At 28.1% G+C, this 144,179-nt stretch overlaps 1 protein-coding gene across 1 annotated transcript; it reads left to right on the plus strand.

The window, feature by feature from the left end:
• The first annotated feature begins 3,381 nt into the window (after window positions 1-3,381).
• LOC132935079 (uncharacterized) lies at window positions 3,382-119,496 on the plus strand. Its single transcript, XM_061001534.1, has 6 exons — window positions 3,382-3,526; window positions 8,017-8,316; window positions 86,257-86,353; window positions 93,052-93,225; window positions 104,575-104,961; window positions 112,140-119,496. Exons 2-6 carry the CDS (start codon window positions 8,305-8,307, stop codon window positions 113,282-113,284), a joined length of 1,815 nt encoding a protein of 604 aa, XP_060857517.1. The 5' UTR covers window positions 3,382-3,526; window positions 8,017-8,304; the 3' UTR covers window positions 113,285-119,496.
• The last annotated feature ends 24,683 nt before the right edge of the window (window positions 119,497-144,179 follow it).

Genomic DNA, 144,179 nt, shown 5'->3' on the forward strand with positions numbered 1-144,179 from the left:
ATAATATTATTTTGGAGTACTTTGAAGTATAAAAATCGAATTTTGGACGAGTAGATTCCTATTGGTATGAGTTATATTATAACAATATTTAAAGTTTAGATATGCGGATTACTTATCTGAAATTTGATTTTTGTAGATTGAAATACTCTGAAGAATATTCGGCTTCAGAATATGATATTAAAATATATGTTCAACTAGCTCTACATCTTAAAATAGGTAAGAAACCTAAGCGAAATGATAATGATAAAAATAGTAAATATTATATATATTTTTTCCTAAAATTTGTTATTTGACAGCAACATTGTTGACAATAACGACGATACTGAGATAGATTTAGGTATACATACTATCTAGGACCTAGGTGGTAGGCATTGATTGGAATATATTGTGGGGCCCCCAAATAAATAAATATAATAATTGTTTTTTATTTTGTCATGGAATGATTACAATATTCGACGTATAATCCCTAACCCACATTACATGTAAGTATACCTATCAATATTGTTATAATATTTTAGCTACGCATTCGATAATATTTTTCCGTGTTTACCGTTAAATAATAAAATATAATAAATTACACAAAACCATGTGGGGGCTCTCGTGGGCTCCCGTCCACTTAGCACCATCCCACCCCCACACAAAAAAAACCGGACGATTCGACGATAAATAATAATACCGCGATCGCAGCTGCAGATGTTGGTACCTAATATCGTATAATATATTATTATTATTAGGTATATTATAATATTATTGTGTATATAGGTAAACGATATTCGTGGTGACGTTTGACTATGAATTCACGTCATCGCGTCGCACCGTTCAGGCTAGGGGCGGATAACTACGGACCGAAATCGCCCTGGGGGGGGAGGGGCGTATCAATATAATATTATTATGAATACAGCCTCCGGTATTTTATTATTATAATATTGTATACGGGACCTGGGGTGCCTATACCTATAGATATAATATCGCAGCCATATACGCATTGGGCAATTGACAATATTGCTCATTTAAAATTGTTATTTCAGCTGTAAAATCATCGTACACATAGATACACTCCGCGCGTGTGCGTACGTACGAAATAATATAATATCATATAACGATAAAATACCGAATGCTTTTTCACGTAATATTTTATACGCCCCACCACGATCAGTGGGTTCATCATCCGTCCCGGTGCCGACACGCGATGACTGCACGTGGGTTCGTCTGACGGCACGATAGTGGTTGTTCACCAGTACACAGCTAAACGTCTGTGATTACATATAATTATACTGTTATTTACTGTGTCGTTACTCGTTATTGTCAATAATAATATATCGTCGTAGGCTGTATTAAAATATTATTATTAAATAAATATTATTTTTGAGGGAGTTGCAGAAGAGTTTTGCGTAGAACGCGTATACTTATATATAAAGTACACGCGCAAGCAACATGCAATTATTTACTTTTTATTATACGTGCGTATCAATATCTCTGCGGGACATACGTCCCAATAAAATATAATAACAAGCAGTAACAGAATTAATCCTATTGAAAACTTCTTAAAAAATCACGAGGTGGACGATCCTTTTAAGACCGCACTGTGTCCGTATCTCCACCCGAATATAAACAGAAAAAAAAATAGTGAAAGGGCTCGTTGATTCCTAAAACCGGACACTTTTGATAGGTTGAAACCACACACTTTTGGTATGTTAAAACGCACATTTTTAAAATTGTTGTATCCAAAAACGCACACTTATTATTTTGACTCAAAAAAGGTCCTCACAATAGTACCTACTTTATAATGTATTTCTAAAATGTCATGCAAACCAGATTTAAACATTTGAACAAGTGCTCCTAAAATTAAATATAATTTAATTAAAAATCAAAAATATTACTATTATGTATTTACTAACTTGTTTTTGTTTTAAAACGTGTTAGCATGATTATCGTATAGTATCTTATTGTCTTATTATCTTATCCGTTATTTAGTACACAAAATAGTGTGCGATCTTAACCCACTATAAGTTTAGTTATACCATGGCCGATAAAGTGTGCGGTATTTGTCCATCGACCTTTTTGGGGTCGAAATCAAAAGTGTGCGGTTTTTGAATGCAACCAAAGGGCGTAGCATATTAACTACGATAAGTCACTGAGTGGAAGCCGAGTTGAAAAGTCGATTTTTTGACCAAACTATAATATTAGGCAAGAGATTCTCGCTATCAATACGTTTTATATAATGACTTAAACTAGGTAGGTAGTTCAAGTCATATTATGTTATATCGGCTCCGTCGTAACAACTCGGCTAATTTTCTTGTAACTTTGAAGAAAATACTATATAATTATATGCATTAATTGAAAATCATGTTTACACACATATATATATATATATATGGAAACTGTACATGATTAAAACTATATGGCTAATTAATAATTGTTTTGTTTAATCACGTTGCAATCTCTGTACACAATGATCTTAAATGAAAATGAACAAATAAATGTTCCTTAATTTAATAACATAGTCGACACAAACATACTGTAATTGCCCAAACCACTACGGCTAATTCGCAACCAACAGGAAGAGCAGGATGCATTGTTCACGACATCTTTAGTTATAATTTAAAACATTTGAAAGTTGCACACAATCACTATATTATATTGTGTGTGTAATAGAAAAAAAAACAATAATTAACTTATTTAACAACTGCAAAAGTTACTTGTGTTTTTTTTCTCATTTATATAATATATTAACTTTAAACTTTTAGTTTAAATAACATGCTCGCGTTTGTTAACTATAATAATATTATATTGACTTATAACACGTTATACGTTCTTGACATCGACTTAACTCGAGTTAATTTTTCCCTCAACTTGTACCACCTCTGTAAGCACATAATATTAAATTATAATAATATGTAGATACAATAATTGTATTTAATACCTACGTGTATAACTTTTTCGATCCATTAGGTTATAATAATATACTATACATTATTACGTTATAGCTTCTTAGACGGTTTAAATAATAATTATTATTTAAATTCGAAAACTCGTATCAGGAAAAACCACAGCAAAAGAACAGAAACGGAAAAAATGAGCGAAAATCTTCGTCTGCGGGTGAATGTGGCGGAGTAGGAGCGGGTGCGTGGATGGGTTTGGGGTGGTAGATGGGGGGTTGTTACACGACGATGGGGGCATTACGACGGTCGGGGCGGCGGGCGCTTTTGGAGAGCGGTCGACCCGAGAGAGAACTTTTGGCTCGTCACCTGTGACCGCACTGCGGCACCACCGCGCCCCCGAGCTTGCGCGCGCCGCCCCGCCGCCGCCGGCGGCCGTGACGAGCGCTCGACACGCGGCGGCCACGGCCCACGGCCCCGCAGTACACGCTATCCCGTCGGCCGGCCAACAGATCGGCTGCTGTACGGGTGCTACTCGGGAGCTGCCGCCGCTGCTGCTGCTACTGGGCCGCCGCTACTGCCGCTGGTGCTCCGTCGTACACATGTCGCCGCCGCCGTCGTCGTCGCCGTGACCGACTCGCGAACACGTAAGCCCGTCATGGAGTTTTAGTAATATTATTCTTATTATTCTTATTATTAATATAATATTTTATGATATTTTGGCACTTACATTATCTACAAATATAATATATTATATTGTACCGTACCGGCCGCGTGACCTTCACGAGTTGCGCTTGACCACCCGCTATGCACTCGTTCGCACTACAAACACGTCTTATAAATTTGGTGCCGGATTTACGGAGGATGGTCGTTGGGGGTGAAAATAGAGGTGCAACGAACAGGAACCTCGAGGCTGAGTTTGTTTTAGGAGCCTCGGGTTTATATCCTAGATTTTCTAACTTTGTAAAATTATAGTAACTATATAATATTAAGATCATCAAATAATTATGGTCAGCAAAAAAAGTGTTTTAAGAAATCACCCGCACCCATTTATATTTTTTAAAATTTTTATGAACTTAGTTTTATATCTACTTGCGTAACTCGATTTCAATGAACAATAAAGAATTAATTTTCTATTTTTTCCGTCTTGACTTTGATTGTATACCGAAAAAAAATTTAATTAATGCATCAAATGACCTTTTAAATAGAAATTATTTTTAAGGAGCCTGCAATATTAGTTGTCGTACTCCAACTTCCCGAGGCTTAGATTCAGCACTGCTGGTGATTTTTTTTTCGAAAATACTGGCTCCAGAGGCTTAAGTAGTATATACATACGATTGTTAATGATACACTATAATACCTATAATATTATTACATTCAAATAATATATAATATATTATGTACCTACAACGTGCTGCTGTAACGTGTACAGTTTTGCAATAATGATAGTTATGTTGTGGGTATATACCAAAATTAGGTACGGAAAGGTATGACAAATATTATTAGATTAACATAATATTATTTAGAATTAAGTTTATTATTATGAGTACGACCAAAAGGATGGGTCCTCGTCTGGTGTCGGCAATCCGCATCATCCTATAACAAGAAATTAACATAGATAATACATATAATAATTTATAGGTAGCTACCCAGGATGGTTACGTCAGTACGTCGGGTGGGTAATGATGATGCAATGGAATATATTATTTGAATTTTGAAACAAAAAAACAAACCATTTTATTATAATACATTACATGGTATTTACAAATATTATCTGCAGACACGTATATTGTACAGGAAGTAGGACGGTGGACGCCAACGAAATTAGGTTGGAGAGTCTTTGGGGGAGGAGAGGAGTGTTTTGGCTAAAGTCCGAACAAAAAAATGTATGTAATAGCAATGTAATGATTGTCTGTACATTTCACGCGAATAGTTTAATAGGAAGCATTCAAATTGTAAAAAAAATAAATTGGTAGAAAGGGTTAAATCTGCATTTGGTTAGGTAATCCAGAGACGTATTTAGAGTTTTGACGCTCTACGTAAAGTTTTGATGACGCCCCTATTAACCCCCTTAAAAAAATGTGTCACTTGCAACTATTTCGATACAAAAAGTTTCCAAGGACTTACAAATATTTAACTTTGATACTTTGATATAGGCATGTTAAATCTTCATATTTCTTCGTCATAAAATAATTATCGGATTAAGGTAGGTGGTACTATAGTACCTGGTATTTAAGAAACAATGTGTGCATTTTTAAAGTTTTTTCCATGGAAGAAAGTTGCATAACTTAGTTCTACTCTTTCAACAATGATTTTAATGTGTAATATTCGTGTACAAGAATTAAAAACTAGTCCGATCGTGTATTTAACCAAAGTCTAGAACAATTAATATACATCCATCAACAACTAATAGGTTTTAAGAACAATAATAAAATAACTCACTGATTAATATGTATATTTATTTGAATAACAAAAAAAAAAATAAAATTGAAATTGTTAAATACCTATTTAAGTATTATGTACCTAGGTACTTAACTATAGTAATAAATTAGATTTATAAAGTCAAATAGGTAGATAATTTTGGTTATCAAAAAACACAGCAGCAGAAACCTAATTGTATATTATCTATATACTAGACCATATCAATAATTTTTTACCAAGCAAGATGACGAAAATGAATAAATAAAATAGTCATACAAAATTGTGTTTATGATAACAAATGTTTGTGTCTCTTGGTTGACGAATAACGACGAACCTCGATTGTAGTAGGTTGTGGGCAGAAATGCTGCCACCCCTAAATTCTTAAGACATTTCTAACCAGTGCACCTCTGTTTACCCGCTCACCACATAAATACATTCTCGGACTAATATTCAAACAGATAGTTGCGACAATGATGATAATATAGATATTATCGGCTATATTAGCCGTGTTCAAACACTATTTTTAGGGTTGATGGTATTGAAATTTGATACTAGTATCTATACCGTGGTATCGGAATTGGTACCAGTATGTGACAGATGACGGTGTAATATCGAATTGCACTTATTTATGTCAAGTTGCACTAGAGACAGAAAAAGGTCATGTTCGAATTGCACCCGGGTTCAAAAACGGCTATGTCCGATTTGCATTTAGTTTAAAAAAGGAAATATTTGAATTGTTCTCGTTTCGATTGTATAACATAAAACCTAATTATTATCGAATAACGACGGTGAATAGAATAATTTGTATTTTTAATGGCTATACTGCAAAAGTTTTATTGTTTTTATTTTACTTATTACAATACAGTATATTATAGCTACAATTTAAAAATAAAAACCTACAAATAATTTGTTCATTTTTCAAAACTAATAAATAATTAATAATATGCCTAGTAAAAAACGAGTTATTTAAAAAAAATTAATATCGAGCTACAGTCGAAATAGGTACTACATATTAATAAAGTTAAGTACAATATATTGTATAACAATATTATTTATTTATGTTTATTTCTATGTTAATTATTTACTCACTATAATAACGTAATTGTACTTAACAGTAAATTATACATGTAGCATGCAATAATATTATCAACTAAAATGTATATTTTTAAGTATTATATTATGGAATGTGCTGTTTGAGCACATTCGAACGTTACCTGATTTTAACTCGAGTACATTTACTAGGTACCTACTATCTTTTTAAGCTTTTTGTAACCTTAGTGCAATTCGAACGGTTTGGTTTAGTTATAAGGAGTACAGTTCGACAATTTCTGGATGCATAAAATATACCATACATGACCGATGTTACATGACAGGTGTTTTAATTGGCCAATTTCAAACAACCCGCGGCTTTAAAATAATTGAATCATTAAAATAATATATTATTGTGTTCTCATAATACCCTGTTAGACAAGACGTGTTGAACTTTTTAGTTATTATTATTCTATATCGTCATACCCGGTACTTTTCCAGAATACAGTAAAGCCGATACCGACACATATACCACGTACTACCGGTACTTATACCATGGTAATATCGATATAATATCGTCATGATCGCGATATATATTCCAAAACACACCGGTGGTCGGTACACCGGCATTTGACGGCACCATAATAATATTATGTATCAAACACAGGAACTGGTGTAGTATAATGTGGATGCCTACATCATTATAAAATATAAAAATTTATGAATATTATCATATAAAAATATATGAATTAATGTGGGCACATTTTGATGAATATTGAAACCTATTCTAAAAAAACACGCGTATGGTGGGCGTATATAAACGCTTAATAAGATACACAAAATATTTTTAATATTCATTTTATTGTTTTGAATGATATACGTTACATTCTTTTCGGTATTATATGTGACGTATCGTCGTTGGCATTAAAAACCTCCTATGTTCCAAATTTAAGATTATGAGGTTTGGACTTTTGGTGTCCCTTTAAGAGAAAAAATAAGCTATCATATTTGATGTGCTATCGCCTATTTTCTTAGCATAATTAATTGAAAATAATAAATAAAACCTCCCACACTGTGTTATCCACTTTAAATCGTTTATGAAATACTTTCAATGTGATTAAAAATGTAAAATAATATGCCACCAACTATATTCACAAAATCTCCTATGTAAGTTTGGTAACAATAAACTATCATAAAATCTAAAACGTGTTATAAGTCACGAGTAATGACAATACTTACAATAACATTCAATATTTACGCAAATATTTAATTTTTTACACCAATTTCTTTTTTTTCAAATTAAGATTTCATATATAGGTAGTTTTAAAGTTTTCCGATTCGTTTCTGTAAATAATCGTCAATTTGTTTTTTTTCTCCTTGAACATTGGGTTTTATAACATAAGTTTTTTCGTGTCAACGACGGTATGCCCTTCAAGCGGTGTGCGTATGCGCCCGTGACCAATCACCGACGACGTTAGGTAGGTACATGAGTGTGGTATATACCGATATACCGTAAACTGAAATGTACCGAATAAAAACAGACAACGCTATGATGTTTTTGTAATGTAATATTATTATGTTCATGATATTATTATATAACATCACGACATTTTTCTCTTATAGTCGTCATGTCGCGGGTGTAACAAACAATATTATTATATTAATTTGTGACGCTGCTCGTTTGCAGGCGGTGCACTCGCGACGCCCTATACACGCTCGCAAAAGCGGCGGTGGTGCCGCGGAGAGACGGTGACGGCGGTGAAAACAACACCACCACTACCATCGTGACGACGACCGCCACCACCACCACCACCACCACCAGCACCACTGCGACCGCCACCGTGACCACCGTCAACACGGCAACCGTAGACGTCGGTGTGATGCGTACCGCCGTCGACCGCGACCTCGGACAAACGTCACGCCGCGGAGTGGCCGGGGCCTGATATAACCGCGTGGCTCGAGATACTATGGAGTGATGGCGAGGGAAGTGAGTACATTATTATACTTACACGTCGTCGTCCAAATTATATTACATTGTCGCGGTTATCGCCGGCCGCATGTGCGCGGTATTGGTCCTGTATCGCGGCGATCGCAGTCATCGCCGATAAATTACAATAATATTATTATCACCGTTCTTCCGACGGACGACGCGACGAGTCTTCGCTGTGTAATACCTATTATCACTATCGTTATCACTTATCGTTATCGTTACGCCGTGGCCATTGTCGTTGTCGGGCACCAACATATGTCGTACAACATTACAACTATAATACTGGATAGCCGACTTCATATTATAGATACAAGAGCTTATGGATAATATAATAATATTATGATGCTCAGCGCCATATTTTTTCTACACTTGGGCAATGTTTACAAGTTCTCATCATTTTTATACTGTCATTGGGACAGAGGATATACCTATTTTTAATATGACCGCACATACTAAAATATTGGCGCATTTCTGGGAGGGCTGCTAAAGGGCTTTAGCCCCCTTCGAAAATGTTATGTACATATATTATCATTTATTTATTTATATTACAATTAGGCAAACCTAAGTAGTTCATACTTCTTCAGTTCCATACATTTAAAATATAAATAAAATAACATAATATATATTATATTATAATTATGGTATAGATGATCGACTATTATTTTGTACTAAAATTACAACTATTGTATTTTTTTGAAAACAATTTAACCCTAGACCCACGCCTGCTAAGAGATTACTGGGACTGGCAAGGAATGCGCCTCTAACGAGAATGCCTGTATATTATGGATATTTAAAGAAAATTAATTCGATAATTTAAGCATTAAAATACTTGTTACGATTCTATATAGGTAGTTACTGTCAGTATATTCGATTAGACCTTATACTTACTTACCAATTTTCGTATATAACCATAATTCTGTAATTATAGACCTATGAGATTAAAACAAGTGCAGCGGCATATCCTGCAGGAATTATAGACAATGAATGGGTTTCAAACAAATATGATAATACAACGGGTGGTTGGCTTTTGGGCCACATTTTATCTACCTGTTTTATGTACAAAATATTTGTATACACTTTTATTACCCGGGTATTGGGTTACAACAAAAATATGAAACGTTTAAAGGGCACCGGAAATTGGGCAATTTATATTTTATAACTTGATTAAAATTAATTAAAACTTTACAACTTAAATCAATTTAATTTAATACTATGCTTAAGTCACATATTTCGTATTCATTCAACAAATCCACGAAATTATTAAATAAAATAAAAATACGTACTTATACAACCATAGTAGATTATAAATAATAATTATCCCAAAACAAGTATTTTTTGAATTCATATTTTATAACGACGTCACTATACGTCCATTGGCTACTTGAATACACCTAACACATTTGGTTAGCAGCTTATAAGTACTAGCGATTAACGATTAGTAAACATTGCCCACGGAGCATCATTGATAAGAACCCCGGTAATGTGTACAAGAATATAACGTCATATTGTATAGTTATGAGTAATTATTTTATGCATAGGCGCAACTAAACCTCTGAAACGTGGGGTGCTATATAATTGAAAATTCCTCACAAACCTATAATAATCAATAGGCACTGGAAAACTTTTTATTTTAACACATTTCATATTAATGATAAAAACAAAATATATTTAATAATACTCTTTTAACAATATATTAAAACTTTAATATACAACTTATGTAGGTCTACCGGTAATATTGCAGTCCGCCCCAGCGCACATCTATACGACTATTATACCCACAGTGCTTTTTGCTGTGACCCATTGGCTAAAAATAGTTTGTCAGTAATCTTTAATGTGTATTTTAATGCTAGTCCTAGTCGTCTATCAATTATAAGATTATGAAGTAATTTATAAGTTATAACTAAGCAATATTACGACCAGAATAGTTTTAATTTTTTCCGTTAAATATTTCATAATTTAAAAACATAAAATGTATGGTATTTCATTAAAATATTAGTATAGTTCGACCTAAGAAAACAAGGGGTGCTAAATTTGAACTCGGGGGTGTTAAAGACACTTTTGGTCCTCCCCTAGCTGCGCCAATGAGTATAATATGTCATATCTGTGTTGCCGAGTAATAATTTCCAGCCGCCGTCGTCGTCGCGCGTTCCCGAGTCCCCGAGATACAATTATTATTATAACATTAATAATATTATGACGCCCGCATGATAATTGATAGGTACTAATAGGAACTTACATCACCGGATTTTATAATATTATACCACGGTGCTACATCCGAGCGGTGAAGACCATGAAAGGCGGGTAAAAATCCACACTCGTTTTCTTAATATAATTGGAGGACAAATATTAACAGTAAGGGAAATTTGTACACAAGCCCAGGTCTTATGGCAGGCCCTTATTTTGTATTGTAATTCAAAAACAAATATAATATGTAAATGCTCGAAAAGTCCACCGAATGTTTATAATAGCATTTCCTATACATGGAATAACTTTCCAAAATATTTTAATTCTTTTTGAACTGTTTATAGACATATTAAATTTTCGATTTTTCTTTTAAACATATCGATAAAAACCTTTCTGATCATTCAAAAAACTTGAAATAAATATGTATAAAAGTTAAATATATTAAATGTTTATGATAAAAACTTATTAATTCTACCATATTACTATTAATAAAATAAATTACTTTTACGTTTTAGCAATATATATACATATATATATAATAATATATGCTGACAGACAGTCTTCGATGATAATCAATTTTTATCTGCTTTCATTCATCATTGAATTCAAATAGAACACATACATTACTGCAGTGACTTACTCAATTAGGAGTTACACTCGACACCCACAACTTATGTTCTACAGACTGATTACCTACGTTACTCCTTTTTTTCAGTTAATTTTTTGAGTAAAAACAGCAAACAAATATGAAAATATAAAATAATCTTTGGCTTTGTGCACCACGCTCATAACAGGCCCTCAGGTCTCAGACCACCGTTTGAAAAACCCTGAACTCTAATCAGTCTAACCAAAATGTAACCGCACGGTCATAACTTAAATAACATAATCAATTTCGCGGTAGTCTTGGTAGATATATACGGTTAAATTTCTACAACCTCGTTTTAATCAGAAAAAAAGTATTTTACACGAGACGTCAAGTTGTGAACCACTCTTAAATATTTCAGATTTCCTGCGACGACGGTGTGAACTGCATGCCTAAACGGTCCTGAACTATTATATTATGTGTTTGACGATTGATGTTTTTTGCCCACCAATTTAATATACCCACTCTGGACAAGTAGTAGCACATCGAATTGACAAATATTTATCTAATAACGATCTAATACGATCATACTTGATGCCCCGATCGTATACGAAAAAAATACATTTTCCATCCGACAATTATTTCCAAAATGTAAATTTTCAAGTGTCCTCCTCCCGACAATTTTACTATAGACATTAGGTATTGCCTATAGTACAGTATAGACCCTATACATTATTTGTTATCACTTCCAAGTTCGTGGAAAGGTGGGGAAGTGAATGAAAATAATTAAGTCAAGTCATAAGTGAATGCCAGTTGGTTAAGTTAGGAGTTAGGAAAGAGTTGACGAATCATCTAACTAAGTTTGAAGATAATACGGAAAAAATATCAAGTCAAAAGAAATGTCATAAACTATAGTATTAATTGGTTCGTAGATCACATAAAGAATTATGTTATTTGTTCCCATATGATATAATATTGTTTTATCAAGATACATAACAGATAGTATAGTGCCTGTTAGATTATTTTTGTTTAAAACCGTGTATTCTCCGTGGAAATATTATAAAACAACTAAAACCAAACATTTTTAACATTAATTTGATGAATTGTTTTTGTTAATCAACCGAAATAAAACTAAATTATTTCAATAGTCAATAAAACTAGTCAAGTTGATTAGAAAATTAATACAATCTATAGTGTTAGGTAAGTTCAAAAATAAATAAATAATCGTTTAACTTAACTTAAACTTTGAGACTGCCTAGTTAATGCCCACCTTTGCATTTTATAACTGTCGTATACTTTTAATTACGAATAATACCGTTAAATATCGTGATTTTAAATATTTTAATTTTATAATCGTAAGCAGCAGCTGATAACTCGTCGTAAGATATATCGTGATAAATAAATGCTGGTTTATAAAATATAAGTTTTACAACCAATCATATTATTAATATCGTAGTATCGACACGCAGCATATGAGAAAAATCGAAATAATATTAGGCGATTAAATTTTAACTACCCGTCCCGCGCCTAAAAGCCGTTTTCAAAAATTCTATTAAAAAGCGCCTTACGCATCAAGATATCGGGTTTTATTTCTCACCGGGATAAATAAAATATGTAATAAAATGTTATAGCATAATATACTTCATTGCGCCCTCTATAATAATATTATATACTTCGTTCGCGTGTAGTGTGTACATTGTGCATACTATATATAGGTATATTTAACTGTCAAGGCGATAAAGAAAAAAAAAATCATAATTTTGATATAATATAATATTTCAACACTCCATGACGTTATATAGGTGCCTATATATTTTAAAATCTAATCAGAAATAGAAGCGACGGCTCTGCGATCACTGCCCTTTCAGATTATACGCATCGTATGATTGCCACCCTCCCCAAATCCACTATTTGCAGATGTGGTTTGAAAGATATTTCTTTTTCCGTTTTTAACGACAGTGAGAATATTATTATTTTTTGATTGTGTAACAGCAGTTCGATAAAAAAAAAAAAAAAAACGAAAACAAATCGCGTTCAAAATAAATGTATTATTCATTTGTCGAGGAATAAATTAAATTATAATATTTAGGAGCGACTCGCTTTTCTGAAGTTTTGGAACGTATAGGTAAGCTGTGCGTGCACATTACCTACGCATAATATTTAACCGTCCAGACGATAAAATAAAAAATAAATCTTAATTTTGGTATCATATAATATTTTATCATTCCATAACGTTATTTAGCTACCTATAATATATTTTTAAAATCTGATCAGAAATAAAAGCGCGACACCCTGCGATCGCTGTCCCTGCAGATTATAAGCATCGTGTGATTGACCCCAAAGCGGGGGGGGGGGCAGCTGATGACGTTCGAAAGATATATTTCTTTTTCCGTTTTTGACGGTGTTGAGAATATCGTTTTTTTGACTGCGCAACACCAGCTGTTCGGTAAAATAAACAAAATATACGTGGATCGCGTTCAAAATGAATGTTAAATGTTAATTTGCCGAGGAATCATATTATTATTATTATGCGATATTTAGGAACGACGATAGGATTTCTGGTAAGCTCTGCGTGCACATTTCCTACGCTGCAGTATCTAATAACCCCTACAACGTGTGATAAGTACAGTATACCTATGACTGTAGTTTTTAAGTACCTATGTAAATATTATATAGATTCAATAAATAACTGATGACTGGCGTGATTAAAGGGTGTGCGCGGTAAATTGATTCCAAAGGTTGATGTTTGCATTTTAATTAACGGCGCGCGCTCGGCAAACCTCATAATAATTATGTTTCATAAACGTAGGTAGGTATATAATTAATAATTACGGTTAACTTATATTTATTAGTTTTGTATATAATTATGATTATCCGCGCAAAATACAGTATTGTAAATAGTTATAATATTAATTATATCAAACATAAATAATACAGGTAAGTATCTTAAAATAAAGCTCAATTATAATGACGTTATGTGTATTGCATAATTATTATTTGAAATCACTGCGCGGCGGCAAAACGTTAAATACTTAATAACATTATTATTATCTCTCCTCACGATCCAAATAATATCACTTCAACACCCATAATTATATTATTGAAATAATTTTCAGTGATTGAACATAATCGTTCGACATTGTACGAAATAATAAATAATTTACAATGTACAAACAGTAAGTTTTTAATCGTAATAATTGCAAGACCTATTGTAACGATTTTAACACAATATTATTATATTAATAACGTACTGTCTAGTCGATTATTGATTGGACGTAGAATTTGCATACATGCCTTAAAAATAAAATACTATGACACATTTATTAATTTACGTTTAAATCAATACAAAGTTACCTACCAGGTGAATATAATGTATATAGATTATAGACTTACCTAAAGCATAATATAATTTATACTTTTCGTAAAATACTTAAATATTTCAATCAACTTAAATAGATTATTATTGTAAATCTCTAACATTAAATCACATGTTATTCAAAACTAGTGTACAGTTTAATTTACATATAAATATTATTCAATTTTAGAATTTTACTATTTAATAATTATTAATACATGGCATAATTTGAAAATAGAGGAAGGCAGTCTATAGCGTGCCACGGACATTTTCAATTTGTGTATTTTTTTTCTTAAATATTTAGTTAAATTTTGTAAATATAATTTAGTTATAATATTAAGTGATAAATTATATATTATAGGTTACAAATATTTTACATTACCTATACGGAATAATTTTAATTTTAATTCTATTTATTTCGTCAGTTAACTGTGAAATATCTCATTGTTTTTCGGTCTTGAATGTATTATTTTTATTTGAAAATTACATAATGTTTTTATATAACCTTTACAAACCATCAATCCAGGTAATCTATATACATACTATTACAACACAAGCACATGTTATATACTATAATAGACACATTAACTATATTGCAGGTTTCTGGTATTGGGCCTCGGTGGTAGGGGAGGGGAAGGTCGGAAGGATATTTATTATGTTAAATATGAAATCCAATTTCCATAATATTACGAAATAAGTAATTAAAGATGTATTTACGTTGTCATTAAAAAAGTAAAAACTTAAACAATACTAGTTCTGAGCGTATCGATGAATGTATTGTTAATTTTACAATGATGTGTGTTTATTTTTTATTTTATTTTTTTGTTACTTATTTGAAAAAATGCTCCGATCAATCTTTATGGAGGTTTCTTGTAGAATATTTTATTTAGTTGATACTTTACAGAGGTAAAATTTGAAAATGTTTAGTACTTTTTAAAACAATCGTGAAAAACTGAAAAAAATACGTTAACATTTTAATATTATTATTAAAATAATTGTCTGATAACCTTACAGGCTACTAAAAATGTTGAGTCTTATTATAAGTGCAGTATTGTTACAATCATCGCATATAGGTAAATGAATTATCATTGAACTAAAATTTATCATGTCATTCATTACAGTACTTCTTCAATGACGAGGTAGACTCGAGAGGTGAGTCGTCCTGGCACCCGTAAGTCAACCAATTGCATGTTTTAACAAACAATTTATATCTAATTGTACCCTTTTTAAAAAAAATTGTGTACCGTTTTCCTTTGGATGTAAAATCAAATCTCTTATCTGGGTGATGTAACGTTATGTCGTCCTGGCCCCTGGAACGACCCAAAATTCGACCAATCGATTTTGGACCTATTTTATTTTTTTGTACCCGGTTTACACTACTGTACAATATAGCGGTTACTTTCCTCCTTTAATTTTTAGTTTTTATTATTTATCTAAAACAAACTCCGGTTACATAGAATAATAAAATGTTTTTGATTTTTTCAGGCTTAGATCCTAGCATTGCTTCTTAGCGGTATTTGGTATTTTGCATTCTTTTAACTACCCTCTGTATAACTACTAACGGCGTTCCGTCCGTATACTTTTTTTTTAACGTTATTCGTGTTAGTCTGTAGGTTTTTGCATGTAGGTGAATCTTCTTTTGACAATTATTCTAATGATAAAAAATAGAGAAAAATATTTTAAAAAACGTTAATGGTTTTTGTAGTAATAAGTGTTTCTTGACAAAAGTATCACTTATTAGTAAAATCAAAAAGTTTTATTATCGATAAAAATTAAAAATGTTTATTTTTTATGAAAATGATGTACACTCATTAAAATAGATATGATACAAATAGTGACCACACGCTCACACACACACACACAATGAACGAGTTGCGCTAAAAAGGTATGGTAAAAAATAAAAATGGCTTCTGTAGGAAGATAGGTACTATCAAACATTGTAACTACGAAACACCATCTCAAAACATGAATAACAAACGGGATTCTCAGAGAGATCAATTATCTCGCCGAGGTGATTATATTACAAATCCACTTAAGCGAATGCGTATTTTTAGTTAAAAAGAAAATAGTATAGAGCAAAAGTATTTGAAAAAAATGTGTTGGAATAGAACCATGTGAAATAATAGCGTTTTAGTATTCACGTCTAATAAATGAATCATTTTATATAATATTATAATATTAATATATTGCTGTCTTCAAGTTAAAATTATCGTTGTTCTGTATATAATAAACATATGGAAACAAGTGAATATTATGTGAGAACTAAAAAGGCAAGACTAGGCGTTTGAAAATTAGTGTTAATTTAAAAAGTTAACAAAATGTCAACTAAAAGTTAAATAATGAGTTCCATTTTTTTTAATAGTTACCTACTGCTAAGTTAACTACCTAGTTAATATGTGTTTTATGATATGTTGCAGATACTACCTATAATACTTATATAAAACCATAGACTTAATAAATATTTTTTTTCATACAAATTATTGTTTTTATAATATATTACATAAAAAAAAATCATATTTATCTATTTATTATCTTATATCAATAATATGTTATTTAACCACATATTTTTAAAATCTATTTAACTAAAGTAAGAGATACAAGTAAAAATAAAATAAAATAAAAACTTTTAACTTTAAACTGAACTTATAGTTTCCTATAACAGATTAGTTCCTATTAGCTTAACTTGGCTAGTAAAAAAAATAAGTTGAGATCAGCTAGCCTTGTAAAAATGAGATTGGTGAATAAAGAATAAGGAAATATAAGGAAAATATATTATATATAGGTATATAGCCATGAAAATTTACAGCTGAAATCTGCTTAGTGCGAGGTTTTAATTTCCCCTTTGATGTCACCATAAATATTACACGACTAGCCATACATGTTACATCCCTGGCGTATATAATGATTACCTAATCTTAAATGATTATTAATAATATTATTTTTATTTGTTTTACTACCACCATCTGTTGTATTATTGATTCATATTATTAGTTTTTGTTTATTTCATTTTTGAGTTAAATTATCAACTAATGTATTGTTTTCATAAAATTGTATTACATCCTGTTCTATTGGGCACCAAGTCCGTTAGTAAATAATACATAAATAATGAATCTAACATCACAAATAATATACTATATCCATACATAGATATAACCTAACGAGTCCTGACTGACTGACTAACTGATGAACTATGCTAGCTATAGTGACATGAAATTTTGACAGTCCCTCCGTGCCACTATGCAATGGCGCATTAAGAAAATTTTTTCCAAAATTCTCATTTTAAAGAGGTGTTTACCCAAGCATTTTGAGATTCACCATAAAAATCGAACATTATTAAATTTTTTACAGTAATTTGTGTACATATAAATGGTTACCACTAGTTAAATTTAATAAAATAATTATTATGATTGGATAAAATTTTAACCGGTATTTTATATTTGGTCGCTATGTTTTTTACTTGCTTAAATTAAAATCATAACCACATATTTGTTTATATCTGCTAACAATTATTATAGTTACTCTTAAGAAAAAAAGTTGGGTACTCAACACTATCCACTGGTTTAAATAGTTAAATTTTTATTTCTTTTTTTCTATTTTTTTTTTTTTAAATGTTTGAACATCGCATTACACCGAATATAACGAATTAAACAAATGGTTTTAATCATTTAAGAGTTGCCATTTTTTTACCGGAAACTAAGTGCACTGGGTCAGCTAGTACTTATCTATTAAATCTATAAAATATGTGTGTCAACATTTATATCGTAAATTGCTCCACAAATATTTTGCGGTGAACATTTTCACAGAAAATAATATTACAATGACGAGACTTTTTAATGTGGTCTGATAGAATTTCGATTATATATAGAAAGTCTATATAGGATCATTGTAGGTGAGGTTTATATTCAAAATATTTACAGTAGGTATGCAAAGAATTTGCGTGGAATTATATATATAATATTAATTCCAAACAATATAAATTACCTAATAACAATGCTCCACAAATTATCAATTTTATTTCACTACAGCGTGCGTAACTTTTTTTTCATTGTCTCAAAAGTCAAAATATATTATACAAATCACATTAAAAAATAGAAGGTTTATATACTAAGTGTATGGAAAGTAAAGAATTTAATTTGTTTTGTCACCATCTGAAAGCACTAAAACGTCTCTTCTTTTAACAGAGATAATTTATATTGTTTCTTTTAATAATATTCAACGAACAAAAAAAAAAAATTGAATAAACATTTTAGGTCGATGAAGACAGGGAAAAGTATACTTTGTTTTCCAATAATGGGAAAACAGGCATTCTGAAAATATTTAGAACTACTTACATTATCAGAAAATGGTATAATACTACCTTTTGCGATCTAGAGGACGCTTGCACGATGTCTTAAAGGGTAAAAACCCCATTTTTTCACCGGGAATAAATTATATGGTCTATATATAGTGGCACGTAGAGACTGATTTAATGCACACAACAAACATAGTCAGAACGTTTGGAGTAATAATAATAATAATAATAACAATAATAATACATTTTCGAACTCATGACATTTCTAACATACTTTTTTCGAATACTGCGCGCGATTTTCGAACAAAAGATCTTTTGCCATCGTCGAGGGAGTAGCATTTAGAATAAAATATTATATTTCTGCATACACGCCTACAACTCCAACGTATAATATATACGTGTTTTGAAATTAATATTCTAGGTATTGCTTTAACCAGCCAACACTTTAAACTTGAGCGTTTTGTTCTCAGTAGCTACAAAATATGTAAAATATTATGTCATAAAGTATAAGGAGTAGAGGTTATATCTATACCTCATACAACATAATTGTATGATAAATAAAAATTTTTGTATATTGTGTAGCAAAACCTCCCCTGACGGAACTTACAAAATAACGGACTTTTTTTGCGAACACACTATAGATACAAGCTTTCTAACTACTTTTATAAGCTACAAATAACCCTCTGAATATAGTGGACAGGACACCTCCGAATAGCGGATAAACTTTCAGTGAACGAGAGTGTCTGGTATTTGAAGGTTTCACAATAATATGTTTAAAATTAATTTAAATTAAATTTAAACTTAATTATAAAAATAAAATGTTTAACTTTATTCAAATAACCTATAAACGCATGCCCTTCCATTTATCTTGCTTCCAACCAAAAATAATAATAAAATGACAAAATACAGAACATTGAACATTTAACAACAATTTTTTTTGTTTCAACTTGGGATGGCTGTAATTCAGTCAATTTTTGAGATAGGAAAAAAGTTTGTTTATCAAAGTTGCTTAAAAAAAAAAATAGTTTTATCGAAATCTGGTGTTGAAAATAGGTGTTTCCATTTAAAAAAATGTAAGTTTTATTGCGCATGCGCACAATAAAAGAATTAAAAATTCGAAAATGATCACAAAATGTGTATTTTAGTATTCCCTAGCTCATCGAAAAATCCCCAATTCAATCCAAGGTCACTGAACGGAAATATTTCGTGTTACCATTTGAGTGAAACACACTGTATATAGGTACCAAGCATAATCACCCCCTCTTATTCTTCAACAATGCAGTTATTCTGTAAAATTGGATTTTTGGATTTTTTAATTACACTAAAAGATTGTATTATCATATTCTAGATTTTTTTTTGTATTACTTACGGAGAGACGAAAGTGTCCTGTGGAGATGCAAACTTCTGTTTTTCAAATACAAATATTTCTCTTCCACCATGAATTGCTTAGCGGAAAATTGAAAATGTTGACGCCTATTTAAATCAAAACTTGAACGAATAGTTTTTCAGTTCATTAGGTAACTCTGCAGCGCACCAATAGGATTCATATTATAAGGGCCATGATAGTAATGAATTTATAGGCTATTTGTGGGAGCTATGGGGATTTTAAAATGTTATTTATTACTTATTAACATTAATCCATCAATATTTATTATAATTTATAAACATTTTTCAAGTATAATACGCATTATTTTATACTAGATTTAATAAACATCTAACTTATATTTTTGTAAAACCATTTTTAAGGACTATGATATTATTATTATTATAATGTATATTATTAGTATAGTAGCATTTTAATAACCGAAAACTACTTGTTCGTTTTTTGAATTAGGTACTTCGACATTTTCAAAAAATGATCTGCTAAATAATAATTAACAGTAGGAGAAGGGGATCGTCTTTTTTAAAAACAGAAGTTTGATATTACCCCTGCAGCTATGACTCACGTGAGTGCGTACGCTGCTCAATTAGTATCTGTGTCAAGTCATCAGCTCTTAAGATTTTGAAAATATGGTCTATGATATTTTATTTTTAATGGTCCAAAAATTCGAATTTGAACAGATTGATTATTGAATGAAAAAAAAAAAATAGTGGTGTAAATTCTTAACGAATCACCCTGTACTGCCTATAGAATATGTGTATACAATTTAAATTACAGCTAGACGCATGCTATTAAAATATGTGAGAGAAAGTTCAGAGGGGAAAAAATGTTCATTACACACGTCACGGGTAAGTTCATATCGTGCACGGCTCTTTATCACACACATTTATACTTATAACACGACGATGATAATATCAACCATAGGGTTTTAATGAAAAATAAAAAAAAAATCGAAAAAAAAAATACGAACAAGATAATGATAATATAGAACCGTGGCGCGATCGCTGTATACCGAGTCGTCTCGAGCCGTAATTCCGGAAAATCGAACGTGTCAGACGAGCTGCGGATGGTAATCAAAACACAAGGGGTAATATTAAACAGACAGAATGAGTGACGTACACTAATAACTATTGTGTTGAATGACATGGATGCATGAGAATACCTACCCTGGGCTCTTGATGTGCACAAGTGCACACTTTCATCATGACCATTTGCACTTTTGCGAGTTTCTCTTGCTGGATAATCAAGTGTCATTTACGCAGATTCAACACTTTTCATCCATTCATTGTATGGTAATCAACCCGCAGCCCGGCATTTTTGTAAATCCGCGCTTCCGTTATAATCATAATAAAAGACGTCAACGGCGATAGATTGGTTTTTATATTAATTCATTATTATTATTATTCGCTACGCTGATAATACAATAACAATTACTAGGTTCCCGGATTTGAATGCAAAATGCATTATTTTTAGTCAATGCTTTTCAATAACAAAATCGGCCGTTGCATACCCATCTGCAGAGAATTGAAAACTTACATTTTAATTATGATTTTTTTTTTGCATATTTTTTGTTTTTTCAACATTTTTTTTTTAAAAATAATTTTTTTAATTTTTAGTGCATATTTATACATTATAAACATTTTTAGATTTTTCTTAATTGGAAGTTCTAAATTTTAAATCAAGAAATTTTGTTCCGATTGTAATAGTTGTTATAGTATATTATTTGTCGATCGTTCTATATTTATGATTGCGATACGTCTTTATCTACTGTACGATAAACGGCTGTTATACGCCTGGGACTCTAACCTGCACTAACATCTAATTGGCCAGTTAGCGTGTTATCGGCTATCGCGTGTTGGCACCATCGTAATCGCGTTTATTTTGTTAAGACCGTATTTTTGATTGCTCGAGAATTTTTAAAACAAATTTTGGGACGTTTATTTAGGATTATAATATTGTGGCTGAATGTATTTTTTTTTTTATAGATCTTTTTTGGATTGATTTTAATGCATTTAAATCCGGGCTAAGTTATGACTAAAATATGCCTATACTCAATATTTAACTGAATAATATGAACAAGTTTAAATACTGATTAAAGTCGTGCACTTTGGTTATTGATTAATATTGTACGATATATTATTTTAGATTTCTGAGCGGAGAGATGAATGTAATTTTACGATTTACGATGATTATGACAGAAATATTGTATGCTATTTTTATGTTTTTAATTTTAAATGTTTGAGTGTGAATAAACTTTTTTACCTAGCAGAACAAAATAAATTTTAATTTTAAATTTCAATATCATATTTTCAAATAAGGGAGTGAAACTAGTTGGTAATTTTTTTTTTCTATGGGAGGGAGTTGGTCAATAATAAACAATTCTTAAAAATTGGGTAACTCAAAAAAAAGTTAGGGGAAAACGTGAAACTGATTTTCTTATTTCGTTGTTAGTACCTAATTCAAAAATAAATAACCGTGGATGCATTAAATGTTCAATAAATATTTATACTACCAGTTTTTATACATATTTTTTATACAAAACGTTTTCTTTTTGGTTTATAATAATATAAAAATATTTGAAATTTGAAATTTGGTATTCTCTTATTTTCTATAAACGTCGACAAAAATATTTTGGCTTGCTCAAAAAGCTTAAAAATGTAATAAGAGGTTTCTAATTTTTATTACTAAAATTAATAAAAATTGAGCGAAAATAACAATAATATTTTATGCGCGTTTGAAGTTCGCATTTTGATACGTTTTGTCAACATCATGGAAATTTGCAAGTTATTTTGTAGGTAATAACAATTTCTTTATTTTAATATTCACACCTTAGATTTCAAAATTTAACGCAAAGTTCCTCATAAGTTATTACTGGAATAAAAAAAGGTAGAACTTATTTTCACAAATATTTTTTATGAGCGCTCGAAGATAAAATTTTTATGAAATTGGATATTCACACATAAAATATAGTGATTTATTATCAAATGGTTTTTTATTTTGTTGTAATTATTTGACATTCTTGCCAAATGTTTATACTATCATAATCTACACTTGTTTTGATATCCAAAATATTTTGACTGTTTTTGAGTTATTTAGAAATATAGATTATATATTATATATATTTAGACTTATAGACATTTTCAATTTTCGATTTATTTTTTAGTATTTTTATCTATACATTTTGATAAAAATAATACCAGATTCATTAATGGTATTATTGTAGCTGCTTAAAAATATTAAATATAAAGATACATATTCTCGATTTCATTTTTATAATTGTTTGAAGTTCAAATTGTTGGGTGAAATTCGTCAAAACTACGAAAACGTTCAGATTATTTTTTAGTGAAAAATGTATCTATTAATGAATTTTCAATGTTGAAGCATAGTTTATAATCGGTACATAATTCATATTGAAACCAAAAATATTTTAACACAATTTTATTTATAGGCATTATAATTTATAAGTTAAGATTTGAACAAAATTAGATATTTAAACGAAGATTAACGATTTTAGTATTTTTTTTGTAATTGATAATTATAATTAGGTTGTTATATTATACTTTCTTTCTCACTTTTTCAAATAAGACTCTTAAATATTAATTAAGTTTGATTTTTTCTTAAAACACTACACATTATTACACTTTAATGTCATATATTATATTTAGGACCTACTGTGATGTCTAAACAATTATTGTACGAAAATCGCGATCACTCAAATAGAACCTGGATGACCAAATTGCAGAGAAATTAAAAAACAATGTGGGAATATTATATGTTTATTTTACGGAATAACGAATCATTATAAATACTGAAATATGGGTAGAGTGATGTTCAAACTTGTTTAAATTCTATTTAACTTATTAAATTTTATGTAAAACTTCGTAAACCGATAAACCTACAACTGTATTCACACGTGTACATCGTTAAACAAATTAATTATTGATGAGGAGCATAATAATAGTATGTATAATTACATCAAAACGAATAAAGTACTATTGAATCATAATATTGTACGATTACACACGAATATACTGTGATTTAAGCACTTATTTCAATAAAGAGCTATAGTAGGTAGTCGTGTCCAAAAGCGATTAATAATTTATTTTATTTCGTTAAAAATGTATAGCACAACCTGAATTTTCAGTTGTTGGGTCGGGTCGGTATGATGGTCGAAATTAATAAGTAAATCAGTTTGTAATTTGTATATACAACATTATAATGAAATTATTACAATAAAAGTTTATTTAAAAGATTCTACAGGGTGAATCACCAAGCATGCCACCCCCATTTCTCGCTTTGATAACGAAGTTATTAAAATTAAAACTTTTACATTTTTAAACAATTTTCTTATAGAACATATTATTTTCAAATTCCTGGGATTTTTTTTACTAGTGAAAGAGTGTACTAAGGTGATACAATACAAACTTCTATTTTTCAAATGAAAACCCTCTTTTAATCAAAATCAAAATTTAGTAGTTTTGAGTTACTCTCATTTGTTTACTAAGGATAACGAGTTTGTAAGATATAAAACCAATGGTAATTAAATTTGTTTAGTAATTTATATTAATCTATCAATATTTTTATTATTTATAAAAAATGTTCCAAGTGTAATAAATACTGGATCCGATATTATATCTATTTTATCCTATTGTAAAACCAATTTTAAGTCATTTGAAAACAGGAGTTTGTCCTACTGCAGGATTGTCCTAAAGGTGTACAAAAAAACTCAAAAATTTAGAAATACCATCTTTAAGTATAATATTTAAAAATTACAAAATTTCGATTTATTGTTAAATAAAAAAAACGGGAGCAAGTATATGATTGGTGAATCCCCCTGTATACTATATTGAATATTATCATATTATAAACGCTGTTGCTCTTAAACTCTTCATTTTAGTCTTGCCATCATCATATTTTTATTGCAGTGGACATAATATATTTAGTAATATGATATTTATATTTATTGCATTATGAATAATTCACGTACAATCTGGTATATGTTATTTATTGATGGCGAGAAATTAATGATAATATTATAATTTTAACTTAGGTACTAGATTAAACACGTATATTGGAATACAGTATAATTTCATATTTTATTTATTTATTATATATTATTATGTGTTTATTAATGCGTACAATAAAATTTTTTGTATATTTTCTAAGATGGTAAAGGCTGCGTGTGTTACTAGTTGGTATAAAACACTACTGCTATCTATTACCTATATATAATATGAGCGTCAACACAACACATCAATGTCGTACAAGTCTCATGGCAGATTCAAAAAAAAAGTGTTCTGTAAATAATATAACATGTATGAGCAACTGGACATTTACGTAACAAATGTAGCGCAAATGTTGAATAATTGATTACGGTGAATAGTGATTACGATTTATTATTGAAATAGAATAATCCGAATAATTTATTGAAATAGTAGAGTGTTTGTTTAATAATAATAATATTATTATTACTACTATGATATACGGTTATATCAACTTGAGTAAAAGTTTAAAAAGGGGGCAAGTAAGTAACTGCCCACTCGAGTCTGAGTCTAGTCGTGTACCAGTCGAGTATTCCTCGTCATTGAGTAACATTATAGGTACCTAAGTCATTGCGTAATGTAAGTGTTAAATAATTTTAATTTAAAAACTAAAGCTCATGGAAAAACGATACTGTCCGGTGAACATCTTTTTTTTAGGTGGACAAACTTATCGGTAATCTTTTATTAAAATTTCTAATGATAGCTATAAAAATAAAACTTTTTATTAATTTTCAACTGAAAATTTTCGGGATTTGGATGAGTTTTGTCAACATTTGAATTTTAAATGCACATACAAATAATCATGCTTATGTGTATGGATATTATGTATCTTTAATATTTTTGAACTCCTATTAAAGTAACTTATGTGGACGTTTGCATTAAAATGTTATGCTGTTTACTAAGTGAAAAAGTTTTTATCGACAATAATTTAAAACATTTTTACAAAAATTGAAAAAATTCGCAAGGCTATAAATAGCACAAAAGAGCCAAAACATTTTTTAAACTTTACTATGTATGGGAAACGCAACTATAAATATTTTTTTTGAATTTATAATATCTACGGTTATTAGTTTTTGAGTGACACAAAAAAATCAATTTTTCAAAAATTCAAAAATTGGTTGTGCGTAAAAATTCTCATTATTCCTTAATACATTAATTGATACGCTCAGAATCTAATATTTAATTTATTTTACAAAATTAGTTTTTATACAATTATTTATATATTCTAGAATAATGGTTGATGATATGACAAAATAAATAAATTAAAAACTATAAGAAATGTAATTTCTTAAAATAAAGTGATATCGATTGCATTGAATTGACTGATTATGTATATTTCGTGATGACGTATTTTTTGATATTTCTAAAATTTATTTATCTTACTATTATAGTATTACGACGGTAGGAAAATTGCATTTTTGCATTTATTATAATAATATCATTAATATTTAATTATTATGTAGTAGTACCTACCTATAATATCATATTATTTACTAAATAAAAATTCATCAAAATTGTATACATATACAAACGCTCATTAAATGTTTTGGGTGCTAAAGCACCACCCTCCCGTCAATCGTATTTATACAAAAAATATGCCTAGTAAGTAAATGCTTCAGAATTATATAAAATAGGTACATTCGTAATATCCTATATAGTTCTATTTCATAGAACCTCAAGTTAAAATCCTATTGCGTATAAGTTGGTCTCTTAGGTAGACGATCAGAGTACGTCGGGTCGCAGACAATATACAAGCAGTATATCAGGTAGACAATATACCTGCGGTGATGATGGCTACAGTAAGTGCAACTTAGCCATCTAGATAAACAATCTACGCTTTAACTGTGCCCATTAAACACTCGTAATTTTTACCTTATTATGAATGGCAAATAGGTTGGTAATTAATAAGAAAGATCACCAATGAAAAAAATCTTTATTCAATAATCACCGAGTTTACTACTGTTATTCGAATATTTTGATGAATTTTTCGAGTGCCAAATGATGCGTAATTCCATCACCTACTATGAGAATTAATTGATATTCAATTTTATATTATTACCAATTAAAAACTAAATCACAAAATCATATGGATTTTAAACCAAAGGAAAAAAATAGATTTTTCTCTATGATGACTCGTAGAGTGGCCAATAATATTGTATTCAATTTTTATTCTTAGATTAGGTTCACCTGGAAAAAATGAATTAATATAAAATTCAGCACTATATGGTTTTAGTTCACGGGAAAATAGGCATCAGAGTAGGTACCTCGGTTTGTGAAATTATTCAACTTAGATGGACGACAACCGCAAGTCGCGGATCGAATTTAGCTCTGGGTACATTATTTAATGTGGTTCAAATTACTATCTAGACTTGTATGAAATCTTTAAGAACAATCTCTGACATTTTTGTCAAAATCAGTCAAGTAGTTTTTGAGTATATGAGCTTCAAACATACAAATTATAGTTTTATGATATAGTTTATTTAATCGAAGCAACATAAACGACGAGTTAGCACATAATTTTACCTCATCTGCCCGAGTAACAATGGCTACCATTTATTAACAAAAAAAAATACTAATTTCTACTATATTATCATAATCTGTATTCTGTAACCAATTTTAACCATTTATGTAAAAAACATTTCAATTTCTATTGTGAATATCAGAATGTTAAAATGTGATTGAATTTTGGAAAATTCTTTCTTAGTGCACCCTTACAAGGTGGTACACTAGTAAAAAGTACTATGAACATTTCCACTTTTCAGCTATATTATAGATGAGGCTCTAGGCTTAACACTCAGTTAGGACACGTTGGATTATATATATATAGAGATTTATTATCTGTAACCCACGGCAACTTGGTGTTGTTTGTGCCAAAGAATTTTTTTTTATCTTATAATTATATTTAAAAAAAATTACTTATTTATTCCATTTTTTTACTACCTAATCATAATAATAATATAATATATACCTATTGGAAATCCTACAAATAAATAAATGATAAAGACATTTAATACAAATTAACTTATGTGCTTCCCATCAGTTACCTATCTTTAGGGGATTAAAAATATACGCTATAAACACCCTCCAAGTCTCAAGGTATCTATTGAATTAACTTTTATTGAAAACAGTCCAGTAGTTTTTGTGTCTCTATGGACAGACAAACATCAATATTTACATATTATTTAGATTATTATATTAGTATTATGAATTTTCGTAAAAACCATTGTGTATAATGATATAACTGTTATATAAAGTCAACACTGATGTATCGTATCGTATATTATGATTAGGTTTTTGATTAGGACGTATAGATTCAACTCATTATTATCTAAATATTTTAAATATAAATTCTAATGTGTTTTAGCCCAACACGAGTGTTTGGAAATTATAATTTTATGAGATAAAAACGGAAAGTTTCAAGTTTTTACAATGAATAAGTGATATTATATTTTTAATTAAACCGGCTAGAGAAGACATGATGATTATTTTCCGTTTAAGTATGCGCGTGTCCAATTTCGTCAACATTTGATCTACAAAGGCTAATGAAAAAAAAAATCATGAACCTGTAGGTGTACCTACTATGTACTTTCGCCCTTTTTTTTTAACTTTCGTCGAACAACACTTATGCAGAGGATTTAATTGAATTTACACGCAGTAAGTAAGTTTAAAAATCGAAAATTGTTTTTAAAAATTAACTAACTATAAATGATTTGCAATCAATCCATGTTATAATGGATTTCATCAACAGTTTGAGTTTAAAACACTTAAAGTATACACTATACAATTATTGTGATCTTGTGACGTTAAAATAATTCGATTATGCAGCTTATTTACCAAAACTTATAACATGGCAAATGACAGTACAATATACCTAAGCAAAATAAAAAATTATTTGTCGACTGCGGCGCTGGCAGTCGCGGATTCGACTCCCGGCCACTGGGCGGCATTTTTCTTCGGGCAAGTCACGGTGTCCGGAGAACAAGTGCCGCCATCCCCCCACCCCGGGGCACGGCAGAAACCTACGGGTGCCCCATTAGAAATTCTGCCAAACACAACACACACGTGTACCAACCTACCCAATATAAAACCTACCAAAACCTACCCAATATAAAACCTACAGTACCCTCCCCACACCCAATGGCCAATGTTGCCGCGGGTTACTCAATAAAAAAAAAAAAAAAAATTATTTAAATCTGAATTTACCGTAAGATAATAGTTAATATTTATTACTCTTATAATATCACGCATTCATTAAAACAAACGAAATTCATGCTAAAAGATAGGTTATGTTAACATCCAATCACACGTGTAAACATCACAAAATATAGTTCAAGTATATAAATTAAATATTTATACTAAAATAAATTAAATTATTAAAATCCGATTTTATTGCGAAAATACACATCAAAAATATTTATGATATTAACATCGTCAAGTGTGTATGTATAATATATTGTACCTTTTTCATTTGTGTTATGTTTTAATACTGATATATTATTCAAAAAAGGTCACCACAGTTGAAAGTTGTAATTACCCGAAAAATAAACACAAATCAAATTCGTAAAATATCAAATATTTTAACTATTCATCAAAAAAAAAAAAAAAAAATACGTGAGGTAAATAATTCCTACTTATACTGTTCTTATACTTATCTTTAATTTTTATTACAGTTGTTTTATGACGTACAAACCATTATAATATCTCAATAATATTTTAGTATGACCGATACGCGTCTATAAACTTGTTTGAGAGAAAACGATACCTAATAATAGGATAGTATTATTGATTTCATTAAAATAAAATATTATTAACTCGTCGGGTTAGTGTTATAATGACGTATTGATTTAATATGTTATTATTTTTATAAACTACTATTATCAAACTATAAAATAATAATTACCTTTTTTACGGAAACACCAATATACTTTAAATATATTTTGAACTACCTATACTTAAGTAAGAAGGGTTTAGTCCATAAATAAACAAAATATAAACATCAATTTTTTATTGTGTAACTTAATGCGTACATAATATATCAAACGAACGTGTCGTCTGTTAGAAAATAATGTGTTCGGAATGTCAATTTCTGGAAATACCATAGATCATAGCTTGTCGACATTTTTCGAAGCCATACATTTACGGATGATAAAAAAAATATTATATATAGTCAGTAAAAAATAAATGATTTGTCACTGAGTTATTTTTTATGGACTTTTCGTTTTATTTATCTTGTCGTACGCGGACGCAATGAATTAACATTTATATCGACAGCATCGAATTATTGGGATGTTTGCGATGTAAACGGTAACTTGAAAACTTTGGCACAATAGATTAGGTATGTACCTATAATATTATAAATAATTTTAGCCTAATATTGATTTGGAATAAAATGTAAAAACTACGACGACCATCGCATACAAGGTATTTCATTTTGTAACTTTAAATTTTAATCTGTATCCATATGGGTCCACTTATCTACTGATGCAAGAATAATAAATCAAAAAAATTGTATTAACACACTTAATAATAATAATATAATATAGGTGGGTAAATACCGAAACAAATACAATAAATTATAATAGTTAAAACGGTCGAAACGCTTATTTTGAAAAATTATTTTATTTCGTTTCAAACAGTACCGACTATACGTCCTATCTACGTTGTGTATAGCAAATTGTTTAGTACAAATTGAAATAGTTGATATTTCAGGATGTATCGGGACGACGACGAAGTTTTTAATTGTTTTTATTAATAACATCGAAAAGTTGTTGATTAAATTTTCGCTTATAAATATATATATATAAAAAAAAAGCTAAATTAATACACTATATTATCATCATCGTGGTATCGTTGTAAGTATATAATATAATGTATACCACTATAACTACAATAACATTATCGTTATTATATATGGATGGTACATAATAGGCACATATATATATATATTATTTACAGATTACGAATTAATAAGGTACCCCAGTGCAGTGTACAGAGTGCATATAATATATATACATATATAACCGTATACATTATATGTATATATTTAATTTTCTAACTAACTTTGATAGTTCCGACTGTATAGGTATATTATATTATACGGTTACGATTATATGCCCAGAGCGATAATTAAATATTCTACGCCATTACCTCGGCGTGCCTTTGAAAAAAAAACTAAACGTATTTACCTATACCGACTCGTTATGTTTATTTTCCATGACCGTTTATGCGTAATACCTACGTATAATATATGTCATGTATATGCATATATATATATATATATACAAAGTGATTTTTTAAGCATGCTAACCCCTAGTTTTCCCTTTAATAGTACGTTTATTCAGATTCGGATTGTTAGAATTTTTAATACACCTAAAGAACGTAATTTCAAATTCCTAAAATTTTTTTTTTTTTACTGCTTAAGGAGTGTTTTGTGGTAATACAAACTACTAATTATTCAAATGAGGACCCTCGTTTTTACTTTAAATTATTTACTGGATGATTTTCTTGAAAACTTAAATGTATCTAAATCGATATTCTAATGAGTAGTTTTGGAGTTATCAAAATCGGTATTTATTGATACTATGGACGAAAATGCTTAAAAATGGTTTTAAAAAAATATAAGCTATATGTAATATTATAATATGTAGGTAATATTTTTATACTTATGCTTATAACATATTATTATTTCGTAATTTAACTAAATAATATTATTAAATGTTTAAGCATAGAGAAAGTAATTTTGATCCTTTTGTGATATTGTTTGTGATAATGCGTAGATCGTTGAGGACAGAGGACACGTATTAACTACATAATTTGGCGAGTACTTACCTCCTATAATACGTTTGTCGCTTTTACGCGAAACCAGAAAACTAAAACAATTTAATTAAAAGGCACTTATCTGTTATGCCTTCGCGTCAGTCGCCTGCTGCACTACCTACGCATTTTTAGAACTATAATATTATACACGTAGGTCGTATAATGATTACCTTCAGTAGTTTTAGGTAGTCTGCAGTACGTAGGTGTGTTGGTAATTCAATAAGTAGGTTAGTGGCCAAAAAAAAAAAAAAAATTGTTTTTATTATTTCATAAAATAAGCTGGTAATATTAATTATTATGCAAAATTATATGCTGTACCTAGGTACTTACATCATAATAATTATTAATATTGAACGATACAATAAAGTATAGTCGATGGAAAAATATTATTGCATCAGAGCCGATCATAAATAGTATAATAATATTATTGTTCTATGGCTAAAATCCCGGAAAAGTGTCTCACGGTTCTCTCAAAAGGGTCGTTGTCGGATAATTGTCGTCTCTTCAGAAATTCGGACGAATAAGAATCGATAAAATTATTACGGTTGGTGCCTTGACATTTTTTTATATCCCATTTGGCCAAAACCCGCCCGTCCATTCGATGGCCTTGGATGGACGAAATTAAACTAATCGCGCAAATATTCGTACACCGTGGAATAGTCAGTAGTACAGTAATAATGTACGTAGTAATATTTTTAAGTATACAAAAAGTAAATTACCATAGCCGAAGCCCGAAATATTGTTCTATTGAATTATTACAAAAACAAAAAATATGTCATCAGTAAATAAAAATATAATTTACTGTGCAGTTACATTTTTTTAAATTTTATTCTAAACGTAGTCACGTTTTTTTTTCTTTGGTTAAAACTAAACTAGTTATTATAATAATTAAAAATTACCTTCACCACAAAATCGGGTGCAATATTCAAATATGAAAATGATTACAAAATCCACCACTGTTATATTATGCATACTAATATATAAAAACAAATTATAAACGTGAAAATTCCCATGTTCTAAGAACATCTATGGCACAAAATTACAATTTTAAAATGATTTAATAATCAACATAAAATATGTTATTACTGTGTTTAACATAAAACTTATACAATTAATATGTCAGAGGGTTGACCTCTTGCGTAGAGTTTTTCATCAACTTGTCACATCAATGTGACAAATTTAAATTCGTTTTCAGAATCAATTTCGCTAAACTACATCAATTATAATTATTGGTTCGTTGGAAATTAGTTTTTATGTCATGTCTGAAACGTGCACCCCGAGTGTCTATCACGATGTGTTTCAAACGTGAATCTATATACATGCTAATATTATAAATATACTTTTCACATTAACGTTACTGCGTACGATGCGTACAAAACAGTATAATTCTTTTTTTTTTTAGGAATCTGAAAATATGCTTTTTGACGCGGGAAGAGATGTAATGGGATTGAAAATAGAGAAAAATCGTTTTATCATTTTATTTAACTATAATATATAGTTTTACAAAGGAAAAAATGTATTTTACTGATTTCCTCACAATAAATTGGATGTAGAAGTACCTATATGTAGCTAGAATTTTGCTGGCGTTAAAGACAAATAAAAAGGCTAAAAGGTTAAAGTCATAATGCATGTATACCACGCCCCTTGCAATGATGATTTCCCTCTTTCAATCCACATCACGATTCAAAGAATATGCGATATCCATTTCAAACCTACGGTGTTCAAAAGTTGAAAATAGGTATAATAATTAAAATTAAACACCAAATTCTCCAAACTTCAATTCTTCAAGTATGTAGAACAGATATAGACAATTTATACTGATTTTTCGAAATTCTACCTTAAAAATATGTTATGTATCATATGGTTTTTGAAAATTTGACACCCCAGATGCATTAATTTTTTTGGAAGTCCTAAGCTATGCTTTTCAATTACGAAATCCGTTTTATATGTAACAGAAAATTGATAACTTAATCTATTATTTTGCATTTTTAGCAAATTTGGCGTTTTTTTAATTTTTTTTTATAACTTTTAAGTAATATTATTAATTTTTAGCGATTTATAAGGTACCTATACATTATAATATACATTTTAAGATTAAAAATAATTAGTAGGTAATTCAAAATATTAGTTCAAGGAATTTTTTTTTGACCATATAGTATATTATTTGTCTATTACACCTATTATGATTTCGATATGTAAACCAGTGTTTCGATTAAAGCGGCTCTTTTGCATCCAGGACTCAAACCAGATGCAACTAATAGTTGAACAGTTGATGTCATATTGTAATCGAGTTTATTTTGTTAAGTTCGTATTTTTATTTGCTCATGAATAATTAAGACAATTTTTGGGTAAATTTTAAGGATATAATTGCATGTTTCGCATGTAAAAACAAATTTTTTAGAGCATTTTTGGATAGTATTTAGGGCAGTTAAATCAGGTCCTTAAACTTATGTTCCATGATCATTTTTCATTCCTACATCAATTATTAATTTTAGAATTTTGCACCCGATTTTTTAGCGGTGGTAATTTTTATTAATCATCAATACTTGTTCAGTTATTATCAAAAACTGTAAATTTTGTGTAAAATAATAATAGGTATAGATATAGTATTATAATATACCCCTATATTATATCCTTAAAAGGAAATAAGTATGTATACTAAGCGAATTGTGAGCGTGGGAGGGGGGCATAGTTATAGCCCTGCTGTATAATATCTACTAGCAGAAAAATTCTAGGTACATTCATGCGTTAATTTTGAACTTTATAAAATTCGAATCAATAGCTGTGCAGTAAGTGCATAATAATATTATTTTGTGATTTTCTAGTATAATATTGGTAAATCATAATCTAACAATAATAATTTATAAACACTGTGTTCAACTACAAATGTAATGAAATTGCGTAATTCAATTACTATAATTTTATGTACATTGTACTTATACCAGCTACCACCCTCTCTGCGTGTATTCAATATTCAGTTCATATATATATATATATATGTAATATATGCAGACCTTATACTATAATAATAGTATAATGTCTATGAATAAATATAACAATCACTAGGGGGATGAATGTGGCACTGTATCACAAACATTATTAAATTGCGTGTATGTATTTGTTTCGGACATTAATGTTTATAATTAATAACTGTGTTTAACGGTGAGAGGGGGATGAACAGATGATAGAGGGCTGAAATATTCTCCGAAGGGCATTATTCTCATAATGGCACGAGGCAGTGACGTTTTGGTATCGGACATTATAATACAGTATGCTATGAATATACGTCATAATTTATATAGATATAATGATGTAACTTTTTGATGTTGTAATTATTCAGATAGTTATATTTAGGTGGTTAACGTTTGATGGTTTTTTAAATCGTTTTTCGAATAAACCAAAGGCGGTGGTAATAATTATATATGATAGCCTAAAGTCGCAGAGGTTTCCAAATTATTATATGGATTGCGGCTCAAAATAAATTATTTAAAATTTAATGACCTATATAATTTATTATTCAATAAAATATTATAAAAAATGATTATCAATGAGAATCTTTCTGGTTGTATTCACAGCTGGGCACCGGATTTAGTCTGAAAAGGACACCACTGGAAAATAAAGTTTGGGAATCACTGGCCTAAAAATATATAGATGTGATTTAGAGGTCTGGAGTCTGGACCTTAACAGCTGGGCCAGATCAGAAAAATTATTACAGAATTAATTTGAAATGGTCTGACGTGGATCAAAACATATTGTACACAGCTCGATTTAACAGTTTCTATACATTTAGATAATACAACGCCTAACCACCTGATCCATGATAGAGGTAATATTATGTTGAGATGCTTAGAAGGACTCAACAACGTCATATAAAAATGTGATCCGACCCGATGACCTAGCTCGAGACATATTATTATATACGACCCGATTCAACCCGACCCGTAACAAAGTTTAACTGGCAAAATCCGACCAAATCCGATAACAAGACGTAAGGATATTATGGTCTATGGAGTATGAACTCTGCAGTTGATGCGTGGACCGATTATTACTATAAAATATATTTTACATTAAGAGGAAGCTATACCCACAACACACATAACGTCATAATGTATTGTGTCTCCGTCTTGGAAACGTACCATCAGCAAATTTTGTGTTGTCGAAGAAAACTGGACAGTTTTACTAATAAAAAATATTCAACTCAAACTCGGTTAAAAATAATAATATCGTAGAAAACAGATTAATATACACATATTGTAATGTTCTTGTTTAGTTAATAATCATTAATTTATATATGTTGATAAAATAGTCAACATATATGTTTTATCCTTTTTTGGAAATTATCTAAATTTTGGTTAACGACATAAAACTTCGGCTGAACGCAAATCGGTTATGTTGTATAATGATTGTGTTATAGACAACATTTGCTTATAATACCAGCATTGATCTTTAAATACGTAGATTTAATGTGTTTAGAGAGTTGGACGGTAAACTCCGGTCAAATTCCGTTTGTAGACATAATATACATATAAATAGTATTTTTTTTTCAAGTAGACTTAAATAGGTAATATTTAAAAATTATTTCTTGTCCAGATATATTATTGTTTATAATAATTACCCACTTACTTCTAAAAAAACAGAAGACTGATACCAAATACTAAAGGTTCATTATTACAAAAATAAAATAAAATAAAAGTTATGTAGTCTTAAACTATTGATCATTTATTTTTTGTTTAAGCACTAAACCGATCCACCCCGATTGGATTAACATCAGCCGCAAGCTGTTAGGTACAACCAGGACCATACAGGACTTCTGACTATACATACAAATTTATTAACGTTATAGATATAGGCCCAAAATAAAAATATAATATAATATAATCACGAATATATTGAAAGAAAAAAATATAATATACAGAACAATAACAGAAATGTGAATAAGAAAATGATAAGACAAGAGTAAAAGATTAATTGGAAACACAATAAAACGAATGACTGATGGAAAGTAAATAAATAAATGCACAATAGTAGGGTTATCATTTTCTATAAGCTTAAGATGGATAAAGTAGAGTTGTATTAGTAGTTAGAACTTAGAGGAAGTAAACAGAATATAAAATGGGAAAGTAGATCTGCTGCGACGTGATGGTACTCTGAAATTAATTTGCGATAACAATGTGGGTGAATCAATTAAGCCATTTATAAGTTTAGTGAGTAATGTGAGATCGGCAGTTCTTCTTTTGCCGGCAAGGGTAGATGAAATGTATGGAAGGTTGAATAGGAGTGAAGGTACATTCGAGCGTTTAAGAAACAACGCGTAAATATATATATATATCCATATATATATTACTCGTTCAAGCATGATTACCTCAGCAGCAATAATTAAGGAAGAGCACCCATATTCCAGGAAAGGGTGGACTAAGGAGCAGAGAAGAGTTTTCAGAGACAATTTCAATTAAATTCTGGAACAATTAATTGGATGAACATTGATGTTTTAAAGGTAAACGTTTACATAATATACTCTAGGACATTAAGTCGACGAGAGTAGAAAACAAGAACCGAACAGAATTTTCTGTAGGAGCTATAGGTATATTACGGACAGTTTAAATCACTGCTAACATGAATTAAGATAGGGAAAATGTCATTAATTTGCATTTATTTATATTGAGAGATTTAGGTAGGTACCTTAGGACTCGATCCAACTAAAAAGTCAATTATTAAGGTAGGATTAGAATACCTGAGGACGAATAGTTTCGTATCTTTGGCAAATATAAGAAGATTAGCATGTGGTCAAATCGTATTAACTTCGATTTACAAAGAGGGAAAATAGAAGGAGGAAATGAGTTTCTTGTGGCAGGTACGCCAGAAGGCGGAGTTAAAATGTTGGAACTATAATCATGTAATTTTACCTATTTATAACTTTGGGTGAGTAAAAAAACCATAAAAGAATTGGTTCCCTGCAAAGCTGCAGGATTTGATTGAAAATAAGACAGTAAGGATGTGGTCTACACGATCAAAAGCTTTTGAGTAATTGGTGCGGATTGCGTCATTTACGTGTGAGTGATGTTGACAAAAAATATTTATGACACATAGGAAGTAAAGACGTGTGTTGTCGTGGATCAACAATGTTGCTCGTCAATAAGGACTTCATAAGCAGAAGGAGGACTAATGGATCGTAGAATTAATGTTTCAAATAGTTGGCGATATGAGAAATATTCTCGATTGGACGATAGTTTATAACTTTAGAGGCGTTACTGGATATAAGTAATGGTGATAATAATTATAACTTATTAATACATCATATTGACACAGATTAGTGATTAAAGTACGTATAATTATAAATATAATTATAAATATAATTAATAACAATTATTATTTCTTTCCAGTATTTTATATTTCATCTCCATTTTTAAAGTTGACTATCAAAATAATAATATTATGTTATTATGAAAACAAAAATATAATACTATATTGCAAAATCAATAATAACTAATTAATAATTAATGTATAAACTATTAAGTAAACTTTTTGATACTTGAAAAATCTCAACTTTGAACATCATGTCATTAATCAAACTGAGAGATGGGTGAAAAAAATAAAAAGTGAAAGAAAAAAATATTTAAACGATACATTAAAAATCGGGTCAATTGATTGAACGAAAATCATACATTTTTTTATAATGATATCACACCGACGGTAACAAATTAAACGACATTTTTTTTATATAAAATATTATATTAACTTTATCTTGTTGTGATGTGATGAATGGGATTGATGTTAATTGTTAATAAAAAAAAATGATAGTTGTGATATAAAAACCGAACTACATACATATTTTTGAAGCATAATATAATATCTTATTATATGTTTTTTTTTTTTTTAACTGCCTTTTGCAATTGCACAGCCATTGCTTATATATACGTATGGTATTAAGCATTTTAATTCTGAACAATAAACAGGACCGGAACCCGATGAAACTGCACCGGTAAGCTGTAACGACTGTATATAGGTTTTTATTAGTTAATTAAAGCAACTTAATCTAACTAATGAGGTGCATTCAAAGAAATTCGAAACGGAATGGGGTGAATGTATAGGTGGGTAAGTAGGTGGGTAGGTAGGTAATATGTTTATAATCTTGTATGATAGTATACGCTGCAGTTCGACTACCTACCTACCTACCTATTTTACGTTTAATCTAATAATACCTAAACTAGTCAGAGTATAAAGCAATCGGAGTTGGCTGTGAGTAGGATTAGGAGGAGGAGGAGGAGGAGGAGGAGGTATATATCTCTTAACACCCCTCGCCCGGTATATTATAATATAAGATCGCTGTAATAATCAGCAGTAGTGCATATTATATTTTCCTATCTCAGTCATTATCCAGCCGCTTTGTTGGCAAACTCCGAAAGGTCACGTACGCGGTTTTCCATTATTAGAGCCTTATATAATTTCGGTACATAAGATTATTTTTTCCCTCGAATTTTCAATTGAGATGTAAAGTAAACTAAAGTAGAAAATAAAATCAAAAAAAAAAAAAATATACATATATAAATTATAATATAATATATATTTTTTTTTACTATAAGTTCAGTACAATATATATATATTATACGTACGTCTTTATCCTAGGGTTGTTGATATTTCAGATTAACTAATAAAACACAACTCCGGACCGTATGTGTGCGTGTATACACTCAATATGCATTTGAGCATTTTGTTTGTTTAAATTAAAATAACGGATAAAAGGGATTAAAACGATTCGGCGATCTCCAAATTAAATTCCGCGAGATTAAACAAATCTGAAATCGGTAAAGGATATATTTATTCAGCTCTTAAAAATATATACGAAATACTTTCGAAACTATTTCTGTGACAGACAATGTGCGCGCGTCACTTATTGCAATTATTAATTATATTATGTGTACATCGACGTTTTCGGAATGTTTTTCAAAAATAGTTTCCCAAAATATCTTACGTATAAAGTTAACGGCGTAATCGTATCGAGAGAAACGCGTCGATGATAACGATTAACGACGTTATGGAACATAATATAATAATATTATTATGTGTAGTGAGACATGGTGCAGTATTGTACATAGCTAATTAATAATATTATAGATAGTTGTGTTTTACTCGTATATAGGTACCTATTTCGCAAATCGCAACAATTTTGTACAACACTATCGTCTGTGATATTACAATCCACTCGGCAAGTCCAAAAAAAAAAAATGTTAAACATAACATTTTACATTCCGGATTAGTCAGATAAAAAAAATGTATTATATATTATAAATTAATATACTTTATAAATCGAAGAATCAAACACTAACGTATAATTATTAATTAAATAATATGCAGGTAGGTACTATAATTATCGTGGTAAAATATATTTTAAAACAGTTTTAATAATATTATGTAAAATGAATAAAAAATATGGTTTTATAAATAGGTACATTTTTGGGTGTGCTGAAAATGTACTATTCAGACTTGAGTGGTGCATTGCTGCAGTGTATCACCGACGATATTATATAATAAAACATATTAAATATTCGCTCGTCTGCTCTCGTGGCGAGTGTTGTGGCATTAATATAATGTCTAATAACGTCTAATAACTATACGTTCATATTGTGAGCAGTATACGCGTTTATAATAATTATTATATTATAGTCATCGGCGGGGACATGTTTTCAAAAATGGCAAGTCGAGAGCTCGGCGAAAGATTTGTATATAAGTACTATAACACAGCCTCGTCTACATAATAGTTATTGAAAACTGCAGCAGCACTCGGATTGCGCTTTAAACAGATTTTTTTTTTATTGTGGAAATTTCCGCCGGTCTTAAAAACTTTTCATGCTCAGTTTATGCCAATCGATTGGCATACGGAGTACCATTTTTTTTCTCCACTTCGATGTCGTCTCTGGAATTCTCTCGAAAACTCGAATCGCGATTTTAATCACGTGAAAGTTTAAATTTTGAAAAATTACGCCAACTCGGTGGTAAACCAACCACCACCCCCCCCCCTCCCCTCACGTGCAATCTCGTTTGAATGAGATGATTTATCATTGCTTTCAATTTCATAATAACAATATTACAATGTCTTCTACTCTTCGAGGTGAACGGAGCGAGACGAGTTCCCCGAAACGCCCTCTGCGAGTCTTTGTATTTCGTCCGCCGCTTTTTTATGCGTTTATTTTTCTCAGACAATTATTTAGTTTGGTGATATTTTTTACGCGTTGCATTATTCGACCGACGACAGCCCTTTTACATGGGGCGTATGACACCTCGCAGAACGCTAAATAAACATCAACGTAAAAAACGGTGTAATATATACAATTGATATTATTATACGATATTTATATAGCTATAGCTAGTAATAATTAGAGAATGAATAAAATAAAAATATAATAATAATAACGCCATTATACGCCGCGTTGAAGTCGATATTCCAAAACAATATACTTTACTTTAATTTTCATTAATTTTATCATTCTCCTTCGAGATGTAAATTAAATTAGAAAGTCGTGCGGGATATTGAAGGTAGGTCACTTAGTCTATGAAATCTTGCACTGCTAGCATTATAATTTAATTGGTTGAAACAATTGTTGATTAAATGCTTGACATAGTAATATAGGTTACTCAGTATAAGGTATTGTGGGTGGGTAGAAATCTTTGTGAAGAGCAACATTATGATCCGCGTGAATATAGTAACAGGACGTGACTTTTTTATGTTACGTGTGTACCCAATAATTGTGATTTGTGAGAGCATAAATAAATAATAATAAACGAATATCGGAATATGTGGTTATGACCGGGGTTCAATATTTCATATGCTATTAATAGCGGGTAATCCACTCCAAAATAAGTGGTTCATTCTATAAACCTTTTCATTGAATCGTCAAAATCGGTCGAGTATTTTTTTTTGATTCTATAAGCCTCAGCTGCCATATACACATCGCCTTATATATAGCTGTTACGGGCAATGGCTTCTAATCTAATACTCTTACGACCCCCGACCGGGATCCCAAATAATTCGTGTGCAAAATTTGGTGCCAATTGGTCGAAAATTGAGGATTTGCATATGCCTCGGCGTCATTTAGATAGGATAAACCGACTATAATAATATCATCTGAATTAGCCAGATACCGTCTGCTACTATAATATATTATTATATATATATCGATCTATCGTATCCATTTTGCTTCAGTCGTAATATTCTAAATTGTTTTATTTTGTCAAAATATGTAGAGTATTTTTTTAGTTTATGAACCTCAACCACATTCGCAACCACTGTGTCTCTTAAATATATAAATAAAAAAAAAATAAAATGACTGTTATTCGATTTTACTCACACATAATATTAAATAATAAAATTGCTTTATACATATAATAAGCCTAAATTACAAATATAATACGATACAGAAAATTATATCTAATCATAATTGCTTTATTATCCGTACAACCAATGGAAACTCTGGGTGTAGCAGAATTACCTGACAAATTAAATTACTTTTTTTTTCAATCAATATTTAGACATTTTAATAATAATTTGTAGACGCTTGTGCTTTAAGTACAGAATACATTTTTTTTATTTATACCAAAATTACAACATTTTTATTGGAAAATTTAAAGCCAATTATTTTTAAATATACTATTTAGACAAATTTTGATGGTAAAAACGTTTATTTAAATCAAGTGGTTATTTTTTTAAAATGTTAATATTTGTTTGGAGTAAATTAATTCGAAACGGAATAACTTTATTCAAAATATTCTTTTTGAGAATTTAGTTAGATATGAGTATATTTCTTAAATTATTTATTACGCATATAAGTTTTAGTCATACATTCAACTAATCAATTTTTATTTTATTTGTGAGGTGCTTAGGTTACAGCCTGTAAGTATACATAAAATAAAAAAAAATTCGATTTTCGTGAGCTGAAATAAAATTAAAGTTTGAGCTAGCCTAGTTATGGCTGTTACAAACCCTTCCAGAGTCTCAAGGAATCTATAGATAGGTATAACTTTTATTGAAAATGGTTGAGTACCTAGTGGTTGTGTCTATATTGAGCAAATATAGAAATAAAGAAACAATCAAACAAACAAATATTCATTTTTGTACATTTGATATACATTGTAGTATTTTGATGTTTACAAAATATTATATTTCATTGTTAAAAATGTCAAGACAAATATTTAAATATACCTATATACCATTATACCTATATGTGTTTTGTGTGTTTTGTGTGTTTTGTGTGTTTTGTGTGTGTGTGTGTGTGTGTGTGTGTGTGTGTGTATGGGGCAACAATATAGTTTAACGATGATATAGTATGTAATTAAGAAAGTAATTCAATTATGATATTAATAGGCATGGACAAAGAAGACTATATCTTCTTACTTCATGGTAACGGGTAACTGGGCAATAGTCATAAACAATATTATATACATGGATGGAAATATGGAATATGCCATGCATTTAAGTGTGATCGAATATTGATTACCAAAGTGGTTACGTAATATGTGATTGAGGTGTGGACGTATATAGTATTATGGTATCATAACAAACCGTGATAAGTGAGGCCACAATACAATCATATTTTATATACCATCTTAGTTTGTACTTTGTAATAACAGATAAATAACACTGATCAATTAATGGAAAATTCAATAACTGCATAATTATTCAAAAATAATTTAAAAAATTGAATAATATTTAAATTAAGTACACTGTTTAATTCAAAAATTGGCAAATATCGGATTGATAAAAAAAATTTCTTTTTCGTAACCAGTACCAGCTATAACCACATACAACCATTATGGTAACTATAGTGGACTAAAGCCGGGTTCACACTACACCGTGTCTTGTAAAATAATCACGATTACCATAGTTACCAAAGAATACGCAGAGTATATACTCAACATTATTCAACTTTTGACCGTGTGGTTTCATTTATGTGCGGAAAAGTGATAACTAAAAAAAAATTATATTATGTTATCATCAGGTACAATATTTATATCATTGGTATTGCATTTTGGTATGAACATATAAATACGAATCTACACGCCACGGTGTAGTGTGAATCGTCGATCACAGTTTACCGTGTAAATAATATTACCTAAGTATAGGGATGTCCTATCCGTGTATCTATGACAGCAGAGAGTGTTGAGCACAGATATAGATAATAATAGTTTATTGAAGTAAAACTTCTTTCTTGAGATATGGGTGGAAATAAAATCGTAACGAAAAATGAAACGACACGTTTGTTTATTTATTTATTTTGCAAGTCATGCACGGCGGCGGCGGCGTGCACGTTTATTTTTATTGTTTTGATTTTTCTCACTCTCTCCCTAATTCACTTATAGTTTAACGGGCCCCAATACTTATGAAAGAAGTTTTACTTACCCAGAGTGTAATGGGGGGCTCACACACTCTCGTTTTTTTTTTTTATCTATAACTGTGGTGTAGAGAGTGTGAGTCGCTGAGAGTGCAGCTGGTCGAGCGTCCATGGCGGCATTAGGGGGCTAGAAAGCTGATGATCCAGTACTTCAGTGAAAAGTAATGTAGATTGTGCTAAGTCGAGTTAAGTATAAGTAAATGATAAACACGGCATGTTTAATTGAATTATTATATGAGATATCTCAGCATATCCAGTGGCTGAGCTTACTGCTGTATCGCGCCGAGGCCCATCTCTCCTATAATAAGTCTCGTTAAATAATTGAAAACTTCGTTTTCGTGCGTGAAAGTTGCAGATGTTACAAAAATAAACTAATTTTATATTATTATTTTATACCATAAGGCATAAATGACAATAACATTATGTCTATCTAGCCGCATTCATTTTTGTAAGTCATACGTAATAATGTAATAACTTTAAGGCTGGCTATGTCATGGCCTAAATAAAAACCTCAAACGATTCCGTAAAAATTAAAAATAATGCAATTCAATTTTATCGTTTTAAACAAGTTTGAAACAAACAATATTGTTTATTAAATTTAAAAATAGTTTTGCAGAACTCCACAACTTCAAATCTTTTACGTGGATTTTTACTCTGAAAAAATAATATTATTTTCATTTAATTTTCCGTCGTTACTCGAAATCATGATATTTATGTATCCGTATGAAAAATGACGATTAATAGATAATAGTTTATTTGGTAAAAACTTGACGGCACGTTACAGAAATATTTTTTTTAAGTAACAATCTTAAATTAAAATGTTAAAATCCCGATTTTAGTAATAATGTTTTAAATGCCCTTAAACCCTCCAAAAAATTCTCGAAAAAACGGAAAAACGACGTTAAAATGAAAATTGTCAATAAATTCAATATTAAAATTTCTTATTTTGTTCAAAAATACACGAAACGTATAATATGTCATAAAACAAACATCGAGTAGTTGGAAAAATAATGCGAAGTGCATCGAAGTGCTTTCCAGCTCTAATGACATATTAAATATTTATTGTCATCAATAAAAATACAAAAAATCCTGAAAAAGTGCAAGTGAAATAATTAGTATATCTATTATAGTGATATAACTTAGAACATCAATAAAATAAATATAATAATATAATTAATAACAATAATTCGTGATGTACGAACGAACTTAAAATATATTTTCTTTAATCACTGTACGTAAAAGCTTGAATATTTTTTTGAAATACTTATAAAAAATGTATGCACCTACAAAACACCTACAAGTAATAGGTATTTTAATTCTAGAATAATGAAGTTCTTTACCCATTCGGTCATCAGGTTTGGTTTATTCGAGTTCATATACAATATTTATTTTTGAATATTGTAATAATTGTTTAATAATTTAATTCGGATTACTTTAAAAAATATGGAATCCGTTTTCAAGATCTAAAGTCGCATTTTATAAGTTTTTATATTTGTACATTTCTTGTTGGTATTTTGTATTCAGATGTCAAATAATTAAGGTAAATTAATAGAATCTTTTTTTCTTATTTTATAAGGCAGTTTAAAATGAACTGATTATCATAAAACATTGTTTATAAATTACGACAGTTTAATTAACATAAATACTTTAAAATTATAAAACTTATTAAGGTATTATAATTACAAAAAGAAAAAGTATATAGATAAATTATTTAACCTCGTTTATAAGTTATAAGTTATAAGTAAATAAATTATTCAACTAAATAAAACGATATATATTTTGTCTCTATTATTTATTATTCATAATCAAAATGAAAAAATATTAAATTCATTAAAACTTATAATCTTTTTTATTTTTTTTTACTACCTACATTAAAACCAAGCTAGACCATGAGTCTCGTTCAAAAAGGATTATCCCGGGATAAGGCCTTATTTAGTTTTTCTATTCCATTTCACCCACAAACTTCAAAAGGGATTTGTCTTGTCTGGTTTTTATTCGTGAATTTGCTTGCATTAAAATGGTCAACAATAAATGAGATTTTCATTTTAATTGAATATAATTTTGTATTATATTATTAAATAATAATAATAAAAAAAAAAGTTTGTTCATATACTTTTATCTATTGTAAATATTTTTTTTTCATTAATTACATTTTATTATCATCTAATGAATGAGGTTCAAGACTAATGCTAATTAAAATACAGGTTTTACACCTGTTCTACCTATTCCTAGTTCAGAGATTAATAATATTATAAATGTGTTATCCAAATTCAACGATATAGAAAAATCGATTTTTTTCCATAAAATTCCATCAAAATATTGTAACTATAATAATGCATATATTATTTTCATATTATAAAAGACCTTTGTTATCTTAACTTTTTAAAAAATAACAGTTATAACTTATAACATATTAGTTTTTAAAGTTGCATTTATTCAATTCCAAAATGTAATGCATTTAACAAATTTATGATTTTTTAATTTCTTAGAACTAAAATATAGTATAATATATACTATATAAAAAAATACCAAAATATATTTCCTTTCATAATGATATAATACTACAATAGTTTGTCCCCTGTGAAATTTGCAACAATCGCGAAAATCTGTGAATCATTTTTCAATTCGAAATTCATAAAAATGTTCTTTTCATTGCCTTTGAAACCTTTGAAAATTCAATACATGGTTCCTCATAAGTTTTATACCTAAAATAAAATAAAAAGTTTGCACCGGAAAGTCATGTTAATATTTTATGAGCGTTTGAAGTTTAAATTGTTATACGACATTGGATATTCACCCGTAAAATAACTATTTCATCTCAAACGATTTTTAGTATTTTGTTGTTGTTCAAAAATGAAATAAAATCGAAATTTGTACCAAATTTTTATTTTATAATTTTCCACATAAAATACAATTTTCAAAATATTTTGAACAGTTTATAGAATTTTTCAATAATTGTTTTAGTTTTTATTTTTAAAATGTTGATAAAATATTTTTCTCTGGGTCAAAAAGCTTGAAAATGTAATACAAGCTAATAAGTTGTTAAAGTTGTACCACCAAAATATCTAAAATGTATAAACAAAATTTTTGTATATAATATTTAATAACAATTACCTATTATTTTAAGTTTAAATTTGGAAGAATTTAGGTATTTAACGTAGAATGACAATGTTAGTTATTGCGTTGTAATTCAAAATCATTATTCACAAACTTAAAATGTTTTCATATATTATACATTTTTATACGCCATGACTTTTTAAAAATATTTATTTTAAGCTATTACCTACCATTATTTATAAGGCATGGATATTGAACCTGTATTCACACTGATTAACGGTGAGGTATTGACTAAAAAGCTAATAACAATAGTATTATATGATAGAAATATACACTATTACAATAATAAATCATATATTTATCAATGCAATGAATGCAATGTTTTCGACAAAAATTAAATAAACTTACGTACCATAATACTAATGGTAAAATAAGTTAATTTAATAGCTATACCAATGAACATAATACCTACATCCTAAATATTATCATGAAATATTATCTAAATATTATCTTCATATATGCTGACAGGCCATCTTCGCTTAGAATAGTTATTCAAATTCAATTATGATAAATCATTGAATTCCAAATATTTAACACATCCGTTATAGACTGACAACAGTGACCCACTTGACCTCTACAACTCTTGTACAGCTGCAGAGTGGTACTCAACATCATGAATAAATTCAAAATTGTCTTTAATTGTATTACTTTATAATACATATAATACATATAGTGCATCTACATTATTACTCTCGTGGTATCCTAATGAAAATAAAATTGCGTTATTTTATTTTGATTTCAAGTTTTATATTATATTATATTGAACAGGTATATATTATTATGTAAAAACATTAAAAAACTTACACGCTTTAAAAAAAAAAAACGTGCTTGCAAGTTTAACAATGTTTTTTCTGAAAGTTGGACCGTTAATAGAATTTTATAATAATCGCGTTTAAGTTGAATTTGATAACTATAAGGCTCAGCACTCGATGAGAATAGCATATAGCTGAAGTCTGACGGGAAGTTTTTCTTCTCCACGCACTCGTGTTTTTTCTTTTTTTCTTTAACTAAACTCGATACGAATATTTGTCTCAAGGCCACGCGAATATTTAAACATACGACGATCGTAGGGTTAAGTACCACAAAATATGTTTTGACAAAATAAAACTGTTGCGGGTTTCGTCTTTTCTTCTTCATAATAGTATATGCATATTATATTATTGTCCGTTCATACACACCTGCTCTAAGGCTGCGCGTGTTACGCACATATATTGACCTATATGTGCATGTAACCTTGGGGAGGATGAGATATAGGATATAATATAATTTATGGGACTATATACCTTCGTCGTCGTTACGACACCATTTCTGATTCTGTCACTCCTCCGACCGCGACGGGTAGGTATAGTATGAAAAAAAATAATAATATTGTTCCCTTTTTTTCTGCACACCACTACCTGCTGCTGTACTTCGGTGGCTCGGCGATGTTTTCATGACTAAAGTAAAGCACATTCATTTATTGTCCGCCGAAATGAAATGAGATAACTTCTTAAACTATACAGCTGCTATGATGAGAGTTTCCTCTTAGTCTTTTATATATTTATTTTATTTTAAAGTAAATAATATGTTTGTGAATTATGTACGCACACTCATACGTTTTAATAATAACACATATATCTTTGTGATCCCCAAGTCTATACCTCTGTATGGCTGTATACATCATCATCATCATCATTTGAGATGAAAAAAATCACTTTAGAACACAAGTCTATGACGTATTATTATTATTGGCGTTCTTAATTAGGTATTTACGAACGAAATCTCGAGACTCAAAAAATACAAATCGATTTTACCGATTTAACTGCAGTTATGGCGTGAAAAAGACATGAATAGGTATACTATTTTTGTTTTTAAAAATACGACATTTTGATTTGTTTGTAGAAAAATATATGGATTGGATTTATATTAGATTAATTTTCAAACGACTTGTACCTATTACTAATTTCATATAAGTAAGTCAAGTTTGTTTCCTCGGAGTATTTTTTTCGTCCGACAAAATTAATATAAAATTTCAAATACATGTCAACTAATTACAGTTTTTACTCATTTGTTATTATTACTCTATGTCGTTTTAAATAATTAGTATATTTTGAAATCAAAATGACCACGTGGAAAGTATTAGTGATCTAGAAATTCGATCTCGAGTAGACTTCACGGCAATACAAATCATTGATAGATATAAATTGATGCATTGTAATTAGGGTTTTAAAATTTCATGAAATTTATTTTCTTGAAATATTTCATTTAAGTGAAATAAAAAATAAATTGATTATTATATCTAAAAGTTTATAGCTATAAATCTACAACATGAGACAATTTTTATTTTAAAGTTGGTATATTCTATCGAATACTAATAAATAATAGCCAATAGCTAGGGAACCTAATTAATAAGTGATAAATTAACCGATAGGCGATAATATAATACCATATATTATACTTATTTAAAAGTTTATAAACATCAATATAGTGATGCATAAACCTTGGATGATAAGTCAGTCATTATTAATCTTTTCTGTGCGTTATGATGAATAATCGTTTCTAATCATCTATAACCGAACACGTTTCCTTAAAAAAAAAAATTTTTTTCATAATTTCATTGAAATATTTCAAATTTAGAAGTGTATTATAGTAGTATGTAATAATATAATATATTATTTATCAATAGCTTTGTCGCACGTGTAAACGGCTTTCGATCCTTTTATTTAAGGGCTATCACATGAATGAGGATTAAACGCCTTTTTTACGACACAATTGAGCAAATTTGTCGTTATATCAAAGGATATAAAAATACAAAATCTTCACCGATATTGAGCATAAAAAGTTCTTCGATGTTGCTGTTTATTTAAAATAATAATTACAACAATACAAATATGGTAGACATGTCGATAAATAAAAAAATAACAAGATTTTATGGTCCTAACCTAACATCCATTTCAACTGTTCTTTTTTTGCACGCCGATTAATTTGTGTATACAGTCAGACTTGGTTAACTCAAAGTTGAAGGGACCGTCCGAAAAGTTTGAGTTACCCAAGGATAATACAATAATAGCAAATACTAGGGACCGGGAAAAAGTTCAAGCTATTGACGATTCCGAGTTAAAAAAGTTCGAGTTAACCAAGTTTTACTGTACTTATACCAATTTCACTAGGCCGGATCCCTTGCCTCTTTACTATATAAAATAATTTGTATAATACTAAATTTATACCTTCCACGGTAATAAAAAAAAAATATAAAACACGTTTAAAACTTTTTTTTTAACGCACTGACATAATACATAATTTCTAAAGTAAATAGTCACTATAGGAGATCGAACACTCACTACATAAATTGAATTATGTCTATAATAATTTGGGAACACAGTCTTAATAACTTTAATACTTATTTTTAATATTTCCCTAGTGCTAAATGTTTAAAAAGTTGCGTTTATAACGGTCAGCATCGCGATATAATTATATTGCTTCATTGCAGAACTAATTTTATAACAGATTTATTACTCGATAGCACTGTTGATAGAGTAAAGCTCAATGCTTAGGGTTCGTATAAGCTTGGTATCATATTAATATGATTATTGGTGTCAGAATACGTGCAAAAAATAAATCAAAACATTTTGGTTTGAACTGCGTGGCAATGTCTCATAAAAAATTCAATGCTCAATCGTGTTGCTAAAAAAGCGTTTTATTATGCTCAATCGTATTTTACCGTATTAAGTTATACCCTGCAGGGACGCTCGCAGAGAATTATAGCACACTAGGTGCAAAATACTTTTGTTGTCAATATAAGCCATGGGGTCCCTCCCCTAACACCTTATAAAACTACATTTATATGAAATCTTTACACTTCAATCGTGATCAGTGGGTATAATAAAACAAAGACGTGTTAAAATGTAACTAGTTATTTTGGTTATTTAAAAATGACACTAGTCACTAATTTATTGATCACAATATAAATACTGTTAAATACGATATGAAATATAAAAATGTATTTCGACCACTCTAGCTCAACCACTACGATGCAAAAAGCAGATTAAAATTAAAATAACATATTATCACACCTCACTATTATCTAATTTATGATTTATGATTTCAACGTAAGTAAAATTAAAATACTAATTTCATAGTATTTCCGTCTCTTTGCATTGAGAAACTTAACCTAACCTATGTCAGTACCAGGGTGTGACTTTCTAAAAATTTCACTATGTTGGCCATAATTGTGGAAATAAAATATTGATAAAGAAGGAACTTTTTTATTTTATTATTTATTGGAAAAATCCTGTAAATTAATAAAAAAAATGTTCTCCACTTCTACATTTACATCACCTACTCCTCTTAATATATACATTTAACAAATAAATGAGTAATAACTGAAACAATTGTTAAATATTTGTATACTTCATTAAAATATCATAGTGGAATGTAAAATGTTTGTTGCATTCGTTTATTTGTTAACTAGGCATATACATACCTATATAATATACAGTTGAACTTTGTTACTTGGTTAACTCAAACTTTTTAACCCAAAATCGTCGATTCTTGAACTTCTTTCCGGTACCAAGAATTTTGTATTATCGCGTATTATTCTTGGGTAACTAGAACTTTTCGGCTGGTCCCTTCAACTTTGAAATTACCAAGTCTGACTGTATATTATTTAATTTGTAAAATACATAAAAGAAAAAATAATAATATTATGACTAAAATTGGTTAATATACAAATATCGGTACCCACAGCAATATCAACATAATGACCTGAATATATTTTTAAGAAATGCGATACAATGGCTTTATGTTTCTAAATACAAAAAAGACAAAAATACATTATTTAAAAAGAAAATAATTTTATAAAACATAATGGAGAAATATAATATAATATAATAACTAATAACTGCATTATGTACATAGTATCTATATCTACATAACTTTCATTTTTATTCGCTGAATATTTTATATTAATTTTATAAAATATGTTCAATTTATGTTATTCACTTGACAACTACAACAATCATTGCATGTTTGTCATATTTTTGAATAGTAAATAAATGCACTCTAAAATAGTTTTATGATTTTTAATGAGATCCTGTTTGGTACAGTGAAACTTCTATAAGAAAGAGGATAGGGAATGCAGTCCAAGACAATATAGTACGATCCAATAAAAATCCAATTATTATTCTTTCTTTTGACAAATAATTTAATAATTATATGAGTAAATAATTTGGTAATAATATCCACTGTGCTTGAGAAAGGCGATGATTGTGATTTGTCTAATATCAGCAACATCGTAATTTAAAAAAAAATTCCTGTTTTTAGATAACTGCCCATCCACCACTTTTTGTTATTGGTGCATATTAACTTAACTTAACTGAGTTAAAAAAAATCATCAACTTGCCCAGCCTTCGGTACCGGAACCTTTTGAATTTTTCGGTATCGATCCCGGACTGGTTCTTCAAAACTAAAATAACTGTTCCGGTTCGGTTCTGGTTTTTTGATAGAAATAAATAAAGGTATTGGTTCCAAATAATTTCGTTAAAGGTTCCAGATAATTTAGGAACCGAAAAGTAAAATGATATTAAATAGTATGAGAAATATTAGAAAACTCATAACAAAACAGACAACAGTAATATCATTAAACTATGGTCTATGATAAATAAAATTATTTTATTTTTTAACCTAAAAGAACCTATTTAATTTAAAAATTCCAGTTCAGTCCTGGTATTTTATATATTAAAATAAAGGTTTCTGTTCTGGTTCTGGTTCTTAATATTTTAATGGTTCCAGAACCGGTTATTTTACGTTCGGTTGCAATCCCTGATTTGCATGCAAAATACAAAAAGTACTTCAATAATACTTGTATACTTATATTTTTATACAAAAATTATTTTAACCGTAACATGGTTGAATTTATTGTTTGTTATATATTATGATAACAAAATTTAATAATCGTACGTCGTCGTCTCGTCGACTGACAACGATAAGCCATTTTCATAGAAAAAAATGATCGAAAACACCACAGACTAAAAATCTAGATTAAAGGAATTTTGTATCTATTTAAGATTTTAAGATTTTTAATTACAAAACATAATAATATGTTTTTGAAATATATTTAATATACTATTTTTGTCTAAAAGTATTTTAAAATATTTGAAATGTCTGAAAAGTATTTATATAGATACTATTAATATTATTATAGTATTATTATAAGCGCGCGACAATTCGATTACTGTACTATAAAATATTATTATGTCGAGCATGTATAATAATAGGCAGTATAACTACTACGGTATTATATAATATTGATTAAATAATAGTATATAAATGGTTCAAATTGAGCAATAGTTGTTCCTGAAAATGTTATTCACGTATATTACAATGCAGCTGTTATTTGTGAAATGTCTTAGTCGGTATTGGTTTTGGTTTTGCATATGAAGGTTACAAACAAATACCCGAGGATAATCGATTCGCCCATACATTCAATTCCATTAAGACGTTGTAGTATAGGACTCTCCGGAAACAGGAATTCACTTAACATCGTTTTAAATTACTTTTTTTTCGATAGGATTTTCTGAATTTCATTATTTCAAATAAATAGAGTCGTGTTTATTAAAAAAAAAAAGTTCACAAACTGTTTATTTAGTATGTGGGGGGATCTAGTATAGATAGTACCTACCTAATATTATTATATTACACATTCGCTAGACATTTACATTTTTCAAAATTTCCCATTGCAGTTGTTGTCGCTTTATTTTTTGACTGATTATCATAAAATTATTATTATATTATTTCTTCGGAAAACTGTTCGCATTAATCATTAAATTATAATATGATAATTTATTACAGTGAAAATGTATACCATAATCGAGTCAATAATAATAATAATAATAATTATAATAATATTAATAATATAATTCATTATAAATTCATAAATTATTATTATTGTTTGAAAAGAATTCATAAAATCGATGGAATATGATATTATATCTATTAGATCGTTATAATAATCAAAACACATTTTTGCATAAATAGCGAAAAGCTTAAAATAATCAACTTCAAAAATAAATAAATATAAAACATTTTGTATTTTTTTTGCAGAAATGTATTTAATTTTTAGTAATACATAAATATTCTTAGTATTATTTTTATTTTTTGATCAATAGATTTAGAGTGTTCATAATTAATATTTCTAATTATTTTAAAAAAATATCGATTTATAATTAATTACAATACAAATACCTATAAGAATAAACTATCTTTTCGATTTCTTCACTTATTGTATTTAAAATTATGCCATGGTATAGGAGGTTATAAAATATTTATTACTCAGTATTTATATATTATGTATTAAAAGTGAATGGTTGATATATTCAATAAATTCTAAAATAATGGTTCTCATTTTTTATCTTATTTTTTAATGTTACAAATATCTCAGCTTTTGTAAAAAAATAAAATGAAACAACATAAATACCATCTATACAATTGATATCCTCACGACCTCACATTATACTATACATATAACACTAAAATAATTATATTTAAAATAAAGGAATAATATACCATTATTAAACTATTATTATACCTAAACACATACTATCTAGTTTCCAAATTCAATATGATTTGTTCAAAATTTCTGTACAATTCGCAATTCTAAAAATATTGACGTATTTGTGTTGATAGTTCTAATACTTAATCATTTTTGACGAATATTGTTCATCGTATAAGATAATTTAAAATATCGTCAAGAGGAATGTATTGATGGCGAAATAACCCTATTCTCACTATTCCGTTTTTGATAATATCCTTCTTTTAAACTTGAAATTTCTATAGCTCGAGTGCTATTTGTAAAATGCCAGAAAATAATACTTCAACGTTTTGAGAAAAAATGTTGGCGCTGCAAACATTTTGAAGAAATAAAATAGGTAGGTACCTATAGGTACATATTGTACATTATTGATTTAAAAAAGAGAACACATTATTACACGTCATATTATTATAATTATACAGATGAGATTTATATTTGGACAATAATTGTATAATATTAATAATTTGTACGTAAATATTAAATAATAAACAATGTAATAGCACATTATAATATTTAATGGTATTAAGTTATTTAATATAAAATCAAACAGTGAAACTAATTGATGGGATTATTATTCTTGCCATGTCACAATACCTACTCATAATTAATATTTTTATTGTTTTAAAAAAACATCGATTATGTAATAAATTACAATAGAGCTATAAGAATAAAGTAAGTATAATTGATTTATTCACAAATAACTGTATGAAATATTATACCACGGTAGAAGGTTATACAACATGTTTCTTAGGTACATAGATAGGAATTTTGTAAAAAAAAGTAGAATGGTCGATTATATTCAATAATTTCCAATATAATCGTTCTCAATTTTATAATGTTAAAAGTTGCTTTAGGTTTTTATTTTTATTTTTATTTAGAACTTCCAGTAAAACTATTTAGTTCAACAATTACAATATTGATAGATATAGTGATACAATAAGTAATAATAATTGGTAATTAAACATAATGAGCATAATGATATAATAATAAATAAGATAATAATGTCAGATAAGAAATAAACAAAACGGAATATTAATGTATATAATGACAGAAATAATATTAAAAGTAGATGCCATAATTAATTGGTTATTAATATAGCGGAAAGAAATGAATTTATTATGGAGGTTAAATTGGATAGGAATTTTGAAAGAGCTAATTTTAAGTTGCTTTAGGTTACCTATGTAAAAATAAATGAAACAAAACAAATACATTCTATACAAATAATATTATCGTTAATATATAAATAATATATATATATATATATATATATCACTCACGTACACTTAATGAAAAAATAACTAACTAATAGTCATGTGTGAATTCTGCAACACATCTTAAATATTCATAAAACACCTCCTCCTTGAATGCTTATACTTAGCCGAAGAGTTTCATCTTTCCACAGCCAACGAATCTAGACGATATTTCATCAATAAAAAACTTTAATTTATTTATGTATTTCCTTAATAAAAACTTATCCGTGCAACCGAATTTAAATATTTCACATATGTACTAATGTACAGTAATATAATAGCTATATTGTTATTCTTATTACCTTACTGTAATGTGTGACCATTATGATGGATGTACATATTATACGTTAAATATAACATGTAAATGGTTTATTCTCGGCAAATAAGTTTATTGTTGAAACCATAATAAATATTTAAAAAAAAAAATATTGATATTCTGACAGTATAATATTTAATATTATATCAATTACAAAATAATAGACTATTATTATTAAATTTATTTTACCTAAACATATACTATATCTGCCTAGTTCCAAATATGATTTGTTCAACATTTTGGTACATGCCGCAATTGTTGGAAAAATGTAGATGTAAGGTTTTCTTGATTGGAATTACAATACCTACCCAATACATTTTGACGAATTTATTAATCGTCTAAAATAATTTAAAATATCGACAAGAGGAATGTATATTGATGTTGAAATAACCTCCTCTTCCCCTCTTTCACTATTTCGTTATTTATGTCCTTATTTTAAACTTCAAATGTCTATAGCTTGTGTGCTATTAGTAATATGCCAGAAAACAATACATCGACGTTTTAAGAAAAAATGTTGGCGCTACAAACATTTTGAAAAAATAAAATTAGTTATTGATTTTAAAAACTAAACAAGTTATTACACGTCACATAATTTTTACTATATAGTTTAGATATCTAATTAGAAAATAATAATTATAGAGTTCTAATAGTTTGTATGTAAATGTTAAATAATAAAGAATTTAAGGCACACAGTCCACAAGAATACACTCTTCGGGAATAATGTCCTGTAGAACCAACCAAATTTGATCATTTTAGATTCTCGGAAAAGGAAAAGATTCGAAATAATGCTTCAATTTTCAACTTAAATATTTTTTCTGGTGGGAAAATGAATCTATTTGGTGCATTCCAGAGTTCAAAATTTAAAACTCCCAGTAGTATTCTAAAGCATCGGGATTGACAAAAAAAAAAAAAAAATTAAGGAAAAACGATCATTTTTCTGCAAAATTGATTTTGGATTTTGGTATAACTCTAAACAAAATCACCATAAATATGCAAGCAATTTTCATTGAATGTTTATATTAGCCTATTATATAGTTGACTATCCAGTAAAAATGTATAACTAAATACTTCACGATTATAATATTATTTATTTATTTATTTTTAATTATTTTTATTGATCCAACAAAACAGACTTTATATAAATTACAACTTTGATTAACCTCCCAGCATAGTATTATGCTACACATAACTTATAGGTAGAATGACAATTAAACTACTTAGGTTATACGATTATAATTTACGACAAATTCTGTAATTTTCACAGAGAATCTTCCGTTGATATTCAATGCACTATACCTACTATTTTAAAAATAATTTTACTTATTTTGAACTATTTATAAAGGCATAACAAATTTTTGATTTGTATTAGTTTTTATTTTAATTTTCTAATGACGATAGAGAAATGTTGTTCCTCATAAGTGTTGTTGTTATTGGAAATTAAAAAAAGTTGAGCGTGAATACACAATAATGTTTAATGAGCGTCTAAACTTAAAATTTTGACAAAATTCATCAAAATCACGAACATTTTGAAAATTATTTCGAGTTAGAAGTTTAGAAATGAATAACATCTTTTCTTTTTATATCTAAGATCTTAAATTGTAATAGCAGATTTTTCATAAGTTTTTATACTTTAAAAAATATATATATAAGGTTCCTCGTAAGTTGTTGATAGTGAAAATTAACAAAAAAGTTGTTTTCGCTACTTTTATCAAAAAAAATATCTATCTGAAAATCAAATTCCTTTTTTCAAGTTCATATTTTTACAGCATTCACCCAATTTCTTATGGTACGATTTTCTATATTGTCGTAATTGAAAAAGGGAAAACCGTAGATACTTTAAATTGACATCAAAATATGTTTATTTTATCATTTTCAATATTTTATGGCTCCTCGTACATTGTTACAATAGCAGTTTAAAATATATATAAAAAATACTTAGGCACGATTTTGTTTATAAACATATAATGATCAAATGTCGACAACATTTATCAAATTGAAAATTGGCAAATTATTTTATGGTTAAAAATTTATAAAATGTTCAATTTTTATAGCTAAGGTTGAAAATTAAAAACACGGTTTCGCGTAAGTTTTTCATACTGTCACCACAAAATGTAAATAATATATAAACGTAGTTTTTATTTATAGACATTTTAAGTTGAAATTTGTACGAAATTAGATAGTAAAAATTTTAGGTATTTTTTTGTAATTTATTAATATATTATTTGTAGGTACTTAAAACATTTTAGACGTATTATTATATTTTATACACACAGTTTTAACATATTTTCAATTGCAATGTTTTCGGAAAAATTAATTTAACCTACTATTGTACTAATGCCTTATAATAAAATTAATTACCTACTTTAATCATAATAATATTATAGGCTGACAGACTGTGTTCGCTGATAATCGTTTTTCGTATACAATGATTGTATTTCATTGAATTCAAACTTAACTCGTCCATTACAGTGACTTCTCTAGAATCCTAATGCACAACAGAAAGTTACCAACTTTCTGCTTTTTTTTTCAACTTATATAGGGTAACATTCTACTGACTACACTGAACGTTTTACAATATTTTAATCTCAAACTTAATAATAATATGTCTTACAAAATAAGATAATTTTAAGCTATTTAAAAAAAAAATATTTTATACCATTATTTAAAATAAAATAAAAATCAGTCTTCTTCATCCAAATAAAAAAATAGTTATCAAAATCCGACAATTCTGCAAGCCCTGAGAATTTATCCTGTGAACTTTGAAGTCATTTTTGTTGATATACAACTTCGTATCAACACCCCCCCCCCCCCCCAACTCTTTAAATAGATATCAGGTAGTAAAATGGAGGAAAAGTATTATAATAATTAAGGTGGTAACCAAATATAAAATACAATTTTTCAAATTTTACAGAATTGCAGGAGATTGAAAAAACCAGCACCGGCCCTTCATAGCATATAATATTATTAATCGTGGTACCTATTTAGGTTTTTTTTTAATTTAATCAAATCGTGAAAAACTAATCGGTAGGAATATAATATTTTTGTGATGACAATACACGCTCCTTTTGTATTCCAAAATATTTTTAATGACATATTATAACGCCAAAATAATCAATTATTTCAAATCAATATTATTCTCTATACTAACACTGCAACACCTAAATAATATTAAAATGTATGTAATACGATTTTTGGTCGTATCTACACGTTAAACCGTAGGTAGGACGTATTAAACTATTAACACAATCTGTTTAAAAACTGGACACGAATACAGTGGAAAGAAAACAATTTTTATTAAATACTGACCTGGTCCTTTTGCGTTGGCCGGAAAACGGTATTGATTTTTTTTAATGTCTTTGCATTGTACAAAAATATTCCAACTAGTATTGAAAAACGATGATACATTTATAAGAATAATAATTACCGAGCTACAGATTTATCGAATTAAATGATTAAAGTATATATTATGAGCATTAAAATATCAATTTTCTCATCAATAAGGATTTTTGGCGATTCTCAGTAGGTATGTATGTAAAGAATTTTGACAGAAGGATTTTAATATAATATATGTTTCTCTCCAAGATCCGAGAAGAACTAAAACAATTTTTATATTTAGATTTAGATTTGTACGAATTATCTTTAACTTGAACAACAGTGTTGAAGTTCACGGTCTATGATCTGTTAGGTACATATTATTATACGTAGTAGGTAGGTATTTTATTCTGTAAATACAAAATAAATATTAGAAATAATGAGTGTACGTAATATTATGAAATACGCGTATTTTTTATACGCAAACATAATAATAATAATACCCATTTACAATATTTCAGGCGTTTTTTAAAAAAAAAAGTTATGTGATGAAAAAAAATGATGTAAGTATTGTATTTTTGAAATAAAACGTAAACGTAGGTAAGTACAATCGTGATTATATTCTCCGCATACATATTATAATAGTGTTTTATTAATGTTTATCCTAAGAATTACATAATAATAATAATATCAAGGGTTGAATAATATTATTATTATTATTATTATTTACTTCAACGTTTTTCATAAAAATAACTTTCTTTAATCATTAGTTTCACGAAAGCGTGTTTACCAGCTTATACATTGCATTCATTGCAATAATTCAAAACTGTCGTATTGGATTAGTTTTTGATATAGACAAAAAAAAAATAAAAAAATACGAGCCGCTATTTTAATTATAAAAGTTGTACTTCTGCTCTCTGTTGTGCAGTATTATGAGAAAGAAAAGAAAATGTTAAAAATAAATGCGCGTGGAAAAAAACTGCTAAAACTAAAACCGAAACATTTTCGAGGTCTAAAAGTTATATTTTAATCAACATTAATCAGATCACATACATCTGTTTTGCGTGTGTCTTGCAATATTTTTCGATATACGTATAAATTGTAAGTAGGTACAACTGCGGAAATTCAAATACAAGGACGAAGACGTTTTTTTATTCGTCTAAGATTAGGTGCGATTAAATATATCATATTATACACTACGACAGTTAAAATTTATAATTACTTTTATGGTGTCGTAGTCATCGCCAAGTACACGAACCCTCAACAGTCAAATACCCAAGTTAAATTAATTATATGATTGATCAGTAGTTGCATGATTGAATCACATACAAACAGCTACCTTCGTACCTCCCAATCTACCTCTAACCTATAACTTTCAATTAATTTAATTAACATAAATACACATAATACTGTTTTACATATTATATTATTTTCGGGTGCGCATAACGTAATATAAATAAAAATTGTTATTTTTTTGAGGGTACCACCACATATAGCAATATGGAAAATATTGATTTTACAAACATGTTTTGTTTTGTTTTTTTTTCGTTTCGAAAAATACTTTTTGGAGTAGTTTAAGTGCTCTAAAAGTTTTTACACAACCCCTTGATTGATTGGAAAGTGAACACAGCTTGTGCTGTAGACAATTCAATATGTTAGTCGATTTCCAGCGTAGTATAGTTTTTGAAAAAATTATTCGAAAACCTGTAGAAATACTGATAGTTTTGATGTAAGTACCCACATGGCCATATAAATTAAATTCTACAAAATGGTTAAACTTTGAAATTTTAATTAATACTTTGAAGAGATTTGAAGTGTTACAAAATATATATAGGTAAGGTTAGGCACATTATGCGCTTTGATTGATAATCGAAATAGTAATAGTAAAACGAACTGAAATAATTGTTTTGTACACCTACCTATTTTGGTTCATATATTTATTTGCACTTATATCATATATAATATATATATATTATGAAACGTTGTATCCCGTGTTTATAAAACCGCAAAAATATAGGTTTAATTTAGAAAATTTCTTAGAAATTATATTGGCGTTTGATAGTTTAATTTTTATCACAGAACTATAATAAGATGTGTTTGAATATCATCATTTTATTTTATTATTTTTGACTCTATAAATAATAACTTTTACTTTTAGGTACTATAAATTTATATTTACAAACGGAATTTATTTTTAATTTCATATTTCTTAAATACTGTTTGTCATTAAAATAATTAATAACAATTTAATATAATTAATATTTATCAAGTAAAATGTATAACTAATTTATTTACTGGAGGTAATCATTTTGTACTAATTAATGTATTATATACTTACAGTTTAAATCAACTTAAACTCAAAGTGTCTCATAATCAAATATCTACTTGTAAAATTACGAAGTATTTTTATGATAATAAATATAAAATATGTGTTTATAATATTATAAGTGGGTCGTATTTTTTTCATGTACTTTTGTCACGCGAATTAGATTATTATTTACGGGAGAAATCAATGTAGGTATTTATAACTTAGCAATTAATTTCGTTGGTTATATTTATTGGATAATAAACACCTACTTCAAAAGTAAAAATTATTTTAATACTTATGATTTAAAAATACGTATTTTATGTAAATTTGATTTAAATTAAATCGTATTTATAAATGTCATGTACAGCAGCTAGGTTGCAAGGTTGCTATGCATCGTATGGTAATATTTGTATTATTTATTCTAAACTACATTTAAAAATGCTTATTTATGAAAAAAAAACTATTTGTTCAATATTCAGTATTTTTACATAAACATTTCTAAAAAAAAATATTCAGTTTCATATTTTGATATTAAAAAAGTTTGCAACCGTTTAAAAATACAAAAATAACTGCGGGTTCACCACATACACATCATAAGGGTGCATACAAATAAGGATTGTTGTGTATTTAACATTTTTTTTTTTTATTTTAAGAATATATAAACCGTAAAAAAAAACGAATAATTTCCGTCGTAACGAGTGGGGTGGTGTTCACTTTTTCCAGTGGTTTAAAGAATCACCTCGTGAATTAAATACGTTCTGAGCATGACAATACTAAATATTATATATTATTATTATTATTATTATTATATTGTAGTATTAAAATCAAATTGTTTTTTTTTCTGCGTGTGTTGTGTTAAGCGTCACAATAACACTTTTCATACGCGAAAACTAAAAAACGCGTGTAGAATACAAAGGACGCGGGGTGGCTCTATTATTCTTTCACCTTAACGCGTATAAGACAGTGTTATATTATTATTTTTAATTTAGGAGAAATGATAAATCTTCGTTTTCGAAAAGCAATTTTGTAGAAAACTCTGTTTACAATAGTATTCATGTCGTTTTCAAAATTGGAAGTGTTCTCAAAAAAGAATTGTGAGTAATGATTTTTTGTTTTAAATTCATCAAAAAATGTTTAAATACAACGGGTAGATACTCACATATTAAATTGTATAAACATATTATGTATTAACAACTGCAGTTTTGTTGTTGTCGTTCATAAAATTGTATATTATTTTATCGTTTTAAATTTTTTAATACCTATACCTACCTATATACGTTTTTAATAATGACCGCAGAGTAATAAGATTAGTGCAATACCTATAACAATGCCTATTATCAACTCAAAATTTGTATAAATAAAACACATAAGACATCTTTTCTCACGAAATACGACAATAAATAAATCGAAAAACAAATTATTAATCAAAAATCAAAAATCAGTAGGATATTTATTTTATTTCGTATGGATTCGTATATTTTTTAAATAGATTTTTTACTAATTTATGCCTGTAATAAATATATTGTTTTCGTAGTGCATTTTGCAATTGCTAACTTATAATTTATCAGTGCTAAACACAGGGTGAGCACCCCTAATTGCGCTAATGGGCTCCTTGAGATTGTTATATTCGAAATAAAATCAAAACATTTGTTCATATAATACTTCAATGTCGTTTACAATTTGCTTGAAAAAGTATGCTATGAAATAAACGTATGAATTACAGTCGTGAACTGAGTTAAAAAAAATACTAATTTTTTGGTACTAACACGTTCTCAATAATATCTTGAAAAAGTGTGACGTTTATTACACTATTTTAAAATGTACCTGTATAATACAAAATATTATGTAAGTAGGTACGTATAATGCAGTTTATTTTTAAATAATATTTAATTATCGTCCGCAGAAAATCGTTTATATATGAAATCAAAAACACTCATCTCTTAACCCGTAAGTACGATTATTATTAATCTATTATAATTGTTATTACGCTAAATTTATCATAGATACCTCGTACACGTACTATAATAGTATAATGTCAAAATGTCAAAATCATATACGGGGGAAAATTCAATAATCATAATATAATGCGAATCGTCAAGTTGATAATAATCCGCAAGTTTCATCAGTTAATCATTTACCTACACTATTTGGGTTACCCATCTACTTATATTGCAGCTATGATGTTGTTTGTATTAACATATACGCTTTGTGTCACCACCGTTATATACACGCGTATTATATTATCTGTAGTTCATAACTGTGTCGAGTGTTGACATTTTGTCTACAGTGTATTTATGTACAGAATGTAACGAATAGATCTGAGTACCCATCTGACGAATTAAATAACTTTTGTTATCAATATTTGAACATTTTTTTTATTTTTATTTTTTTTGGTAATAATTATAGACGCTTGCCCTACAAGTAACTACAGCATAACTTTTATTTTTATTTTAATACCGAAAATAAAAAATATTAAATTTTTTTTGGAAAAATTCAAAATAGCCAATTTGTAAACTTAATTTTTAGACAAATGTTAATGGCAATAATGTTTATTTGAGTCAACTAGTATATTTCTTACGGTTTTTTAAAATATCAATATTTTTTTGGAGCAAAGTAATTTGAAAGGTTATACCTTTTTTTATAATATTCTTTTTGGTAAATTTCTCAAATTATATTTTATCCATATAATTTTCATAATTTTTGCCATACGTTGAACAAGTTTTAATTTTTTTTATTTGCTAAGTTTTTCTGTTATACTCAGTATATTAGCAGATGTCAGTATGTTACGTAAACATGAATCTCCTTCAATCCATCAGAAAAATATTCAGATCTATTCTGCTTTAATAAACCCTCTGGCCCAACTCAAAATGTCGTTCTCAATTTTATTTTCTCGAAAAAGTACTATGGAATTCCACAAAATAAATATATAAATTACAGTCGTGAACAGAGTTTAAAAAATATAAATATTTCGATACCTACACGTTCTCTATAATACCTCTAAAAATTATGACGCGTATTACAGTAATTTAAAATGTACTTATATAACACAGTTTATTTTTAAATAATATTTCAATGTCATTTGCAGAAAATTGTTTATATCGTTTAAAACTAAATTGTTTGTACTTACATTGTTTTATTCGAAATCAAAAACACTTGTCTCGTAAATACCTACGATTATTATTAATTTATTTTAATCGTTATTATACTATAAAGTTATCATAATAATAATATGTCCCTACACTATTCGGGTATCCAGGTTAATTACTACTTATAGTGCAGCTATGACAATGTTTGTATTAATAGGTATGCTTTAGATCACCATTGTTATACACAAGTATTACATTTTACCTTTGAAGAGCTACAGTTCATAATATTATTGATCAATTATTTATTAGTATTAGATACAATAAACTAACTTTTAGAAATGTTCTCTTGCTTTACGACCATACACTTTTAGATGCAATAAACTTTTTAAATTTTACTTTGTATGCAAATGAAATATTTCCAAAAAATGAATTTTATAAAATTTTTAAACCTTATTAAGTATACTTACAGTTTATTAAAAATTCTATTTCATTATCGTCTGCAGAAAACCGTTTTTAATCAAAAACACTCGTCTCGTAAGTACGGTTATTATTAATTTATTCTGATTGTTATTATTATGCTAAAGTTATCGTATAGGTGCCTACTCGTACTATAATAGTATTATGTTAAAATGTCGAATTCGTATACGTGGGGAAATTCAAAAATCAAAATGCGAATCGTCAAGTCAATAACAACCCACTAGTGTCATGGGTTATTCATTTACCCGCCTACACTATTGTAGGTATGATATTGTTTGTATTAATAGGTGCGCTTTATGTCACCTCTGTTATACAACACATACGTATTATATTTTACCTTTGAAGAGCTGCAGTTCATAATTGTGTCGAGTGTTGACATTTGGGCTACAGCGTATTTATATATACTAGCAGATGTCGCATGAACGTGAAGTATATTATATTATTACTATATAAACGGGAAAATAATATTAAAATGAGTGACAGTAATTGCGACAATGGCACAACAGCGGACCGAGGAGAGTGGTGGTTATGTACGCGGCACTGTGACCGTGTCACAAGCATTTCGGTGTTTAATTATTTCGTTTGTCATTCAAAAGAAATTAATTTCAACTTAAACGCATTTAAAGTTCATGCGTGTGAGCCTTTGCAGCAATTGAGAGTTCTTTTTGAAAAAAACTAATCTGGATATTATACTCGCCGAACCCTGATGCGAGACGATAATAGTTATTCTTGTTATATTCTAGGTCAATGATTAATATTGACATCATGACACTATTACAATGATGTATATTTTATATATTATATATATATTTATTTATTATTATTAAAAACCAATTTTACATCTCGTATTTTATGAAATCTTCGACAATAATAATCATTGTGTACTGTTTCGGTTTAAATGTTGTTTTCTTTATTTTGAACGCACCTTTAAATATTGTAATTCGTAACAATAACAAAAAAAAATATAACAATTATCAATATAATATTATTTTGTTTAAAATACAAATGAAATAAATAAATAACATAATATAAACATTATAATGTGTATAAACAATATTATTCGACCATTTTGAATAATAATTTCTTAAAAGCAAGCGTGTACAAATACAAGGAGAAAGAATAATGTAGGCACAATGAAAATAATAAGAAACCTTTTTCGAATAAATTGTGTTTATTTTATTTAATAATAAATACGAATTTAAAATTTTTGATTTTCAATATTCAAATTATTATTTTGTTTACAAAATATAGAAAAAAATAAAAAAAAATATTTAATTTCTGATTTTTATTATTGGGATGAATATGATGACGTAGGCAGTTGGTTTTATGTATTTTGAAAATATATATTGAAATAGGTAATCATAAAATTTAAAAAAAAACCTATCTAAGTTCCTATATGCTTTACGCTTTACTGCAAGTAAGTAGGTATAAGTAAGTTAATTAAGTATTTTTCGAGTGTAACTCAAGTCACAAGGTCATTGTAATGGATAATAATAATAATATGATACATTTTAATTCATTGATAAATTATCGTATACGATCACCTAGAATTTTAACCACATTTTTTTTCCTTTAACAATTGTTTTATTTAAATTCTGATTTTTGGAATTTTTATGCATATTTCTTGGACCATACATCAGTTATTTAGATAGATATACCATTTACACAATACGATTTCGTTTAAAATTTATAATAATTTAGTACCACCAAAATAAGAGTATCCTGTGTCCTTCTTTTTTTTTTAAATGAGCCACAATCTTTTTTACAGTTATTTACTAGGCAGATGATTTTATCAAAAATTTTGGTTTTTATACGAATCAAAATTGAAACGAGTACTTTCCTAGTTGTTAGAATGTATAAGCTAAATACAATAATCTTTGTTATATGACAATATAATATATTAAATATAGGTACTAATTACTTAATATTGAAAGTTTAGTATATTTTATTATACCAGGACAAGTTTTACAAATTATAAAATGTCGATGGATTAATATTATTACTAAAATTCTCAAACTATCATAATATTATAGTCCATATTACCAACTCATTATTAAAGAACTTTCAGTCTCTATTTCTAAAGAAATGTTATTATTTATTTGTATAACTATTAATATAGTTATTTTTGTTAGGTAGGTATAAGTAATACGGTGTATTAAACTTATTTTTTGTCAAAAAAATGCATAGTTTATATGGTGGTTTACTAAGTATTTTTACATCCATGTTTTTCCTTTAAAAATTGTTTTATTCAAATTCTGATTTTTGGAATTTTTAAATATATTACATGGACTATATCATCAATTATTTAGATAGATATGTCATTTACACAATACGATTTTGTTTACCATTTATAATGTAGTACCACCACAGGTTATTGCCCTGTGTCCTTATTTCTTTTTAATTAGCCACAATATTTTTTACTGTAATGTTTTGAGCATAATATGATGTTACTAAAAATGTTATTGTTTCTACGAATCGAAATTCAAATGAGTACTTTCCAAGTTATTAAAATGGTTAAGCTAAAGACAACTGTCTTTACACAAAAATATAAAATATATATACAGGGTAATTCTTTTATCATGAAACACTCACTATTTCAAAAAGTATTAATGTTTTTGAAAATATTTTTTTACATAGTTTCAAGTTGTTAAAAAACACGTTTTTACTAAAAAATCATGTTTTTAATATTTTTTATCCTTGAAACAATGTAAAAAAATATTTTCAAAAGCATTAATACTTTTGAAATAATGAGTGTTTCATGATGAAAGAATCACCTTGTATACACCTACCTAATATTCAGAATCTAGTATATTTTATTATAACAGGATATTTTTTATAAACTACGAAATGTCGATGGATTAATATTAATTACTAAAATGTTCAAATCATCAAAGAAGTGACCGTGTATTACATAATATATCGTTATTATTTTAATAAATTATTATTTAATACCATAGTCATTAACTATTTTATTACAACTAAAAATAATTACCATAGAATGGCGGGCGGTGTGAATAGGTTCGAGGCATATACATTATATACAAATACCTTATAATGAATCTAAATTATTTGAAAAGTCCTTACCTAAAGAAAATAATAATATATATAGAGCCGTAATATTTGAAGTTTCAAGTCCTTATACGTTTAATATAATATTTTGAATAACAATACATAACCGAAATCGTAAAAATTAAAACCTAAAATATCCGTAAAAAATAAAATAAAAATATTGCTTACTAAACCTATATAGTTTTTATATTTTCAAATTTCTATAAGTACTTTCAAACATTCTATAACAAGGTACCATAACAGATGACAGATATATTGTCAAGCTTTTTCGATTATAAAATATAACTTTTTATTTTGCTTTTATTATTTTATAGAAAATAAAAAGAAATAAAATCTAAAATTTCAAATGCATAATATATATTAACAGCTTACAATGTATCAAAGCATTTTGAAAATTTTATCATTTATAGGAAATTATGGTTCAATTAATATTGTAGCTTTCTGAGTTTGCATGATTAATATTTCTTGAATAATAATAAGAACCCGCTTAAGGAAAAATATTTATTACAATTATTTGAATATCAACAGTGGTAAATTTTACATTATAACTTCAAACGCTCATAAAAAATGTAGGTGCCTATCTATTTGAATTTATGGTAAACTATTTTAAATTCTTGAAAAATAACTCGCGAGTAATCTTTTATTAAATTATAAATCCTAAAGGATATAAGTATTTTGCAAATTATCATGATTTTGGACAATATTTAAAATTCAAAAGCTCATAAAACAAAAAATGTTTTTATGTATTTTTGATTATTATAAAACTGCTCTATTATAGATTATATTCTTATAAGAAACGTTGTATTAAATTTCAAGGTTTTCGTCTTGCAAACACAAATTGTATTAGACATAAGTTGAAAAAAAATACGGTCAAATTCGATATATCAAAAACATAAATTATGATAACACAAAAAAATACAAGATATTATTTTTAAAATGTTATCATACTTAAAAAATGCAAACATAAAAATATTCAGTTAAAATTACAATTCTACGAGGGTAATTCATTTTTGAATAAGGATTCCTAAAAAAACAAAATGGTTATACAACGGAAATCGTTTTTCCGTATTTTTGTATTGTTGTTTTTCCTGATGATTTTTAAGTCTTGGGAATTTTTAATTTTGACTTGACATTGTACAAACTATATATCCAATACGCTACCTTCCATAAGCCAACCTCAACATTGAAGATTGAAGCATTTTTCCGATTTAAAAATATATGTTTACAGGTACACACACACACACACACACACACACATATATATACATACTAAAAAAAGGATAAAAACACACCATCGTAAAACCAATACATTCATCGCTCCACTTAGAATCTAAAATGGACACGGATTGTCTTTTTTCACATTCCCCGGAGTAGTTACGTTTAATATAAAATTCTGAAATGTTCAATAAATGTTCTGTAAATGTGTTGAAATTTAAAATTACTATTATAAAGAAATTTAAAAGTGATTTTCGAAATAAATAGCATATTGTTTTGATAAGCAATTGAATAATAATTTGAAGAAACACTTGTGTAATTTAATTTATAAAAAATTATAATGTTAATTATTTTATGAAAACAACAATAATAATATAATATAGCTAAATTATGTGAAACGATAATCATGGTTTTATAATTAACTCGTACTGTTGAACCAAATACATAATAATATACTAGTTTAAATTATGATGAAATATTCTAATATTGCGGTGATGGTATACGGTATTAAAATTATTTTTCATAAATTTATTCAGTTTTTTGTGTTAAATCTTAAAATGTGGATGCAATGTTAATCATTATTTGATGTGTTTCCTGATTTTAATATTCATTAGTTTTTATCATACTGCAACTCTATGCATAATACTAATTTATATAGTTTTTAAAAAATTGTTTAACTACAAGCCGCACAAACACGTTAGTACAAGTGAATTCTTATCGAAATCGTTTTTTAAACGCATTGATTTATCATTAAAATTACAATATATAATAATTCAACCACATCCTGCGATGAGGTGAACGAAACGAGTACGTTGGCATCTATTTTTTTACATCCTTATTCACTACTCCGGTACCGATATATTATATACATTATATTATATAGTTGATTTTATAAATTATGAGATAAATAATACTTGTTATAAACGATTTTGAAGGGATATTTTATATATTTTATTTTTACTGCCAATTTATTTATTTTCTGATAAATGTTGATTTCATTTTTATTATTTTCAAATAACCTTTCTAAAAACGCCATAACAATAATTTTATAACTATATACTAACGCAAATATAATCAATAAAAATAATAAACTTTAATTGTGTTAAATCTTGATTTTAATCTTATGCGTTATTATGATAACCTCGATTAAAGTTTTATAATATTTTATGATAATATGTTTACGTATTTAGTAGGTAAAGGTACACAAAGTTCACCAAGCAGCATACTCCGTTTTTCTTAAAAATTATTTAATTTAAATTGTGATTTTTGGAACTTTTAAATACTCACTTTACTTACTTGAGAGCCATATTTCCAAATACTTAAAATGTTTATACTATTTAATGAGTATTCTGCAGTGACAATACTTATATCTTTTTTTCAAATAATATCAAATTTTTAACAATTTTTTTTTTAATTCTTAATTTGATGACTTTTTTAAAAAAATTTCCTAAAATCATAAATACTAGATCCAATGTTATATCAGTTATATATTTTTGTAAAACTTTCATTTTTAAGGACTATAGTTATCTCATGAGTATTATATAAATTCTAATAACTTGGAAACTACCGGTAAAATTTTGATTTAAATACATAAACATTTTAAAAAAGGTCATCTACTTAATAATTTATAAAAAAAAGTTGATTTTCATTTGAAAAAAAAGTTTTTATCACCACAGAACACTCTGAAAATTGTATACAAATCTAAATAACTGAAAATATGGTTCTTATAAGCATGCTTGAAAATTTAAAAAACCGAATTGAATAATTAATTGAGTATTAAAATAAAAAAATGGAAGTAAGCATGCTTGGCGAATCACTCTATATATAATATATATAGCATATAGCCCTTTGTGGACTGACGGAACTTTTATGTCTGTGCCAAAATAAATTAGTATAAAATTAAATACTATAGTATGCGACGGTTGTTATTGTCTGATGGGACTTCTATGTCCATATTCTACAAACATAATTTATTACGGAAGAAAAAATGTTAGTTATTATAATAAAAACACATTTTTCAATTTTTTTAATGTTTTCATGGTGTCGTCTTGAAAGGAATAACCTAGAATTGATAAAGTATTATTTACATACTTATTCATACAATTTAATATATTATTATAACAACAACAATTGGAATTAAATTCCTTAAAAACAAAATAAATATAAACAATCGAGAGAATTTTATCCATCTAACACCTACCGAATATTACGAGAATTTATAAAAACATAATATATAATCATTAGTAATCACTATAACACTAATAGATTTCTGATGCATGCGTATAAGAATTCCAAACTGCATATTTGACCTACATTTTTGAAGATCATTTTCTAAATAGTTCTTTTTAAAAAATTTAGGGTTATGACTAAAGTACGTGAAACTAGGTCAGTATAAGATGAATATACTACTATATATTTCTCAAAATAATATATCTATTAACAGCACACGTTAAACGATTTAAGTACAGTTTAAGAATTTCACGAGACAGTAACGATATAATTAAATTTAAGCAAAACGTACGTATTTATTTTTCAAGAATATGTGTCATAATCTAAACTACTAAATTAAAGTACCTACCGTTGTATTGTCATAAACCGCATGTATGACATTAAAGTTTAATGATTAAACTACATAAACGACAACGGGATAGAAGGCTGGGCGATGAGATCAAAGTGAAGCCTGAAATCACCAGCTTATCGTATACAGCGCAACGTTGTCCTTATTACAACAACGATATAACAATATAGCAATATGATTTAATTCAATAAATTTTCTTTATATTTAATTGACGACATTAATGTCTCTAATTTATTATTAGGTACTCCAATAAGAAAGTATAAACATCAAAAATTCTATTGTAGTGTGGGCAAAACATTATTATCTATATTATTATAATGTCAATAAGACATTCAACGACTTTTGGCAATATTTAATATCACTGACAATAATATTATGATGTCATCCGCTCTTACCTCATCCCTAACGAAATAAACGCTAAGGCATTTGGAACGCTATGATTTAAAAAAAAAATCATCAAGCCAAAAGGATAATAATATTATATTCTTTTAGGTTCTGATTGGAGCACTCTACAGATCAGTGACTGTTCGTGGGACGAGGCAAATGCGACACTCATTTTTTAAAATAAAACCTTTCAATGTTTTATCACATTTAAACAACTGTTCATATCACTTTAAAACCTGTTTTATAGTTGTAATTTTTAAAAAAATTTTTTCTTTAAATATTAGTTATTTCAACTAACGAATTATTACTCTAGGCTCAATCTAGTTAGGCGATGAGATCAAAGTGACGCACGAAATAGCCAGCTTAACGTGTACAGCGCGTACGTTGTCCTAATTACAACAACAAAATAATATAATAATACGATTAAATTCAATCAATTTTCATTATATGTTATTGACGGCATAACGTCTCTAATTTATTATTACTCCAATAAGAATAAGACAATCGATATTATGAAAAATCACTCTTACCTCATCCGTGACAAAATACTCGACACCCGTGGACTATGATTTAAAAAAAAAAATCATCAAGCCCAAATGATAATAGTATAATATTTTCATTTAGATTCTGAGTGCAGCTATGACACTACAAATCAGTGGCTGTTCGTGGGATAAGGCAATTCTAGGATCGCCTGTTTAAAATATAAAGAGATGGAGATCAAAATTCTACAATTATTTATACCATTTTAAGACGCGAGTTCTGTAATAAATTATTATAGTAATTTTTTTCAAATGTTGATAATTTTAACGAACAAAATAATGATTAATCTAAAAAATCAATTATAAATATATGATAACATAACTGCAGTTTTGACACCGTTTCGTCCTTTTTGAGAGTCCATCGATCAGTACAAAAACATATAAAATAGCTTTGGAGGGTGAAAAATATTGACCGTGGTAAACGTTATTTTGTCCATCTGCAGCAGTAATACGCTAAATGACATGATTTCACCAAAAGGTAAACGCCGTATCTTCCCAATTCGAAAAATATTCTTATCACATCTCCTTCTTTATTGTACGCATTTGTACGTATTGTACGCATTTAGTATTCTCTATCACTATAATTTTGTGACTATGTCGTGTTTTATAGTTATGGTTTTGAGCTTTTTTTTTATCACATGAATTTAGAAAATATCAACAACTTTTTTTTATTTTTTATTTATTTTACAGTTAGGTTAGGTTAGGTATTTTTATAATATGTTCACAAGATGCCAGCAGCTCAAGTTAAAGCTAAAATGTTTATATTTACAATATTATGTCTTTATTTATTTTGACGATGATGTTTTTTCTAAAAAAGTAGGTATTAGGCGTATACCGTACTATATTATTGTTTTTTACCTGCATCTGTGATTCCAGACATTTCATGCAGTTTGTCTGACATAATAATGACATAATATTCCATTTTGCAATGCCTGACTCATTGATTGCGATAATACCATTGATATAATACGATTTCGTCAATAAATAAGATATTAATTATCTCAACAAAACAAATTATTGAATTGTATCAAATTTTATGATTTTGCTTAGGTCTTTGAGACTCGTCTTAACCTAACCAAAATGTCGTAAAACAATTTAAATTAAAACCAAACAAAAATTAGGAAATTGCTTTGGTAATTATATGTAACTATGAATTTGAACACAACAACTATACAAACATTGACGGAAGTGACGTATAATAAATTTATAATAATATAAAAGCATATTATATAGGTACCTAAAAAACGTGTTTTGATATAAAAAAATAATTAGAAATCAGTTTTTATAAACATATTATATTATATTATGATGTTAAAAGTGAGTAAATGGATTTCCAGTGGCATTGCCTGTGTAATGAATAAGTATATAATATATTTTAGAATTAAAAACAATATACTCATACACATTTTATTATATATAGTGACCTGAAAATATTTGCTTATTTAAATTGATGGGCTGGTGAAAATTATTTCCATTAGTAGTTATTTCCCCAATGTAAATTAATAAAACTTCATAAAACAATCAAAGCATAGCTACATGTTTTTAGACTATAATTTATGTTTTATATAATATTATTTAACTTTATCCGCCCAGAACAACAAAATGTGATATTATACTAACATTTAAAAAATGAAATCGTACGAATAATCGAATAAGCGTCGAGCATCTATATGTTTCAATAGGCCTCGACTACTAGAAAAATGAATTATTATAATATAATATTAAGTCGGACGACGTACTCGTTTGAGACGATTAATTTTTGTAGTTTCGACAAACCTCGGGTAAAATAATGTATAAAAATACACTCGTTTGCTTACGCGAAATACATAATAATGTACGAAGTCCCACACGCGCTGTAGTACAATATAACAGAAGTACAATATTTTCTATTCGACGAAAATATTTTGGCATTATTTGGACCAACACGCGCATCGACATCATCACCGTGGTTAGTAAAACATTTCGTGATTATAAGCTAAATATTTGCTCGAAAATGAAAAAGAAAACGCGCGGCGGCGAAACGTTAACATTATTTGTCTATAGTTTCGAGTGTTTGTTTTTCTTTCCGAGGCGGACGAAATAATATTGCAAAATAACACGTTTATTAGTCGCTGGAGTGGGCGGGCGTGTGTAGATTTTTCGTTGGGCGGGCCCCGCCATAATATACTAATGTGTTTATAAATATGAAATAATGGCTGTTTGTCGTCGTCGTCCCTTTGATGTCTCGGGAATACGGGAAAAATGATGAGGAGCAACGCCGCTTGTGATGTCAACGGCGGGCACGGCGTGGCGGCTGCAGCAGCGGGGCCCGCCAAAGTCGCAAGCGTAGAACGATTTGTGCGGTCTCGCGATTGTGGAACGGCAGCGGCAGAGGCGTGTGATCCAGTAACATAATTTTGCGCGCAGTGGCATGGGGCGTGAGAGGGGGGGAGGGTCCACAATTGTTTGGAGGGTGGGGGTGGTTTTGGAGAGATGCAGCAGCAGCAGTAGCAGCAGCAGCAGCAACAGCAGCAGCAGAAGCAGCAGCAGCAGTGGCAGCGGCAATGGTACATGCGATGCTGTGGAGGAGATGACTGGTCGGATTGGTGTCAAGGAATGGTGGAGGACGAGAAAGGGTGGACAGCAGTAGAAGGGGGTGGGAGCCGTTTTAATGTAGGTCAAAAGGACAAGGCGTCCCCCCCTACGTCCACTCACCCACTCCTCGCCTTTTCGAACGCTCACACACACGAGCGCAGCGCTTGTGCGCGCGCACACACACTATACAAACTGGGAATGCATTGGCAGAGACCACCCTAACCTCAATAGTTCTCATCTTCTTCCCTGCCGCCCTTCATCACCCCCTATCCGTGTCCTCATCCCGGCCACCTTTAGTCTCGATGTTTATCCCAACTGACACGGTTTGGTTTGCCATCTTCCTGCTACCACCCCCCTCCCCCCTGCACACCCATACTACCGCACACATCCCGCCACACTTGGATTCTCCCGATCCCGCCGACCGCGCTTTATCTACCAAATCTGTCCCATAAAGTTTTGCCCGTTTGCTTCGACGTGTCCAATAATAATGGTAATAATACGTTACACGCTACACCTCGGGTACTCTGTCTTTCTTCTTATAAGTATCCTATGACTCGCCGCCACCACCGCCACCACACCGCTTTCCCCGTTTCCTATCGTCCGCAGACACACACTCCAAACTGCAAATGTATTCCATCGGTTAATCGATAATTTCCCTTTTTTTATTTTTATTTTTTTCATATATTTATACACGTATGTGTGTTCAGTATGCGCGTGTTTATTTATTTTTCTTGCCACCGCTCACTCCTCTATCCGTGGCGGCTCTCCGTCTCTGTCGTCTCCATATAATATATTATATTCTCTCGCACGTATATATAAACATCCATGCTCATACTTATCTCGTCCTCCGCCGTTGAATATAGTGACTATTTCCTATTTCAAACAGGTCGTCTCCGACTTGATGAGATGAACGACGCAATGTGCTTGACGTCCAGTCCCACCGACCACGCAGATTGCTCTTTTAATGTGTCAACATAAATCACACACGCACGTCTTGGAAAGAAAAAAAATAATTGGTTATGATTTATTCATTAAAAGTATGTAGTTCGTTTGAAATCTAAACGGATATAATAGATGTATAATACGTAAATAATATAATATAGCGTTAAAAACAACCGTAATTAAAATGTTTGAAACCATATATTATAAGTCTGTATAATAGGTATAGGTAGGTACATTTATATGATATAATAATATTATATAAACTAATCTCATAAAAACAACCAACAACCGTTCAAATATGAACTCCCACACCGTCATCCACATTTTAAAAATTACTATAATTAATTTTTAAAACTCAGTCAGAGTCAAGTTGATGTATGCTTCAGGTTAACTACCTACTAGTACATAAATGGGAAACAAAGTTTTCAAAAGTTTCTACGAAATAATTCGCACTTAAGATTTTCTTCTGAAAATCGAAACTTTAGACACCTATCTTCAGAAATACTTGATGAATTCGCAGAATACTCAGAAATAACTATGTCTCAGATTTGCTTTTTAAACTTCTTAATGGTCGTATTTTAGGCCAAAGTTTCGTATTTATAAAGTTATACCTAGCTGAGAATTTCGTACGGAGTTTAATTAATTGAAATTTTAATTTTTTGTTCAAAAAGGATCGGGTCTTCGAAATAATATTTGAAACTGGGCGATTCTTGATGTGACAAAAAAACGCGCACACTATTTCACTATGAGTAATATTCAACTACCAATATGGTAATTAAGTTTTTGATCTATGTGGTTGTTTGACAGGCTGTCGACCCAGCGTGCTGTACATTTGTATTTACTGCATATGCATATTCCGAATAAATCATTCAAATGACGACACAAAACCACCCATAACCAATTACATACATGTCGTACACAGGAGACTAATTCTAATTAAAACTATATGCTTAAAAATGAACGTTGTATTATCAATATAATAGTTGGAAAACAAAATGCATGTCTTATAAATCTAACGTTTGGCGTGTATAGTGTAAAATGTTATATTTTTCGTGGAGTTTAAAATAGTTTTGGTTTTATGAAAATTAAAAGCAATTCAAAACAAACCTTTTATGAAGATATTAAATGAATTCAATAAAATGGCATTTCATATTATAAATCACCTAAAATGTAGTTTAGAAAATATTCTGTTTGCAACATTATAATAGCATTGTATAATGTACCTACTGCAGGTTACTATAATAATAATAATATGTTATTATAAAATGGTTATGATGATATTATAATCATAATATGACTAGGTAATGAATGAAGAAATATTTTTGTTCGGCCAATTAAAAATATAATGTCAAGATTCAATTATATTCAATATTATCAAACAGAAGTGTATAAAATTTGTATTTAATTTTTGTAACAAAAATGTTTAAATTGGTACCTACCAAAAGTCGTATTTGTAATTAAATCCACCTATTCAACTATAGTAAAAGGGCCGTTTTAAATCCCAACAATGATGATGTATACGTCATATGAGCAGTAAAAAAAAAAAAAAACGATAATATGATTTTCCACCAAGCAATTTAACCATTTAAACATTATGCACCTATATTATATTATTTTGCGTGTATAGTGTACAGTAAATTTTTTGCGGGCATTTAAATGCATTACAATTGTATACGCCCATAAGGGCACTGCAGCATGCGCAATATTGACGCAAACTATAAGTACATATAATTTTACCACTCTCATATCGAATTTATTACATACATCAATTGCTTAGGCTAGTATCCAAGATTTTTTTAGGGAGGGAGTGTTTTAATTGTATACTTAACCATATTAAATATACTTGTGGGGGGAAGGGGGGAAGATCACAGAACGGGGTTCACACACTCTCCGTTGTAGGAATCAATCTTCATAATAATAATATTAATACAAATATGAAATAGAACCATGATATGCGAAAACATACTTTTTTTAGATATCTTAGAAGCATAATATTATCATTTATTATATTAAATATATTATTTTTTTTCATAAAAACAGCTGTTGCAACACCCAATACAACCATCTGGTTACGCGACTGCATTTTTTTAGGTTTTTTCTACCTATTCAAACGCATGCTTATAACATATATGTTAATTACAATATGACGTCTAGTATTTGCACTAAACAAAAAATAGTAATTATTAAGAATTTGACTCCACCCCCATCCTTAACAAATTCCTGGTTACACCACGCGAAAGAGAGTGCGAAATGTAAATCAATTCGAAATATATAAGTATAAATGTATGAAACACTTAGATGTTTTTTTGAAAATTGGCACTATAGTTATAGTAATTATTATGTACAGCATTTTTCGTAATTGTACCTATTGATATTTATTTATTATTATTTAAATTAAATAAGCGTTACAAAGTTATCAAGTTCAAATAAATATAGAATATGGCCAACAAATAAAATTTGAAATTAATATTTTAATAAATAAGACGGATTAAAATACTTAAATTATGAAATATGTGGCTCTCAGTGAGAATATATAGTTTATAAAAACTATTTAACCCTTTTAATTATGTCTGAAATTCGTTTATAAATAAATAATCCTTCAAATCGAAGTCTTTAAAGTTATATAAATATTTTAATTTAATTAAAAATTTTAAGAATAAAAACTAACAGGTTTATTTACCAATATATGTATTAGGTATACTCACATGATTCAATTTTCTTGTGTGCATTTTCTTTCGTTACCAATAATGCTTAAACAGTTTTAAATATTTTTTAATATACTTTTTGATATGGGTGCTTAATGCCTATGTCATAGCACTTATTAATGGTTCAAGAGAATAATATTTAACTTGATTTAATACTTTAATAAGAGATTATGAACTAATTTCTAAGAATTAAAATACTAATTTAATAGGTATAACTTATAAACCGTCAGAGTCTTGTGCTTGTTATAATATTATTAACTAATTATAATAAAACGTTCGTTTTTGTTGGTTGGCTTATTCAATGAAACCATAAATGTTCATTGTATACGATATTATGTAAATAAATGTATAAACACAATTAAATAACTTAAAGGTATAACAACTAAGCATATATATTATGTATAATAATATACTATTTATATTTGTTTCCTTTCATAAAATTATAATAACATTCAAATAATGTTAAAATATTACATAAAATCTGAACATCCCATACACCGGGTACACAATACACATTATTTTTGCATTATAAGAATTGTTATATCAGCTACCCGTACATTTTGTTATAATGTTATTAAATTACATTTAAATATAACGCTTATCATCGAATTTTAAATATTTAATTTGAAAGACGCTTTATAGTTTGACATGTTTTTTATTATTTCGATTGCAAATATAATAAGATAACATGAAAAAAATAATAATAACAGTATATTGTATTGACATTTTGTTACCACACATAATATAATTCAATTTAAAGTACGCTAAATAATAAGTTCACGGCAATTTCACAACCTTACGTGTTCACTGTTCAACGTTTTCTTTTCAATAGCGATCGAATAAGCGACTGAAGGTTTACTGTGGCTACCTATATATAAGTAGGTAATCACCACTACCAAACTGATTTTTGGCTTAGTTCAACAATTGATACCAAGTACGAATAGTAGTAAATACGATGTTTTCGTACAATCTTACACGAAATAATAAAATATCATAATAAGCCGTTTTGTAAAAAAACATTATTTGATAAGATAATTTCTGCAGACGTTTAGACATTATGGCATTAAGATTATCACGGTAAAAGAAAAATAAATAATATGTGTGCTGAATATTTCAAGTCATTAGATGATTTATGAAATCATAACAACGACTAAGTATAACCAAAGTCGATTTCGATAAGGACTTGCGTCAACCATTAAATTTCTTTAATTATTGTTCGATAGTTTTTCCTCACAGTTGCGTTGATAAAACTAGTAAAAATAACACTTTTAAAGCACTATCAAGATCAAATTTCTATCCAATGAGCCGTCGTTAAGTGTATAAAACTTCAGAGCTCTCCTTTTAACCAAAAACCTGGTCATATTATGACATATTATAACTTCTACTAACTAAAGATTAAAAACTTGCGTGAACCATATGTTATAAATTATAATAAAAACAAAAACCATATTACCCATCATAGTGTTGCCACTAAATAATTTATTATAAACTAATTAATTGACAGATTCAGACCAAGTTATAATTCATATTAAACAATTACTAAAGTCATGTAAGCATTTTGCGTTCATTAATTATACACATTGTTAAGCCATATGAAAAATTATAGATGATTTAAAAAAAAAAATTGTACTCACTAATTAATACGCGTATTTCTTAAAATATTATGGTTGATTTCATGAAACAAAAATACAGTCTAATTTTTAATAACTTAATGAGAGGTAAAATTAAATTATATTTGCTCGAAGAAAACGCTGTACAAAAATATTAATTGAACGCGCTCGAAATGAAATAAAGCACATTTAGTATTTTCTGTCAACAAATAGTATTTATACTCGTTTTTAAAATGGAGGTTTTAAACTGTCTTTATAATTATGTATTTCAAATAAACAACGAAATTTATGAATCAATTTTGATACTAAAAACAATAAAAAAAAATATAAAAATTGAACTTAAGCTTCGATCAAATACTCAAATACTCAAATACAACTTTTATTTTTAAAGTCATGTGTGATTTTGGATTGGTATGTATACCATAGTATTATGCATACAAAATTATAATATACAAAATGCAGCATATTATATAGGTATTATTATATTTTTTTTATATTAAATACACACTGCTGTAAAACAAATACCATCCTTTTTGCTCAGATGTGTACTTTATTATTAATTTTAACCGTTGACGGTGAAAAATTAATACTTCTCAAATTTGCTGAATTTAAATTAATCTAAATGCATTTTCAACAAATTACTAGTTTAAAATGTTGATAGATAAAATTATAATAATACATTAAACAATTTACGCATTCGACAATAACATTAACTTGGACTAGCCACTAATAATGCGCGTGATAGTGTAAGGTTAATTTTTTTAGTTTTATATACAAATATAAATATGTACAATAATACAGGCAATAGTTTTTTTAAACAAATTAAATAATGCTTATTGTGTATAATTATTTTCAAGAGTGACATATATTGTGATTTAAGGCGTTTAAATGGTTCATCTTAAACGTCCAATATTTGGTTAAGATTATTTTCAACTGGGTTTTCTTTTTAACGTACCCATAATAATATGTTGAACTGTATAATGGTACAATACGCGTATTTGTTTTCATTTTCCGAACCCACATAACACCTATCCATAACATGTACCACATTTACATAACTAGATATCCTGTAGCTTATATTTTGTAGCCTGTAGGTACCTATTATAATCAGACATGCCTAACAACATAGTTTATAATAGCGCGTAGACGTTCGTCGGTATAATAATAATATGTGCAAACAAAATATAACATATCATAATATATTTGTGTTGGGATTTTATATTATAGGTGGATGAGTTAAATAATATAATAATATACTAAAATATACTAAACACTTGTTTAAAACATTTTCCGAAATACGTAGCCTATATATATATATATATATATATATATATACACACATACACACACACACACACAGACGGACGGACGTTAAAAGGAAAATCAATGAATAAACAAAATAACAATCTCGTGGTGGTGATCTTATCTGACGGAGATCGTACCCAGACACATATTTTAACAGTTTGTTTGCCTTCAGGGTGAACGGAGAGAGTTACGCTTTGTGGCACGATATGCTTAAAACTTGTTTGACAACTTGTACACAAAAGTGAATATGAAAACGATACCTACTCATCTGCTGCGTTTTGCGCTATATTCTGCAAAATAATAAAAAGGGGATGAATATTTCTATAGAACTAAGTAGCTATGCCGCACACATAATAACAGAAAACGTTTATTATAATAATATATATTATTATTATTATTATTATTATACGTCCAAACGTATTTTATTTTAGGTATATTATTATAATATTAATTATTTTATTATTGCGAAACCGTAAAAATTTAAAACTAAATAAACTGCCGGCGAATCGATACCCACCGGTCACCCACTGCCTCCGCCGTAATCCGACCGAGTAAAAAGTGTACAAACAACAATAATGGAACTGTATTTATATTTATTTTGTATAAATATAAATAGGGTTTGATAATATGACTATATGGGTCACCGGTTTTTTATATTTATTTTTTTTTGAAATCGCTGGAATATTGATCGATTAAATGGAAAATATTCTTAAATTGACTGAGTGTGAAACAAAGTAGATTTAAAATGTATGTATATACATAGATATTATATTATGTTATGTGCTGAAAGTGTCATAACAATATTAGTATGTAAATCGATCGGAAATGAGCAAAAATGTCACTTAGGTTTATCGGGATTGAAAATTATCAGTATAGTTTGCTGTAGATATATACATAGCTCTTAAAATTCTACGTTTTTACAATTCTTATAGAATAGACGTCGAGATAAAAAACATTATTATAGTCAAATATTGTATACTTTTCTTTTCACCCTCGCGAATATAATGTAATCATATTTATTTTTTTTTCCAGAATATTAATTTATTATATTATGCTTACTTTTCAAATTAAGAAACTTGTTAAAAAAAAAACTCGACACAACTGCAGCTGTTATAGTAGTTGTTGTTAAACTATATCGAGAATTATGAACGATACCGCAAAAAGTTTGTCTTAAATATATATATATATTATTATATATAAATTCTCACTACACCGATAACAAATACCTATATGTATCTGAGAAAACAATATTCTCCCGTTAAACAGTGTTATAAAAAGCAACGTATTATTCTACACAACTGTTTTGTTTTTTATACAATCGGAGGTAAATTAATTGGAAAACACCCTCTACCCTTGACGAAAACAAATAATGAGTCGGATACAAATAGACGTTAAAAATCGGTTAGTTTAGGTGACATCTTGCAGAATCCGAACAAATGGTCTGCCTCGGGCTCAGCGTTCACCCTCCTGCAAAGAGGTCAAGGTTATTATAAATACTCTATTGATTGTTCATTGATTGTACCCGCGTTTTAAAATATATTCGTTTGCAATGTTTTTGATTTTTTTCCGGAAACTATAAAAATGACATAATAATATGAAATTCAGTGATAATCACTATAGTTCGCTTACACTACGCATTTAATAACCTATCTATAGTTATTATAGCTGTGTTCAATGCTGTTCATCGTACTAGTGTAAGGCTTTTTATTATTTCCCAGAAAAAGTGTTTAAAAATTGAAACGGTATCGCCTGAAAAATTCGTGGTACACAAAGTTTCACCCCTATGCGATTGAACTATACCGTTTTTGAAGAATTAAATATCAGTATTATAATTTCAATAGAAAATTATTTATGGTATTTTCTACTCTGAAATTACAATATAAAAACCCATTATGTGGGTACTTGCTTTATTTTTACTTTATAATTGTTACAGTATTTTTCTAACAAAAATTAAGTCCCGATAACATAGACTTAATGTTTAAATTAAACTTTATATTATATATATTTAACTTTATATATTAATAATTGTTCAATATGAATAGTATAATACAATTTAGATAATTTGTACTTTTTTAATCACATTATATTTCTTTTAAGACTGTGTAAAAAGTTAATTGAAGTAAATTAATATAAGCACTCTTATAAGAGTGGTTAACATAATATTTTAAAGAGAATTATTTCAATATCATATTATCTTATACGCCTCAGTGCTCAAACAAAACAATAGGGTCTCCAAGAATTGAGAAATATCTGTGTCCAATTGTTACTATTTACATAATATTTACAATATGGTTTTTGTTTTTAAATACGACCTAATAACTTTTTAGAAATTAAATAATGTTAACAGTTCTTAAAAGTCGATAAGTAAATTTAAGAATAAATAATATTTAAAATTGAGTTAAAACCTATATTTATCAATTTTATATAGATTTCAATATCAAACTAAACTATTTACTACTTATTTTTTGTATGTTATACGAAAGAAATTAAAACAAAACTGCAATTAAAGTAAACATAATTTTCCAAAAACACACAAATCACCGTTATAATTAAAAAAGAACATAATAAATAGATAGAACATTGTCATATTTCATAATTATATTCATAGCATATTGTTTTTAAAAATGCTTTATTTATTTAAATTTGCTAAAACTTAAGACTCACGAAAAGAAACATAAATCAAAACCTACATAACAATACTCTAATCCGGAGACCTTAAAAATTGAATGAACGACTGTAGAAAAAATACTAAAAGTTTTCTTACCATTCAAATTATTATATCTACAACCGGAACCGGAAGAAAATAAGGAGAAAATAAAAATAATTAGGTCAAGCAAAATGGGGAAAAATGGAAAATTATCTTTCACGTAAAAAAAGAATTTCATAGACGGTTGAATATAAACACGTATATATTTGTAGTTCAGCATCACTTTGAAATTATTATAAAGAGTGGTGTTTTAATATTTTTCCATAAAAGTTCAAAAGAATGAAATTATCGATTGAGCTATGTGAAATTGAAAAACTTTAGATCGTGCTTAGAACAATCTGGTTTTGTAGTATATTAACATAAAAACGCACTTATTGCTTTTTTTCTATCATTTTTTGCACAGTAAAATAAAAATCCATATTATTTCTTTACCCATATATTTCTCAAAAAATATCATCACTTATTAAAAAGTCAAACAGGATAGAATACCAGGGTATTATAGGATTCGTCTTGCTTCACTCACCTGGGACCAAGATAATGGTGTCCTTTAATATTATATTTGAAAGAAGTAAAAGAATAAAGATTTCCGAAAATAATTTTGATTTGAGCTCAAGACAAGCTCAAGTTTTATATAACTTATCTATTAGAAACTTTTAACTACAAAATAATTATTAAATTGGAAATTTGATACATTTTGTCAAAATTCGAACTATAAATGCTTATAAAAAAAACTGTGCTTAATATGTATTTTTAATGATGTTTAAAAATGTGATTGACTTTGTGAAACAATAGCAAAAAAAAAATTAACTAATATTAATGTGTGTAAAATTTATGTTTTTAGGAATCTCGAGGAAAAAGACCATTTAAAATATGGGATGGTTTTAGAAACATAAGAAAAAGCTTGTTGGCCTCTAGCTTAAAAGACTTAGAGATACGTGGTAAGTATTACTATAAATTATTAATTTACAGCTTGCATCTTTATGAGTTACCTTAGAATTATAAGAAAATATTATGTTCTTAAATTAAAAATTCTCAATAACTTAACAAACATGTTTAACTATTATTTTTATTATTTATGTACATATACGATTATTATGATCCATTAACTAGATGGTTGTATGAAACTTTTGAAGAGCTTTCACTTCTCCAAAAGTTATTTCTGAGAAAAAAATATTATTATAAAACTGTTTTATAAATTATTTCACAAAATAATATATTTGATTCAAATTAGATCATTTTAAATTCTGAGTGGAACGATGAATGTATTGATTTTACAATGGTGTGTGTTTTTTAATTTTTTTATTTTTGTGTCTGTGTACACGATTAGTAGTTGAAATAATGCTTTGATTTTTCAACTTCAGTATCTTGTTCCATGGGAAAGTGAATCTATTCATTTTTATGAGCATTTGAAGTTCATATTTTTATAACATTGGATATTTATCCGATTTCTCATGTAACGATTTTCTTATTTTGTTGTAAATCAAAAACAAACCACTGTAGATACATGAAAATTTGACTGAATGTTTATATTTTTATTTTCTATTAACCATAACATTTTGAAAATATTTTGACTCTTTTTGAGCTGCTTACGGACATTGTCAGTTTTCAATAAAAAATTTGAAATATTCTAATACAATAATCAGAAAAATGACAAAACATAAAATATTTTATGCAATTTAATATAATATTATGATCGTTTATATGCCAAGTCATTTAAATTTGAATCATAATTTAAGATAAAAATATAATGTGAGATAGTTTTATGAATAATCACAGCGGTAATAATAATGTCTTTAAATTAAGTTTATATAATGACTATTCTTAGAATTTTGAATGCAATAACAAACCATGAGCATTGAAAATATTTTGTTTTCCATCTTGACGAGGAAAAAAAAATATAGAACATTCCATCATACATACTATTATTTTAAAAAGCGACAATGTAGAAAATGTCCTTATAAAGTGTTTTAATCAATGTTGCTTATAAAGTTTCAACACTAAATTAATTATTTAATTGAAATTATATATTATTCATATTATCCAACATTTGTGTAATGTTTTACATTCTATATTTATAAATAAATTAAATTAACTAAAAATGTTCGTCTGTGAACAAAATTAAACTCTTAAATTATTTATTTATATTTACAGTATTCAGATTATACGAATAAAATACCTTTATTTAAACTATTGTACCGTCCAACCTGATATTTCATATTTAATATACCAACACTCATACCTAATATGAGTGTTGGTATATTTAGTGTATACACACTAAATAAAGCACCTGTAATCAAAACTAAATATAATTTGTAAATTTCGAGTTCTGTTATTTATTATAAAATAATGAAAAAAAGAGATAAGTTAAATTCACAAATTTATTCGAGTCTGATAAATTTTGAAATTTAGTATATAAAATGGGTTTTTGTATAATTATAATATAGTACATAGGTAAACTAACATATTAGACAATTTTAAATTGTTTAATTTACTTAAAGTATTATTAAACATTGTGTATTGTTGTATACAATTTGCATGTTTTTGTTAAAAGTTTGATGATAATAAATTATTGAAAATATTAAATTTGTTAAAAAAAATTAAACGATTTAAACAGAAGGTTAGTAATTTATAAACGTAAATAAACCTTAAAATTGAACTTAAGAATTAACTTAAATATTTAACTGTGTATTTAATTAGTATAAGTAATTAAAACGATAAAATAAATCACTCATTTATTTCTAAAGATTTGAAGTTGACACGTCAAGTCAAAATATATCGTGTAGGTATAACACATACAAATCATATTACCCGAGGAAAAACAAATAATACCACTTTATTCACGTTTTCATAATAATAATAATATCACTAACATATTAATTTTATGTTTCGCAATGCAACAATGTACCTATTTTGCCTACACAATGCGCCGTGCATCGAAAAACCGCTGTACAAAAATAAAGCAGGATGTAAAACATTTTTCTATTATTATACATTTGTAAGCGATGAAAATTCATTCTGTACTGATGATGGTTGGCTATATTATTATAATTATTATTTTTTTTAAATTCTAAGTTGTTTAATTAATTATTCAAAAACTTATTTCTCCCGTATAAAATAATACTCAGATACCTACCTAATTATTAATTCAGTTATAATATTACGTACCCACCTGAAATTATTATTTAATTTTCTTCAAATTATTATTTAAAAATAATTTAAAAACAACGTAAATCGGTTTTTATTAAAAACAAATTTATCTGGTTTTATTAAAAACAAATTTATCTGGTTTTATTTTATTTATAATTTTTAAAAAACCGATTTAATGTTTAACTTGTAGGTAAAGGTTATGTAGGTACATGAATATTTAAGGGCATTTTTTTTTTTTTTTTGGTATAAAAGATAATGCCAGAAAAATGTATATTTCAGGATTAAAAATCAAAAAAATTAATTACTTCAATTCTCACATCAATCTATATTCAAATTGTAATTAAGATAAGATAATTTACTGGTCATAAAGGAATATACTTATGTTGAATACAAAAAGGATATAAGGTGGTTTTTAATGAACATTTTTATGCAAAATGCTAAATAATTATTGCTAACTACATTTTTTAAAATTATAGAAATTGAAAAAAATGACGTAAGTTAAATTAAGTAGAATTAGAAAACATTTTTTTACAACATGGCCAGTGCTTATACTTAAAAATTCTCGTAAATATTTTAGAGGAATTCATATAAAAATGATATGCATATAATTAATTTTTTTATAATTATCACAAGGTTTATTGTTGACCTTTTTGTAATTTAAAATATTTTTGAGTTACTGCGTAACTACATACTTTTTTTACGGTATTTACCTATTTTTAAACCTCAATACTTTTAATTTAATTTATATCTGGAGACAAATATTTAAATATTCAAATATAGATTATTAAACAATTAGAAAAAGTTTGTTAGGTTGAGAGATTGTAGGAGCGTTGTAGAAGAGAATATTCATACACATTTAACAATATACCATTATACCCACTACTCTAAACTTCCAATTTAATTCCGATAAATAATAAACTATTAACTACATTTTCTAACAAACTTACTATATGAGAATTTTCAAAACAATATTCAGTTTCACCGGGTTAAGGAAATCAAAATAGTTAATTGTAGAAACGAAAAATGTAATTTTATTCTGAAAACAATGTTTTTTAAACGTTATAAAAAAAATGTCATAACAATTTTAATTTATTATTATAATACAATATAGCTTCAAATTTAAATTTTTAATAGTCATGTCGACGTGTTTAATGTTGACAACTACAAGTCTACGACAACTGTATCAGATTTTACATATTTTTTAACTAACTTTTATAATACATAAGTAATTTATTTATTAATAGGTATAAAGAACGTATTAATCGTGAAAGTGACATCAACTTTGATATTTTACACTAATTCACGCTAAACCAGATCAACATGTTATATCAGAATTTTCAAAACAATATTTAGTTTCGCTAAAGGAAAGTAAAACTATTATTGCGTAGAAATAAAAAATGTATATTTTTGTTCAAAAACAAAGTATTTTGAACTTTATAAAAAAGTTGTTCACAAAATACAATATGAATTTATTATTGTAAAACAATAGTTTAAAATTAAACTTTCTTATCGACGTGTCGGCGTGTTTAATATTGACAACTACAAGAACTGTATCAGGCTTTTTAGTTAACTATAATAAAACATAATATAAATAATTAACTCTCACAAATCGATGATAGATGGCAATTTCGATTAAAAACTTAATTTAATATAGAAAACGTCGTTTAAATTGCAGGAGTGACATCACAACTTTGATATTATTATTCGCTAATTCACACTAAACCAGATCAAAGAAGATTGAATACATCGGTATTTCAAAAGAAAATAAGTATAGTAAACGATCTGATGTAACGAATAAAAACAAAGAAAAATAGAACAGAGTAGACAAATTATTATTATTATTATGTGCATAGCAGTACGGTAGTCATCGTACACACCACAGCGTATTATAATATATATATAGCAACCAAAGGTTGTATTATTATTATTATTATTTTGCAATTTCATGGTGTGTGTATATTTAAATAAGATAAACAGCAATATGAAATGTATTGGAAAAAGTTTCAAACGACACGGTTTATATAACGACAAGATAAAATGCCATATTACAAATTTTAAGCACACACATACTATTATTGTTATTATTATCATTATTCCAAAATCTGCTACCATTATATATTATTATCAGCGCCACCCGGGGAGTGGATGTTATAATAATTACTGGAAATTATTAGGGGGACTGAATTATTAGAGAGCCTCCGAAAAATAACGATTTCGCCCGTTTGATGGAATTGAAAATCTCTGATAAAAAAAATATATAAAAAATATAAGCCCCTTTAAAATGCGTCTCGCCTCCAATCGCTGCAAATGTAATATAGCCCCGACCTTCGGTAATTCGAAATTCACTGGAAAAAATAAAACATTGATCATTTCAAAGTTAACAGGAAATATAATAAGTACGAGAGATGACATGTTGATAGAGATTTTTTTTCATCTCTTGTGATACCGGTGATTTTAAATTACCAAGTTTCCATCATACTGGCCTATTATCAACTCTAGGAAACTAATTATATTATATTATAAAATATAAAACGTCAAAGCGTATTAGTTATTTTTAAAACAAATCAAAAAGAATGCAAGTAATTATTTTTTCATTATTTTTATGCTTTACAAAGTAATAATTTAAAATTAATATGAAACTTATAACAACTATACGTACTACGGGTTTAAACAAAATAATATTCCATTTAATAGTTTTTAAATAATTTAAATTAAATTAAGTGTACAACAATATTGGCTTATACACATTGCATTTATAACAAGTTATTTTGCTGACGTATATTTTATTCCTGAATACTTTAAACATGGGTATATTCGAGATTCCTTTCATATTTACCTTAAGATAATCAATCGTAAAATGGAATATAATTTATGCATATTATTTAAACTAAAATTCCTTCCATTATACGTAAAATGTAATAATATTACAGTGAACATTATTTTAACGCGATCGGTATTTAATAATAAATTTGGTTGGTATATATTTTAGAAAATAAAAATTACTCATATACTTGAACATTTAACAAAATATGCTCATATCCACCGTAAATCCATCCACAAACATTAATTTAGTAAAATATTTCTATAATAGTAGGTACTCGAAGTTCTAGTGAATCGAAATATTTATACCTATTTAAAATAATGTTTCCTTAGTCTCTAATTAGTAAAAGTCTTGTTAAAGTGGCAAATTTAATAATTTTAAAATGTTACTGTAATCTAAAAAATATATATTATAATCCGTTACACCAACTTTCTGATTAATATCATAACTACTTTGACGTAATTCACTTACTATTACATTTAAATTGTAAGCACCACGAGTGTTCTATTAAAAATATAATTTAATCCCGTTGTGAAATTTATTTAATGTGCATAATATATTATGTATATCATGCAATATTGTTTATTTATTTTGTTTTTAGATAACGGACGGCCAGTTAAATTTACTATTTTCAAAGTGGATAACAGATAAAAGCGAATACAATAGATATAAGATTACATAATCTAAGTATATTTTCTAAGCATATAAAATAAAACAGAACTTTAATAGATATAACATTATGGTGATTCTCGGAGCATGAGCATGAACTTATTCAAATTTTGATTTTTGGAACTTTTGAATAGACTTCAAACCATATTTTGAAATTATTGAGATTTGATTTTACTACTACTAAAAGTGCCCAGCTCCGATTACAGAATTGTGTTATTCAAATAAGAAACCTCTTGTTTTACTATCAATTAATTAGTAGATAACTATATTAATATTAATTACATTTTTATGTAGGTACCTAATTCAAAATATTCAGACATACGTAAAAGTTCAGCTTTCGTATTAAGTCCTTAAAAATAGTTTTACAAAAATATAATACAGATGCAATATCGGATCTAGTATTTATTATACTTGGCCCATTTTTATAAATTATAAATAGGTATTGACACATTAAAATGAACTACTAAAATTTTCAAAGCACCATAGTCCACGCATATCTTCCAAACCATGATCTTGGACCTTATATAGGTCCTTGATACACAAAGTTAATAAATAAGTAAATAACTCAAAAACTACTCGTTTGAATTTTGATGCGTCAAATAGTTCAGAAAAATATCTGATAAATAATTAACAGTAGAAATGGAAGGTTCCAATTTGAAAAACGGAAGTTTCTATCCCCGCAGGACCCTCAGTAACTCCTTAAGTAGCACGAAAAATCTCAAGAATACAACAATACGGTATCTGAGGATTGTTTGTAAATTTCAAAAACAATAATTTGAATAACTGCATTATTGAAAAAATCTAATGGTTAGCATATGGTTAGTGAATCACACATGAGTATATGTATAAATCATTACATTCAACAGAGTTATGACTCATAAAAATATATCATAATATTGTAATATAACTATGGATAGTTTAACACGGGCTTATAATAATTGCATTTTTGCTCTATTATTATTTTTAAACCTTTCAATAACGGTGTGTGTTTTTTGGCAGGCAAAGAGAAACTGAATATCGCGCCGAATGAGCCCGTTAGATTGGTACTCGAAACTGACGGTACACAAATCGAAGATTCCGAATACTTCAAAACACTGCCAAACAACACTACTGTGTTATTGCTCAGGAATGAAGAGTACTGGTACCCAGCTGAAGTTGACGCCATTAAAACAGGTAATTAGGAATTTTATAACTTTTAATCATAATAGTATTACTGTATCCATTAACGATTCGCATAACTACAACTATGAAAATCGTACAATTATGAAATCTACACTCAGACTATACGACTTGCAACACATAAACACCTGCACTGTATCACAGCCAATAAACTACTGTAATCAGCTGTGCTGCACAGGGACTGCAGGGTATTTTAGTTGCAGTGAATGGTCCTTATACGACCATCATAAAGAACGTGTTTGTTGAATTATATTTCTAAAAATTATTATTATTATGATGAAAATGGTGTAAAATCAATTTCCCGTTCACACAAAAAAAAATAAAATTGCGAACAGAGAGTTCCATTGGCTCTAGGTATATAAAAACTAAAATTCAATCTGATACAACCACCGAGTGTAATATTAAGTTATACTAATCAAGAAAATACATCGTACAAGTAATACTCGTCTAAAATGGAATTCACCGGTGCATGGGATAAATTATACGGTCTACAAATCAGTTTAATAAACTTTAACTCAGTTCTCCCATGGCGCACTCGCATATTATCTGAATAGCCTGAATAATGCAAAAGATGAAACTACGACGATTTATTCGTCGTTTGTATGTGCAACGACTAATAAACAATGTAATATAATAATATATTTTACGTACATAAATGCATATTATAAAAAAATAATAATAAAATAAAAAAATTTAATCAATACGTTTGAAACAGAAGTAAGCTCGAAACTTAAATTTAAAAATTAAACTTTAATTTGTATTAAACGAACGGTATCAATAAAAGTGGTGCGAAGATTAAATGAACAAATCCAATTCCAAAAGAGCTTTTTATACGAAATTATTATTTATTGCGTGTTTATACGTTTTTAAGTTCAACGCAATTCAGCCACTCGTAGATATTATAATTAATAAGTATAATAAATTATTATATTAAATTATTTAAATTATGAACAAATTACATCCAACAAAATTAAACAATTTGATCTCAACTATAGTGCTGTGCGAACTTAAATAATTGTGTAATTGTGTTGTTTTTTGAATGTTAATGTTATTATTATTTATTCAGCAGGTAAATTTATTCTTTAAAATAATAGCAATAGTAATCATAAAATAACTTTTGCAAACTGAGTGGTGGACTTACTAAAACATACATAATTATGAAAAGTAGCTATGGTGATTTTATTCTAAAGCCACAATATTTTAGTTGTTATAACTAAAGTACTCTTGGAAATTGGTATAAAAGCTTGTTTATCGATTGGAATTCGAGGACACGTTGAATCTCATATTATGAGATACTTATTGCACTGTAGTTTTTGTAAAATATAAAAAAACAAAATTTTAAGACACGTTCAATAATTCAAATGAAATTATTAATTAAAATAAACAAAATAATTGAACACACCATAAAAAGAGTTTTGTCGTATTTCCAAAAAAGGCAATAATTTCATACATAATAACAATTACATTCGTACCTACTATTAGATTCTGAGCAAAGTGCAATGAATTGGTTTTAGAACAATGACGTATGTTTTATTTACTTTAAAATATTGTCATCGAATATCTATATTTAAATTTTCCAGGCATGGTATAATTTTCAAAATAATTTTGAACTTTTTGAATAATTTATGGGATTTTGCAATTGTTGACTTGTTTTAGTTATTTTTATTTTATATGAAAAAAAAAATTCATAGAATTTATATAATTATTTATATAATAATGATGACTGACTGACTTATCAGACCGAATGTTTGCTAATTATATACGTGAGCTCGCATAACAATAATTTTTATAGGATTAAACCATAGACATTTAATATTATATCATAAGCCTATGAATAAAATCATTAAAATATGCGGACCGGCTGCAGTCACGCAGATAACCCATACGCCTACCGAGGTTACCCGGGTTATGGTTCGGCCGTAATTTATGACCGATTCGCGCTTCCAAATTACTAGGATCCCATCCGTCGACGCGCGTGTCCGAGTTTTTTAATAACACAAATACATACATGTACTTACATTTTTTTGTACATTGTATGGGACGACATGTTTATTTCCTTGTTCGTAAAAAAAAAAACAATAACATTATAACCCTAAGTAAAGCCTATGTTTTTTTACAAAAAAAAATATACCACTGCACCCGAAACTTAAGTCTATGCTCTCCTCCGATCTGCTATCTGGTCTTAACAGTTAAAACTATATTAATATAGTTGTTTGCAAAATCAATTAAATCAAAATTCTGATATTGAACAGATATTAAATCATTTTCATGACATATCATATATATTTTGGATTACCATTTACTGACCGGCTGCAATGCGCCGAATCAGGATATTTTTACCTAGACGCTTTGAATTAACGGCAATTAAACCAGTTGACCAAAAATCAATTGATTGCTACACTTTTTATTAGATAAATATATATAATATTGTTTTTCATATAAATAAAATAATATATGTGGGCTGATTATCCACACAGTAGTTTGAACTCCACAAACTATACGATTTTGAGGCCTAGATGCAAAGCAATATTGCAGATGCCTTTATCATACATTGGTTTGTACATCGGCTTAGATTGGAGGTAAGGAAAAAGTGTGAAGTATTAAAATTTCCAGCACCCACTAAAATTCTTGGTAGTTTTCAATAATAAATATTTTATTTATATTTTATCAAAATATATTATTACTTTCTTATAAAATATTATTAAACCTACCTTTCTAATTTTTGGACAGATATAACGAGTTTCTATCCATTTAGTATTTAATAATCAATGGTATTATAGTTTCTGAGCAGAGCGATTCATGTATTGATTTTATGATGAGTTTTTTATTATCCTGCATTACCTTTTGAGGCTTCAATTTTCTATTTCAGCAAATTTAGGGTAGGAAAATGAATCTATGTGGTTGGTACTTTGGGGAGTCAAAAGTAAAAAATTCCCAGTAATATTTATGGGTAATTTCAATTTAACTATGATGGACCTTATATTACATTTACAGTTTTTTGACCTTGCACAACAATTTTTATCATTATTACAATACAATCTATAGTTTCAAATGCCTATAGGTACATAGATGATTACACTTCTTAATTTTTAAAAAATTATCGTACTTGATAAATACCATTTAAATAATGGTGGGATGATTCAAGTTTCTATGATAGATATTTGTTAATTACAACAAAGTAACTAAAATCCTTTGATAAAAATTTTTATTTTTCGTCAAAATTTGATTTTTAAATCCTCATAAAAAATTAACTTGGCTTAACTTCTTTTTTAATTTCAATAAAAACAACTTATGAGGATTTTTGTATTAAATTTCCATGTTCTTAGGTTTTTAAATATAAAATTGTTTAGATTTTTAGTTAGTTAATGTGTACATTTTTGCGATTCTGAAAACCTAAATTTCATTGAACAAACAAAAAAAATGTAAATAATTTATATTATTAATTTCTTATTAATTTATAATTTGTATTCTTATCTACAATGCAATTGTAACAACATGTTTTCGACAAAGAGATTAAAATAATCACTTATGTCATTTTATTTTAGTATTTTAAGTTATTAACCCGCATCCCCTAATCAATAATTGTACTCAATTTCTACCTACAATAGCTGTAAATTATAAATAATAATAAGTCCATGACGGAACTAAAGACGTATATTTATCGCAGTTCTTATACCTATTTGGGACGGAAGTATAAACGGAACTCGCGTGCAGCGTCTTTCACATGTTTCCGCACCCCAATTCACTGACATCCCATTTCGCTGACTTCCAAATTGTACAATAGCACTAGGTACCAACTGTCCAATGGGAAATCTTCAACTGTACGATTTAAGTCTTAGAAATGAGAATATTTTAGTGCATATCCATTAGAGGTTCGTATATAAAGTAATTAAACTGACTTTAAGTTATTTTAAAAAAATCATCGAACACTAAAAAAAATTAAAATTAATTTAGTCAAACAATAATTGTTAGAAAAAAATGGATATCTAGGTACCTACCTATAATTATTATAATTATTTTAAAAATATTTGCGATACTCTTTCCCAATCATTCCGCGATTCATGTATATATTATATAATATGTAATCAATCGGTGATAATATTTCTTCGTTTTTAATGTGACAAGTTTTGGTTTTTAGTGAACAATATTGTATCTTAAAAAAAAACTATTTCTAATATTGAACTGTTTTTATTTGAAGAATTTTTAATTGTTTAATTTTTGTTCAGTTCTTTCAGTAAACAATAATACCTACCATGATAAGTAATATTATATTTAAATTTGTTTAAATAAAAACTTAAAAATGTAATAATAAAATAATATTTAATTACTTTATAAAAAAATTGAACTATCATTTACGAATGTGCGTTCTAGTTGTTATGATAATATTATTATGCATAAAAATATTTTTTAGTTTTTACTTAGATATTTCCAATTTATTTTAGATTAAAAATCTTTAAAAAGAACAATGTATTTGTCACTAAACTGGAATGTCTAAGAAATATTGGGATTCGGCGATGTGCGTATGACGAACAGGGCCGAGTGGTATATGCGAGGTCAAATTAAAATCATTTAATAACAGGTGGGGCTTTAAAATATTATTATTGTTTGATTTGCCTATTATTTGGTCCGATTCGATGACAATATTACTGTCGTTGTCGTCTCATGAAAGATACAACTTTTAATTTAGGGTTCTAAAATTATATGAAATTAGTTTTCTTGAAATATTTCATTTAAGTGAAAAATAAAAATAATTATTTATTATATATAAACGTTTATAGTCGTAAACTTACAGTAAGAGAACATTTTTAAAAGTTGGTTTATTGTATCGAATAATAGCTAATAAATAAAAAATAAATAACACCCAATATTGATAAGTGATAAATTAACCAATAATATAATACCATGTAAACCTAATTTATAAGTTTGTAAGTTGTAACCATTAACATGGTAATTTTTAATCCTTGAAAATTTATTCAGTATCGTTATTTTCTGTGTTTAAATAATAATAATTTCTTATCATCTATTATAGACTATATCCAAATACGTTTAAAAGTAAAATAGTATTTCATTGAAATATTTTTAGACATTTTTAGATATTTTTAGATATTTTCAATTTTGAAATATTTCAATCGATCTATTTCAAATGAGGACCCTAACTATAATAATAACCAAATATTTCCATTGCAGTGTTGTCCATTATTAGCGTTTGTGGTACACTCACACTCGATTCGATTACCACAATTTATAATTTATAAGCATATTTTAATATTATCATGGTAATATAATATTGTACTTTTGCATGTAACAACAATAGAGGATACATTTCCAAATATTATACTTCATAATCTGAATATAATATGTTGATTTATTATAATATACATTGTTCAAATTCGTGTTCAATGTGTAAAAACAAAGTCGTTGACGATCAAATTTTTTTTTTTAAGAAACAATTAAGTTTACGTTACTAAAAAAAAAAAATAATAGATTAATCCTGCAGGCGTTAATTATTTTGATTATTATTTTAGAAATCTTTAAATACAACTCATAACTTGAGAAGGTATAAATAACTGTTAATAAAAGTTATTTTTTCATATAAGTACCTAATATGTATAATGATTAAATGAAATCATAGAAAACTAGAAAATATAATATAATAAAAATAATTGTAAAATAAAATACCATTACTTAAAACCAGGGACTGGAATCGAACCTAAAAGAACCGGTTCGGAAACCAGAACCTTTAAAATATTAAGAACCAAAACAGGAACCGAAGCCTTCATTTAGATAAATAAAGTACCGGAACCGAACCAGAATTATTAAATTAAACCGGTACTTTTAGGTTCAAAAATAAAATTATTTTATTTACCATAATTTAATGGTATTACTGTGTTGTATATAATCTATGTATGATCATATTATGAGTTATCTTATATTTATCATACTATTAATTAAACCCGCATTACAGATAGGTATTTTAAATTATTTTACTTCTCGGTACCGAAATTATCTGGAACCAACCGGAACCGAAATTATTTGGAACCGGTACCTACCTTTATTTTTTTTCATCAAAGAACCAGAACCAAACCGGAACCGTTATTTTATTTTTGGAGAACTGGTACCGGAACAGATACCAATAAATTCAAAAGATGCTTAAAACCAAAATAATCACTGGGTTACCAAATGTATTAAAATAAATACAAAATTAAATCAAAAAAATATGATGTAAAACATATTAAAAAAATGTACATGAAATAAATTTGATGAAATTTTACAACCCTTGTTATACTGCATGTGTGCACTTTTAAACCCGTAGAACCACGTCCACAAAAATCTTCCTTTTCATTTCCTTTGCGAAAAATACGCACAACCTACGCTGCAGCTATAGTGGAATGTTGTATTATTCAAATTTCAGCTAATTGTGATTTACATAACAAATCAGTTACGTTTCATGATAGGTAATCGAAAGCACTAAACAAATCAGTATAAATAATTAATATCATGCCGGCAACACGTAGGTCGGATATCCAACATAATATTATTATATTATCTCAGCCGTTATATATAGTATATAATTATATTATATCGAAAACCTTCCACCACAAGGACTGACATTATAAAATATTATAATACTAAACAGTGTAAACGGTGTATTATTATTTTCAATTTAAAAATAATGATTAATCGTCGGACTCAAAAACGATTATGAGCTTAGCTTAGTGTTTCTTATAGTTATAAGAAATTTAACTAGAAACTTAACATCCCGTTATAAATAAAAAAAAGTATAAATCAAGATTTTAAATAACCGTTGGATAACATGCTTAAAAATATTTATTTTAAAAATAGTTTAAATAATCATTAGTCAGTTATAATAAGGGTACATATATATAACATATTATAATAAATCACAGCTGAACATTTCAAGTTTATAGAATTTATTATTCCTAAATAACACGTCAAAGTAACCAAAATCTATAAGATATGTTAAATACAGAATATTTAGTGTACTTAATTATATGCCAGTTGTAGTTACTTAAACATAAAAAGGTATGTTCTTGGGATGGATACAATTTTTTTCTAACTTATTTTCTCGATGCTGATTTTCGGAACGTTTTGTGTATTGCCATAGAAACGCAAATCAACGTTTAAAAAATTTTATTTTATTTCTAACAAAATGTAATATATTACTAGATATTTTTCCACTGCACTGTACCCTAAAATATATCTATAATTCCTTAATGATACTTGCAGAGGAAAAATATCTAGCAGCATGCTATAGCATATTATACAATTATATTAAACAATTCATTCTTAATTCTTTTCCTAATTATCAACAGACTGATGTTATATATACGAACTTTGAAAAGGCTTTTGATAGAATTAACCATGAACTTTTAATACATAAACTTAAAATAATAGGTTTCACCGACCCTCTTTTATCATGGTTGAATTCGTTCTCAACTAAAAGAATCCAATTTGTAAAATACAAAAATTTTATTTCCAATCCAATTTCATTATTATCTGGAGTCCCACAAGGAGATCACCTTTCCCCGTTACTATTCAATTTATTCATTAACGACATTGTCTTCTCTATTAAATATTCAAATATTCTTCTATTAGCTGATGACGCAAAAATGTTTAAATGTATAAGCAATATCTACTGCTGATACTGAGTTACTTCAATATGATTTAACAAACTTTCAAAATTGGTGCATCTCAAATGGCAGTCCCTTAACATTAATAAATGTCAGTTATCACTTTTTCTAAAAAACGTAATTTAATTTCCCATGAATACATGTTCTCTAACCAAAATGTTTTTCGTTCAACTCAAGTTAAAGATCTCGGAATAATCTTCGATTTTAAACTTTTATTTAATTTCAAAATATTAGCTGTAAAAACGAAAGCCGTTTCTTTTATTGGCACGATTAAACGAAATTGCTCTAGTTTTAATGATAATTTTAATTTACACTAAAATGCCTGTATACTTCGATTGTTCGTCGTATATTTGAATATGCACCATTCATTTGAGAAACATATGGCATAGGCCATTGCGAACAATTAGAAAAAATTCAAAATAATATACTTCGTTTTATCTGCTTTAAATGCAATTTATACAGCCAATCAATACCACCTCACTCTGGGTATGAAAATATTTTAAACTTTATAAATTTGAAAATATTAAAGGATAGAAAAAAACAATTTTGTATAACCTTCCTATTCAAACTCCTTAATAATGAAATAGACGATTCTTCCCTTCTAAGCAACATCAATTTAAAAACAAACAATCCTAACACTCGAAATAAAAAATTATTTTATATAAAACCCTACACTAAAAATTGTATGTCATGTACACCTATAAATAGTTTATTGTCTAGTGGAAATTCAGTAAATAATTTAGATTTTTTTTCTTTATCACTTAATAGCTTAATACTATTATTAGTATAAACTTTTATATTTTATATTTATTTCTCTTTATTGTATAATTAATTTAACATGTTCTCTTGTATTTATGTATCTTTAATATTAACAATTTTTTTTATTTAATTTATACACTATGTATTATGTAAATTGGACTAACGTCCGTTAAATAAATAAATAAATTACATACAAAAGATTTTTTTATTGATTCGTTTAACAACCGCTTTCTGAAAAAAAAAACCATAGAAATATTCCAAAAGCCTGCTGCAGTTTAGAGTGACAATATAATATTTTGAGCACCGCTTCTGCAAGCAACAGAAAATAAGTCACAAATAAAACGTAAAATGATTTTAAAAAAAAAAACAAACATCGATATAGACAATAATGTTAAAACATTTCTCGCTGCGCGTTTGATAATTAAAATTGTCATTAGATATATTATAAATATTGATTTTGAAATACACTGTGCACACATTACGCACCGGCACCGCCCCAAACATAAATGGGAAACGCTGCTATAATAAACTATTTATATTTATATAAACAACTTTTGTGTTGATACAACCGTTATAATCGCTTAAGATGTACACAGAAACCAGGAAATTCGTCTGTCAAATCAAATTTGAAGAAACCCTTTGTAGCTACCGTATACACAGACAAGGTTGTGGCATATATGATTACTTACGTAGACCGACTCTTCTCAAAGGTCTATCGAAACGTTCCGACCTCTGATATATAGTAGTTTTTTTTTTAACTGTTTCACACCGCCATTTCTTTGTGCATTCGCACGTCCCCACGTTATTTACTTGCAGTGAAATAAACGTAAGTACGCCAAAAAAAGCACGCAAATAATATTATCAGATAAAAAAACTCATTCTTCGTGGTTTAACACATGTGCACGTCAATATTTCAACATACACGACTATATTATAATAACATAGGGAGGAGGAGATTTGGGGCTCAAGACCTCCAAAAAAAAAACATTTCTTTTGGGCTATACATGATTATTTCATTTTATGTTGTCACAATTAATATTTTAAATACCAAATAATTATTGTAATAATAATAAACACATTACAACGATGAATGATGATGTTTTTTTTTTCAAATTTGGTTATTATGTTTAGTACATATTGATAGTTGTAGTGGTACGAACCTAATGCATTGTACATGATAAGGTTTCTTGCAATTACCATTCGATTATATCGTTGAAAATGACCAGTTCAATCCATTCAAATTTTCCATTGTGTTTATAACTACGTGTATTTGAATTCAATTATTAGTTTAAAATCTAAATTCAATTTGTTTTGGACTTATTCATAATATAATAATAAACAATTATTCTAAAAAAAGCTCTCAAATGAATCAATAACTGATTAAATTTTAAATTTATGCAAGACTTATAAATATGAATATAATTATAAATACATATAACATTATGTACTATGTTATAATAATAAATAAAAAAAATAATGAAAATATTAAAATTAAGTGGTAATTGTAAACGTAATTACGTAAGTAAAGTAGGACAATTTGTAAGTCCCCTCCCCAAACATAAATCCTGAGTATACGCCTGAGGTACAGGGTGATTCACCAAACGTTATGCTCACTCCTTATTTTTCTCTTATTTACAGTTTGCACTATACCTATACCTATTCGATTATTAGGTAGTTTTTTTTTTTTAAGTTTTGACTCGATTTTAATTTAACTTCACCCATGTATTTTTACCTATATAGTGCTTTACCCAAATGTTATGTTTAATTAAAACTCAAATTATATCCTATTTCTATAATATTAAAGTTGTGATGTATGTGATTAGGTACCTACGCGTAGACCGTCTCACAAAGGTTTTTCAAAACGTTCCGACCTCTGATCGTCTATTAATATTAATATATATTATTTTTTTTTGTCAACTATTATACCTAACTGTTCCACACCACCATTTTCTATGCATTCGCACGTTTGTGCTTTATTTACTTGCAGTGAAATAAACGTAAGTACCTACCTGCACAAAAAATGCGCACAAAAACGAGATAAAAAAACTCATTATTCGTGGTTTAACGCGCGTGCGTACAAATATTTCAGCACAAACGATAATAATATCATAATAATATACAGGACGATTCGCCTCCCCCGACACCATTTTTCTTTTGATTTATTCAAATTTTGATTTTTGGAATTTACAAGTTTACTTCGCATATTTTCAATTATTTAGATTTTTACGTACCTACCTACCATATTTAAGGAGTGTCCAGAGGCGATACCGATTTCTTTTTAAAGTGTGTCAGTTTTTTAAGAGGACTTTTTCATAATGTCTATGCGTACTGAATTATATAAATCAAAATTCAAACAAGTACCTGTATAGTTTTATTTATATGAGATGATTTGATAATAATTATAGTAATATTAGGTATAAGTACCTAATTTATCAATATTTTATAATTTGTAAACATTTCGTACGAGAATGATATTGGGTATAATAAGTATATCCAATATTAGATGTAACTATTTTATATTTTTGCAAGATCATTATTTTAAAGACCACAATATTATCGTTATGTTGATGTATGCATTTTAATAAGTCTGAAACTATCCGTTTGAATTTGGATTAAGACACATAAACGTTTTCAAAAACACAACGGCCAAACGATTTTCAGTAAAAAAGTTTGGTTCTCGTTTGATATAAAAAATTCTCGCAGAGCACTGTTCAAATAGTATAAAAATCCAAATCATTTCATATTATACGCTGTCCATGAGACGCTGGCGTATACTTAAAATTCCAAAAATCGAAATTCGACTAAAATATCAGAATATTTGGCTAAAATGGGGGGGGGGGGGAGGGTGAGCAGGGGCGATTGACCTATAGTTTACCTTTACGACCAGCCTACACAGTACCTAAACCGAACGAACGATGACAATATGTTGCAGCGATTGCAGCAATACCGAAAATCGTCTGCGAAACGATCCATGCACTGGAGTTGCAAGACGAGACGCCTTCGTGGAAAATAATGGACAACAAAGGCCGGGTGACCGTTGTGTTGCACTGGGACCAACGTAACCAGACTTACCGCGGTTCTAGTAACACCGGCGGCGGCGGCGGCGGTGGTGGTATGGACACGTCGCCGTCCAAGAAGATGGCGGCACACCAACAGAACGGTGCCGGCGGTCTGCTGATGGTGAACAACGGTTCGCTGAAGAGGGAACCCAACCAAGTGTTCCAGCAACAGCAGTCCACGCCGGCCGTCTATCGACACGGTTCCGCGCCTCAGATTACGGTCATCCACCACGATGCCATACCGCCGAACGACGGTTCAAGTAAATATTTATGATATTATATTATAATTGAATAATAATTGATGATCTTTGAAATCTTTAGAATACAATAATAACAATAATAATATAATAGTATAGGTATTATTACTTACCTATTATTATTGTTATTATTTGTATTATTATTAGGTAGGTAACTCGACTGAATATAGCGTCTCGTTTTCACAATTTTTTTAAGTCATGTGCGTGGTTTTTATTACCTCTTTATTATAAATTACAAAACTTGCTGCTGCTTAATAATATCTTAGAATTAATTTGTTTAGGAAAATGAAGAACTCTAGAAATCCGAAATAATTTTCTCGCAATTTTCTTTGCTGTACGCATATTTGACATTTTCTTTCCTTTATAATTACTTTTTATCATTTTACAAAAATATTAACATCTCTTTTGATTAAAAAGTTATTCTTTGATCATGAAAGACAAAGTTATTATCATTTCTAACGAAGTTTTATAACATATTTTATAAACAACAGTATAAGAATACATAATTAAGCAATAGATAATTTTACTAATTTTATTACTTTAAAACATAATAACTGGTGTATAACATATTAAACAAATCTGTTAAATTAAATATTATTAATTTATCTATCTGCCTATACAATTATTATTTTTTTTCATATTATTTAAAGACAGAGACAAGCACTTGTTAATGTTTATAAATTAATTTTAGACTTAGCTGTCGACGAAGAAAATACATTAAAAAATGTAATCTCTAAATAAAATTCAATACAAATTGTCTTAATTTAATGGAATTACATTTTAAAGTATACAAACCAATTCTTTATATATTTGAAAAAATCTGTTTGTACAGATGGCATATGTAATTTAAATAAGATTAATATTAATAGAACTTATGGAGCAGGTAGCGTATAGTCATTCAAAATCAATTGCATAATAGTTTCAAAGTAAAATCAAACTATAGAGAGCTTGAAAGATAGCTATAATTTTAATTATTTACCTAATTGTAGACAAATAATGTTTAAATTATCATTTAAATAATAACATATCATTAAATCAAATAAATTACCCAAAAATAATAATTATTTTAGATACTGAGCGGAATGACAAAAGTATTGGTTCTCAATAATGTGTTTGTTTTTATTATTTTATATTTTTTTGTGTGTAGTCACCTTTCTATAAACAGTAAAACCACTTCAATGTTTTTTTGTCTGGTGCAAAGTGGATTTTTTTTAGTACTTTAAGGGGTCAAAAGTAATACAATACAATATCTTAATATGTAATTGAGAAAACCGGGACTTTTTTTACGAAAAATCAGTTTTTGACAAATATGATAGGTACTGTAATTTTGTTATAATTCAAAAAGGAATAGCCGTAGATACTTTAAATTTTCAATGAGTATTTTTTTTTATAGATATTATCATTACTTGTACATGCCATTATTTCTAAAGTATTTTTACTCCTTTTTAGCTTTTTATAGACAGTAAGACTTTTTTTTTTAGTTTTTTTCTGTAAATATCGATTAAAATATGTATGCTCAGTAAAAATACTCGAAAGTGTAAAACAAGTTTCCTATTAAGTTTGTTTGACTTGAATTTTAAAAAAAAGGTTAGCATAAAGCCAAATACATTTTTATTGAGTTTCAAATTTAATGACATTTGATATTCACTAGTAAAATAACGGTTTATTCTCAAACAATTTTTGATATTTTGTTGTAATTCACTAAATATTAATTGTGAAAAATGAAAATATAAAATGTTTCATTAATAATCAAATTATAATTTCCCGTGCACACTGAAATTGTTAAAATATTTAGAATTTTCGACTATCTTTTCAATTTTTTTTTTCTATTGATGGTTTAATATTTATTTAATTATTTAATATTTTTATCCTATATAAGTTGTATTTATAAAAATGAAAAGATATAGAAAATACATTGACACAATAATTTTTTATCATTGATGTTTAAATTTTAATATTTGACAATTTTTTTTTTAAATAACGAATAATATTTCATAATTATAAATTCATACGTTTTTAAATTTAAAAGTCATGCTTGAAAATACAATACAATGTTCTTTATAAGTTTATTTTCAACAACCTAAAGAGATTAAAAGTATAACATTTTTTTTCATAGGAAATTCAATTTCAACTTTTGACAAAATTTGAATATTTAAATAAAAAATAAGTATTATTTATGTAATTTTGTTGTTACTAAAAAAATGATATTCGTAGGAACTCGAATGTCTTGAACATATTATTAGTATATACCTACACAATGAAATTCTCAAAATATTAATTTTATACTGTATTTGTACCTCGAACCTACTCACAATGTTCTACGGTGCATCAGTATGACATAAGAGTTAATAACAGCTAGTACCTAATATTATCAAATATGAAATAAAATTATAATATAGTGTAGTATTATACACAATTTCTTTTTTTCAAAAATTAGTTTAGGCGTATAAGCCTTATATGTAGTAATCAAGGACTGGAACCGGAACCGGTTCTTAGAGAAAATCTAAGAACCGGAAACGGAACCGGAATCCATATTTTACAATGCTTAGAACCAGAATTAGAACCGGAACCTAATTTAATATACAATAAGTTTTCCGGTTCTTTTAGGTTCTTATCGGTTCTAAGAAAAAGTCCTGTATTTCAAATAACTGAACATTTTATTTAAATTGGATTTTGTTGTAATCAAATAATTATTTTTCATAGAAATATTTTTGTTTTGTACATAGTAAGATGTGGTATTTTAAAATTTTAACTAAATAATCGTATTATAGGTACGACCGAGAGTGATTAATTTACACACATACGGGTTGCATTTTTCATTAGTAATGTACCGAGAATGGTCGACAAAAATGTGTTTTTCTACAATCTTTACCAAATACCTACGACTATTACGAGAAATAATATTTATATAGTTATTTATAACCCTATCTCACAGTCTCAAACACAGTCACACACTCACACATTGAAACATACGAGTAATTTACGACTTATTAATCTTATGGTCATACTGTTATTTTATGTTTTGCTTATTAGTTATTAGCAACTTCTAGGGCCTAAACCCAGTACACTTGTTAATCAATTAAAATAATTTTTAAAAATTGAATACACTTCTTAAATTAATAATTTCTTACCTAGTAAAATTATTAAACGAATTTCTGATTTTATTAATAACTGTTTAATTCTTTAACTACCCACCTAATAATAAATGATTTCAAAATTATTATATAGCCAGTTTTATAAGTTTTCATTTTCCAGTATAAATTTAAGAAGGAAGTTCAAAAAGTTCTAATAATATCTGGATGAATGTAATAAACTAACATTACACTTTTTTAAATTAGCAATTATAAAATTAATTTTGCAAACTGAAATAAATTGAGTAAAATTAAAAAAGTGTTTGGAATGTATTTAAATAAAATTTTAAAAGTATCTTTTATAAGACTGGGCCAAGTTATGACTTAATGAGTAAAAAATCTACCGAATAAGCAATGGGTAATTTTTGAAAAAATTCATTTTTAAGAACCGGTAAGAACCGGAATTAACCGGAACAGGAACCCATATTTTGTAATTTTAAGAACCGGAATCGGAACCGGAACCTATTATCTCTTTTTTATAAGAACCGAACCGGAACCGGAACCAGAACCGGAAAAATCCTAAAGGTTCCAGTCCCTGTTAGAAAAAACATAAACTAATAGTAACACATTAAATATATTTTATGAATTATCCTTAGAAGAATAGGCAAACAGACCAATTCAAAAGCTGAGAATCGTTTTTCGTATGCAACGATTTATTGTTAAATTTAAATTCAACAAAACCATTAGAACAGTGAATGGGTAACCTTTGCTATTCAAAACATTATACTACGATAATCCAGAGCTAGTTCCCCGATTTCATGTATTGTATCTTAATGTTTAAACGTTCTTGTTTTAGAATAAATTACAATCGATGTTTGTTTCAGAGGAACTTTACTATATTATGTAGGTACCTATAGGATTTACAAAAAAAAAACAACTTCATGTTATACATGAAAGATAAAAATTAACGTGATATTCGCCATTAAGCAGCATATTTGGATGTAAACAATTATTTTTGAAATTATTATTTAAAGGTAGGTTGTAAGCATAAACCTATTTAAAACTCAATACATTATGATAGATAAAAAACCTATTAATTCAAAAATTGACACAACCAATTGTTGAAGCTGCCGACTAAACTATAAACTATAAAACCCGCAAAAAATTTATAAATTATAAGACTTGAACTAAAAAGTAGAAACATATAATATAAGTATGTATTATATAATGTACATATTTTGATAAATTATTAATAAAAAGTGTGTACCCACTAACCAAAATCATTGTGTATTGGGTACTTACCCGTGCCAATTTATTTTATGCACGATTTAGATAAATATACCGCTAAATCAATATTTTAATTTAAACCGCAATGCGAATTACTATTCTTAGATTATTATTCAGTACATTCGCGGGGTTTTGGGTACTTTTAGATTTGGACATAAAACTAAGCCCCAAGGTTAATAGAAGAATTCGAATGTACCAAAACAAACGCATAGGTCCCCTCATAAAATATTCAGTAAGGATTCCGGACACATTATTACGATTGACAGAATTCACTAAATAATCATGAAGATTATTATGAATTAGCTGTTTATTAATTGCATACAAAAATATACTGAGGTAGGTACTTACCATACTAATCACTTTTTTAGGGAAATCAACTACAAACAATTCTTAATAAATCTATTTTATATTTGGTAAATGTATGGGTTGGGTTAGGTATAGTTTTATTCTATACCTGGTTCGATACATTTTTCTAAAATCTATAGACATTCGTCGCACAAAATAAAATTATAAATAAAAAATGTCTCATTGATTAGATCACTGTTGTAGTAATGGATGTGTTAAATTTGAATTCGACGGCATCTCAATCATTGCTTACGAATAACGACTCTGAGCGGAGACTCATCTCATTTGGCTCACACTTCTATAATGATATTTTATCATTTATTTAGATTACTATTCAGTAGGTTGAACTGATTATCACCAAAAACATCCTATTTATTCTACAGATATAACAGATGTATTTAATCATTACAATATAGGGTGTTTACGTAACATCTAATAATACACAGGGTACAACAGAAAGATTAAAACAACTAAAAAAAAAATTAATACTAGTTAAACGTATAACTAAAAATTATGAAATGATATGGGTAATAAATAATAATAATAGCAGCGTCCAAATTTTTTTTTTACAAAGTCTGAAAATGAAATTAGAAATCCAACGACGCACATTGCTAATCATTCTTTATGTTCTTAAAACGTCTATTAAGAATATAATTTGTAGAGACACGAAAATATAATATCCAAACGAATGAATTTTTTGGGGCAGTAAAGATTTTTTTTTATATTCACTATAAATACCTAGTTTTAATTCATAGAACAATTGAATAAGGTGAGTTTAGGTTTTATTTTTGACCCATATTTGGTGTAGCACCAGTGGTAAAACGATAAGTGTTATTTAATTAACTCTGGTGAGCTCAGTGATTTAAATGCAATGTTTTTTGATCTAAGGAATGTTTCATTTTGTGGATGATAATATATATTCTTAATTTTTCGAGCACCAAAACTAAATTATTTTCGAAATAAAACCTTCAATGCAATAGATTTTACAAAATTAGTAGTGTCTTGTAATACAGAAAATAAAAATCTTACACAATAAATATATTAAGGCTATAATATTATACATTTATACCCAATAAGTTAAAGTGGTAAAGGACTATGATACCTACTAACCAATTACAGTTTATTCTCGTAGACTAATCAATTTTTAGAGAAATATTGGTCGATCGTACATATTTAAAATTAATTATACCAATATCAGTTTATCGCGTGATCTTAAACACACTTCTACGCTACCTATATTTTATACAAAGAAAAGTATTTATAAGCGAAGAAAAATATAAATTATTTCTATGGAGAAATAATAAAAGAAGAATATTATAATACAATAAATGTATAATATATATTATATTATACTGCAAATAATAATATAAATGAAATTCCTAAATAAATAGTGGTCAACCACCAGGTACTTAAAAAATTTAATGTAGTTGACTGGTTGGAAAAGGTTAGTGACTTGATGGCTGGTTTATTTCATAATATGTTTTTAAGTCTAATATTTATTTCTTCAGCCAATTTATATTTTGAATTCGGTATGTTGACATCAATATGTACCACTTGAAATTGTATAATATAATTTTAAAAATAGTAACTTACTTATCTAGTTTTTAGAACTTATACTCAAAATAAATTTTTACCTGGAAAAATATTAATTTAAATTAGCTTCAAAATATTGTAAGTCGAAAAAATGTGAACAATTATTATTTGTGAATCTATGCTCCAAGTTCAAGTTTATAACTTTATGTCACTTATCAAAAATACAGCAGTATGATGAAAACAAATTTTTTAATTTAGGTATTTTTTTGAGTCATGAATATGAAATCTATGACAATTTAGAGGTATACCACCACTCCAAAATCAACGAGATCTTAGAGACGCTACTCATTCCTCGAATCATAGGGGGTGAGCGCTGGGAAATAAAGTTCATTTACTATTTAATTTCATTTTGAGAGAAAACTTACCTACTAAATATTTTTATTATAATGGTATATTCTCATTTGCAAAATAATTTTTTAACACTGTTTTTTTAATTTATATATTTTTGAAAAATGGCATTGAAAAAGATATTCAAATTCAAATGGATTAATAAAATACCATTCTTTATTATTCTGATAATAATTTAATTGTTGCATAAATATTAAATTGTATTGTAATCACATAAAGACGTATTATAATAGTAGTCACTAGAACATTATAGTTTAGGTACTCCTACAATAATATTTTTTCGAGTATCGATACTCGGGGTTTTTCCATCACAAATACATCAGACCTAGTTTGTCAACCATAAGTCAGTGGTGCAGGTTGGGGGTGGACGGTGATTATTATTTTACTGCATATACTGATAGCCTTTCTTTAATTCTTCCGGTTATCAACCTATAACCTATTGTTACAGTAAAATTATACAACACTATAATTCTCCCCAATATCATGACAACGAAGCAAAAAAATAATGCACCTGTCATTTTGTTGCGTGTCCGACAGGTCAGCACTACCAGCAGCATCCGCAGCCGCAGGTCCGCCGGCTATCCAAGCAGGGCAGCAGTTCCATGGACGCGGCGGCAATCCACGTGCACACGTCCGAGTGCGCGCACTTCATACCACCGCCGCCGTCGCACCACTCGATGGCCAACGGCGGCGTCGGCTCACCACGTGCAGGCAGTCCGGCCCGCGGTCCGTCCGTCGTCGACGGGATGCTTCCACCGCCGCCACTGCACAGCATGCCAATGCAGCACCAGGCCACGGCCGACCACCACGGGTTCGAGTGCGACTTCCACTGTTGCGCGCTGCATGAAGAGGGCCGCCGGATCGCCGTGCACAAGTCGGTGGCCACGTCGCCGATACAGGAGTGCCACCACGCGCCACCGCCGCCCCTGCAGACGCAACAGCAACCGATGCTGCAGCAACCGACGCAGCCACTGCAACCGCCGCCGTCCACCGGCCAGCCCGTGTCGTCCTCGCTATCGGACGGAACGCGCCGCGCGTCGCCCAAGGGCCACGTCCGATTCCTGGACCCGGCCGGGTCGCCACCGATGCCGCCTCCGCCGTTGCTGCCACCGTCGCCTCCAGCGTCGCCAGCGCGCCGGCAGCAACCACCACCGCCATTGCAGACTCTGCCTCCGCCACTGCAGCTGCAGCACCGGTCCGACAGCTCCGATTCCGAGACGGAAACCACCGTCATCGAAGACGACTCGATGACCAGCGAGAAGTTCCTGTTGCTCATTGACCAGCTGGTCGACAAACAGGATAGGCACCTGACAGTCAAGGACATCGGCATCATACTAGAGCGGCTCAATTCGAAAATCGTGGACGTCGAGCGGCTTGACCGTGACTACGAGGCCACGGACTGCTACAACTGGACCATCAAGGCGACCATCAGGGGTGACGTGCTCCAGGAGTACGGCATCATATACAATGGCAACTACTACGGCATATCCGAACACCCGGGATACCGACAAAACGACGAGGAGCTGCCCAACGAGGACGACGAGGAAGTGCTAGACGACGACGATGAAGGTGACGACGGTGGCGGTGCCGGCACATCAGCCGCAGCCAGCGGCGGTGGAGCCACTAGAGAGGTTGAGATCCGCTTGCACAGACGTCGTGTCGACGAAGAGGTTAACATTTAAATATATATATACTATTTATGATCACACGTTGTTACACGCACAGGTGCCCGCACAACACACACACACACACACACACACACACACACACACACACACACACACATAGGTTTGACTTGGCGATAACATGCTAGGGGGTGCAGAAATTAAATATTTTGAAAATAGGAATGTGAATCGAAGAAACTGCCATCGATAAGACTAAATTGCATTGGAATAACTAATAATTAGTAATACAAATAACAGATACAATTGTGAATTATTATTTTGCCACCAATTTCTCACGTCCTGGTCCTCTGATGTGGCGAGGTATCATTTCGTCCCCTCGAATAATACCCGGGTGCAATTGTACCTTCACGCCTCTCCTCCCCGAATGTCACCAGTGCATGCGCGCGCAGACAGGCACACAAACACACACAAACACACACACGTATACACACAAACACACGCATAGACAAACACACACACAGTGTACATATTACCGTGCCATGACGGATATTTGTTGTTTGACCTCCCGAGGTTAGAGTTATGAAAATCATGGGGAAAATATAATATGACGTGTGACAAGAAATTATTATTTTTCTTTTCTCTCAACAGTGCCAATGAACGCGCCTGACTATATTTATTATTATTATAAATTATTATAATTATTATTATTATTATTATAAATTTTTATAATAATTATTATTATTGTAAATTATTATAACTATTATTATTATTATTATTCGTAATCCTCCTAACTCCGAACCAGCCATAACTATACTACACGATAATCGTTTTACTACGTGATGATAACGATATTACTATGTGTGCCTACGCGGTGTATTATTATTACTGTTATTGTTTTTTATGCTGTTATGCGCCTGTTGAGCGCCAAACAATATTTTCACGTGTTACCTGTCGCAGTAGGTTTGCCGCCTTATAGCATAACATACCACCTCAGACACGCGACAGGTTTCGTTTCTTGTGTCCAATAATGATAATAATAATAATAATATGTTATTTTTTTTTTTCCATTATTACTTACCACCGTCGTGACTGCCACAATATACATATTATTATTGTATGCGTCTACACACACACACACACACTCACACACATTTACCGAGTCGTAAAAGTTTTATTTGTAGGAGAAAAAAAAACAACAAAACCGTTTGACTAAACGTCTAACCCGAGGTATTTTTCGATACCGACATACACGCTCTGTCAGTGTCCTTTTTAAAAAAGACAGTTCCAGCTTAGGGGTTTTCGTTTGTTTAGATGAAACATAATAATATAGAGAAGTATATTGCGTACTCCGCATTTAATATAAAAATTATCTTTTTCCGACATTTACCTATACGCACTAACTAAACGTCGTAGTTTATGCGTATACCATCATCATTATTATTACTATGATTATTATTATTATCACAGGTAATATTATAATTATTGTTTATATGTATCATTATTATGATGATAAGTATTTTTTTTATTATTTTTTTTTATGATGATTATTATTATTACTATTAAGGATTATTATTATTATTATTATTAAATATAATATATTACAATATATTATAATTGTTATTGCTGCAAACTGTACAGAAGCCTTATTTTTGAAGACATATAAATACTATTTGTTATTTTGTATCCTTTCAAAAAAAAAGGCTACGCAGTTTTCCAAATGTCACGTAACAAAAGTGATACAAATTAGGTCATTGTGTTCAATATACAATTTTAGTACCTATTTGAAAGACAATGTTTAAATGCCAAAAACAACCTAAATCTTAGGTTTGTATTTAATTTGTAAATGGTGATATTTTCTGAGAAGATGCAAAATTATATTTTGATTCTTAAGAATATTTGAAATTGGTATACGAAAAATTGGCAAAATGAAAATAGAAATCAGTTATAAAACAATGCAACCAATATAGACGAAAAACAATTCGATTTGTATTAATTATTATTATTATTTTCAACGGTCATACTCATAATGCCGTTTCACTTGGCTAGGTTATTTATTTGAGATACCCAAGCAACGTAAGCAGTCGCCTAGCTAAAGCTGCGTATTTTTTTCTTATTAACAGTGTTTAAAATGTTAGTAATTTTTTTTTAACCATAATGGCAGAATATAATAATTTAATGTAGTAGACGAACAAAAAGTTTTTAAAGAATTAATAAAATAGCAACAAAAATACCATCTATGGTAATTATTGTATTTTATATAGTTTTAACTGGATCATCTTGTGAACTTCAAGCTAACTGTTTCGTTTGTTCAACTCATTCTTTTGATTCAAATTTTGTTATCTTGGGTACATCGGAATGTTTGTCAGAAGAATCTGTGTTTAATTCAGTAGTTGTGTACACTCTTGTATTAATGCTATGTATTTGAAATTGTTCGGCAGCATATTTGCTTACGATATTTATATTATTTTCTAATAAATCCACCATGCTTAAAATTCTCTATTTAAAAATAATATATTTTATTTCGTATCTCAAAGATATTTGAATAAGAAAATACTTATAAATGCATTTATAATAATATAATGGTTATTAATAGATTCACCTACGTACGTGGTACGACAGTCAAATAATATGTTTAATTTTATAAGACAGAAATAAGGTAGGTAAATAAACTATTTTCGAATAAAAATTACTATTGTTTGGATATTAACTACGTACCTACCTACCTACCTAATACCTATAGCTTATTTCGCTATTTTGGGTTTCATTATCTCTTTTAAATTCTCATTCATTCGTTTATGGTAAAAGTAAAGTTGATCCCAAACGCACAATAGGTCTTTTGACTTTGAGTAAAATGTAATTTTATTACCATACTATGTTATACTCTAGGTGTTGGTGTTTCTTATGCCCAAAACACTATTTTTCTCTGGTCATACAAAAATTAAAAAGTAAAAAGTAGAAAATATTAGGTAATTTATTAATTATTATATTTATAATTATATTACAATAATATTGCAGGGACACAATTTTGACATTTAAACCAATCCCGCTCAAATCACAATTTCAATTTGAATATTATCGAATGTAATTTAACAGTTTTGTTCCCCATAGTTGGTTAATGATGGGATTTTAAATTAAAAAACAGATTGAGGTCTATGCTCAATATTGCAAACATGTTATTTCATTGAAAAATAATATGTATTTTTTACAGTGATACCGACGTTTCTCTGAACAATAAAACAATTAGGTAATTTGACATTCATGGGCAGTTATCTGTATACGGTTTGGTGAACTGTATAAACTGAGTATAGGTAGGTACTTTGCGAGAAAAAAAAACGTTCCGCTGGCGTACATTTATGGCTTTGAAAAACGTTCATTATAAATTATATATAATGATATTCCGTTATAGTTTATGCATTATTCCATGCATAATAATCAAGAACACCTAAATAATATTCCATGGCTCGAACAAAACTATTTTTCATTCCAATGGTGATATTATACCATAATCATGAATCAAGATGGTTCTCATTCGCCATGTATAATATATTATATTATTATCATCAACTCTATCGAACTAGTAACTAAATTAGTAAAATAATGTTATTTATACCTACTAATGATCTATTATAGCTGAGGCCTGAGACTAAGTGGGTAACCATTCACACTCTAAAGTTATACTAAAATATTAATTCTGTTAAGTCAAAATGGATCTTAAGAATTATTAATGGACACGCAAATATTAACCTATAGATATTTTATCCACAAATCTAGTAGGTACTGCAGCTTTCTTTTTTTTAAATGTACTTGTGGACTATTCATATCATATTATTACAAAAATATTATAGGTTCAAATTGATTTTGATATTTTTTTTAAACATGCCATAAACGTTGATTTTTAAATTAAAGTATGAAGTAAGATTGTGCCAGTTGAAATCTTTGTACCTAAGTAAATAGTTACTAATAGTTACCACACTCGGTAATACTATGTGTTAACAAATTTCTATCCATTCGTCCTATTCAATATTGATCAATGCAGAACATAAAACAACATACAAACGATAATTCAACTAAATCTTGACAAATTCGTAAACATTATGCTTCCTTTATAGAACTTACACTGCATTAACTTTATACAGCCATGATGATATATCACTAATGATGAGCTAATCATTTTTGCCAACAATGTTTATACATTTTTTTTAATCGATTGTGTTCGATTACAACACATAGCCTTGTTTCATAATAATTATTTTGTGGATTCCTTATATTATATGATTATGAATTTATGAATTAATAGTAATTTTAATTGCTGCATCTCTTTACACATCCCTTCATCCATGTATAAAAATGTCATTACCACCTCTACAGTTTAAAAATTAATTAATTGTAAATGTCTTCCCTTAATCTTATAAAATCCAGTGATTTTCTTTCCATTTAATTTTAGACTTTTAATCTTATTTTTTATTTCAGTCATTAAATTTTATCTTGAATATTTTAATATTTATTTTCTTATCCTTTAATAACATAATTTGTCACGAACATATTCTACAACTTGTCCTTAAACACATTTTATCGAAAGCCTGTCATGATGTTAAATTTAATTAGTAGGTATATAGGTAGATTCTTATAATAACGCCACTTTTTTTTGAAAATTTGAGTCATTAACTCGAAGTTTAAGTCAGCTTCAGAAATATTATATACACATTGTAACATGCTACGTTTGGCGTGACGGCCAAAAAATCTCATTACATGCCAAATACCAACTCATAAAAACAGGAAATCGATTTTTATAGATATACCTACAAAAAATTGCGTTAAAAGACTTCAACAGTAATCTAGTATAATATAAATATAAAGATGGTAAACGAATAAACACGAAATACAGTGGCATAAAAACATGTATCGATACGCCTATCGACGAATATCTACATTATTTAAAGTTTATCGGTATTAAAAATCTGTAGAATATAATATTTTTGAGCAAAAATGTCCAAATTTATATGGCATTTAAGACATTTAGCTCAAGAAACGGAATTTGCAACCAAGATGTTTGTAATTATTTATGCGTGACCTAAATTTGAACAATGTCTCTTTGAGCTAACGTAACTACTAATGAAAGAGGTCTAAATTTACTTTAAACTTGTTATCATCGCAGTTACCAATAAACTAATTTGATTTAGTCGGTTTTAGGATTATTTATTATTTCTATAATTATTACAGTGAATATATTATATATAAATACAAAATAGATTAGATTTTGCTAATATTGTATACCTAATGTTTAAATATATTATTATTATATATTATATAATTTTGTTGAAAAAAATGTTGTAACGTTAAATTTAATTATTATTATAATCTATGGACTAAGGTAATTGTTTAGCAAACTAAATTTTGTTTTAAAATATTATTAAATTATTTAATTAATATGATTGTTAATAGTTATTATAGCAGTGGTTTTATACATACATATTATACATAGTGCCGTGGCCCGGATTTTTTTTTGGGAAGGGCTTCAATACATTCAATGGCCAGAAAAATGTTTATTCAATTCATTGTTTGAAAAAGATAATGGTCCTCAGACATTGTGGAGGGGGGGGATTAAGCCTGTTTTAGTCACCCCCCCTGGCTACGGTACTGTATATAGTATTATTAAGTGATAGGCATAAACGAAATGTTTAATGTATGTACTTCTAATTATCCAGCTCATAAATTCACTATATACATTATACTTGTGAAACAATAGGTATATGTATACAGTGATTTGGTTGGTTCGTCGATTATATGCACAATGCGCTACACTGCCTATTTTTTAATTTTTTTGTGTTGTTGTTTTATACGACAGGAATTCGTTGTTATGTTTCGTTTAATTATTTTATGTACAACAGTATACATATATACAACAGTATTATACATATTATATATATATATAATATATAATGTACATGTATATAATATGATGAATATTATATTATATTATTACTATATAGATATGATTTTATTATTATTATTATTATTATAATTATTATATAATACATTAATTTTATTATAATATTTAAATATAAAAAGAATCAGTTATACATAATGACAGATTATTATACATTAAAACGTGTACACTTATAATAAATTATAATATTATAGTTTGATGTAATAACAAAATATACCACTAGTACTTTCCTATGCTACGAAAAAATGTACGGGCAATCTGTTTTAGATTTTGTTGTTGATAAAATATAAGAAGAAACATTTTTGCTTGATAAATTTAATACGTAATTAAAGTTCACATATCCGGCAAATAAGAATTTATTTCCATCATGTACAGCCGCACCATCATCAAAAAGGTATTTTGATTTTTACTGTACTATAATATTACTACTATATACGTCATATTATATTATATAGGTACGGCATAAGTACAATGTAGTAAATATAAAATCCTAGACGAAATACGTGTCTATCAAGTGTTGAACACGATTGATATTTTTGGTAATATAATATTATAATTTTATAATTCTAATATTTATGTAGGTACCAAAGTTAAAATAGTTCGTCGGGAAGTGGCGCATGAAGTCGTAGCCATCGGTGACCACCCTACCGGCCAAATTACAATCATGTCACTCTCCAGGTAGTCTAATATTTACAATTGTATATTATAATAGTTCAACAAAAAAGAAAATTACGTCATGAGCAATAAGAACCAGCTAACATTGACTAAAAATTTGAGTTTAAAAAATAGTACTTATCCCAATACCTGACGTTTTGCTGTGACAGAAAATACATTTAAAATTGTAGGTAGGTACAGCTCAAGTAATTAGGTCGTAATGTAGAAGAAAAATCTCTTTACACGTTTATTATTATTAATAATTAAGGACTTTTTCTGAGTGACTTTTATTCACCATATCATATTTTTGTATCAAAAACTTCATACAGTGAACTGTAATCTATATGAAAAATCAGGGATGTATATGCAATACAGAAATTGTAATGATGCTATGTAGGTCAAACGAGGAAAATTATAAGGGCTAGATAATATAAATAATAATTAATAATTATAGTTATAAACTCATAAATATAAGGTTTAAGGAATTTCAAAAAGTAATAATCAGAAAAATAATAATTGACCCCAATTAGAACATGGTCTAAGTCAGGCATGTCAAAATCAAAGTAATAACTGGGCCAAATATATTGAATAGTTTACTATAAGGGCCGCACATAAAAATATATCGAAAACAAATTGTAGGTAGGTAGGTTTTTATTTACAATACTAAACAATACTTATTAAGGGGGACGGAGTGACCGAGCGGACTAAGGCGTCGGTTGTGACGCACACCGGCGCAGGTTCCAACCTCGGTCCACGGGCGGCATTTTTCTTCAGGCAAGTCACGGTGTCCGGAGAGCAAGTGCCGCCACTACACACCCGAGCATGGCAGATACCTACTGGTGCCCACTTGAAAATCTGCCAAAACTACACACACATGATTACACCTACTGTTCCTTCCCCACCAGTTTAAAAACCACCCAATGGCCTAAGTTGCCGTGGGTTAACTAATAATAAAAAATAAATAAATAAATACTTATTAAATTATCAATTAGTTTATTGGAAGATAAGACAGAAAAGTAACACGGTGTATACGGTATACCTCTCACTAACATAGCTGTCACACAAATAGAAAATTGTATTTTTTTTTTAAATTATTTTTTTTATTTTCAATTAATTGTTCTTTAATATTGCTATCCACGGGCCATAAAAAATGATCCAATGGCGACATGTGTGCGTGTTAGACACGCTTGGTCAATACATACAGCAAAATACATACCAAAAATCGTCAAAAATGTTATAAGTGCTGTTGTTAGACATTTTACCTATACCAGGTAATACCCATGGAAGCGGGTCACATGTTTGAATGCCGTATGTTTAAAAAAAAAGTGTTTGAATTATCATTAATTATTCGATGTTTGCCATAAAAGCAAGCCGAATGCGAATAATCTAAATACATAGATAGTAGATTCAAGTTATTTTTTAAATTCGTGCAAGTAATTAATGAAAAAAATTAACTTTAGTATTAATTAAGGTAAGTCAACATTAAGAACGTTAAGTTAATAATAAACAAACAGTATATTGAACTCTAAAACTTAAAATAGAGAAAAATATTCACTAAACTCGGATGAAAAAAAAAAGTAATTATTCAGTTAATTATTTTTGTTTTTTAGTTTCTACTCAGCCACCCAGGTCACATAATATATGTCACATTACATTTTATTAAAAATGCATCCTATTACATATTCATTTTTATTACACACTAGCTGTAGTAGTATACACAATTAGGTAGGTACTCATTTTTAGTAAATAAATTAGTTAGGTAGTGTATTATTTTACAAATTTACAGATGAAGCTCTAAGTTGTTGTTACAATGGATACTTTAACCATTTAAACTGTTTGGAATATGTTTTAGCAAATATATTATACTAACTTTATCTCTCATATTGTTATTATAAAATAATTTTTAACAGTTTCAAAATGTAGGTAGGTACACCTAAAATTTTAATTTTTTTAAAAATATTTTCAAACATGATTTGTTAAATAACATAATGTTAAATTAAATATTAATATACCTATGATTATTTATTCGAATATACATCGTTTTTTTGATATTTGGACAGATATAATCCACCCATCAAGAACTTATATAGTAGGTATTAAAAAAATTGAGTCAATAAAAAAAAAGCAGAAAAATGTATTAAATTGGGACCTAAGTTCACTAGGTACAAAACAGTTTGATAAAATTACTTTAAACTCTTGATATGCAATTCAACAAGAAAAAAATCTTCACATTCAGTGCATAGGTATTTATATAATAGGAGTCATCTGCCAACAGTAAGTTGCTCGTGACAATGATCGACGAGACATCGAAACTATGCAAAGAGTACCTCAAGGCTCAAGTACTTACTTGAAGAATGTATGAGTCTACAGTTAGCGCTTAAAGGTGTAAAAACATAGTTTCTAAAATAGTAATTTGTTGCTATAATTATTATCAAATTATTTTGATACTATGATATTTTAATAAATATTAAATCTAAAAGTTAGGTAGTTACCTACTCTAAATTAGGTAATATTTGAAATTATTTTTGTTCAGAATAATTCTACTCTGGATTTAAATAGCATAATCAATGCCTATTAGTTGACAATATTGGTAATTTAACTTCGGAATGCTTTATGTGACAAATAAAATTAAAACAAAATACAGTGGAATCTATGTTGTTATCACCACTTAACAGCGGACATATTCTCAAAAGTGAACAATTCTAAATTTCCTGACATAAATATACGAGGAAAAATAATGCTCCTAATAGCGGGCATTCTTTAGTAACGTACCCATTTTAATTTCCCTATCTTGTCCACCATAAATAGGTTTCACCGTACTTATTATTAACTGAAGTTATTAATGTTACCTACTCGTTTATTAGGTTTCCAATTAAAATAAATATACCAATTATTACAATATCATTGTACAGCTAAATCATTATATTACCTACAGAGAAGTTGGTCACCTCCAAGCCAATGACTAAAGGGTGGTGAGAGTTGACAATCACCTGCACTATCGCCTATCAATAATCAAAAATTACAAAACAATTTCCTTTGTGTATGATATTTGCCAATTAATAACGTACATGGAGTATTGGCATGGTGTTAGTAAAAGTAGTTTGGGGTGGATAGCTATGTAAATTATTTTTTTTATAGTAACTATACACTATATGAGGAGTTGCCAACAATATGTTATTTATCCATGAGTGAAGTTATTACAAAGTTGAAACACAGTTACACAGTTGAAATAATTTGACAGTTATAAAGAAAATTTAATTGCTACTTTTCAGAAGACACATAAATAAACCTTGTAACTTTTTACTTTTTAAGATTTTTAAATTTCGTATTCATAATAATCATGTTTAATAAATTAATTATTATTTTACTATCAAACAATTAAATTGTTGTCTATTTTTTACTAATACTAATGACCTATAATAAATTGAATATTATACGATATATCACTTGTGAATTGATCCCTTTCGCATTATGACGTACCTATATGACCTACTGCATGTACTTATAGGACTTATGCCCTTTGTCATATAAAATATTATTACAACAACTTATGTATTTCTCTGAAAATTGTGAATAAAAGCATATTATTTTTATTGATTTTATTTAATATGTAAAATAAAAAACACAAAATTGATAACACACTATATAATAAAAAAAAAAACAACAAACCACTAACGAATAAGTACCTACTAACGAACTACTATTTGTTTTTCGTACAGTAATGTGGTTACTAGACTATTCTGTTTACAGTTTGTTAAAATGTATTGACATCGCTATAGGTAGTAGCTGGTATTTGTTGTATAACCATTTGAATTCACAATAAAATCAAAATCAAATAATGTAATCGGAAAAATTATTAATATATTATTATAACTCTGCCATATTGCCATGTTGGGTATATGTAGGGTTACCAGCTACAACGTCACTATCGAATAATATAATATTTTTGTTCATTAATTATCGTACCCAAATAAAAAAAACCGTACTCATAACGGAGTGGCGAGTGCATGCTATATAGACTGTCATCGCATACGATTTGTATGACCTGGTTTAAGTCTCATTTATATTATAATTTATACCATGTTCTCGTTGAACACTTTGAATTTCGACTGAGAAATATTATATACCTAATATTTGATACAATTACAGAATATAATTATTGTTAATTGTCATACAATTATTTCGTCCACGTCGAGTCAGTTATAACTCATAATATTACAATACATCGGAGTATACCGCGGCTATTTGCGACCCAGATTTCGTGGATTTCGATACATTTGTTATTATTATTGCCATTATTATCGTTATAATATTTTCTGAATGGATTTCAATGACGTTTACACTGTGGCGCGGAACAGACCCGTTCTATATGTTTCAGAGGTAAATGGTAAATCAATAGATAGTAGACATATATTATATATTATTAGTTATTAGTTATAAGTTAGTATACTTATTAGTTACCTATTTATTAGTAGTATTATAGGTAAGTATACGTAGTTACATGATATTTCTAGAAAAATAACTAGAACGTCTAAAATGGTATAGGTACGCAAGAGTTACTATACTACTTACCTACGTTATAATAATTTATAGAATATTTAGATCGCATCACAAAATCACCATATTCATCTGTGCATCTATCACCACAGCTGACTGATTGGAAATAATACGACGATTAGTAGTGACTATACCTATCGTCTATAAGCGATATTTTAAATTTTATTCACATTTAAAAGTAGGTACCTACTATTCCTTTATTCTTGAATGTTTTTTTCCAAATCGTATAAATATAAATAATGATAATATATAGACCTCCAAATATCAACTAGATCCAATGTTCTACCGGAAACACTTTTATTCTTCCTAAACGTGAAGACAGGCACACAAAATAAACACACACACATCGTTATAAAACCAATAAATTCATAGCTTTGCTCAGATTCTAGAACAAATTATAAACCTAAACTAATCTTAATGTTATTCAACAAAAACAATGGTTCGACAATGTCAAAAAACAATACTTTAAAATGGAATTTAATGGAATTAAAAAAAAAAAAAGTTTTAAATAATAAATATTAAATACTATTCGTAAAAGTAATTTAATATTAGCTATATATTATGTAGGTACTTTCTAGCGCTAAAATATGTTGAATCTTTATTTCACAATTGTTTATAAATATTGGCTATAGTACCTATTGTTAATTTATATTACAACAAGTTCACAAGACAACAACTACTGAAATTGCAGCTCGGGCAATTATATTTCAGATGTAGTTTATCATAAATCGTCTAAATAAAATGTAAGTATTCAAATATTTTGAAATATTCAAAAATTTTAAACCAACAAATAATTTACCAGGGTACTAAAAATGCGTAATTCGTCAAGTAAATAATTTAATAAACAATTAATATTAAATAATATATATAAAATAAACAATTTTTTTTTTCAAAGCTTTCAAATTTTTAAAAGCGATTTAAATTTTTAAAGTAGTTAACACATCTTATATGTGTAGTAATGTAATAAATTGTAAATATATAGCGATTTACATTCTATTTTCGGATTTTGCTCATGTTTTCTACATGAAAATGATTTGATAATTTTTACTAATATACTTTGCTTATTTTACTATACTACCTAGTCGATTATTAAATATAATATATAAAAATGTAAGTTCATTTTCAAAAAATTATAATAATTATTCATGTACCTGCATATTATATATATAAGTACTTACAAATTCCTATATTTTTTCAAAATAATTTTTAAAGAGACTATAAGTGCCTAGTAAATGTCAATGATTAATACCTATGCAAATTCAGGATAGAGACTTATTATATTAATTATGTATATAACGACTGCTATGATTATATTTTATAAAATGCTAGTATTTTAATTTCATAATGAATTTGAATTATCCATGAAATGCACTTATATATTATGTTTTAACTTTCATATTTTAAAAAACCTTCATCAGATAATATTTAACTACCTATGATAGATTGGATTAAAAATTGTATAAAAGTTGTAACCTAATAATATTACTTATGTGTATACTATGCAATGCGTTTATTTATTATAAATTAACATAATACATAAAGTGTCCGTTTATAAAATTAATATTTGGGAAATTGTATGTAAGTAGTTTTTACGTACTTACAGTAAATTAAAGTTTTCACACGAAATGTTTATAAAAAAAGTTGTAAGAGATTTTAACAGATTAACTTTAGCAGGTTATTATTTCTTAAATGGTTAAACCTAACATAACACCTGATGTGCTCCTGTATTATAACTCTTAAACTGGCTTACTAATTGTTTTAGGTTTAGGCGCTATTATCATAAATTGTATGCTTTTATATATTTTATGTTTTTCTCTTTAAATAGTAAATTTTACAAGTCTTTCATTTTTTTTCTTCACATTATCATTGCACAAGGAATTTCCTTTTCAAACTAGATTGGGTTCAGTTACAAATAATAAACTGAATATTAATTGAAATAAACTCAACTTTTTACGTATTTACATAAAATGATCTAAATGTTTAACATATTTAAAATACAAATTCCCGTCTTACGTCCCTGATGCAACGATACATAGTGATCTTAAAATGCCAACAGTTAAAGAAACTGCTAAACACGCATACTTAAAATATCACGCGAAAGCCCTCCTGTACTCAAACCCATTAGTTACAGCTCTCTCATCTCAAAACAATCTTAATGTATTAAATAGGCGTCTAAAACAACAATGGTGTTGAGATATTTTAAAATAAATTCGTTCTCCACCCGAAGAAAAAATAAATAAATAAGTATTCATCGCGTAGAGTGAACAAATAGTTCTCTTTCTCCTCTTGTGCTTTTTTTTCAATGTAATTATATAATATTTTATCACTTATACTTATTGCACATTTACACAACATATTATAACAAGCATATTTATACAAGATATTTTCTCTTGCAACTATATTGAACTACTTTGAACTATTCAAAAATAAAAAGAATTATATTTCTCTTTTATACTATAACATCTAGTTTAACGTTTAATAATAAAAATATTTATAAGAAAACTCTGCGATTGTGCTAAATTCCACGTTTCTAAACGTATTTTGATACAACGCAATGAATTGTAATTTCATATTAAATTTATGTATATGAACATACTACGGAAAATAAATAAATAGATAACTTAATATCAAGTATCAACAATCGTAACTGTGTAGTGGTAAACTGGTAACTATAACGGACGGACACAATAACGGGGCTATTTGCAGGTGTTCTAAACTTATGTTTAGAAACCTAAAATTATGTTAGCTTGTGCAAATGTATATAACCCATACTATTATATTCCTACTACACTTATATGTTTTAGATATGAGTATAAATGTAATTATTTTTCTAATATTATATATTGTTTTCAATAATTTCAATAGATTTCAATAGATTTTCAATTAGAATAATCATCTATAACTTAAATCTTAATTAACATTTTACCTACAAATATAACGGATAAATATGACGGAGTGGCTAGTCACGGCGGCAGCGACCGGCACTGCTCACGGACGAGTACAGCCGCCGGCCGCAGCGGCTATAATGCTGTTCCATAGTAGAACAGTCGTTGCGGCCAGCCATTGCGACTAACCGTGGCTAGGAAACCGTACCTTACCGTCGCCGGTTCGAAACCCGGCCACGGGCGGCACTTCTCTTAGGGCAGTCGTGGTTCTGGAGAGAGAGGCCACCATCCCCCACCCACAATCGCCGTAGTTTTTCTTTGTTTTACACTGTGTTTAGCCAATTTTGTGGCAAATATATGTACTTTTTGTACTTTTGCCCCTTCTATACCCCCCCCCCCCCCCAATTAAGCCTTGTATCCACCACTGCAACGGCCTAAGGCGCCGCAGGTTAATTAATAAAAAAAAAATACCCACCGACTGAATTATTATAATTTAAATACACGTATGAGCTACATGTTAGATTGAAATATTATATAGATATAGGTAATTGAAAACCAATAACATTTTCGATCACGTCATACTAAATTGAAATACCTTTCAAATTTAAATGTAAAATTACCCAAATTACTAAGACCTACATTTTAATTGTGTTATAGTAAAGTATCTATAAACTATATACTCAAGCCTTTATGAAAGTTTCACTTTTGTAATAATATGTTATAAACCAGAATTCAACAGTAACAAAAAGGGTTAATTCAATAAATTACTCGATAAGTTATTAATTGCAATTTGTAATAGCATTATCAGTATCTAACCTTATACTATACGTAAACATTCTTGCAAGAACGCAATTGTTATTTATTATTAATAGTTGTGGCAATTATGATATTTCAATTTTGTGCATGAAATACTGCGTGTATTGTCTTCAAAGTTGCACTATATTTAGTAATTAGTTGCCAATAATTATAAAAAAATTCACACACAACTACATTATCTCGAAAAGTATGAATGTTTAGGTAAATTTTTTTTTAAATAATCTGAAGTCAATGCAAAACAACATTCATGAAAATAAAATTATATTTTCTATTATGTGTCATTTGTTGTGTGTAATTTCATTTAAAAAAAGTCAGTTCTTAATTTCATATTCTGAAGCAGAAATTTTTTTATGTTTTTTATTATTCAAAAAATATGAATATTAGAAGCATAAAACATTTCATCGTTCTTTAAATTTTATTTTTCTAATACGACACTTTCAAAATATTGAATTTTCTAACAACGTTTTTCAAAATTATGAAAACGTGTGAACTATTTTATAATAAAAATACATAACACTTTCAATTTCAAGTTGGATCTTAAAAATATATTATTTCATTTTTCATACATTTTTCTAACAGAAAATTAAAAATATGGAAAAAAATAATTTTAATAGGTACGCATTTTGAGTTCAAATGTTGAAGAAATCGGTATTGATAATAATATTGACATATTAGTTAGCTTATTATTTAAAATTATATAATATAATATGTGATTTTATTTGGCAAAAATTAGTTCGGCGATGCATATTATACCAATAAAAAAATAAATTACCATATACAGTAAACTCTCGTCGTGCCAAAACTCAAAGGGGTCAGAAAAAAGTTTGAGATATCAAAAAATTCAAGATATTGTGTTTTATTGTTATGGTAATTTATTATTTCAAGGGGATTTTAATCGAGTTCAAGATTACAAAAAAGTTCGATATACCGACATTCAACATTCTACTGTAGTAACATTTAATAGCATTAATTTTAATAAAATAGCCTTAGAAATATATATATGCTGAAGACCGTCGCCGTCTCTGTAATAATAGTTTTTCGTGTACAATGGTTTATCTAAGAATTCAAATTTAACACAACCAACAGCTGCAGTGACCTACAACTCAATAACGAGGCGAACACTCTATAGGTACAGCATAGGAGTGGCTTCCGCAGTTTATTATTGATAAATCATCTATTTGACGCAATGTGCTGTTATAGAGTTATTTGTAGAGCGTGGCTGTGTGACAGATACTTGTACAACACTATTATCATAATATCATTCATATCCGACCATCATAATAATATCTGATGTTCGTCTGCTGCAAAATACCGGAGAATATTGTAACGGATCGGTCGCGTCAATGCATGTTACGCACTATAATAATATGATGTTAACACCAAAGTTCGTACCATAATAATTATTATGACATGCAACTAGCTTATAAACTTTAACATTAAATACAATATTGTACAAATACCAGTGTATCATTCAGTGACACTATTATTTTTTTTTTTATTGTCTGATTTCTGATATTAAAAACAAATGGAACAGATAAAAACATAAGGCACAATATAATTAGTACGATATTATAATATTATTATCATATAATTAATATAATATAATATTGTTGTTTTAAATGGTGTGAATAGGTAATTATAGATTCTTGGTACATAGGCAATAGCTTAAAACTAATCAAAAATAATTTGAAGACTGCATCATGTATGGTAAATCATAACAATATACCTACGTAAAAGTTTAAGTTTCCATGACTAATATTTTTCAACGACAATAAAATAACTAAAGTCGTTTTCTTCGTTTAGTATCCAATTTAATCAAAATGTGAACTTCAAATGTTTATAAAAATATTTGGGGTTTCAGGAAGAACTACTTATCAGAAATATACTATTAAATGTTCAAGTCTTAACTATAAAAATTGAATATTTTTAAAATGTTTCAACAAAAAATAGTTTTTAATTTTTTTGACAAATATTGTTAAAATTTGAAATCTTATAAAAATAAAATTTGTGAATATTTATTTTTAATTATTTTAAATTGCGATACGAATAACTTTACTGGGATCTTTATTACATTTTCAAGTTTTATGACCGAGCTTAAATATATTTATCAACACTTTAATAGTTTAATCCAAAATCTAAAAAATTTGAGAATGCCAAATGCCTACGAATTTACAAATGAATCGAAATATTTTGAAAATTTTACTGGTGCATAGACAATGATAATATTTTAGTAATAGTGGAATATATTAAGTTTCTACGATTAATATATTTTGAATTACAATAAAGAAACAAAAATTCAATAAGGATAAATCTTTATTCTACGTTTCAATGTTTAATGTTAACTTCAATTACTCTTAAGAATTTAAAGCTTTACACTATTTTATTTTTAATTTCCAGTAATAAAAACTTTTGAGGAATCTTGTTTGTATTTTCAAACTTTAGGTGTTTAAATTAAGCACTTTATACATTTTTAATTACAAAATAATTTTAAAAATTATGTGATTGATGTAAATTTTGTGATTTTGATAAATTTTGTAAAAATTTAAACTTTTAAGTTTGAACATATACAAAAAATATATAAATATCAATTATTGATATTTTTTATATCGTTTTAAGAACAACTTTTCAGGAATATTGTATTTAGGTACATCTCGTTAAATGAAAATCAAAAATTTTACCATACATATAAATAAAATAAAATATACTTACTAATTTCCAGTTTTTTCAGATTATTTTTAGGTACTGAAAGAATTTACCTTCTGAATCTTCCCCCCCCCCCTCCCAGCTGAATATTAATTAAATTGAAATTGCTAACAACAACCAAACTAAAAGTTAAAAATCTAATCATTTTTACTGCCCCTAACTGTGACGACTGTCACAAAAAAAAATATAAATATTAAAAAAAAAAAAAAACATTATTGTGAAACCAATACATTTATTGCTCGGCTCCGAATCTAATACCAAAAAAAGACATCTTCTTAATATATAATGTTATAAATATTATTATTATGCTATTAATATTACATTATTAATGGTAATATAAACAAAATAATATCGGGCGATTTTAAACTCTCCCGATGGTAAACTCTCCCAGGTCTTCTTCAGTACTACTAAGCTAGAGGAGCATGGGGCATTATTCGTATTACAGAGTTAGTAACACTAAAATAATTCAGTTAAAAATAAAAATCATTGTTGCTGTGAGCTTTAATATTATAGTCAAAATACTACTTTTTGTATTGTATTATACAGGATGATTCACCAAAAAAGTCAATTGTATAAAAATAATAATAATAAAAATTAATGTTGCTGACGTTGCTGTGAGCTTTAATATTATAGTCAAAATACTACTTTTTATGATAATTGGAACACACTGATTTCAAAAAACTTCACACTTGGGGTATAAATAATTAATATTTAAAAAACAAATACAGATTAACTGCAGTAATACAATTGACAGTAAAAATTTAAAATCACAATCACAATCTCTCCAGTAAAGCCAATTCATCAGGGGCGCCATTTGGGGTATCGCAGGGTATACATTGGCGGACCTATTTTTCTCCGTATTATATTGGCCTGCCTTAATTTTATGCTGGCGCCGATGCCCGATGTATCAGTTAAATTGAATTAATTGAAATAATTAATATAAGAAAATAATATTTTATAAATAAAGGGATATATAAAGAAATACTTAAATATTAAAGAAAGAAAATGTATATTAATGAATAAGGATATTATACTTTTACCATAGTGTTATCACTTAAAATATTAATTATTTTTCATCCCTAATAGTAAGGTTAGAAAAAACTCCAACATGGCTACATTTCAATTTTCATTGTTATAACTGTGTAGAAAAATGTGGCCTGGTAAAAAATTTGGCAGCTCTATTTTAAAACTGAAATGGCGCCCCTGCCATTCATAGAGTAGCAATAACATTTACAACAACTCAGGAAAGTTTATACATTTCCTTCGGGTAAACATAATATTGACCTGGTAGAGTTTACACATTTCGTTCAGGCAAACATAAATTGACCCGGGAGAGTTTACCATACAATCGGGAGAGTTTACCACCGCCCATAATATCAATACCTATAGGAGATATTTTGGAATTAAATTAGCTACCTGCATTTGACCAAGAATGATTACAATGGATAATGCTAAATTGGAAACCGGAAAGAAAAAGACCACTGGGTCGTCCTCGAATGAGATGGATGGTTGTCGAAGAAAAGATTTGGAAGACCTTGGAGCACAGAATTGGAGGGAGGTAGTACAATATTGAGACAAGTGGAGAGATTTGGTGATGGCGGTGAAAACTTTGGGAGAGTTATGAAGGTCGAAAGAAGAAGGAGATGATTACAATGTTGAGGGGCATAATTGCATAACGGTGTGCAATAAAGCTTAAAATTTTTATATATCGCCTTTCTTGACCTGACAAAAATAAAACATATACGCTGAAACCACTTGTTTTGATTCTGATATCGCGGAGTCATTATTTCTTATTTTAAATTTTATATTCTTTTTATTCTTTTCAAATACACTTTTGCTGTAGTTCCACAACTAACCAAGAAAAAATCGATAACATTAATATATTATATCATAAAGAGCAAATAATAGTATAAAGAGTAGGTATATTTACATGGCCCAATTATGTTGTCGCTTGTACAAAATACAACCGCGGGATATGAAAGGTTATATAATATTATATATATATATCATAATATAATATAAAGATTATAATAAATAATTTTAAGCCATGTTTTTAGAAATCACAAAAATGTATAATCTATATAATATAAATGAAATTCTGTCCCATTGGTAACCACATAATTTAAAAACGGCTGGACCTACTTAGCTCATTAAAAAAAAAAAATGTTCGTAAAAGCCTGAATGAGGTTTTTATGAAAAGATAAATTGGAAAAATTGCACAAAAATTGGAAAATGTTGAAGATTTTGGAGATTTTTGTATTTAAATGAATTCATTTGTGAGGATTGGTTACATATTATAATAATAATTTATGTCGGATATATCATTTTAATTTTTAACTTATAATAAATTTTTATTTGTGGTCACTTTATTTTTGACCTGCGTTGAATTATTTGAAGTTATTAAATTTAAAAACTACTGGACCATTTTCAATAAAATGTTATGAGCCTATGAAGTTACAATTTTGACAAAATCATAAAAGATTGCAAATAATTATGAATTAGATATTCATATAAATTTCAATTTTTATATCTAAGATTTAAAAATGTAATACAAGATTCCTAATGAATTTTAGATTCTGAGCGAAGCCATAAATATATTGATTTTACAATGATGTGTATTTTTTTTTCTTTATTTGTATCTGATGATGATCTTTTGGGACAGTAAAAATGTTTTAATTTTCTTCAACAGCATCTTTTTTGGTAAGTTTGGGGGGTGAAAAGTAAAAATTCACAATAGCTTTTTCAAAAGCGTCAAAAAAACAAACAAAAAAAATGTTTCTGAGAAGTTGATGTTATTGGAAATTAAAAAAAAAGTTAAGCGTAAATCCATAATAATTTTTTACGAACGTCTGAAGTTAACAATTTAACAAAAATTTTAACGATAATTGGCAAATTATTTTGAGTTATAAATTCATAAAATATTTTGTGTTTAAAGATTAAATAGATTTTAATCGCTTTTTTATAAATGTAGTTTTTAAAAAAAATTGAAGCTTAAATTCACAATATTTTTTATGAGTGCCTGAAGTTAAATTTTGACAAAATCACGGAAATTTGAATATAATTTTAAGTTAGAAATTCTTAAGATTGTTCTTATTATAACTAAGATTTTAAAATGTAATACAAGGTTTCTTATAAGTTGTTCTACCTTTAACAAAAAAAAAAGAAAAGTTTACCGAAAAGCCACATTAATATTTTATGAGTTTTTGAAGTTTAAATGTTTGCCACATTGGATATTCCGTAAATTAACGAAGGTAAAGGTTGGCCCCACTAATTTTATAAATATATAATACAATTAAAGTAAAATTATGTATTTATAACCACCAATAAATTATTTTTAACTCACCCACATCTGCTCAAAACAAATTTCTATGTAGCAGTGCCGCGGGGACGTCACTACAAACCACAATTACAGAAGTTCGACTTGCAGGTAACTAAGACCTAGTGGAAATCGTGTAATATCATTTGTGATACCATTTGCGGACGTGGGTAAGTTACAAATAATTTGTTGGTGGTTACAAATGTCTACAAATTATATTACATAATTATTCAATTTACATTAATATTGTATTATATATGGAAAATTGCAAGGATCTGTGGTTATTACTCGTAGATTCTGACTTAAAACGAAAATCATAATCATATTTAAAACGGGTTTTGCATAGAATGGATTTTGGATTATGAAGTGGAGCTATGAATGTATTGGTTTTACAATTAATTGTGTGTTTATTATTTGTTTGTGTAACACAATAAGTCAGTGGTTCTTAACCTTTTTTGAATGACAGAATACTTAATTTTTTATAAGATTTTTGCGGAACACAGCCATAAAATATAACAGTATTTATGTAAATTTCAAAATGTATGATATAAGATAGTTGAAATAAATTCGATTTTCAACTTTAGTATGTATCTTTTCTGACATATTATTCTGTAGATAATTTATAGTTAAATTTAACTTGGGAATTTCAATATAAAATTTGGACTCAAAGGATTCAAAATAGACATCAAATACATCTAAATATGTTTTTAAAATTTTTATCGGAGTGAAATTCAAGTTTATAAGTTGGAGCACGTATTGGTCTATTTTGCTCCAAAAAACAGAAGTGTGAAATTCATCAAAATCATCAAAATTTACAATATTACAACGTCATGACGTATGTATTAGTGACGAACAAGTATTGAAGCAATCTACTCTACGACTGAGAGGACTTTTCACTATGACGTACTTGTTGTTGTTATTGTATCTAATATTACCAATAATTAAGCTTTTTTTTGAACCCGAAAGCATGTAACAGATAAACTGAATAAAAATTATATTAAAAATAATAATATATAAGTATTAAGTTTAAAGTTTAGCTTTTTAAAATGCTACCTTTCTACATTATAAAAAAACAACAAAAATAAATTACTAATAATCAGCAAAAACTAAAAAGTAATAATATCTGATATAATTATACGTATATTTTTTATTTAGCATCAACAACAAGGTTATTGGACGATACGTAACATTTATAACTTATATTATTTATGGTCAAACCGCTGGAAGATCAAAATAAATGAAGCCAAATCATCTTTTATCACGTTCTCTCTTAGACTAGGTGACTGCTCCTCTGTATCGTTCAACAATAACCAAATTCCAATCAACCAGACAATAAAATACCTGGGTTTGACCTTTGACAGGTGCCCCACATGGGCCCAACACCTTAAAATAAAAAGAAAAACAGTTAACTCCAGACTCCATTTACTCCGCCCACTTCTTAGATCCAATACATCATTAAAAAATAAACTACTAATATACAAAGCCATCATCAGACCCATTTGGTCCTATGGCATCCAGATTTGGGGCTCTGCCAAACCCTTCAACACGAGAACAATTCAGGCGTTCCAGTCTATCTGTCTGAGGCAAATTGTCTCTGCTCCATGGTTTATCACAAATAATAATCTCCACAAAGATCTAAATATTCCGTCGCTCTCTCAGCTAACAAAGTCCCACTACATCTCCTTTCACTCCAATTTAATCCAACTCTACAATCCACTAATAAAACGCCTATCTTCTCTAACAATCCCTAATAATCCCCAGAGACGTCTAAAACGCTCCTGGCCTAGAAACCTTCTAATTTAATCTGTCGGGTGGCACTACTGAGTGCTCTCCCCCATCTGTCATTCTCGATATGTAAAATGTAAATACTTTATCAAAATTACTTATTGTACTAAACTGTTGTATAGATTGTAATTATATTTTAATAAATTAAAAAAAAAACTTATATTATTTTATTTTAAAAACAATTCTAGGGACCGATAACCAATGAGCGATGAATCATTCAACCACTGATTGAAAAATCTATTTCTTACTTTTCGTTTTTCATAACTGTTACTAATTCCAATATATTTAATGCATTTATATTTTATAATGCAGTTTTATATTTTTCTATGAATAGTGATTGTGATTAATTTTAAAAGTTAATTTAGAACTAAGTATTTATCATAAATGTATATGAATTACTAGAATATTTTGTATACATAATAATTAGTACGTTAAAAAAATGTTAGTATACATTTATAATAGGTAGATAGTATTTAAAATCTCAATGTGCTTCATTCGATCTTGAACATAAAGCAAAGTACCTATAATACGAGTACAAGAACTTAACATTGTGAATACAAATGTTATAAGCTTACTATTTAAAAAATTAAATAGTGAAAAAGTCTAACATTTAATCAATAGTATTATACATAGCCACATAGGTACTATTATATTTGAGTAATTGTATTTAAATACTTTTATTTATAATAATTAAAAAGAAGCGTATTTAGATAATATTTCAAAGTGCAAACACTATTTATTTTACTTTTGTTCAAATACCCAAGTCAATAAAAAATAATATCTTATTTTTGTATTTGCTTTTTATATTATACGGTTTCTAATATCTATTGATAATATTATACTGGATGCTATATACTGTCCCTCGGTGTAAGTGAACCTCATTTCATCAAGACCCTTAGTCGGGATTACATTTGTGCCAACAGGGTCCAGACACCCCTGTTAACTTGTCAGCAAATCGATGACGGTGAATTTAGGTTCAAATCTTGGTTTAAGGACTTGGGCAATTTGATTCGGGTGTAATTCGCTGGTGTGCTAGTCACACCTAGGTGGGTCTGCGGTGGATTAGATACGGTCACTATGCTCCAGTTACCGGTGCATGTCGTCTACTTTATTGTACAGTAGAATCTCGATAACTCGAATTTTTTCTTGCCCCTTGAAGTGTTTTTAAGTTGTGCTTGAGGTACCTAGGTATATAACTTGAAAAATATGTAAGTCAAACTTATTTTTAGTCCCCTTGAGATTCGATAATAAAATCAAATACTGAGTTTGAGTAATCTATTATAAACCTATAGCTTCAGTCATTCCCGGCGTATTTCAAACCTTGCAAAAATTATCCTTGCATTTAAAATGTTGATATTGTGGCTAATATTCTTTAAAAATATATAGACTTTTATGAAACGTCATTTTTACCTAGTAAGAATTTGAGTAATACTAGAAGTAAATAAACATCAAATTTTCATTTTCACAAGATTTTAATCGGCTCAATCGGTTAGTTCACAACACATTAAACACAATACTTTATTAAATGGGATAACACAATTATGCCACTTACTATTAGATACTTTTATAATATGTACCTAGGTATGTGAAATTTACATTTATTTTTATTATATTTATGAAACGAAAGTACTAATTATTGTTGTGTATTTTTATTTTATATTTTTATTTAAGCAGATTTGGTAATTATCAAAGTTTTACTAAATATGATAAATATATTTATCATATTTCAAATATGTAAATCACCAACGGCTATTATTCAGCACAATTTATCTATTAACCTTAAAAATGATCAGCCTTAATGTATACATATTATGTTAGTATTATAGGGGAAAAAATGATTTGCTTTTGTATTCAAATACGTGCTAGGTAGGTATTTCGTTTGCGTATTTGTACAACTATAATTTTTAAACAGAAATATATTTGTATATCTATTGAAATAACATTCAGAAGGATCTTTTTACATGATTGCATTTAATACAAGTCCATGTACACCAGAGAATACTATAGCTATTAATATAATATAATATTACATGTCTAAGCCGTACGATGAACACCGTATTTTTCAGAAGCACTATACTTAGTAAATTAAAGATATTGCGCTTCACTCAAAAAGACTGGATATTGGTATATAGGTAATAATTTGTATGAACATTATTACATTAATTTAAATTTAAATTGTTTAAGACACCTAACAATATACTATACTCAATGCAAGTGTGTTTAATATTATAATAATAAAATATAGCATACCTAACTACATTTAACTACCTATAACTATACGTATTTATACGTCAATATTATTACATGTAGTTGTGGGAAATCACCTGCACTCAGTGCCCGGATTAGGTAAGTATTTTTGATCTAGATAAAGATAAAGATAATGCAACTCAAATGTATCTAGATATTTATAAAAGATAACTTAACTCATATTTATCTAGATAAAGATAAAGATAAATACTTTTTATCGCGTTTGTACAATTTCTCGTTTTTTATCAATAAAAAATGTATCTATATGAATTTATTTAGATTAGTAAAAAAATTATCTAAGATGAACGTTTAGATAACTTGTAATTATTTATCTAGATAAGATAAAAGATGAACAAATAATTATCTAGATACTCATCTAGATAAGTCCGAACACTACCTGCACTTCACCCTGGCACCTGCTTGGCTGTCTAAATATATTCACGCCAATATTCTCTTCAAATTATGTATGTATTCAAATTTTAGACTTTTGGACTTTTTAAGTAGGTATATATAATAAATTATATGGGTTCCTAGGCACTTAAAACCCATATTTGTAGATACCTACTTAGATAGGTACCTACTTTATAAGTAGGTATCATTAGTCCTAGCTGCTACTACATAAATATATTTTTTTCAAATGATAACCTCTATTTTTTACTGTAAATATTGTGATTTTTTTTTTAATACGTTAATGCATATAAAGCAAAATATTAACAAGTAGTTTCTGAGCTTTATAAATGTATAGTTTATATATTAATTGCTATGGATAATGATAGGTACTACACAAAGTTATATAAAATATATTTAGCTAATTTTTACAAATTAAGAAAATGTTAAATAATAATATATAAATATTAATTATTGTAAATATCAAACAATCATAGTCCCATTTTATCTTTTAAGACCTCTGAACTATATGCATCTATTAGAATTGATTATTTTTATTTTTAGTATATAGGTATTAGGTAATAATTAATAATTCAGAATACACGTTCAAAAAATTTAATCTGACCAACAACATACGGTTAAATAGGTGGTTAACATTTAGGACAAATATAATATCCATCGTACAAATCTAAGATAATTATCACCTATTTGAAAATGTATAGTGTTTTAGTGACACTTGTTATTAAAAAAAACAAAATTTAAAAAAAATGTTCAATGTAATCTTTATATTTTTTTTAATCACAATATGGATTTCTTATACTTTTAATTTTCTTAATTAATTTCTTATCCAAAGCAGAATAATTTTTGAAGTAATTCGATACATTCAAATCAAATTTAGGACGGATAGTGTATTCGAGTTACAACTTATAAGTAGTTATTTAAAGTTTTAATGGGTAGAGTAGAGTGGTAGGTTAGGTGAACTTTACATATAGAGCTTAGGAATATGAAATTAAAAATGTATGTTGTCATTTAAAATGATACCGATATAAAATAATAAAAAAAAAATTTTTTCAAATAACGATATTTTGTAACGACGTAAAATGATATTATAATATTTATATTGGAAATATTTTCAAAAACGTTATTGTTTTTTGAAAATACGAGTGTCTTGAGTTAAATCCATCAGCCCGTATATTTATCATAATATTACACTACAGAAATCACACAGATATACTTACAGATATATGTAGATATAAATAACTTGTACGCTCAATTTAATATTTTTATTAGGTTTTCATAAAAAAAGTCAAGTTCTTTAACTATTAAAAATTGTTTATTTTTAATTTTAGTTTTTGGCCAATGTCAAACCAAAGTAATTTTATTATTTTTTCTGGGGCGCCAATATAAAACTAAGACGTGCATACATTTATACTAAAAAATAAAATGAGAGTCACACAATAAAATAAAAACAAGTGTAATTAAGTAGGTAACAGAATTTTTAGAGTTCCAACATAAAATTTAAGATTTTTATGTAAATTTTAAAAATTAGCCAATTTAATATTTTAACTTCCTGAACTTCTCAAAATATGACATTGGCCCTTCTTGCACCAAGCCACGGAAATATTTCCAAAGCAGCTGCTGCACTTGGGAAAAACGTACAGTTACAGTTTACCAATTTTCTGTTTCAGCATACATTTTATCAGCACTCTCAAAAAAAAATGTTTCCTTCAAATTTTCTAAACTATCTGGTGAAGGTTTTTTAAAAAAAAACATTATTATGTTTTCATTCAAAATGTGCTTATATGGATAGTTAAATTGAATCAAAATATGGTATAAAAACTGATACTCGGTAAAAACTTTCAGTTTCATAATTATTCGCTTTCATATTGTAATACAAAAATCAAGATTTTTGTGTAGAAAAAAATTTTTAAATTTGTGAATGCGGGTTACACACACTAATGGTAATATACTGGTTATTACTTACTACTTACTACTCACACATTGGCACAGCCCAAATGTACATGCAATTTGAATTGCCTAACTATTGTTCCTTAAAACATGCTACGCTCCAACTCTGTTGGGGTATTTTCAAGAGAAAAGTGTAATAAATCAGCTGCAGCGTTATTATTTTATTGAGGTTGATAACCGACAACGCTCCTATACAGAGTGTAACAGAAAGACGTCATGAAAAATGAAAAATTGATAGGTACTAGCATCGATTATAATTTATAAATACTAGTATTTATAATCAATGGTACTAGTTATACGGAGTGTTGTACAAAGATAACTAAATATTTAAAAAGATGATTAATAGTTTAATTATCTAGATAAAGATAAAAGATAAACACTATTTATCTGGATAGAAAATGCTAATATAAACATTCAGTCAAAATTTCATGTACCTACGGTCATTTGTTTTAGAGTTGCACCAAAAATCAAAATCGATTTTCTCAAAAACAGATTTTGCGTAAAAATTTCCATTTTTTCTTAATTTTTCTTTTGTTTTTCACGTCGCTTTTGAAAACTACTAGGAAATTTTTACTTTTGATTCCCAAAAGTACCAACTAGATTCACTATCAAAAAAGTTACTGTTGAACAAAATCCAAGCATTTGTACTGTCCTAAAAGGTGATGACTGATGAAAAACACAAAAAAAAAAAATAAAAACACACATCATTGTAAAATCAATACATTCATCGCTTCTCTCAGAATCTAAAAATATGTACCCATAATTTATTCATCTAGATGAATTGGGTTAGATAACACAATTATTACTCATCTAAGATAATTCATCAGATAATCAATTTCATTTACTATCTAGATAAGATAAAAGATAATTAATTATTTATCTAGATAATTTATTTAGATAATTTATCTAGATAATGCTCAACACTGGTTATACGTAAGAAAAATGTATGAACATTATATGGATGATAAATATATTAAGATTTTCTCATGTCTAAAAATTCCCCAAAAGAATGTTTTAAAAACTTTTGTGAAATTTTGAATTGATTTACTCCAAAAAAATATTGATATTTTAAACAATTGTAAAAAATAAATTGCTAGATTAAAATAAAGTTTAACGATGAAAAAGATAATAATTTTTTAAAAATTAGATTTACAAATTAGCTGTTTTGAATGTTTCCAAAAAAATGTAATTCTATATAAAATTTTTATTTACAGTATTAAAAAATGTGGATAAGTGTATGTCACTCTGCTGTACAGTAGGTTACAAGTGGGTCACTGTATAATGGATAGTATTCAATTTGAATTCAATGATAATATAAAACACGAAAAACAATTTTGAGCGGAGATGGTTTGTCAGTGAGGATATTTTACATTATATTTGTATTACTTACTATAATATGTTAGCCAGTAAGTTGAATTGATATTATAAAATTAAAACAAAATAACTAAAATCGTTATTCTTGGATATTTAATATGTAGTTTCCTCCAAATTTGAACATAAAATAACTATAAAAAAACTGTGTTTTTTATATTTTTAAGATTTTTTGGTTACAGGATAACTGATGACTTACGTTGAACCTTGTTGTAAGTTTTCAATCCTTAGCCATAAAAGATGAACATTATAAATTTTCAACTACAAAATCATTTTTAAATTTTAAATTTGATGATAGTTGTCAAAATTCGAACTTTAAATGCTTATAAAAAAAAATTGTGCCTATGTATTTTGAATATTTTGCAGCTGTCTTTCAAACAATTTATTAGGAGCCTTCTATTAAATTTTCAAGCTTTTTTACCCAACAAATAAATTTTTTTTGATATATTTTATAGAATAAAAACTTAAAAGAATTAAAAACTGAACATGTCCGTAAACAGCTCAAAATATTTTGAAAATTGTATGGTGTATAGAAATACATAAACTTTGTATAAACATTCTATCAACATTTCATGTACGGTCATTTGTCTTAGAGTCACAACAAAGAACCCGTGAAAATGTACGTTTCTTATTAATTTTTCTTTTGTTTTTCACGGCGCTCTTGAAAACTACTAGAATATGTTTACTTTTGACACCTCCCCCCCCCACAAGTATCAACTAGATTAACTTTCCTATCAGAAAAGATACTGAAAATCTAAGCACTTTTACTGTCCTAAAAGGTGATGACAAACACAAAAAAAAAAATACATCATTGTAAAATCAATACATTCATCGCTCCACTCAGAATCTAAAATAAAAATGAAAAAAAAAACACGTGTATTCAGTACTTGTAACACATTCGTCTTTAAATTATTTTTTTTTCTCTTCAACCCGAAGGTTGGTTTACATCTCCCATTCTCCGATCTGAACGGTTTCTCGCCTTTTCTTTAAGCTCCTTATAAGTATTGACTCTTGCATCACATTTAATTTGTCCTATATAAGAGTTTCAAAGATGTCCTGCAATTCTCTTCCCTTCAATCATACCCTCTAATATTATGTACGTTTTTTCCCACAGTTCTAAGTACCTCCTCGTTTGTTCTTCTCTCTTTCCGACTTATCCTTTCCATACGCCTCCAGCACCACATCTCAAAGGCTTCTGGTTTTTTCTTTTTGGCATAAATTATAACTACCCATGTTTCACATCCATATGTTGCGACACACCATATACTCGTACATATGTTTTAATAAGTTCCTTTTTAATATTGAGCTGCAACTTTTTTGAAGAGAGCAATTTACGCTTTTTACTAAAAGCAATCTTTGCTAATGTTATACGTTGTTTTAGCCCTCGGGTGCTCTTGCCATCAGATGTGATTTTGCTCCACAGGTATACTAGGACATTTTCCTCTACTTGTTCTAGTTTTTGATTATCTATGACGTAAACATCAGCTTTTATTTTCGAGTCTCTGGCGCAGACTAGGATCTTCGTTTTTTCACAATTTATTCTCATTCCTGATCTTCTGAGCATTTCATTAATTTCATCTACTGCACGCTGTATGTAATTATATAAAAACTATTACATATTATTATTAAATGATATAAAAAAATATTTAAATATTGATTAGAACGAAAGTAATTTTTTTTGTCACGTCATTCTGTCACACGCTTTGTATAATTTATGAATTATATTTTGAGGTAAGTAGGTACATAATATAAGTTTTTTTTACATAAATAATTAAATATTTATCAAAATACATTATTATCTACAATACTTACACCGTCGTATGGAGTAGGAACGACGGTATACCAGCTAACAGGTGTCATCAGCTACTATATACGTATAATATTCATTTGACGAATTTATAATAATTGTATAGAATATTATGTTAAATGTAAATGATTATCGTCGTAACGTAGGTAGGCACCAGCTGTCTGAAAAAGTCGACTCGTCGTGACTCGCAAAAATGAGAAAACGCGAAGAAATCCGATTCAGCTATGGTGTAATATTATAATATAATACCTCTACCTATAATATAATTATATTATGTCAAGCATGTGTGATGTGTCAGACATGTATAGTACACGGAGTGCACGCGGCTGCCGGATGACGACGGAACCGCGACGCCCGATATTCGAAAGCGTGTAAAAACGCGCTGACGCTGATCGATCACCTCGGCGATCGGCCAGTGATTTCGGCGCGTGCATCGTTTTTCATTATTATGTCACATAATAATAATATTACCTGCCTGCCACTATAGAGTATACGCTTATACGCAATCT

This window comes from Metopolophium dirhodum, chromosome 1 (genome assembly GCF_019925205.1).
Source record: "Metopolophium dirhodum isolate CAU chromosome 1, ASM1992520v1, whole genome shotgun sequence".
Lineage (NCBI taxonomy): Eukaryota > Metazoa > Arthropoda > Insecta > Hemiptera > Aphididae > Metopolophium > Metopolophium dirhodum.

What these genes read in the sequence shown, in the direction of transcription:
- LOC132935079 (XM_061001534.1), top strand. An exon ending in AGTTGACGCCATTAAAACAG is followed by an intron (nt 93,226 to 104,574) that starts GTAATTAGGAAT and finishes AATATGTTGCAG; the next exon opens with CGATTGCAGCAATACCGAAA. An exon ending in ACCGCCGAACGACGGTTCAA is followed by an intron (nt 104,962 to 112,139) that starts GTAAATATTTAT and finishes CGTGTCCGACAG; the next exon opens with GTCAGCACTACCAGCAGCAT.